Source organism: Plecotus auritus (genome assembly GCF_963455305.1).
Source record: "Plecotus auritus genome assembly, chromosome: 10".
Taxonomy (NCBI): domain Eukaryota; kingdom Metazoa; phylum Chordata; class Mammalia; order Chiroptera; family Vespertilionidae; genus Plecotus; species Plecotus auritus.
The window spans coordinates 27,350,721-27,467,044 of NC_137785.1; the positions used below are offsets into that span (position 1 = coordinate 27,350,721).

The 116,324-nt window shown below is 57.0% G+C and overlaps 4 protein-coding genes across 11 annotated transcripts; 1 reads left to right on the forward strand and 3 right to left on the reverse strand.

The window, feature by feature from the left end:
- Positions 1 to 1,178: 1,178 nt before the first annotated feature.
- Positions 1,179 to 7,310, reverse strand: SNAI3 (snail family transcriptional repressor 3). Its single transcript, XM_080645102.1, has 3 exons — positions 7,200 to 7,310; positions 4,069 to 4,677; positions 1,179 to 2,028 (listed from the first exon to the last, which is right to left on the reverse strand). The coding sequence occupies exons 1-3, from the start codon at positions 7,273 to 7,275 to the stop codon at positions 1,847 to 1,849; spliced, it is 867 nt and encodes a 288-aa protein (XP_080501228.1). The 5' UTR covers positions 7,276 to 7,310; the 3' UTR covers positions 1,179 to 1,846.
- A 7,610-nt stretch (positions 7,311 to 14,920) lies between these two features.
- Positions 14,921 to 25,795, reverse strand: RNF166 (ring finger protein 166). 2 transcript variants are annotated; one of them, XM_080645103.1, is made up of 6 exons: positions 25,549 to 25,795; positions 19,836 to 19,992; positions 18,133 to 18,245; positions 17,547 to 17,661; positions 17,310 to 17,417; positions 14,921 to 16,045 (listed from the first exon to the last, which is right to left on the reverse strand). In XM_080645103.1, exons 1-6 carry the CDS (start codon positions 25,701 to 25,703, stop codon positions 15,980 to 15,982), a joined length of 714 nt encoding a protein of 237 aa, XP_080501229.1. In that variant the 5' UTR covers positions 25,704 to 25,795; the 3' UTR covers positions 14,921 to 15,979. The 2 variants fall into 2 exon arrangements, with proteins under 2 accessions (XP_080501229.1, XP_080501230.1); XM_080645104.1 differs by lacking the exon at positions 25,549 to 25,795 and adding an exon at positions 20,731 to 21,153 and having other exon boundaries at positions 14,925 to 16,045.
- Positions 25,796 to 25,817: 22 nt separating this feature from the next.
- CTU2 (cytosolic thiouridylase subunit 2) lies at positions 25,818 to 34,459 on the forward strand. Of its 7 annotated transcripts, none has more exons than XR_013959224.1 (15): positions 25,818 to 25,981; positions 26,588 to 26,662; positions 28,897 to 28,975; positions 29,227 to 29,286; positions 30,420 to 30,480; positions 30,938 to 31,047; positions 31,226 to 31,668; positions 31,741 to 31,876; positions 32,092 to 32,223; positions 33,222 to 33,313; positions 33,442 to 33,545; positions 33,650 to 33,794; positions 33,906 to 33,986; positions 34,114 to 34,172; positions 34,263 to 34,459. XR_013959224.1 is itself a non-coding variant. In XM_080645106.1 (15 exons), the coding sequence occupies exons 1-15, from the start codon at positions 25,911 to 25,913 to the stop codon at positions 34,333 to 34,335; spliced, it is 1,707 nt and encodes a 568-aa protein (XP_080501232.1). In that variant the 5' UTR covers positions 25,818 to 25,910; the 3' UTR covers positions 34,336 to 34,459. The 7 variants fall into 7 exon arrangements, 6 of the variants coding, with proteins under 6 accessions (XP_080501232.1, XP_080501233.1, XP_080501234.1 ...); XM_080645106.1 differs by having other exon boundaries at positions 33,920 to 33,986; XM_080645107.1 differs by having other exon boundaries at positions 31,322 to 31,668; positions 33,920 to 33,986.
- Positions 34,425 to 98,854, reverse strand: PIEZO1 (piezo type mechanosensitive ion channel component 1 (Er blood group)). Its single transcript, XM_080645105.1, has 51 exons — positions 98,520 to 98,854; positions 64,752 to 64,847; positions 58,842 to 58,964; positions 57,879 to 57,921; positions 57,645 to 57,783; positions 54,474 to 54,642; positions 54,110 to 54,323; positions 53,834 to 54,005; positions 53,607 to 53,720; positions 53,427 to 53,505; positions 52,695 to 52,795; positions 51,958 to 52,218; positions 51,253 to 51,364; positions 50,995 to 51,173; positions 50,770 to 50,918; positions 50,465 to 50,647; positions 49,943 to 50,055; positions 49,619 to 49,779; positions 49,306 to 49,482; positions 48,606 to 48,731; positions 48,313 to 48,513; positions 47,595 to 47,799; positions 46,708 to 46,812; positions 45,830 to 45,983; positions 45,339 to 45,582; positions 45,157 to 45,253; positions 44,746 to 44,917; positions 44,159 to 44,248; positions 44,001 to 44,077; positions 43,611 to 43,682; positions 42,947 to 43,047; positions 42,305 to 42,386; positions 42,173 to 42,229; positions 41,913 to 42,085; positions 41,656 to 41,762; positions 41,288 to 41,479; positions 40,945 to 41,203; positions 40,678 to 40,866; positions 40,175 to 40,475; positions 39,795 to 39,915; positions 39,556 to 39,703; positions 39,259 to 39,473; positions 38,957 to 39,115; positions 38,734 to 38,881; positions 36,265 to 36,453; positions 35,970 to 36,062; positions 35,696 to 35,868; positions 35,500 to 35,622; positions 35,346 to 35,425; positions 35,067 to 35,256; positions 34,425 to 34,985 (listed from the first exon to the last, which is right to left on the reverse strand). Exons 1-51 carry the CDS (start codon positions 98,581 to 98,583, stop codon positions 34,736 to 34,738), a joined length of 7,542 nt encoding a protein of 2,513 aa, XP_080501231.1. The 5' UTR covers positions 98,584 to 98,854; the 3' UTR covers positions 34,425 to 34,735.
- Between the last annotated feature and the right edge of the window lie 17,470 nt (positions 98,855 to 116,324).

Genomic DNA, 116,324 nt, shown 5'->3' on the forward strand with positions numbered 1-116,324 from the left:
TCCAATGGCCATCATCAAACCAACCATCCAGGGCCCTTCAACCCCTGAGGAGCATCAGGTGGCACCTATGGTGGGGGCCATCAGGGCTGGGACTGCGGCAGAGGTGGCTGCAGAGTAAGATACTTGGCACCCAGTGTGGTCCTAGTAAATGCTCCTGAATGTTCTCCCACGCAGACGAGGCTCAGCAGGTCTGGTGGCTCAGGGCTGGGGCGGGGAGGGGGGGCTCTGCATATGCTGTGTGGCTCCATTCCGGGCCCAGGACCCAGGGGCCTAGCTCTCCATTGGCTGGGACAGCAGGCTGTCCTTCCTGGAGCAGCATGTGCCTCCCAACATCAAGGACTCAGTCAGTCTCCCTTACACTTAGGCCTCCTTCTTCGGTCCTGGATGCTGCCTTCCCTCCAGGGTCCTGCTGGAGATGGTTAAGAACGCTGGCAGGAGGCAGGACCAGCCCAACAGGTGACCACCCGGAGGTCTGGGGGTGAGAGGAGTCCACCTAAGAGAAGGCAATGATGCCGCCATGCTGGGGCAATGGGTACAGGACACTGGGCAGGGAGAGGAGGTTCTTATGTGTTGGCATCTGAGTCGGTTTGGGAAGGTTTGTGTGTCCAGGGCGGGGGTCATAGGTCTGGGCCACACACTCAGGTCACAGATGTCTGCAGCCTCAGGAGAGGGAGGGTGTGCAGAACAAAGGTGACATACTGTGGGCAGGAGTGGAGACATGGCCCCTTGGTGACGTGGCCTTGACATCCTTGTGGTGACCGCGGATAGGTGTGCAGATACAGCATGGTTCTCTCTCCTAACTTAGACCGTGGGAGAAATGAACGCCAGCCATGCAGCGCTCACAGCTCACCCCGGCCCTTTCTTCTGGCCTGGTTTCCTCACACTTCTCCTGCAAGCCCTCACTCATCCCCAGCCCGAGGTCATGCCCCTCAGTCATTCCACAGTTTGATACTGTTCCATCACTCGTCTCTTTCTTCCGGAAGAAGACACCCCTGCTCACCTGGACCCTGCCTCCTGCAGCCTCACTCCCCGTCCCAAAACATCACAGCTCGATGCCCTGATCCCTGTTCTCCATCTCTGTGGCCAGGGGTCTGGCTGCCTCTGGATAACTTCTCAGAGCTCAGAATCCTCCACAGACGCAGGCGACTGGGAACACGCAGAACCTCAGAGGACATAAGAGGCCTGAGCACATGGATTCTTTATTGCCCCACGATGTGGATGGGGGCCTAGCTCCTGGTCCCCCTGGTGCTGCTCCACCTTAGGGACAGCCTAGTGAGATGGGGAGGGTGTGTGCACATGTGCAACATGAGGCTGCGTGGCCCAGATCCCAAGCCAAAGGCAGAGGGAGGTGAGCCTTGAGGTAGCTCTGCCCATGCAGGCTGGACTGTGCAGTGCGCTCGCACAAGTCAGACTGTTCACGTGGAGCTGCGGAGAGATCCAAAGGCAGCCCCATTCGTCATCTTAATGGCAGGCATTGCCCATGCTGGCGACAGTCCCCCAACAGTCTAACTCTTAGAGAAACAGAAGCTGAAACCAGAGCAAGTGCAAAACAAAAGAGTGGTTCTTGTTTTGCTGAGAGTCGTCCCCTCTGAGTGGGCAGAGTGGGGCAGGAGACCTCCACGGGCCCTCACTCACCCTGACGGCCCCCGGGCTGTTCTGGTTCGAAACAGATGCCGGCTGTGGAGTGCAGGGAACGCACCTGAGAGTGGGAGGCTGAGCTCCTGCCCTCCCGGTCTGCCCAGCTCCTCTGAGCACACCAGGCAGCACGAGGTTGCCAAGAGGGTCGCCAGCCGTGATGTCTCTGGGGTGAGGTCTTGTCCCTCCTACAGCACCAAACCCATGCTTCTCAGGGACCGGGGCAGCAGCCAGACTCCTCATGCCTCACCAAGAGCGACATGCGGGAGAAGGTCTTGGCGCAGCTCTTGCACTGGTATTTCTTGGTGTCCGAGTGTGTCTGGAGGTGGGCCCGGAGATTTGAGCGGTCGGCAAAGGCCCTGCTGCAGTGAGAGCAGGCATAAGGCTTCTCACCTGGGGGCGGAAGAGAGGCAGGCAGGTGACTATCTGGGGTGTCCTGGAAGGCAGCCCCAGGGTTCCAGTGCCTGTGTTTATAAATGAATAACTCCAAATGCTTACTCAACTCCAATTCATTGATCTTCATCTCCCCCTCTCCAGGACATAGTGAAAGGAGCCTTAGCCCCTGACCCAGGAGGAGACACTAAGGCCAAGAGGCCACACAAGCGCCTAAGGTTGGGGCTGCTGGGGATTGGGCGGAATGATATATCTAACCCTTCCGAAGAGCAAAGGTCCAGCATGCTCTTTGCTACATCTACCACAGCTGCTAGATCTTTCTCTTTCTGCCAGAGCTCTCCTGGGGCCTTTGCCACCCAGATCTGGACGCGAGAAGCACGGCACCTTCTGGCAGCTGTACCACCCACCGAAAGCCTGTGGTGGAGACCAGCTCGGCTGCCGCAGAAGGCGGGCCTGGAGGAGTAAGCCCTCCTGCACAGGAGGCAGGCATTCAGGAATGGCTAAAATCCTTGGATCCTCCAGGCCACCAGGGATTTGGACAAAGTCCTACTGTTGGGACCTTGGCCCTTAGGATGATTCTGAAAAGTGTAAAAGGAAGGGTCATTGAAAGTCACCTGTTCTCTGCTCATGTAGAGCAGCTTCCAGTCCTGCAGCCCCACAGCGCCCTGAGAGCCACCAGCCTGCAGTCCCCACTGCCCGACACCTGGGCACTCTCCCCGCCAGCCAGCCTCCGGCAGGGACACCCATCCTCCCGGCTCTCAGAACAAGAGCACGGAGCCTCTGAGATGTGTGACTTCCTCAGCGAAGGGTGAAGGAAAACGGCTCCTTTCCAGTAAAACCCTTCCCAGCCTCCACCCAGGTGTGACTCAGAAGATTCTAGCTACGGGCCGTGATTTAGGATTAGGGAGGCTCCGGTTACAGAAAGTGTGTGTTGCAACTGGGGGTCTGCGATCAGGACCAAAGACTTATTCTGGGAGCTCTGTTTCTTTGTTCCGGTCACCCACTCGGCACTGTGTGCTTGACCAAGTCTCGGGCTCCAGGCGAAGCTGCAGGCTGAGGTCCACCTCACTACTGGCCGCCCCTGTACAGAGCAGGCCCCTTCTGCTCTTTCTGGGCAGTAGATTGTAATCTACAGCATGAAAGGCTGAGGTTCTTAGGTCTCCTTCGGCCCCCTGCCCATGTCCCTTTCCTTCCCGTTTCTGTCTTTGTCTTTTCTCCACAACTGCCCTTCTCTCCTTTCTTTCCTATGGGCTCCTGGCCACCCTCTCACCCAGGGACAGGTTTGCTCCAGATCCCCAAATTCTAAGTGAAGTCCCAGCTGTCATCTCTGCCCTTCAGATAGGCTGTGATGCCTAAGGTTCTTACTCCCAGCCCAAGCCTTTCTCGCTCCCTTCTCCTGTTCCAGAATTCTAGAAGGCCATGGAACGTAAGACATCAGATCCTGCTGAAGCCTGTGCATTCTACGCTTTGCTGGGTGTTATGGGTTGAATTGTGTCCTCCAAAAAAGAATCGTCCACGTCCTAAACCAGTATTTGGAAATAGGGACTTTGCAGATGTCATCAGATTAAGATGAGGTCATATTGCAGTTTGTGGGCCCTGATTCAATATGACTGGTGTCCTTATAACAAAGAGGGAGATTTGGACACAGACACACAGGGAGGAGAGGCCACGTGAGGTCAGAAGAAGAGGTTGGAGTGATGTGGCCACAAGCCAAGATATGCCCGGAGTCCCCAGGATCTGGAAGAGGCAGGAAGGATTCTCCTCTAGAGCCTTTGGAGGGAGGCAACCCTGGAACACCTGGGCTTTGGGCTTCTGGCCTCCAGACAGTGGGAGGGGACATTTCTGGTGTTTTGAGGCCCCCTCCCCCAAGATTGGGGGGCTTTGTTCTGCAGCCCCAAGACACAAATACACAGGAGAGCCAAAGCTGTGAGAATGTCCGTCTTCTTGATCATAAAACTGCCCCACTCCTCTTCCTAACCCCCAGGTCCCACTCCCGCCCCCCCGCCCCAGATCCCTCTTGTGGACCCGACGCTGTCCTACCTGTGTGGGTCCGGATGTGGCCCTGGAGCAGCCAGGGCCTGGAGAAGGCCTTGCCACAGATGGCGCAAATGCAGGGCAGTGTGTGCGTGCGGATGTGCATTTTGAGGGCCCCCAGGCTGGAGTACTCCTTGTCACAATACTTGCAGGTGAAGCAGCGCTGAGCCTGCAGATGGCAGTGCAGCTGCCGGTGCCTGGCCAAGCCAGCTAGTGTGTGGTAGAGCTTGTGGCAATGGATGCACTGGAAGCCACCTGGGGCACAGGGGGCCTGCTCAGCCCCCAGCAGTCTGTCTGGAGGCTGGTCCCCGTCTGGGCCTAGAATTGGGGGCCACCGCGTGGGCAGAACCAGCAGTGGGGGAAGATTGAGGTGGTTCAGGCTGTCTTTGAGGGGTATGCTGGGAGCCCGGCCAGCACAAGGGTCCATCAGGCTGACTTCCAAGGGATCTGGCTCAGAGGTCCCCCGAGCTTCTGGGAGGGGCAGGGAGATGCAGGTGACGACAGAGGTGTGGTCCCAGGGCTGGGCAGGGTTAGCAGAAATGGGTGGGGCCGCCCTGTCTGGGAGAAGGAGGGGCACCATCAGCCCCCCACAGGCAGAACAGGAGCCATCGATTTCTAGAAGAGCAGAAAGAGAGAGAATGGAAAGGTGAAACTCAGTCCCAAAGTGTTGTGTTCTTTTCCATCTTGGGTCTAATTTTAAGCCCACCTTCTAAGCCAAGCATGTCAAACTCAAAGACTAACATGGGCCAAATAAATGAGGCATGCGGCCCACGGGCCACGAGTTTGACATGCTTGTTCTAGGCTATCAGAAGCTTGGCATGAAGGGAAAGGCCTGAAAGATGGAGGTGTCAACTGGGGAAGTGACGACAGCCCAGGGGTCTAGAGGAGGAATCTCAGTTTCTCTTTAAGAACAGAAATAAAGAAATACCTTACAGAATCCCAAGACAGCCTTCATGGGGCCAAGGAAGGCCCCCTCACTGCCGGACAGGATGGGTCCTCTCTCCGAGTCCCTTTCCACCTCAGGACCAGCTCACAGTGCACCCCCCAGGCTGCCACGCAGCATTAATTCAGAGCACTGGGCTGCAGGCCGCCACATGTCACCTCCGGTCACCTTCTGATTACTCCTCAATACCCTGACAGGGTGCACACAGCCTCCTGCCACGTCTCCTGGTCCAGAGAAGCTGTCCTCTGACCTCAGCCTATTGCTCCTGTGTTTGGGGGCCAGCATGCCCCACTCTTGACCCAGAATGGTGGGCCTCCAAAGTAAACAGGTTAGTTAGTAGGTGAGAGTTAAATTCTGCATCTCCCCAAAGCTGAAATCTCCAAACAGCCCGCAACCCATTTCTTTTTTTTTTTATAATATATTTTATTGATTTTTTACAGAGAGGAAGAGAGAGGGATAGAGTTAGAAACATCGATGGGAGAGAAACATCAATCAGCTGCCTCTTGCACACCTCCTACTGGGGATGTGCCCGCAACCAAGGTACATGCCCTTGACCGGAATCAAACCTGGGACCTTTCAGTCCGCAGGCCGATGCTCTACCCACTGAGCCAAACCAGTTAGGGCACTGCAACCCATTTCTTATCCCTTATGTGTTGAAATGAATCTCTGGCCCCGGATTAGGAGAGGAGGGGTGGGGGAGAGGAGCAGAGAGAGCTAATGGGCTGCCAGGCTGTTCTCGGACAGTCCTTCACTGGGCCTTGCAGAGTTGCCCAGATTTGCACACTCAAATTGTGAAGGGGGTGCACTGTATGACTGTACTCTACACAATTGTTTTTAAAGTTTTAAAATTATGGCCCATGTAAATTCAATTTTCCATCATATATACCTGAAGCAAAACTTTCCTTTATCTGAAGCATCACACTTTGATGGTTCCTATTCTGTTTTATTTTTGAAAATCAAGCCCGGCCAGTTTGAGCATTGACCTATGAACCAGGAGGTCACAGTTTGATTTCTGGTCAGGGCACATGCCTGGGTTGTAGGCTCGATCCCCAGTAGAGGATGTGCATGAGGCAGCCAATCGATGATTCTCTCTCATCATTGATGTTTCTCTCTCCCTCTCCCTTCCTCTCTGAAATCAATAAAAATATATTTAAAAAACAAACAAACCAAACACTCCTGTCCCATAGTGTGTATAACAGTAAACACTACCGAATGTAAAAGACCTGCCTGATCTCTGCAATTAGGAAGTTCTTTAAAAAAAAATTAAAAATCGCCTGTGGTGACTCTAATTTCAGGACCCAGAAGTGAGGCTCCCGGTCCTGGAAGGCGCCCCCTGGTGGCATCCCTGCCTCAGTACTAGTCAGAGACTCCCCACGCTGGGTTCTGAGAGCTCTAAGGCTCTGAGGTGCCCTGGCCTCCACAGTGTCCCTGCTTCCCCTCTCCCACTTCCCCTCTGAGTCACCAAGCAGTCCCCCAGGAGGTCTTCGCCCCAAGAAGCTGCTGAGCTGGGAGAACAGCTCTAACTCTAGAGGCCTTTGCATTGGGACGTCCCCGTGTCCCTCTGCTCAGTAGGGAACAGGAATTAGGGTACAGTTCTGGGTTCTGGACTCCCACCTCCCCACCGAGCCTCCCGGGGAGAGGATGGCAGCCCCTTAGCCCAGCTTGCTCTGGGCAACCTCCACTAGGGTAAGGAGAGGCCAGAGGTAGACCCTCAGGAGGGGTGAGGAGGCACTAGAGGAGCCCTTGGAACGCTGGACGAGCTGGGCCTTGGCACCACAGAGCCATGGTCACTCTTCCCGGCCCCTGCGGCCACCGCCCAAACCAGGATGTTCCTCCGGAGCCCTTGGATGGCAGCCCCAGGTGGACCTCTGAGTCTCTTCCCACCATTCCTGGGACCCCTCCCAAAGCTCCTGCCCCACGAAGATGGCTGCGGGTTCTCTTATCTGGGATGGGCGCGCCAGGCCATAGGGGGAGAGCCCAGAGTGATTGGGAACCTAGAAACGTCTCTAAGTGGGGAGAGAATCCCTACTCGCTCCGCTGGACTCGACAACCTACCTACCTTCAGCCTTGCAGGTGAGCTACCGCCTCTCCTCCTTACCTGGGACAGATGTCACCCGCTCCCAGGGGCCTACCCCTCCTGCCCCGCGGGAGCCTGTGCCCTGCGCAGGAGCTGGGGAGCCCCTGCAGCCCCTACCTCTCTGAGTCTCCAGCTCCCCGTAGTTGGGGACCCTGTGGCTGGAGTGCGTTTTCACCAGGAAGGAGCGCGGCATGGTTCCTCACGGGCGCAGGTCCCGCTTGCGAATCCACAGAAGGCGGGTCCGCAGCGCGGCGGCAGGTGCGGGCCGGGTCAGACTCATTAGCATAGCGCGCCGCCTCGGCCAATCAGCGCGGGGCGCGGCCGGGGCGGGGTGGGACCGCGGGACCAGGCTTCGGGGCCACGCCCAGGACAGGTGCGCGGCGTGGGGGCCAGAGCGCGTGGCCGGCGTGTCCTGCCCACGGGACCTCTCTGGCGCGCGCCGCGAGTCACGTCGACCCCTGGGGCCTGACGCACCCACTAGTCGCAGACTAAAGGGCGGAGGTCAGGGCTGGGTGGAAGCCCAGGCGGCTCCAGTGCACAGGGAGTGGGACCTTGCGCGGAACCCAGCCTGGGAGAACCCTGACTCCAGCCCGTTAACCCGCCCCACCTCCTGCTCAAACCCGCAACGGTAAGATTGATAAGCACAAGCTCTGAGCGCCAAAGCTGCCCCAGCTGATCAGCTATAGTGGTGACAAATGGGGTGAGCTGGCCTGGGCAAGCCGTGGCCCCTTTCCAGTGGCCCCTTCCCCTGGAGACAGTGCTTTAGGAGTTGGCCCCAGGCATCCAGAAAACTCATTTGGTGGGAGAAAGGACACAGCCTGGAATTCTGGAATTCCAATGGGTTCAAATATGTGGTTACAGGAAGTTTAATTAAAGAGGGCAAAGCTGTGCACTTTGCAACAGCCTGTCTGTGACTCTGGGCAGCCATGTTCCTCCTTCAGTGTCCTTTGGAATGCTCAGTGCCACAAAGAGCTGGGTGTCTGGTCCCTTTTGATGTGGACATTTCAAGAGTTCAGGGGTCAGATGGGGCAGTCTCTGGGCGGTGGACACAGCACCTGGCTGGCCCCCTGAGAGCCGCAGGGTGTGTCTTTGGCTGTGTAGCAGGCCTGCCTTCCCAGCAGAGCCTTTTAAGGCCCAGGTGCTGCACTATAGGAAGTGAGGAAGGACAGTGTGGGCTTGGGAGGGCGTGGTAGGTATGGCAGTGAGTCTGTGGAAGAACCCATGCAGAGACAATGGGAGGAGGGCTGTGACACACAGTGTCTCACATTCCTACAGTTTTGCAGATGAGAAAACAGGCTCTGGAAATCTGGGAAGTGGTTGAATTGGGAACAGGGCCCACCCTTCCAGCCTTACTGGTGGTGTGTGTACCCATGAAGGCACGTGGAAGGCCAGGTCCTGCACAGACAGGAGAAGGTGCGAGTCTTTCCTGTGGGCCACGGCCTGGCACCACGCTGCCACACGTGGCTTTCAGAGGACACGTGACTGCCTTCTGCTTATTCACCTGTTCCTGGGCCTCGAAAGGTTTCTATTTATACCCTCTCTTCCTTCTCTCTCCCTCTCCCAGACGTAGATAACACTTGCAGATACCTGGGCCAACCCTTTGCTCATACTGTCCTTCCGCTCAGCCACCCATTGTGTGGCCACCGGCCAAGATTACCTCCTTAATCCCCAGAGAGACGCTCTGTTATTTAGGGAAGCCGGGGCACTCCTGTGGAGAATCTGCTGATCTCACCTTGGAAACGCACCAGGGACCCCAGGGTCCTTGGAGCACCTTTGGGTTAGGGGCCATTGACTCCTTCCTGCGGCGGCCATAACAAAGGGCCCAGAGGGAAGTCTCCAATCCCTACTAACATCTCAGAACTGCCCTCCTTTGGTGGCACAGACTGACTTTTGGCTGTGGGGACCCAAGTGGTACCAACAGAGGAAAACCTCAGCATTTGCCTGTCCCTACCCGTGCAGCCCAGGGAGGGGGGTGCAGCTGTCCCCATCTGCTCTGCTCTGTGTCCTTCTGTCCTCAAAGGGCTGCTGGGCCTGGCAGTGAAGCCTTACACCCCGCCCTACGGTGGGAGATACACTTCTCACCACCCCCTCTCTCACCCAGAGCAGGACTCGCAGGGAACCGAGGTCCACGGTTCCTTCGAAAACCACAGCAGGCTTCCATGTGTGCCTGGGCATGTCACTTCCAAGAGCCAGGCCACCGCCCCGCCCATCGCTGTCAGTGTCACACCCCACCCCCCGAGCCAGGGGGAGCCGGCCCTTGTTGCTGTGCAGCACCCGCATGTGCTCCGGTCCACAGGGGAGGGAGGTTCAGCAATGCTTGTCGGACTAGATGGAAAAGCATTGAGGCCCCAGATAGCACGGCCCTGGACATGCTAGCATGTCCCTGAGGGTTAGAGGCGTGAGCCCCTGTTTTGCTTTCTAGTGCAGACACGTGTGTGAAGGTCCCAGGCCCAGGGTGAGCCTGGCATCAGGACTCTTGGAATAGTGCTCAGAACCAGGCCTTGAAGCTGGGGCTCATCTGTCCCAGGCCCTAAGCAGATGGCCCTTGCACTGGGGGCACCAGCCGCTGTGACAGTGGCCCCCAGTATCAGTGTGTGGAGCTTTTATGGAGGGAGGGTGGGCATGGATGGGAAATCCTGACTTGAGGCAACCTCACGGCTACCCAACGTGATGGACACATGGAAACTTGGACCCAAAGCTCCAGCTCCCAACAACCGGTCAGATAGGTGGCCAGTGTGTGCTTGGTCACCCCCAGTGAAGGGAAACTCACTACTGCTTACAGCTGCTCATTCCGTTGGGACATGATTGTTAGAGGTGATACTGGTTCTTAAATAGAGGTTCAGTGGACATATCCTATGTGATACTGGGGTACTGAGAGGGACCATTGTCCCTCCACACACAGCTTATAAGGCAGGCAATGGAGGCCTAGACACCTTAGGGCTTGTGATGTTGGATGATGAAGAGGGTCCTGGGGGCTGGGGCAGGAAAGGTGAGAACCGAGTGGTGACTGGACAGGAATATGCTGTGTGCACATGTGTCAGTATGTGTGCATGCTTGTATGTGCATGTATGCGACCTGTCTCCTGTACATGCACACATATAATATTTTGTAATACGTGTGTACATGTGTGAGGTTGCAGGAACTGTTCTCATGTGATACAGAGGTCGGACATCAGCAGATGAGCCCTGGCCTTAAATGGAGGGGTCTGTTGGGTCCACAGCTCGGTTCCCAGCTCCTCACCCCACTGAATCCTCTCTGCACTCGTCCCCAGCAAGTTATCGTAAAGACTCAAAGGCCATGTGTTGGGTGGCTCTCTCTCATAGTGATGGACTGGACAGGACAATCCCATTTGCCGATCCTCCCTCCGTGCAGTGTCCGAACCTCGGCACACGCCGTCTCGAGGTCACTCAGTCAGTGTGCTGTGCTTCTCTTGCTCACCCAGCCACCAGGACACAGAGAGCAACAAGGCCTGTCCTGTCCTCGAGGATTGCTGGAGAGGCATCTCAGCTGGCTCTAACCTCCGCAGCAACTTCCAGCCAAGGAGCTCAGCCCTGCCAGCCAGAGCATGTCGAGGACCCCAGAATGCACCTCTGGGGCCTGGGGATCCTGTCAACACTCGGCCAGGCCTAGGGCAGGCTCTCTAGAAGCCACTGACTGCAGGATCTGACATGCTGGCCACCACGTTCAGCAGAGCCAGCGGCTCTGTCCCCAGGCGGGGTCAGGCTCCAAGCTGGAGCTCACGCCCAGTTCTCCCCACTTTCCCTGCTCAGTGTGTGCTGACGATGAGCAGACAGACAACGTTAGGAGGTGAAGCATTTGTCCCGAAAGTGTGTTGGAGTACTAACCCCAGCACGCATGGCTGTGGTCTTATTTGGATATGGGGTCTTTGTGAGTGTAGTCAAGATGAGGTCATTAGGGTGTCCCCAGTCTGATGACTTGTGTTCTGATAAAAGGGGAAATTTGGAAACAGATGATGTGAGGGCACAGGGAGAATGCCACGTGAAGCCGACAGCTCAGTGATGCATCTGTGAGCCAGGGCTCCTGGAGGCTGCTGGAGCTGGAGAGCCGGAGAACAGGAACAGAATGGGGGCTCCCCCTCAGCCCTCAGAAGGAACCAGTCCTGCCGACACCTGGACCTCTGGCCTCCTGAGCAATGGGAGGATCCGTTCCCATGATGAAAGCCACAGATGTGGTTTTTGTTACAGCCGCCTCAGGACACTCACCCAGACAGTGGCCTTGCTCTCTGCGATTTGCTACGAGGGCCTAGCCAATCAAGGAGAACAGACCACAGCGCCACAAACCCATGCACCAAATGTGCTCAGAGTTTCTAGAAAAATACCACATTGATGCTGTTTGCACTTCCCAGCGGCCTGTTTGTGAGCCCACCCATCCTTCCTCTCTAAGTGCTTCCATAGGTTTGATAGCAGACTCCTGCGAGAGGCGTAGGTCCACGGAACAGTCTGCCAGCTCCTGCCTCTCCTGCTCAGAGGAGCCCACACCAGGAGGGGCCCAGCAGCTGGCTGAACCTGTGGCTGTGAGGGCTGCATTCAGAGGAAACGGGCCTGTTTCAGCCCGCTTTGTTCCCACCCGGTCGCCTGACCTTTTCCTTGGCTGAGACCCAGGCTCTGGCTGGGAGGCCAGCCTCCCCTCCTTGCTTCTGACTGACACAGAGTGCTGCTAGAGATGTGGTCCTGAGGCTGATTGTGCAAGGGCACCTGTGCCCCCCTCAGCCCTGGAGTTTAAGGCCCCTGCCCCATGAGCAGACTGACTGCAGCTGTGTCATGGCAAAATGCCTTCCCTGCACCAGACCCTGGGGGTGGGGGGCAGGGGCATCCTGTCCTGCATAGGTGTCTCAGGACTGGTCAAGATACACCAGTAGGAAGAGTCCATGTCATGCCCTTTGCCTCTTGTGACAGGTCGTCAGAATCTCTTCATTCAGGAAACGGGAACAGTGACTTCAGCCTGTCACCCCTGGGGCGCATGAACCTAAATCAAGATGGCCCCCAAGGGATTGGGGGAGGGTACGGCTCTGTGTGGCAGGTGTGCTGGGCCCCCCGATGATGAAATGAAGCAGGTAGTCCCGCTTTTTTGTTCTTTGGTGCCAGGCCTCTGTATACACTTGTATTTCCTGAAAAGACTGGCCTGGATGCCCACAACCCAGGCTGAGCCAAGCCTACCAGGAGCTGCTCTGCAGTGGGCCTGTGCCCAGCCACACCCTGTATGTGCGCTCTGCTGCCCGTCCATGCCCAGAGCTGGTGGCCAGATCTCAGGAGCCCCGGGCTAGTGCTGGGAGCCCAGCCTGGGCCAGGGGCTCTGTGCTCTGGGTGTCCTGCCTTTAGGTGGCTAGTTGCCTGTCCCCATCATAGCAGGGAACCCAGAGGCCCTTTCTAGGCATCAGGGTGTGCCTGACACGAAAGGCAAGGGCTGACACAGCCCTCCCGGGACACTCCAGGGCATAGGCATATGGGGGCCCTGAACAGAAAGACTGCTCGGCTTTGTGCTGAAGGGAAAAGCTGCCGGGATTGTCAGGATGGAGGAGACAAAGCAATGGGAGCCTGACTGAACCCACACGCTGGGCGGCGGGAACCCTGGGGTGCAGCTGTGTGGAGCTCTGGCTCTGGCTGCCTGTGCATTTGTGATGGGTTTTGAGGAAGGACGTGAGGGGCTGGCCTGGGTGTGTGGCTTTCATCCCAGCTGTGGTCTGAGCCCCCCATTCTCATTGGGAGGCCCCACTGCAAGGATTTCAGACATTTGGCTCCACCTCAGATTTTATCCAAAGTAAGAGGAGGCTGCTGGTACAACAGCTTTGACCTGAGGTGCCCCCCACTCCCCACTGCGAGTCTGCTGATCCAGGTCACCTGTGTCCACAACCACATGGGGTTCACATTAATGCCCCTCCCTTGGCAGACTATCCTGGACACTGTTTTGGAGCAATGGTGTGGCCCATGTGTCCCATATGTCCCATGGTCCTATGTGTCCCATGTGTCTCATGGGCCCCATGGACCCTGTGTGCCCCATGTGTTCTGTGTGCCCCGTGGGGCTATATGGCCCCATCACCCAGCCATCTCCCTGACGGGCGGACAGCAGGCAAGGGCATGGTGAGATCAGGACCTGCGTAGATGCCCTGAGGCTACCTCCAGGGCTCCTGGGCCATGACAACTAAGTGGCCTGGGCCTGTGGGAGCAGCACAGCCCTGACCCCCCAGGAGGTGTTCTGCCCAGGTGTGGACAGGCCTGGCCGGTGGCCCAGGTGGTAAATACACAATCATGCCCCCATGATCAGCCCAGAAATACAGCTGCTTTGTGTCCAGGCAGCTCTGGGGGAAGAAGGGACAAAGGAAGGCTTAGCTGGCCCTGGAGGAGGACAGAGCTTAGGACATCGGTGCCAGCGAGGCTCATGGGGGGAGGAAGGTGCTGGGTTAGAGGGTGGAGCAGAGATGGGGCAGCAGGAGGGAGGGAAGCCTCAGCGTCTGGAGCCCAGCTGGCTCCGGGTCCCCTGATGAGCGGACAGGCCATGATCCTTCCTCGCTCAGTGAGGCTGGGGAATGTGGCCTGGGTCTGTGTGCCTGGTGGGCCAGTCGGCAGGGCTGGGCAAGAGGGCTTCAATGGGGCCTCTGGCCTCCTGCAGGAGGGACCTCAGCTGCTTTGCCACCCTTCCTTTCCTGTCGGCCCTGGGGAAGCTGAAGTTGGATCCACACAGTTTCTCTGGGCACACTACATCAAGGGCCTCCTTTTGGAAGGCTGGCATGTGGCTCTGCTATGCCCTGGAACCTGGCATCCTTGGCCAGTGGGGTCAAAGGTTGGTCAGAGGGGAGAGTGGGGCCAGTGGCTTCTAAAGGTGTCCGAGGTCGACAGCTTCTAAAGGGGTAATTTCAGACCAAGTCCCACTCCCCTCTAGTGACCACTTGCAGAAACTTCCACTTGCCCTGCTCTGCCACAGCTTTTAGCTCATGGGACCCGATGCCTCTGTAGAGGTGTGGTCTAGAACACAGCCCCATCAGGTAAGTGGTCTGATGACAAACAGTGAGGCAGGCATAGGGCTCAGGTGATGACCAGCCACCAGGATACTGGCCAGCAGGTGATTCTTGCGGCTTTGAAAGGCCCACGGTGACTTGGAGAACAGCAGGGGCTGTGTCACGGATGGTGGCCATGGAGCACCGCCCCTAGGTGGATGTTTCAGTGGAGGAAGGTAGGGTGCCAATGTCTAAATGGCTCCTCACAACCCTTCAGTGGCTGAGTGAGGCTTGGGAGCTAAGGTCACACTTGGGGGGCACCAGGCAGGCTAGGGGATGGGTTGCAGAGTGCCAAAAGCCAGCAGCAGAGTGGCTGCCACGTGGGGACTGCAGGACTGTGGGGCTTCACCCCAAGGACATCCTGACGACTCCCCCACCTCTGGGCTCAGAACAGGCCCCATTCAGACCAGCTCTGACTAGGGAGCCTGGGGAGATACCCAGCCAGTCCCCTGGCCTCAGCAAACCCGGTCTCATGACCAAGGAGGTGAAAGCCACCAACGCCCAGCAAACCGTTGCCTGGGTTTGTCACGAGAGACCAGATGCAATTCAAGAATTTGCTGTGACAGAGGCAGAAACAGGCTGGGGAACGAGGGTCACAGTTGAGAAACCTCCAGCGCACTAAGGAAGCATGGTGTTCATGGGAGGACCTGGTCTCCCCAGTGACCGCTGGCGGCCGAGGCCAGCAGGGCCTGGGAGCGGTGGCGGGCAGGACGGTTGACCACAGTCCTCCCCCTGGCCACCATGTCCTCTTCACGGGTGACCCTGAAGCCAGCTTCACTCTGAGTTGGAGCTGCCTGGGGACAGAAACACACTTGCAAAGGAAGCTTGTGGTGATTCCACACCAGCCCTGGGCTTTTAATGTTTGCAGAATGAAACCCATCCTGCTGCTATAGATGCTTTGAAACATTTTATTATTTTTTTTTAAAGGACAGCAATAATTTATGCCATGAACCAAACAAGAGTACTGACAAGCATTTTCTGGCCCAGTTCACCATTGCACAGCCCTGCCCCCCCAAGCTCTACCACCACTAGGGGTGGCCCTGCCTGAGGCAGGATGTGGTCAGCGGGGCTGAAGCCAGGACCCAGAACAGCCCAGCAGCCACTGCAAGTGGCCAAGGAATTGAGATTTCTTCCAGGTCACTATCAAAGGGAAATGACAAACCAACCACAGGAACCCTCGAAAACACTGAGATGGCCTGGGACGTGGCCACCTCCACCCCGTGTGCACAAGTGAAACTCCATGGTTCATTCTGGCCCCAGCATTTGCCCATCTCTCCCCTCCCCAGCTTGATCCCACAACAGTTTGTTTTTGACTTTTTTTTAAAAAATATAATTTTGTAAATGCTCCATAAAAATACTATTGTTCCTAGTCAAACACAGATATTGCAATATGAAGAGAAACTCCTTTGACTTTGCTCTATAAAATGTGAAAAGGTTATCACACTGGATAATATAGAAAAATGCCAGAATTTCTAGGTATCACAAAGCCAGTACCAGGTGCACAGGGGAAGTGCTGCGAGACGCCGGCGGCCGGCCGGGTGTCGCTGGGGCTCCCCCTCCGCATGGGGAGGACACCATGGCTTTGAGAGAGGCAGATAGCTGACTGCTCTCAGTCCCAACAGGCCGGCCCTGAGAGGGCTGCCTGCTTGGCCCGAAGCACCGAAGAAACCAGCCATGCTTGACCGGGAGCACAGGCAACCATCCTCTGATGGAGAGGGGACAGTGGTCTCTTCCGGCCTGGCAATCCGAGTACCGCCTCTTCTGAAATGATGGAGGCCCACCTGGCCCGCAAGGCGCATTCAAGTGCAGGCACTAGGCCACAGAAAGCTAGCATGGCCCTGTCCCCCAAGGCGGGAGGTTCGGTCCTGTTGGCTGGGCTGCGCCTTCAGTTCTCGGAGAGAGACAGGGCCAGGGCGGCCTGGAAGGCGGCTTCCTCATCGATGCTGTAGTCCTGGAAGACAGGAAGTGGAGATGGGCTGGGGAACTCAAGGGCCCAGACATGAGGGCCCAGCTGTGCTAGGGACTTCTCAGGACCACTTCCTCTGTCCAGTTACCCGAACAGACCAGCAGTACCACTTCCACTCTTCCCACCTCTCTTCAGCACGACTCAGGCCAAGAATGAGGCCCCCAGCAGTCATGGGGTCACTGCTGCCATATAGAGAAAGCTCTGTTGGAGGTTAAAGTGCGGCCACATGTGGGATCACTGTCTGGCATCTCCCAAGTTCTCCACATTGAGGGCCCCTGAAGCTGTCCAGCGGACACCTTGTCCAGCAGACCCCCTGCCCAGCGGGCCTGTGGGAGGGGCAGACACTTGGAGAAAGAGCTGTCCTTTTGCCTCACATGTGAGAACTAGGGTTGTGAGATGAGCAGAGAAGCCAGAGAGCTCCAGGCCTCCAACGACGAGGACCCTGGGGCGGACAGGAGCATGAGTAATTTTCCCATACAGCCAGGAACCTGGAGGCTGCAGGCTGGCAGGGACAGGATGACAGGGCTGGGTGGGGAGGGGCTGAGCAGGAGGAAGAGCCTGAGGAGGTCTGCAGGCCTGGGGCAGGCACGGTTTTGACCAGAGCAGATAGGAGAGGGAAAGCAAGTTGGAGATTTTCAAGGTGGTGAAGTCCCTTTGGCTTTTCTCCAATAAGCACCTGAGGCCAGGCCAGCCCATCACCCTCCAGGGGTTCCCTGTCCTGGAAGGGCTGGGGAGATGGTCCCCCTGCAGCAGCCACTGCACCTGTGGCCACCTCTCCAGAGAAGCCCGCCCCCCCTCACCCAGTGTGAAGAGAGCTCTGAAGAACCAAGGGGCCCTCTCAAACTACTCTATACTGATCCAGAGTCCGAGGACCTCTAGCGGCCACGTGGACCTGCCTGCCATCAGCACCAGATCTGTAGGTGCTCCCACAAAAGTTTGGGGAGGGCCTTGGTAGATTTGGCTCAGTGGATAGAGCATCGGCCTATGGACTGAAGGGTCCCAGGTTCGATTCTGGTCAAGGGCATATGCCCGGGTTGTGGGCTCGATCCCCAGTACGGGGCGTCCAGGAGGTAGCCGATCAATGATTCTCTCTCATCATTGATGTTTCTCTCTCTCTCTCCTCTCCCTTCCTCTTTGAAATCAATAAAAACATATTTTAAAAAAATCTGGGGAGGCCTTAGTGTGTTCAGCTCCCTTTGAATTATGGACCTGAGGCTGGTTAAGGGGTGGGGAGGGGGAGGACACGCACCACAAAAGTGTCATAGGAGAACTTGTGCCGGTGGAGCAGGTGCTGCAAGAAGTTGGCGCTCTTGTAGCTAGGGTCACCCCAGGGCATCGCTGAGCAGATGGGGCACACCTGGAACAGGGGACACTGGGGTGAAGCTGAGCAGGAGTGAGAAGCAAGCCCCCACCCTGGGGTCCCAGGAGGGCACTGTGGGTGGACAGTGGAGCTCAGGCACCCGGGCAGCTGGCAGCAGGCGCTCACCACACGGTTGGGATCGCTGCGGTGGTTGTCCACGCAGTGCTTCACCAGCTCCTGCTGGTCCAGGTTTCGGGCGCCACAGTAAGGGCAGGTGAAGGTTGACCTGTTAGGGATGGCACTGGAGTGGAGAGGGGAGGGGTAAGTGGTGGCCCGGCTGGGCACTACCGACCTTCTTGTAGCCCAGCCCCACCTGCCCCAGCACAGGTGTGTCCTCCCCTCCCCTGGGCAGCAGGCAGGAAGGAGGCTCAGCCAAAGTACTGAGGGCCCTGGCCACCGTGGGGCTCTCTGTCCCGCTCCCCAGCACACCCCACTGCAACTGCTCTGTAACCTCTTGCCGCCTCATAAACTCCTGGTCCCTCTCCTTCCCAACATGGCTGGGCAAGTGGGGCGAGGACAGGCCACCTGCCCTGAGAGGAGTCATCTGTCCAGACCCTGCTTTTCTGGGGACAGCACACCCCTGCTGGGAGGTGATGCAGAGCCCCTTTCACTTCCTCTGGGTGGAGCAGCACTGCCTCCACCTAGTGGTGCAGACCAGGAGCTGCTCCCACCACCCACAGGGACACAGAGTGCCCCTGGCGGAGTGGCCTACCTGGGAATGGGCTGGGATGTGGGCACCACAGGGACAAACTTGGGACAGTTGGCCATCTGCTCCTGGACCTTCATGCATGAGGAAATGTGCACTCTCATCTTGGCCAGTGTCACCTAGGAAGAGAGGCAGGGCAGGGGTCAGGCAGTCGGGGGGGTGGGGGTAGGGCAGCAAAGCCTCTGGCTCCATTGGACCAGAGAACAACCAGCAAGCAGCTGGTCCTGCTCCTGGTGTTCACAGTCCAGCAGTGCAACAAACAGATTCTGGGGCCTCTCTTAGGGGTCCAGTGACCCCACTGGAGAAAAGAAGGCAAGGGAAGGAGACAGACTTGAGACCCCAGGACATGCCTCTGAGCTACGCCCAGCAGCAGGTGCACACTGCTTTAGCTGCAGCTTGGCAGGAGGCTGGCACGGCCCTCAGCCCCTGGATGGGAGCACCCCAAGCTGGGGTCCCTGGGGAGCTGCAGAAGCGCAGAGTCCCTGGGGGAATGGGAAGTACGTTCATTCAGGAAAAATGCCCCTCGTAACAGGAACCAATGAGCCAAATTCTTTTAGACAGTCGAACAGCTGACAAAACTCCTTACCAAAAGGTACCAAACCAACCCAAACCAAACCCAGCTTGACCTTCTCCTTGGCCGCTTGAGTCACTAACTCTGGCTGGGGGTTGGGGAGAAGGGGTCCCAGCTCCAATCAGGGCCAGGGGAAGGGCAGCGCTGAGGAACCTTGGTCAATCCTCCCTGGGGGGTGGACACCACCTTCCTGCCATGTGGCCAATGCCAAGAGGCTGGAGAGTAAGCATTTCACAAACAGCAGACTAGTTCACAGAACTGAGGAAACAGCAAGAGAGGGCGCGGGAGGGACAGCTGCCTCCCTGAGCACAGGGCACTATCCCCAGGACCAAGGTCTGACCCAGGTGTCTGGGTAACAGAATAGCCTTCCGATACCAGCTCTGCCCAGGGCTGGGGGGCGTGCAGTGAAGGGCAGAGCCACTTCACATGTGAAACTATACGAGGATCAAGGGGAGAAGTGGGGAAGGGGCTATGTGAGCTCGAAGGAAGCCCCAACAACGCCCCCTGAAGGTTCTCAGGTCAGCCCCGGAAGTTCAGACCTTTGACCTTTAAGGCAAAGCAACCAGTGGCTGCTTTCCATTGTGCTAAGTTGGTAGAACTTGTTAACCAGAGAGATGGCAACGTCTGAAAATGTAAATTCAAAATCAGTTCCAGGTCCATCCACCAGGAGGTCGGGCCTCCCAGCCCTGGGGGAGTGGTGGGTGTAAGGAGGGTGATAGGATGGGCTCGGGGCAGGATGCCTAAGGCAGGCGATGTAGGTGACGGGCCACAGAGCAATGTGCTCCATTCAGCCTGTGGTCCCAAGCTGCCCTCCTCTCCCTTACAGCGATGCCTGCAGTGAGCAGCGGATCACTGGAGTGTCAAGGTTTTGTCTGGGGTGGGTTTTAGCTCAGCCCATGTCCTGGCATCAGCCACAAGGCACACAAGCAACCCAGAGCCCAGGCCAGAGAGTGGAGTTGGGGGGATGCAATGTGGGACCAGAGGCAGAGACACCTGGAAGTGCTCGGTGCCATGAGGGAAGGGCCGAGCAGAGCTGCAGGGTCCTCAACAGGAAAGGGAAGAGCCCAGTTCCTCTGCTGCAGGGTGGAACCAGGCCCCAAGCACCCTCCTGGCCCCAAGGGCACCTGGGGGTAGGTACCTTCTTGCTGCAGCCCCGGCAGGGTGCCTTGTAGGACGAGAGCTGCTTCTCCACGTGGGTGGCCTTGTCCACCTTCTTGGGGTCGAAGGGCAGGCGGCACAGCGGGCACAGGGGGGATGGTACCTGCAGGCATGGCTGGAGGCACTCCCCACAGAACCTGCAGGGGAGAGGACATGGGCCTCTGGTCACAGGCCAGATTGCTCCAGCACACTCAGGGCAACTCACCACTGTTGTCAACTGTGTGTTTCTGGAGACAGTATTTCTGAGCCCGAGTCCCACTGGCTGGATGGGTACCATTTGGCTCAAAGATGACCCCAGATCCCTTCCCAGCCATGGGCTCTTGGGACCCTCTGCTGTATCCTGGAACTGGGTAGAGCTGCAGCTGTGGCTCCCATGGCCCTGGTCCCAGCAAGAGCTCTGGCTACAAAGTAGGAGGCCTGAGCTCAGCCTGCCAATCTCACTGCCACATGGTGATGATACCTCAGGGGGCTCAGAAATCATGGGGACAGTACAGGGGACCTTGGAGACCCCCCACTCACTAAGCTCTGGGGAGTAGAATCACTAACAATGGTGGGAGAGGAAATCACAGGACTCATTGATGGGGAAGGGCCAAAGCTGGCAGGTGAGCATCACCAGCCTTGGGACAGTGCCACCTTCTGGGCAGGAAGGGCTCTCCTGATAGGCCTGAATGGAGGAGCAGTGACAGGAGGGACTGTGCTCAGGCTCCTAACAGTCCGGCAATGATACTCTTGGCCCTGGGCATACACGTGGGCGCTTGAGGCTCCTTGCAGCTCTGAGTTCTTGGCGCTGTCCCTGGAGTTGCCTTGTCCTGTGTAGGCTGCACATGCAGAGAGCCCTCCTACCCATGCACCCCTCAATTGGAATTTACAACCACCTGCAGAGGAGCGTGCTGCTCATTAGAGAAAAAGCTGGTCAGAGGGGGTGAGAAGGAGAAGGTGCTTGATCACAGGACCACTTCAGTCCAGCTCCGTAGAAAGTGCTGTGGGGACCACTTAGCTGCGACAAAGGACCTGAGACTGGAGACACTGAAATAGAGCCTCCACAGCCCCAGAAGAGCATGCACTCAGTCCCATCACGGGGGCTGAGCCTGGATGCACAAGAAAGGTGGTAACTCTGCAGACTATAAGAAATCAGGATGGGCACCCCTCTATGCCCACCTGTGTATGTCAAACAGGGTAGGCCATGGTGGGGACAGGAGCTGTACGAGATAAAGGGGTGTGAAAATGTTTCTGAGTATACAGAGGACTCAGCTAAGCTAAGCGGTCAGAGTTTCCTTTGCCATCATATTCTCACTTCCTTCTCAGAAAAAGGCAGCCAAGGGAGATCCACAGTCCCTCCTGTGCCCAACCCGAGGCCCGCCTCCTATAGGCTGGCCTCTAGTACTGCCACCACCTGACTGTTCACCTCTCACATTAACGTGCACATGAGAGAAGGCTCAGGTAGGCCTGACACCTAGAGTGCAGCGTTCCTGATGACCCTTGTCCTGCAGAGTAAGGAGGTGGGCCCACTGGTCACGTCCTGCACTCAGTGAGGGCTCACCAGGCATCACAGCAGGCATGCAAAGGAGATGTTATGCACCCAACCCTGGTGCTCAGTGAGGATGCCAGGGCTGTTCCTCAGCAGTCTTAGGGTATTTATCAGGTAGTCTCTTACTTTACTCAGCATCTGAAGGAAAGTGCTGCCTCGATGATTACAATGAGGAAGCCGAAAAAAAAAAACCAACGAGTGCTCACCCAGCACTAGTGGCAACAGCCAAGTAGAAACAACCACGTGGCCATCGACAGGTGTCGGACATGCGGATCTCAGTCTATCTCTGTGATGCACTACGGCTTAGCCATAAGAGGGAGTGTGTACTGACAGGTGTGACCACTGGAGGAACCCTGAAAATATCATGCTCAGCCCTACCCCGTTTGGCTCAGTGGATAGAGCATCAGCCTGCGGACTGAAGGGTCCCAGGGTCAAGGGCACATGCCCGGATTGCGGGCTTGATCCCCAGTAAAGGGAGTGCAGGAGGAAGTCGATCAATGATTCTCTCTCATCACTGATGTTTCTCTCTCTCCCTCTCCCTTCTTCTCTGAAATCAAGAAATAAAAAATAAAAAATAACATCATGCTCAGTGAAAGAAGCCAATCACAAAGGACTACATGGTACGATTTCATTTATGTGAACTGTCCAGAACAGGCAAATCCACAGAGACAGAAAGCAGGTTAGGAGTTGTGGGTATAGAAGTTGAGTCTCAATGGGGATGATGTACTAATATTGAATGTACTAATATTGAATGTGGTAATGGTTACTCAATGCTGTGCATATACTATGGGCCACTGATTTGTACACTTGAATAAGGGAATTATCTCTCAACAAAGCTGTAAAAACACATGCAGAAGGAAAGGACTTAAGACCACATGTGGGGATGAGCCGTAACCACAACACTGGCAGAATGCAGGGTTCAGTGCAGGCCTCCGGAGGAGCAGGTCTCCGATGAGAGACAGAGGTCAAGGTGAAGGGGACCCCACTGTCCTCCAGTAGGAGGCAGGGGAACTTTGGGAGTCTTGAGAAGGCAAACCTGGATGCCTGCCTGACCCCGGACTTGCCCAGCCCCACAGCACTGCTTGTCTCCTTTTCACAATCCCTGAGGAGCTAGAGGCAGAACTAGGTGTCCACATAGTAGCTCAGCTCATGGCCTAGTTTCCAGCATCATCAACGTGGTGTGGTGAGGGCTCCAGCAGACTAACAGTGCTCACTTCTCCCGCAGGAGGTTCCTGCCTGTGTCTGCCCAAGCGACTGGTGCTGGGCAGCTTCTCAGCTGAAGGAAGCAGCTGAAGGGGCCCGTTCTCATGTCAAACCCACAGGTACAGCTGCAACTGCCTGACGACCAGTGCAGGGACACCAGGCTACAGCAGCACCCCTCAGGTGTCTCCCTCCCACCCTGGCCTTCTGCATGTGCAGGTACACCAGGACAAGCCAATGTTTCAGAGGGCAGGCAGGCAGGCAGGCTGAGCCCCAGGCTCCTGGAAGTGTGCTGAGTTGGGAGGCTGACTTCCAAAGCCTTTTCTGGGTGGTCACGCAATGGCTCATGTGCTGACGCACCTCACTGGGCTCACTCACACAGACCCTGAGCTGCCTTTGGGCCCATGGGCCTTGTCGGAGGCCTGTGTTCTCAGGCAGCCAAGCAGGGAGTGACCAAAACTCCTGGAGCCTCTGGGACCCCCACCCAGAGAAGCCAGCTCATTGTTCTGGGTGCAGCTGGCAGAGGGCTGTAAAGGCTCAGTGGTCTTAGGGTCTGCAGTCACTGCTGCAAAAGTGGAAGGTGGAGAGGGGCCCTGAAGGTGGTGGGAGGAGAGTGGCTAAGAGGCAGGGTGGGCCTGGCTGCCTGAGCTCAAACCCTGTCTTTGCTGTGAGAATTCGGACCTTTATTCAGCCTACCTCACTTTCCTTGTACAGAAAGAACAGTGGCAGTACTGCCTCAGAGGGTTGTGGCATTCAGGGAGTACTCGGAAAACATCTATTATCATTCCCTACAGTTCCCCTTAAAAATGAACTTTAAGACTTTTCTATGACCTCTGTTCAGTAACAAACTGTATGTGGGGATACTTAGATGCAGGGACAGATGGGACAGCACTAACTAGAGGGGATGAAAGAAGAGGTATAATGACCAGAGGCAGCCTGGGCTAAACCCTGCCCCCAACACAGGCCCTCAGGGGAGGGTCCATCAGAGGGTTAGAAACAGTCATGCAGTTTCTGTTTCCGGATGTGGCTCACTGCCCAGGATGTCCCTTGAGTGTAACAGAAAACCAGCTTCCTCTGGGGCCCCTGGGGAGCTCCTGGGAGCTCTTCCACAAGCTCCATTGAGGGGCTCCTGCTTGAAAGCCTATATCCCCTCCTTCTGTCCAGGTGCTGGAGCAGGGGTACCTGTCCCATATAGGGCCGCTCTCACCACCAGAACACCTATTTTGAGAAAGGAAACTGCTTAGTCAGGTAGCTTTAGAGGGAAATAACCAAACCACCGGCAAGGTTTTTACGGTAAAAGAAAGGCAGAGCCTTTAAATCTTGTTTGCTCGTCTGTATACATGCCATCAAGACACCGGGCCAGAAACTTGGGAAAAGTTAAGAAGGAGAGACAGGATAGCTAGGAAAACAAGCCAGCAGGGAGAGCCAGGGAGTAGGTCTTTTTAAGGCACAAGCTGTAGAAGAGGCCCTTGCAGGACCAGCCCTAGAAATAGGCGAGGGGTGAGATTATGCTAAGAGCATGGGGGGAGGGGCTTTATAAGAGATGTTTCACAACAATCCTGTGTAGTTCTGTATTCTGGAAACCACATTTTAAGAAACGATGTACTTGGATAAAAAAAGAAAAAACAGTTTTGTGCAGACCAAGAGGCTGGAAACACTGCGGCCCAGGGCTGGGTGGGAGTCAGTGCCAAGGGGACACCACGGAAGCCCAGGCAAGGGTTTCTACAGTTAGAAGCCTCACAGTTCTCTCAGTGATGGACTGAAAGATGCAGAACACACCTTCAAACACCCGCGAGTATGTGCTTACAAGAAACAAGTCCTGATCAGAAGCTACCCCTGCCAAAATGTCACCAGCAGCATGAAAAGTTGGCAGTGCTCTGTGCTGCCTGGCATGGGGAGGGGGAAAGGAAGGGAAGGATCCTGACACTATCCCTGCCACCTCTCTGGGTGAGGAGCAGTCACATACTCACCCAGCAGTTCCAGCTACCACTGTGTGTCAAGAGCCTCCCAAGTCAGCTGCCTTTGTTTGCAAAATGTTCTAGGGCCTCCTACCAGCCTGGGTGCCCCTCAGCCCAACCCCTTGGAGTGAAAGCTCCACCTTCTCAGCAGCTCTTCCAGCAACCAAGCCCTCTAGGCCCCGCTCCCCACCTTGCTGACTTCACTCAAGAGCTGCATTATTCAATCACTTGGGAGATTCAGAGTGGACACTCTGATCTCAGCTCCCTCCCAACCAGGCTGGCAGCTCCAAGATGACTTGAGGGAAGCTCTCAGCTGGGAGGAGCGCCACATCCTCAGGTTTCAGTTCCTCAAACCCTGCAGGAGCCCTCTGTAAGCCCTGGTGCAGGCAGCTGGAAACCCTAGCAAGATGCTTAGCGACTGGTCCCCTGTGGGCCAGCCTGCCTGGCTGATCGGTGATCGATGTGACCCAAGTTCTCCACCAGAAAAAAAAAAAAGCAGCACCAGACTCCAAACAAGCCCCGCTCCTAACTTTAGGGAACTTCTCTCCTCAGCAATCTAGACAACAGACTGCCGGTCCGAAAATGAGTTGACAGCAAAAGCCACAGGCATTTATTTACAACCGCCCACTCCAGTCTCCGCGGGACCGAATCCAAGCAACTGGAGCAGAGGTCGTGCCGGCTGCCCTCGGAGCACCCGGGGAGGCCCAGAGGCCGTCAGCAGCCCCCAGGACGCCGAGACCCGGCAGGGTTGCGGGTTGCCCCGTGCGCCGCCGGTGTGGTGGGAGGAGTGCCAGGGCTGGCGGAGCCTGGGCTAAAGCGGATGAACGCGCCGGAGGGCAGGGCCGGCGCAGTGTAGGGAACCCTGCTCCTACGCCCCTGGGTCCTCCCAGCGCGCCGGGCTTCCCCCTGTGCCGGATGGCCGTGGGCCTCCGACCCTCCTGCCGGGCGCAGACCCCTCCCCGCGGCGGAGCCCGGCCCCGCGGCCGCCCGGAGGCCGGCGCACTCACGTGTGGCCACAGCTGCCGATGGCCACAGGCCGGTGGTAGACCTCCAGGCAGATGGGGCAGCTGTACTGCGCCTCCAGGCCGCTGTCGCCGCCCGCGGGCCCCCCCGCTGGCTGTCGCTGCTGAGCCGAGGCCACCAGGCTGCGGAACATCGCCATCCCGGGGCCAGGCCCGCAGCCGCCGCTGTCCCGGCCGGCCGGGCCAGGACCGGCCCTCGCGTCACGGCCGCGACGGCGTCGCGCTGACGTCTCAGGGCGCACCCCGCCCCCGCGGGTGGCGAGACACTGCGCGACGGCGATCGGTGACGTGATCAGAGCGCGTCCGCCGCTGGCAGGGCCGCTGTCTGCAGCTCACTCGGAAAGGCCATGTGTCAGGTGGGCGAGGACTATGGGGCGCCCGCGCCCGAGGTGCCGCCGCCGCCGCCGCCGCGGGCTGGGTAAGAACTGGGCGCCACCCCCGTCCCTGCGGTTCGCGGCGCCCCCAGCCGGCGGCCAGTCCTACCCTGAGGTCCCGGCCGCCGCGCTCCGGAAAGCCCAGCCTCGCAGCCCGGGGTCCCAGGAAGGCTGGACCGCGCTCCGCGGCACTTGGGAGAGCCTGTCAAACCAGTGGTGAACTCCCCAGGGAGGGGCTCCCTCTGCTCTCTCGCACCTCAAATTCTTGCAGTCGGTGGGACAGCTCTGCCGCTGACCATGCTGTCTTTACTGGAAGAGAAGTCGGCTTTCCTGTCGCTGTCACCTACAGACTCCTTGTCTCCCGTCCAGAACCACACAGAGCAAATTGGCTCTCCTGTCGGGCCAGCCCTGGAGAGGTGGCCTTTAGGTGCCCCCTGAACTGGCTTTAACAGACCGGAATCCTCCAGGGCCCTTGTCGTTTTTCAAATTGGAAGTTTGGTTAAGACACAAGCTGGTTTGCCTGTGTTCAGCTGCCCACATGACCTCTCCCCTACACCAGGTTGGGGTGAGAAACAGGACCTCTTTCTGAAGTCTTATGGGTGTGTGCAACGTGTTCTTGTTCTGTCTCCCCCCGCCCCATGTCTCCAAAGCCGTGAGCTGAAGTGTGTGAAGTGCAAGGAAGGCCTGCCCGTGGTGGTGATACGAGCAGGAGATGCCTTCTGCAGGTGAGGCCTGGAGGAGGATAGGAGACCTGGGCAAAAGGGCTTGCTCAGAAGCTAGGATTGCCTTCATTTATGTGTGGGCACCAATCTCCCACCATTCAACTGTGGATCAGGTGGCAGAAAGGTATATGATGGCACTTATGAGGAGAGCTGGCAGAAAGAGTGAGTGAGGTGCAGGCGGGATAAGCATTTCTGGGCAGCTAGAACCCATATAAGGGCAATTTGGAGCATCCTGGGATCTTGGGCAGGTGCTCTGGGTGATGCCTGTTTTACTTGTGAGGGACAGAGGAGTGGAAGGTGGGCTCAGTCTTCTCCTGCCTCTGGGGGTCCTTTATACAGGAGCAGAGACTTATTCTCAGAGGAGCCTGGGCACCAGCAGGTTCTGTTTTATCTGAAGCTCTACAGTGCTCCTGTCACATCGCCTTTGAATCAGAACTCTTCTATGTCTGATCACTCCACTAGATTCACAGCTCCACGAGGGCAGGGCTGGTCTCCCTGTTAATTCCTGGTGATGCTACATGCTTTGTATAGCAAGTGCACATTTGTTGAATGAGTGATCAGCTCACATCTTTAAATTGGTCTCCAAGAGTGTTGGACTCTGCTTTCTAAAATGTTCCAAAAAAATAAACTGAAGGGACTGAATATTGTTTTCCAAAAACTTTCTCGTCCCTGAACATCTTTTGGTAGCTTAGTAGACTTGGTGTGTGCTTAGTAGGATGAGGTGTATGCCACCAGAAAATACATTTTAGGCAAAAAAGCCACTGTTTTAATCACTTCAGAGCATCTAAAAATGATGATCCCTCCAATCTGCTTGGAGAACTCGCTGATAAGAGGACAGACTGCAGCAGCTCTAAGCAAGGCCTGCAGGACTTCGAGGCCCAGAGCTCCCCGCCCCGTGCTTGCTCAGTTTTGGGAAAAGGCGGGAAGCTGACTTTCTGGTTGTAGGTTTTGGCAGTCTAGGTTTTGAACATGTTTCCTCAATGATTGTGAGGATCAGCACATGTGAGAAAACTTGGCCTGACCCAGAGGCAAAGTATGGTTTCAGGAGCCTAGTGGTGCAGGGAGGACAGGGAGTGGGGTAGCCACAGGGTGATTTCCCCCCACCTCCTCACCCCCAGTGAGCAGGTGAAGTTGAGCGTCTGTGTCTGCTGGGGGAACCTCAGCACATTCCGACTTTCCTGGGAGTCACTTCCTATGGCTGGTCACTTGGGGTCCCTCCAGCTCCAGCATTTTGCAGTTAAACACTGAGTTGAGTTACCGTCCTCAAAGGACCTGTGGGGTGTTTGGTTGGCTCATTATGAGGAGTTTCTGTTCAGTGTTGGGGGGATTGTTGTGGACACAAGGATAGCTGAGCAAGAAAAAGGAAGCAGACAGTGCATAGCCCCAGGCATGGGGCAATTTTGGAGGTACAGTGTTGTCTCCTCTGTTCAGGGTGCTGTTCTCCACCCTGGCTGTCAGGGGAGCTTTAAAAAGCAGGTGCCTGGGCCTCATCCCAATATACTGTGATGTAGTTAGTGATTCTAAAGTGCAGTCAAGGCTAACCACCTCTGACCTAGTGAGCCCGAGAATCAGCTAGAAGTTTTACCAAGAACGCAGGTTCCCGGGACCTCCCTGGAAGTTCTGATCTGTGGGTTTGGGGAAGAGCCCAGGATTCTGCGATTCCAGGAGCTTCCTGGGCATTTCTGGTCCCAGCGGGATCAGAGCACTAGAGGAGGGCCTGTGTGGAGCTTCAGGCCTCTGGGCCCTGCAGCCTTCGCAGTGTTTCCCCCTTCACCGCAAGAGGTGGTGCTTCTCTCCGTGGGGGTCTTGGAAGGGGTCAACTCTGCTTAGGGAAGGGCTGGGTGGCCTTGTCCTGCGCCTGCCTGTGTCCATCTGTTCCACCAGCTGGGCCTTTCTGAGCGCCTGCCAGTACAGGTGGCACCAGGCTCCTGGCCCCTCAGGCATCGGTTCACACTGGTAAGGATTGTGGGGGTGATGCAGGTGGGCCTTCTCATGTGGTATGAGGCTCATCCTGGGGCAACTATACCTGGTGAGAACCCCTCCATGCTGACCTCGGGGCAGAGCCTCATTCTCAAGATGCTTCTTTTAAAGATGGAAGTTGGTACGGAGAAGGAAAAGGTAACTGAGCAAGCATCAGGCTGCCACCCTGCAGAGGCCAGTATTGGCTTCCCTCTCTTGGCATGGAGGGTAGGCAACCTGGGCCATGTGGCTGCAGCCAGTGGTGGTTTGTGTTGCAGGGACTGTTTCAAGGCATTCTACGTCCACAAGTTCAGAGCTGTGCTTGGGAAGAACAGGCTGATCTTTCCAGGAGAGAAGGTAGAGTGTGGGGTGACTCCTCTGTGGAGTCTCCGACTGGGCAGTTCAGCCACCCGGGCCCTGGCTCTTGGCCCCTGCCACCCTTCCTGCAGGCAGCCTGTCCCAGCTGCATCCTACCAGCTCCTCCCGCTTGTCCTGTGCCTGGGCTCGTGAGAATGAACCCATGTCGGGATATTCATAGTGGAGGGGGGTGGAGGTGTATTTTCATGTTGGAGATGTGGTGCCCTCTAGCAGTGTTCCTTCTTTCCCAGGTGCTCCTGGCGTGGTCTGGGGGGCCTTCGTCTAGCTCCATGATCTGGCAGGTCCTTGAGGTGCGTCTCCACACTGTTCTCCTGTGCCCAGGCCACCGCCCAACCGAGCTTGAAAGTGGAGGGCCAGCACGAAGGGGCTCTTGTTTAGAACTAGAGAGAGCAGCCCTGGAGGGTTCCTGGATGTGTATACAAGAGGTGCACAAGCCAGGAGCTGCGTCCGGAGTACCCAGCTGTGTCCCAGTTTAGCACTCTGTCCATTTGCTCTATGGCAAAGTAATCACTGGGAAAAGAATGTCCTGGGGGCACAGCAGGGCATCACTGAAGGTGGCCCTGAAGCCATGGGCCTTCTCTCATCCTGAGAGTGTGTCTGGGACAAGACGTTGAAATAGAAGTAGGTGTCTTGGGAGACAAAAAGTGGTTTGACCCTGCCAAACCCTAGCAAGGGATTTTACTTGAGCTTCCTTGAGAAGTTTAAGAGAATGAGAGGCAGGGGGAGGGATGCTGCCAGGGGAAGCCGTGTTGGTGGAGAAGACAGCTTATGTCAAGGTGGGGAGGGGAGAAGAAGGAAGGGTGCTGGTTGTGTTGGCCTGCCCGGATCACGTGTGGGGACAGTTACGGTTTCTCTCGATGGTGCTGGGCACCGTGGAGGCTTTGGCCAGGGGGTGGGACACACATGACCTGCACTGCCTGTGAGGGGTGTAGACTAGAGGGACTGGGGACAAGGCTGCAGCTGTGGGGTGGTTTGTATGGGATCCTGGGAGGTGCCCAGAGCTCAAGCATGGTGCGTCTGCTCTCACTTTATGTCCCCTAAACCTGGCCGGAGGATCTGAGAGAAGGGCCTGCTCCCCCAGATGTTTGTCCAGCTGCTGCCCTTCCATGTGAGCAGCAATTTCTTGCTTTTATCCTATTGTCCTGTTCCATGCTGAGCAGCCAGAAGCGCTGGGGTGGGGACATGGATGGCCATGTGGACCCAGCTGCTTCTCGGGGCATTGCCAGGAGCAGGGATAGATTGGGGAGGGCGGGTTTTACAAGGGAGAGTGCAGACACCAGGCAGTTTGAAGCTATATGGCTTCCCTCTGCAGCCTCTCCACTACAGGTGGGGGTCCCTGCCCCTTACAGAGAAGGGTCTCTGTAGGGAAAGTGTCGTGTGGCTTCTAGCCATGAGGCTGAGGCCAGTCCCTTCCCCTCTCCAGGGCCTGAGTCGAGATTCTGCCAAAAGACTGCGTTTTGTGCCAGGGGTTGTCTACGTTGATGGTATGTGTGGCCTTTTTTCTCTCCAAGGTCCCAACCGCTTGGGGCAGGCCCCCTGAAACAGCTGGCACTGTGCCCACACCCAGGCCCTGGAGACAGTGCGCATGTCCACCAACAGATGGCACTGCTGTTGTCATAAGTCAGACCATCAGAGAGTCGGGCAGCAGTGTCAGCCTGGCCTCCTCTGTGGGATCTAGGGCACTGAGTGAGATGGTTGAGTTCACTACCCAAGGGGCTGGATGCTAACCTGCCCCACCTCCCCTCCCCACCTCGTCCCTCGGCCACTGCAGAGAACCCACTGCCCACTCTGAAAATGCTCCTCCAAGGAGGTCTGCAGCCTGTGGTTTCTACAGAAGCTGCTGCTCTGCAGAGCACAGGATCGAGGGATCTCATGTGTTGGCCTGTCCTGCCTGGACTCGTCTCCTAAAAGCTATGACTCCTTTCTTTCTGCCTTTTTCAGAGGGAGCAGCCTGTGGACAGAGCCCGGAGGACAGAGCCAAAACCCTAGCCGAGATGAAGCTGATCCTGCAGACAGTTGGTTTTCCCTGGCACATTGTTGCCTTAGAAGAGGTATGTGGCCCACCCCTGAGAAGGACCTCTGGAGGTGCCCACTGGGATGCCACAAGGAGTGCATGCCCACTTGTTGGGGCCAGGCTGCGTGCGGGCCTCTTGCCTGGGCTGTGCCTCAGTATGCACAGTGGTAGGCCTGAGCTTCATACAACTTCTCCACCCTCCCCTGCCCTGCAAGGTGTTCAGCCTGCCGCCATCCGTGCTTCGCTACCTTGCCCAGGAGCCCTCAGGGACCCAGGGGGCCTACAAGGCAGCTGTGGACAATTTCCTCCAGCAGCAGCATGCACCAGCTGAAGGGGAGGAGCAGTTGAGCCAGCCTGGCTCCCAGGACCCCCAGAGCCCAGCTGGGCTACCCACAGCTGCCCAGACCGAGACTCAGCCACCCACAGCTGCCCAGACCGAGGCTCAGCCACCCACAGCTGCCCAGACTGACGCTCAGCCACCCACCGTTGCCCAGACCGAGGCTCAGCCACCCACAGCTGCCCAGACTGACGCTCAGCCACCCACCGCTGCCCAGACCGAGGCTCAGCCACCCACAGCTGCCCAGACCGAGGCTTTATCTAGACTCTTCGACTCAGTGAAGACACTGACAGCCAAGGAGGAGCTTCTTCATACCCTGCGGTGAGCCTCCTCCCCCCTCCAGGTCCTGGCCCTGCCCTACCTGTGTCTGAGATCCCTTGCTCTGCTCTGCAGAACCCACTTGATTCTGCACGTGGCCCGGACCCATGGCTACTCCAAGGTGATGACGGGGGACAGCTGTACCCGCCTGGCCATCAAGCTCATGACTAGCCTGGCGCTGGGGAGAGGGGCCTTCCTGGCCTGGGACACGGTACTCGGGGGGCAGGCTGCCCAGGGGCCCCTCCCACCCTCACCCTTTAGGCCCCTTCACTGGAAAGTAGTATCTTGTGAATCAGTCTTGGGGTCTTCCTCATGGAGGGAGGAGCCTGACCTGACACCCCTCAGCCCCCAGCTGGCAGGAAAGGAGGGAGCTATAACCCTGTCAGCTAGGTACAGGGAAGAACATACCCTCCTCCCCCTCCCCAGGGCTTCTCTGATGAGAGGCATGGTGACGTGGTGGTGGTGCGGCCCATGCGCGACCACACACTGAAGGAGGTCGCCTTCTACAACCGCCTGTTTGCTGTGCCCTCTGTCTTCACACCAGCTATCGACACCAAGGTAACTTGCGGGACAGGGCAGAGGCTTCCAGCACATCTTTGGCAGCCTAAGCTGTGTCCACACCAGCCCTCTAGCTTCAGTGCTTGCCACCTGGTACCATCGTGGCGTCCCTGTGCCATAGTGGAGTCCCTATGTCCCCCAGCATCCTTGGAGCATATACAGGCTATCCCTTGGAGTTGGAGGACAGGTTGATGCCTTCGAGGGGGAGGGGCTCACAAGGAGAGGGAGTTGCCACACCCTGGTACCCGTCCCTGGGAAGGCGAGGTGCCCAGCTTGGGGGAGGGGTGGTCATGGACATGGGGAAGGGGATGATGGAGGGGCAGAATGACCTTTGTCAGAAATACTTAAAATTTTGACATAATTTTTTTTGTGGGTTTTTTTTTTTTTTGGTGTGTGTTTCTTTGTTAATCCTCACCCGAGGATATATTTTTCATTAATTTTTATTGAGAGTGGAAGGGAGAGGGTCAGAGAGAAACACTGATGTGAAAGAGACACATTGATTGGTTGCCTCCCGCACGCACCCAAATTGGGTGAGGCGGGGCGGGGAGGGAACTCGCAACCCAGGTATGTGCCCTTTGACCAGGAATTGAACTGGCAACACTTGGGTCATTGATTTCAGAGAGGAAGGGAGAGGGAGAGAGAGATAGAAACATCAATGATGAGAGAGAATCATTGATCAGCTGCCTCCTGCATGCCCCACACTGGGGATTAACCTGCAACCCGGGCATGCGCCCTGACCAGGAATCGAACGGTGACCTCCTGATTCATAGGTCAGCACTCAACCACTGAGCCACGCCGGTCAGGCCATAATTTAATTTTTAATAATGGCTGTGTTTAGCAACAGGGACACTGTAGAAGTGTGTGCCTGATTCACTCCAGTCCCAACATGGCAGACTCTCAGCGGTTGACAGTGGGGAGAAACCCATGGCCCCTTGGCCAGGCCGGGGGCTGCTCCTCTGCACCAGGGCCACTCCAGCCCCCCATCTGATTGTCCCTAGGCCCCTGAAAAGTCCAGCATCCACCGGCTTATGGAAGCCTTCATGCTCAGGCTGCAGGCCCAGTTCCCCTCCACAGTCAGCACTGTGTACAGGTGTGTGTTTGTGCCGTGGAGAGGGAGAGGGAGGGTAGGCACTGAGTTCACCACCCTGGGGCTCATGTCAGGCAGGAGAAAGGCTCTGGTTAACCGGTGGTGCCTCTGTGCTGTCCTCACACTTCCAGGACGAGTGAGAAGCTGGTCAAGGCCCCAAGGGATGGCAGTGCTGGTGGCCCCCCAGGCCCCCGCTGCCTGCTCTGCATGTGTGCACTGGACATCGACACTGCTGGTCTGTGCTGAATGTTCTTGGGGTTCTTGGGTGGAAGGGGTACCAGTGAGTGGGTATTGGGGTTTACCAGTCCTGAGGTCCCCTCAGTTCATTTCTGTTTGCAGATAGTGCCACGGCTTTTGGGGCCCAGACTTCACATCTCTCCCAGATGCAGCCCCCCACCCCTGCTGAGGCACCCACAACACCCTGCTGCTCTGCAGGGGTGGGCAGGGCCCAGGGCTGTTGCCGGGGGGCTGAGCCCTGCGGGAGGTGAGTCTCTTCCCTGACCCACCCCACCCCATGGCTGGTCCCTTGCAGCTACACAGAGGGTGGTGGTACACCCTGGGACCAAGCCTTCGGGCCCTGCACTGAGGGGTCCAGCTCTGCTCTCACAGGGAGGACCCCCGAGCCCATGTCATCGAGCAGCTATGCTATGGGTGCCGTGTGAACATGAAGGACTTGGTGCGTGGATGCCTGCCTTGTGTTGGTGATAGGGGAGGCCCTCCCACTCCTGGGGTGAAGGGGCAGGTTGGCACTGGCTTAGCTTTGTGCCACGCAGCCCATCACTCATGCCGGCTCTCTGTTGCAGCCTTCCTTGGACCCCCTGCCACCCTACATCCTGACTGAGGCCCAGCTCCGTAGCCAGAGGTACTGGTCCTGCTGTGCTGGGAGCCCTGGGAGGGGTCCTTCTGGATGTGAGCACCTTTGGGCTGATTTCCACTGTGTGGCTTCCCCCAGGGCCTCGGTCTTGCAGGAGATGCAGGAGTATCTGGTTGACAGTGATGATGAGGCTCAGACCGGTGAGAGCTGAGCCTCAGAATGGACCCCTGGGACCACCCGGCCTGGACCTCTGCCATGCTGGAGCAGGACACAGGGATGGGCAGGCGGCGTGCTATCATCCATTTGTATAAATAAAAATGTTTTAATTAAAAAACTCTACAGTACGTGTGGAGAAAGGAGGGCTGGGCCCCCTGGTGCAGTGTGTCTGGCACTGGGCCCTGCAGAGACGACGGAAAGGGACAGCAGTCCTGCGCTGGCCACGGAGGGGCCACAGCTTCCTTCTGACAGCAGCATCAGGGCTCAGTGGGCCAGGAGGACCGGTCACAGCTGGTGGCCCGGGGCTGGAGGACCTGCTCCTGTGGCCTGAGGAGCACTGCCCTCCTTCCTTCCGGGCCGGCTCCTTCATTCACGGTGCACACGGAGCCTGGCTCCTACTCCTTTTCGCGGGTCCACTTGATCATGGTCTCCGGTGAGCGGTAGAGGAAGATGAGCTTGGCGTATAGCTCCTCTTCCAGCTCCAGCTCCCGCGTCTCCCGCACCAGGAAGATGTCCTGGCAGAGCTTGAGGATTCGGTCCACACACGGCAGCTCCTCGAACATGATGGAGTGTGAGATCTCACTGAAGAAGCCGCGCACAAACTTGCCGATGACCAGCACGATGGACACATAGAGCCCCATGATCCTGCCACGCAAGTGAGGGTGAGTCCTGGGGGCTGCTACCCATAGCCGCACCCCAGCCCCAGGCCCACGTCACTGCACTCACCCGTAGCCAGCCAGGAAGCCCAGGCTGGGTGGGCTGACCTTGTCGTTGAAGATGACCATGGGCAGCAGGTTGCAGTCAGCCTGGCAGTCCTGTAGCTCGATGACCCACCACTCAAGGAAGCCAGCAGCCCCCGAGCCCACACGCTCCCTCCGCAGCTGGATGCGCACGCCGAGGTAGTCCGCCTCCTCGTCTGGGTCAGAGCGGTGAGACAGTCAGGCCACCACCCTCTCCCAGGGCAGAGGCCATGGCCCAGCACCACCCTCCCCCGAACACACTCACTGGGCTGCAGCTGCTTCACGGGGTTGGCCTCAGGCCCGTTGGGGGCACGGATGTACTTGGGGAAGAGGTTAGGGATGACCCTGTGGGGAGGAATCCAGTGGGTCAGGTCTGGCCCAGGCTTCCTGGTGCCCCCGGTCCCTTGGTCCCCACTCACACTGACTGGTCCGAGGTGCCCTCCAGCAGGCTGGCCAGCTGCCGCCGCTCAGTGCTATTGGGGGCCAGGTCCAGGGTGTGCTTCTCGTTGGTGTACTCTACAGTACCTCCCTTGGCCAGGTCCCTGCAAGCAGGGGTGCAGCGTGACCCACCAAGGCGTGTACCCCATCCAGGCCCCATCTGAGCCCAGGACGTACCTCTGGAAGTTCCAGGTAAAGCGCAGGGTGATGTCGGCAGTGCCATTGTACAGCTCCCGCTTCATCTGGGCCCTGCTTGGCGGGCTGATGCGCCACAGAGCCCCAGAGCTGCCCTCGATCTGCGCTGTGACGATGTCCTCAGGGCTGTACTGGCTGATGAACTGCATGGCCAGCTGAGCACAAGACAGCACCTCAGTGGGGTGAGGTCAAGCCACCCCGGCGCCTAAAGCCGTCCCTTCCCCTGCCAGGCAGATGCAATGTGGGGGCTGCTCACCGGGTGGGGGTCAAACTGCCTGGACAGCTCCTCATAGGCCTGTTGTGTGAAGGGCACGATGGACGGCTGCTGGGCACTCATGGTGAACAGGGGCTGAGGGTAGAAACAGGGTGACGTGATGCCGGGGGAGCCTCCCTGACTCCCCAGGTTGCCAGCACGCAGGGCGAGCTCTGCACAGTCCATGAGGACAGTAAAGGGGAGGAGCAGGAATCGGGGCTGCCTGGCCAGAGCCCTCAGTGTGCGGCAGAGCTTGCACCTGCACTGCTTCCCGTGGCTGGAGAAGGTGGCTGCTCACCTCGTAGCCCCCCAGCTTGAGGGTGACGGTGACGTCAATGGGCTGGTTGACTACGCCGACAACGGAGCGCACCAGAGACATGAAGAGCAGCGGGAACCAGATGATGGCCACAAGGAACAGGATTATAAGGCCGCCCATGCCATATTTAACAATCTTCTTCTTCTTCTGCCCCTTGGGCTGTGGGTATTTCTGGTGGGGGGACAGGGTACAGGTCAACTGTTCAGCTCCACCTTCCCAGTGCCCTGCCTTGTGCAGGCTTCTATCCCTGCTCCCTAGCCACAAGTGCTGTCTCTGACCCTTCCCTCCCTCTGCTCCCAGAGCAGCCCTCCACACCCCACCATTCCATCCTCAAGGCCATGGTCTTGAGCTCACCCCGTGGACCCATAAAGTCAAGCCTTAATTGAACATCCAAACTGACTGCAGAGCTAAGTCTGTGGTGCTGGACAGGACAGAGATCAGTGGAGAGGTGATGAGCCCCAAAACAAACCCATACGTGGAGACAGGTGCCAACCACTCAGTAGGGAAAGGACAGCCTTTTCAACAAATGAATGTCCACATGCAAAAGAATAAAGGTGGACTCTTAACTAATACCATATGCAAAAATTAAGACCTAAATTACTGAAACTCTTCAGGGCAAATCTTTGTACATTATTTGGCAAAATATCCTCAGATCTAATACCAAAAGCACAAGCAACAAAAGAAAAAATTTAGACATGAAAATAGTCTTGCGTGTTCCCAAGGACACCATCAAAAAAGGAGAATGTCAACCACAGAATGAAGGAAATACTTGCAAATCGCCTATCTGATAGAGTCTAGTATCCGGAATATCTATGGAACTCTCAGCTCAGTAAAAGGTGTAAATGTGCCACCTTTTGTTTATCCAACAGTTGCTTAACCCAAGGAAAAAATGGGCAAAGGTTCTGAAAAAACACTCTCCAAAGAAGATAGACATGGCAAATAAGCACAGGAAAAGATGCTTATCATTAGCCAATAGGGAAATGCAAAATCAAAACCACAGGGATGGGTAAAAAATGTGAGACAAGTAGGGTTAGCAAGGAAGTGGAAGAACAGTGGGACTGCAGTGGAGCAGTCGCCATGGAAAACAACTCGAGAGTGAAACCTAGAGATACCTCACGGCCCAGCAATGCCCACTCCTATGCGTCTGTCCAGAAGAAACGGAAACTTGTGTGTTCAAAGTCTTGTATGTGAATATCCATAGCAGCATTTTTTATAATAAAAACAAACCCAAATGTCTATCACCATTTGGAACTGTTGAATAAATAAAAGATGGCATGAACCATAACCACAGACAGACCTAGCACTAACCCTAACACTAGACTTAACCCTAACCCAACACTACCAGTAACATTAACCCTAGCCCTACCCATAACTCCTAACAAACAAAAAGTTGAACTATTCAGCCATAAAAAGAAATTGTGACACATGCTACAACATGGATGAACCGTGGTAATATGCTGAGTGAAAGGAGCCAGTCACAAAAGGCCACACTGATTTCATTTATATGAAACTAGTGACCCGGTGCACAAAATTTGTGCACATTAAAAGGAAATTAATTAGAGGAAATATTTTAATATTGCTATTTGCCCTTTATAATAGAAGTGTCAGAGATGAAAGAAAATTAGTAAAATGTATATGAAAATCTCCTTCCTGTCACAGTCTGGGGGGCGCCGCAGGACCCAGAGTAAAGTCCCCACCCACCTGCACATGCTTCGAAATCGCAGGAGACCCAGACCCGGCCGGCCCCACCCCCGTCAAGCCCCTCAGGGCGGGGGGTGCAGCCTCAGGTCCCCCAGCCCGGCGCTGGGTGCGGGGGGTGCAGCCTCAGGTCCCCCGTCAAGCCCCACCAGGTGAGGGTCGGGAAGTGCGGCCTGAGGTCCCCTGCCCCGGCACCATGCAGCCTCAGGTCACTGCTGTTCAGTTGTTACATGACATATTATCCTATTATTAGACAGATGTCCAGAACAGGCAAATCTATAAAGTAGGTGGTGGCTGCCAGGAGCCGGGGAATGAGGGGATGGACAGTGGCTGCTAATGGGTATGATGAGCATGTTCTGACATTGTGGTGATGGATGCACGACTCCAAACATACTTAACCACCAAGTCGTACACTTTAAATGGGCAAACCTTGTGTATGAATTCTCTCTGTAAAGCTGCTAAAAAAAGAACAAAAATTCAGCTAACATTATGGCAGGCATAGTCCACTGTGCAATTTGCTCAGGCCACTGCCAACTGCCTGCCCCTAACAGGGGAGAGTTCACTATCCCCTCCCTAAGAAGCCCCTCGGCTGCCAGGGAGAGTTCTAGAAATGCTCTCTGGCCCACAGTGGCTCTCTGGCCTCCATGGCAAAGCCCAAGGAGGGGCCGCCAGTGTTTGGTTCTCGCAGTTCCCGCCGGCCCCAATGGGGAATGACCAGTGTCCCCTCTCTACCCTCGCCTTGGGCCCAGGCACCTTTTCTGTCTCGCGGCTGCACTTGATGATGAAGATGTTGGCATAGATGTCCTCCACGCACATCCAGTTGGACAGGGACAGCGTGGTGTCTGTCCAAACCCAGTCCATCACGGCCCGCAGCTCCACCAGGAATGGCACCAGCCGGAACCTACCGGAGACGGGGTACCCATCAGGAGGGGCTGAGGGAGGAGCCTTGACCCCCCTTGGGCCGGCCCACACTCACCCCTGGAAGAGGAAGAGGTTGAGGTGGTTGTACTTCTTGGTGAGGAAGTTGCCAAGAATGCGGGTGGGGTAGCCACAGCGGATCTGGTAGGCAGACAGGGCAAAGTAGATGCACTTCACAAAGTACCACAGCTGGGCTACTGCGTTCTGGCTGAACATCCTAGGTGGGACAGGAAGCTCAGATCAGGGCACCCCGCCCGAGTCCAGTAGCTGGAGCCCCCAAGGTCCCCGGACCCAAATACAGCTCTGCCAGGCACCACAAAGCATGCCTCTGCAGGCTGGGCCTGACCCGTCAGCACCCACCTCTCAGTGACAGCGGGCAGGATAAAGAACATCCAGACATGGATGGCCAGCACCAGGACGACCTGGAAGGCCAGCTTGCCCAGCACGGTCTTGCGCAGGTAGAGGGCACGGTCGATGACCATAGTGCTGAACTGGATCAGCAGCATGACCAGGAAGGCCTCAGGAACCTGGTCATCCGACAGGGAGGACGTGATGTCCGTAGCCGCTGAGTGTTTCTGTGGCCAGAAAAGGAAGGGTCAGGGAGAGCTGAGTGGCTGCTGGGCTCTGCGCTCACGGGGGCCCCTGAGCCCAGCTCACCCCAAAGGCCCAAAAGCCGAAGATGATGATGATGAAGTCAACCACATCCGCCAGGAACATGAGGGCATAGACGTCAGTGGCTGCACGGTACTTGGTGTGCAGGATGTCATGGAAGAAACACCGCAGGGGCCGGTACACACTCTGGGCCCTGTGGACAGGCGGAAGGGAGCTCAGCCCAGGACCACCTTGGTTGCTCCCACCAGCCCCTCCCTTAGGCCACTCCCAGGTTGGTCACTCACAGAGACAGGCAGAAGGTCTGCAGCCGGATGCCCACCGCCCTCACTCTTTCCCGGGGACGACTCCGCCTCCTCTGTCCCCCAGAGGCGGCTGCTGCCTCCTCCTCCTCCTCAGTCTCGGCTTCTGTCGGGGAGTAGTCACCACTGATGGACTGAGGCCTAGTTCAGCTCCTGACCATCCCGAGAGCCTCCCCGGGGGCTGCCATCACCCCATTTCACAGACCAGCAGACTAAGCACAGGGCCCTCCCAGCGTCACCAGCAGTGGGCCCCTGGGGCTGCATCCTCTGGACACAGAGGGTGTGGTGGGAACCTGGCTGGGGTGGTGACTGCAGTGGGAGAGCTGGGTGGGCTGGGGTGGTTGCGAGTTGACAGAGACATGTACCAATGGCTGCCGGTCCTCTGGGTTCTGCACTCTCCTTCCTCCTCCTCCTGAAACGCAGACCAATGCGCTTTGTGTCATGGGGCTTGAGCTCCACGTGTGGCTCTGAGGGCCCATCTCTCGCTTCTACTTGGGTGTCATCCTCGGTGGTGGCCCCGGCCACCCCCAGCTCCTCCCGGGGCCCTGTGCCCTCCTCAGTCTGGAGTCCCAGCTGGGCTGGCTCCTCCTCAGGCTCCTCTTTCCCACGGCCCCCATCAGGCTCCTTGGAGAATGGGTCCTCCTCGTGGTCCCAGAGGCCATAGCACTGTGGAAGGAAGGAAGGAAGCAAGGAAGCAAGGAAGGAAGGAGGGCCTTGGGGAGGCAGGCGTGGCTGCACGGGCAGCTCTTGGACCAGGCAAGATGGCCAGGCCCACCCTGGGGCCCACAGTGTCCAGCTTCGCCTCCTGGAACAAGATGGCTGAGAGGTGCCTGCCTGCTGCCCACCTGCCCCGGCACCTGGCACTCACCAGCAGCTGGGAACGATGGAAGAAGAGGGCCAGGAGCTGCACCAGGTCGTACTTGATGTAGCTGTCAGTCTTCTCCAGGCCCAGGATGCGAGGCGGGAAGTAGGGCTTGTTCTCATAGCGCCGCAGCACCGTGTGGCTGTTCCAGGGGAAGAAGCCAAACTGGAACAGGTATTTGGTGACCACCATGACCTGCGGGGCAGCGGGGCTCAGCATGGCGGGCGGGGCCAGGCCCACCCCTTCCACCCCACCCCCCAGGCCGCGGCCCACCTCGGTGAAGACGATGGCCGTCATCCAGAAGCGCTTGCTGGGCCGTGGGATGGACAGCATGGCCCACAAGAAGACCAGCACGGGCAACACAAGGGAGGTGGCCGAGGCGGTGACCATATGGTTGAGAACAATGATGAAATAGCAGAGCAGCTCAGAGTGGGCAGCCACGCACTGGTACACGGCCTGCAGCAGCCGCAGCGCCCGGCCCTGCCCGGCCTCGAACTGCTCAGCCTCCTCCAGCTCTGGGATGCGCAGGCACCTGCAGGGTCCGTGTTCAGGCAGGTTCTGGCCCCAGGCCTAGGCCCACCTGCCCCCGGTCCCACCAGCCGCCCCTCGCACACACCTGTCAAGGAGCAGCTCGCTGGCCGTGCGCATCCGGGTCCGAGTGCTAGCGGGAAGCTCTCGGGAGCCGTGTAGAGAAGCCCTGGGCTCTGTGACCATCTCCTCACTGCCACTGCGGGTGTTGTAGCCCGTGCTCAGGGGGCTGCCGGGGTCCTCGGGCGTGCTGCTTATTGGTTCTTCTGCCCCCAGCCCGCTGTGGGAGGGGAGGCTGGTCACAGGCAGCAGGATGGCCTCAAGGTCCCTGGTGGACGGGGCTGGGAGGCTATGTGCCCGAACGCAGCCGCTGGGGTGTCCCTGGCTCTGGGCCTGAGAGCAGGCCAGATGCAGTGGGTACTGGCTCCCACTTGAGCCCCTGAGGCCCATACCTACCTCGAAGCTGTGCTAGGCACATCGCGTGCCTCCGAGGGGCCTGATGGCGTGGCCTCTGTTTCACTCGAGTATAGCTGGTCCAGCACGCCCCGGTGCACCTCTCTACCCTGCAGGGCACACGAGGGGGCTAGGGCAGTGGAGGTGGCCCCCCCGGTGTGGGGGAGGTGAGGGTGGGGCAGGCACAGGGGTAAGGTAGTGTGGTAGGGCATGGTGGCAGGGGTGGGGGTGTGATGGGGTTGGGGTATGGTGGCACCCACCCTGAGCAGCTCCTGTGTGAGCAGGTAGCGCTCAGCACGCAGCACGTTACTCATGGCACGGTGGTGCCGAGTGAAGGTGTACAGCCAGCGCGTCAGCCCGTCCACCAGCGCCTGTCCCAGCACCCACAGGAACTGCATGGTGCTCAGCACCCGCTGCATCACATGGCTCCGGCCTGCAGGGAGGGGATTGACTGGCGGGAGGGTCCTGGCGGGGTAGCCAGCATGAGAACCCCAACCCCAATCCCCCAGGGCCCGCGTACCTGCCACCTCATCCTCTGGGCCCTCTGCCAACTCCGCCTCTGGACCCGGGCCGCCTCCTGGGCATAAGGGAGCTGGTCAGCGCCTTGTAGCCCTACATTCCCCACCCCCTACCCGCACTCAGCCTGACTCACCCACAGGCAGCTGTGCCTGCTCCTGCCGCCGCCGCCGCCTCAGCACCGTCTGGGCGTTGGTCACCCATGCCTGGTACGCCATCTGCAGGACAGGGCCCCGGGTTAGCACCCTGCTTCCCAGGCCCAGTCGCACTGGGCTCACCTCTGAGCTCCCGAGGAAGAGAAGGAGCCAGGGGTCAGTGCAGCTGGGGACCTTCAGCCTGAGCCGGGGAGGAAGTGGGCACCATAGGGCTGTCGTGGGCGGAAAGGGCAGTTCGCACAGCCCACCCGGCACATCACGGTTCTCACTTAGCACCCAGGCCTCAGGCCAGAACCAGGGACCCAAAGGTGGACAAGAGGCTCCTGGCTCAGAAGACAGATGTATGACCAGCAAACATAATGAGCCCTCTTGAAGGCCAGGCCACCGGTGGCCACCATAGGCCTGGGGGTCAGAGTTGGGACTGCAGGAGCAGGTGGGCAGAGGCACATAGCTGCCATGACCTATGGTCCCCACAGACTGCTGTCCATCTGACTGCGAGACTCAGGAGGTCTGAATGGGGCTGGGCAGGTCCCCAGGCCCTGGGGGCATCTGTCCTTCCTGTGCTGGCTGGCCCAGGTGCTCCATGGACAGGGGAAGGCAGCCAGGGTACCCTTCCACCTCACCTGGAAGGCACTCTGTGCCGATGGCCTGGGGTCCTCAGGCTGGGCCTCCTCCTCCTCCTCACTGTCGGACTCGAACAGGAAGTAGTCCCCAGAGTGGATGACTGTGGGCAGGGTAGGGTTGAGCTGGCCTCCCCCACATGGGGTTGGGCTCTGCAAGACTCTCAAGTTCATGGGTTTTTTTTTTTGCGGGGGGGGGGCAGTAATAGGCCTGGCTGTGCTGCCCAGCTTGGGTTCCCTCAGCATCCTGTGACCCCAGGGGCCAAGGCCCGCATGCCACCCGCCCCCCCAGGAACAGCCTCAGTGGCTGGAGGCAGGGAGCAGCAGGCTGGCGGACGGAGGCGCATGCACAGGACACAGGCCAGAGTGGCAGGACGAGACCAGACTGGACGAGAGGAACACAGGGAGCAGGGCCAGGAAAGGAGAGGCTGGGAGTGGGCAGTGATAATTCAGACCTCGGAATCCCCGAGTTATAAAATGCAGAGCCGGTGGGGAGGAGCCCAGCTAAATCGAGGCCCAGCCCCTTGTTACTGCATGGCCTGCACCCAGGCTGCAGGTCAGTACCGGCAAGCTGTATGCCCCAAAGGTGGTAGCAACTGAGAGGTGGGGGGTACCCAACACACAGCAGCTTGAGAGAGTGGTTATGGCAGCCAGGTTGGGGCGGTACCTGTGGCGTGGTCCAGCCAGGGCCGCCACCACTGTGTCCGTGGCGGGGAGGAGCCCCCTGGACTGCCGGGACCTGTGAAGGGGAGGGGGTGGCGAGCATGAGCCAGCAGGGAGAGTCATGGAGAATGAGGGTGTCCCCTCAGCAGAGACACACAGAGCCCCTTCAGTGACCAGCACCCTCTCATGGTGCTATGGCGGTGGAGGACAGCCCACAAGTGCAGACGGACAGTCACTGGCAGGCTGTGTGGCCTGCAGGGACAGAGAAAGTGACCACATGGCACAGGACAGATGGGCTAGAAGCCCTGTGTGACGTCACGTGGCACAGACGCGGACAGGCTCCAGGGGCACAGATGCACCAGTGATGGGGACCCTGGGGGTTCTATCCACTCACCTGGCTCCTGGCCGGGCTCCAGGGCGTCCTGGTGCACCTGCCTGTGCTTTTCCTGCTTGGCGCGGATACGTTCCATCCTGTGGATAGGAGACGACTCTGAGCATCGGGCCAGACAGGAAAACACCCCACGCCATCCTGGTCCCCCAGATGGCACCTACTGTCTTTTCAGCTGGGCCAGGGACTTCTCCTCGGCCTTGCGGTGGCAGTCGATGCTTTTGAGGTTGGCAGCGTTGTACAGGGCGAAGCCCCTGTGGGGAGTCAGTGAAGCCGGGGGTGAGCGCCAGCCATACGAGCTCCCTCCTTTGGGCTTAGCCCAGCGCCCAGGTCCTCCCTGCTCACAGGCTAGCTCTCCAACATGACACCCCATCTGTACTGCAGTGAGAGGGAGGGGACCCCCTGCCACCTCCAGTCTCATAGGGTAGAAAACGTGCAAATGAAGAGGTGGCCATGGGACCTACAGAGGCCAGGGATGGGGAGACTTGCTGGCTCACTGGCCAGGCACAGCAAGGGTGGGGGGCAGGCTCTCTGGTGGGGTGCACCTCAGGCCAGCGTCGGGGCACTAGCAGGACTGAAACGCCAGCCACCAAAAAGCTAGGGCTGAGACCACATGACGTGGACATTGTGCAGTCAGGCCCCTGAGGAGGTGCTAATGACCCGTGGTCCTCGGTTCGCTCTAGGAGACGTGTCACATCAGGGCACAGTGCCCTGCCCTAGATGGGCCCAGGGGATCCAGGGCAGGGCCAACCTGGAGGCCTGCAGAGCAGTGGCCTGGAGCTCGGCCCTGACGTGCAGGAAGTAGTAGCTGAGGAAGACACGGCGCTGCAGCAGCAGGAACAGGAAACAGACACTGTCCCAGAGGACGCCAGCCTCCTCCACGGGCAGCAGGCAGTCCTGGTCCCTGCCCAGCATCTCCTTGGCTGTGAGACAGGTGCCAGCACGGGTCAGGGGTATGACCAGGGTCGGGAACACGGGTGGGATCAGGGGTGTGGGGCAGAGGTTGGGGACCTGAGTCAGAGGCAGAGGTCAAGCACATTTGCTGAGGATCAGGATGCAGATCAAGACCATGGGATAGGGGTGTGGGAAACGGACAGGGGTCTGGGCCCCTGAAGCAGTGCGTGTCCCTGACACCCCCAGCCACCTGCCCTCTCCCACTCACGGTCATAGTAGCCTTTGACCGTGCATACGAGGCTGAACAGCTGGATGACCCAGCAGAAGCTGCTCTGCATTTGCTCCACGAAGACACAGGACAGGAGCTGGGGGTGGGAGGAGGGTCAGCCAGCCTCCGGGATTGGGTTTGGGGCTGGGGCTGGGGCTGGGCAGGCTGGCCGGCCGGCTTACCGAGAGCATGTTCTTGGAGATGATGACAGTGATGTTGTAGAGGATGAGGCAGTCCCACAGCACGAGGCGGGTGCGCGTCTCCTTCTGCAGCAGGGAGGTGCCGAAGAGCAGCAGGTAGAAACAGGCCAGCAGGTAGCCCAGCCCGAAGACACTGATGCGCGTGGCCCCTGTGATGAACACCACCACCAGCACCAGCCAGAAGAGGTAGCGGAAGACAGCGACTTTCAGCATGTCGAGGTAGGACCTGCGGGCGAGGTGTCACTGTGGGCGGGTTACCCCACCTCCCCCCACAGCCTCGGGCCAGAGGGACTCCAGGAGGCCCCTCTGCTGCAAGGTCAATGTCCGCCCCTTGTCTCGTCCCATACACCATCAGCAGCACTTGCCCCAGGCTCGGTCCTAGCCGGAGCCAGGTGTGGCCGTCAGCCCCGCAGCCCTGCCGCCTATGCAGCCCCAGACTGGGCTCTGCAGGCCGGCGACACCCTGGGACCCACCTACAGTGAATGAAGTTGGGCACAGGGTTGGGCTCCCCCCGCAGAGGCTCCAGGTGGTCGGTGTTGACGCCGGCCATGTGCTGCCACTCCTCGGTGCGCTCAGCCAAGAACACCTGCCACTGCTGGGAGGCGCAGAGCAGCAGGAGGAAGTCACCTGCGGATACATGGGAGGCCGCTGCCGCACGACCCAGGAACCGCTGGCCTTGCGGAGGCCTCGTACATGACGGGCACAGGGCACTGACCTCATACCCAGACCAGAGAGAGGCATGGTGTGTGCATGTGGGGGCTGGGCAGACACATGTCTACGAGTGTGCACACTGGTGGGTGATGTCCATACATGGATATGGATGTTGGGGATCACGCCTGTGCACATGTTCTGCGTATCTGTGCACCACACGCACATTAGGAAATGAGTTAACGTGTCTGACTGCGCACCCCGTGGGCATCAGTCTGTGCACACCTGCATCTGTCTCTCTGCCCACCTGTGCACACCTGCATCTGTCTCTCTGCCCACCTGTGCACACCTGCATCCACACCAGCATCCACCCCCACATCCATACCTACAACTATCTCTGCGTCCACACCTGTGTGCACACCTGCATACACACCTGATGGCAGGGTGTGCACATGTGAGGAGGGCCTCAGAGCCATGGGCCTATCCTGCAGGACTGGGCGCACCCATGAAAGAACCCCCCTCCCCCCGTCGTCCTGCCGGGGAACCACAGGATTGGGCGAGCTGGCAAGGCCTGGACAACACGCCCCTCGAGAGCTGAATGGAGCGTCTGTGCTTGCCCGCTGCCCGTGCAGAACCTCCTTGGCCTTCAGTGAGGCTGGCAGGTGGCGCATGTGGACAAAGGGCCCAGCTGGTGGGCACTCACTGATGAGGTTGGTGGAGTTGGGGGCCCTGAAGAAGTCAGGCAGGTACAGCCACTTGATGAGCACCGAATTCATGGGGATGGCCTGGCTCCAGCGCCAGGGGTAGTCTGTGGGTAGAGCGAGCGTGTCAAGGCTCCGGACAGCCTGTCCTTCCCCATTTGCTGGACCACAGCCTCTAGGGGTCCTGTGTCCACGGTTCTTCACCCACATACACATTCACACAGTCAGCCTCAGAAACAACCCCTCTCCTTTGGAGTCCGGAGAGCATACAGGTCCAGAGCTTCCAGCACATGCTTAACTACACGTTTCCCAGGGATAGACCGCGCCCCAGGCCCCCATGGGAGCAACTGCGTGACAGCTAGAGGGTAGCATGTGGGCAGGGCGGTCTCCCTGAGTGCTGGCCCATGGTATGGCTGGACCACACGAGACGTCATTACACACCTATCAGAATGGCTAATACAAAAATAGTGACACCACCAAATATTGGTGAGAATGTGGAAGAGCTGGACACACATGTTGCCAGTGGAGATGTAAAATAGGACAGCCTCTCTGGGCTTTTATGCCAGACAAATGAAAACTATGCCCACGCAAAACCTAGACACCAACGCTCACAGCCCCAACCTGGGAACAACCAGACGTCTGCCGTGTGTGAAAGGTCAAATCAACCATGGACAGAACAGCCCCAGGTCCAGAGTGCCTGTTCCCTTCTCACTGCCTGCCGCCCCGCCCCACAGTCCACCCAAAACACAGCGCTGCCCGGCAAGGAAAAAGAAGCATCGACACACCAACACAGGGCAGGCGGGAGCGCCCTGGGCACCCCACGCGGCCACGCACGCTGGCTCCCTCCGGACTCCTGCCCACACCCGCCCACAGCCTGCACCCTGCTCACCAATGCACAGAGCTGGGGGGATGCCCAGGCACAGCAGGTACTGGTAGAGCAGGAAGAGCGTCAGGAAGAGGCAGTAGTTGGGCCAGAGACGGGCGATGGCCCTCCGGCGCCGGCGGGTGAGGATGGCCACCAGCCAGCAGCCGTGCAGGATGACCATGAAGTTCATGCGCTGCCCAATCACATTCACGGCCATCAGGAAGCAGATCTGGGGGTGGCAGAAGGGGAAGAGGAGATGAGAATGGGAGATGGAGGGAACTGGTGGAGGGTCCTTCTGGGACCTGCCTCCAGGCAGCCTCGGGCCCAGCAGGCTGTCTTGGAGGGTCACAGGCAGCACAGGGCGGTTGGGCAGCCTGGGAGCAGAACACCTTTGCCTCGAGGCAGGTGGGGCCTGTAGTCTAGGCTCACGGCAGCCCACGCCACCCTCCTGGAGGGATGGAGAGGCTGGACGTGTCTCCTCCGTGCAGGGGGGAGACTGAAGCTAGGAGGCTCTGTGGCAAAGTTGAGACTCTGACCCAGTCTCCAGCCTGAGTCCTTGCCCCCTGTCCTCACCCCATAGGCCAACCTTGCCCGGAAGAACACAGCACCCTTGGAGGTCCACCTCCTGTGCCCCCAGGCAGCCCCCGTGTGCCTGCACACGGCAGATGCTCAACCAAGGTCCATCCCCCGAGGGCAGCACAGACCTCTGGTGTCTGAGTCCCACCAGGTGCAGGAGACTCACCTCCAGCCCGAATTTGTAGAAAAAGAAGTTGACAAAGTACTTGACACAGCTAAGCAGGTCCCGGTCCAGCTGCTGGCGGGTGCCTTCGATGCAGACGGCCTGGGCGGGCAGCGGGGCCAGCTGGTGCTGCCGGCGGTGGTGCTCCTGGCGCCGGTACACAATGGCCTCGAACACCAGCAGCAGCAGGATCTGCAGGTGGTTCTGGGAAGGGGGATAGTGAGGCCCCTCTAGTCCTGCCTCCAACCGCCGAATGCCTCAGTCCCACCCCACCCACCCCTTGGCCCTGCTCTCACCTGGATGTAGCCCAGGTTTGGGAAGCCCTTCCGCACCCCAAACCAGTTGGCTGGGTCAACGGGCCCCCGGTACAGCAAGGACTGGTTGATCTCCGCCTTCTGCAGGTTGGTGCTATTGGGGAGGGGCTGGGAGACAGGGGCAGTGTCAGCCCCTGCCCCCAGCTGGTAACTGGACACTGACCCGGCCCTGCCTTGAGTCCCTGTCCCAACAACAGCTCCAGAACAGGTCTGGGCCAGACTACAGCTGCCCCCAGCCAGGATACGGGGGGGCTGTCAGCCTCCAAACCACCTTATTGGAGAAGGGGACAGGGTGACTAGGGATGGCGAGGCTTCAGGCAGGGGTCGCGGGGGAAGTAAAGAGAAAGCTCTGGGCAGGGGCTACCCTGAGTGGCCTCCCCCTCCCCGGTCTGGCTGGGGCTCCCTTCGCTTGAGGAGACCCCTGGCCACGGCACCACCTCACTCCATGACCTGTATTTCAGCAGGAGTTAGCCGAATGAGGATACTTTGCTAGCCCAGACACCTTGGCATGGGGAGTGGGTCCTCCATAGACCGGGTGGAAGGACACCTCCTCCAGGCAGCCCCTGGCCCTGTGGATGGCCCCCTGCATCTGCCCCTCACACCCTGAGCTAAAGAAGCAGTCCCTGCAGCCCCCGCCTGCGGGAGGCTCGCAAGGCTCAGGGACACGGTGCCGTGGCCATACCTCAGTGCAGTTGCTGGAGTACTTGTGGGGGCTGACGACCTTGAGCTGGTAGAGCATCTTGCACACGATGATGATGCAGGTCCACACGGTGGACAGACAGGAGGCCATGGGCCGGAAGCGGGGGTAGGGCAGGGCGAAGGCCCAGAGCACCACCAGCAGGAGGTTCATCACTGACACCTGTGAGACAGCCAGGCCGGTGGGGCTGAGTCAGGCAGGTGGGGCACGCCCTCCTGTGGGCCCGAGACCCAGGGAGGCCCACGAGGTGCCCTGAGTGGCCCGCTGCAGACAAGGAAGGTGCGTGTCCTCCTCTCACCTCCTTTAGGGCCACCCAGACGGTGTACAGGGCCACCAGCTTAAAGACGTGCAGTTCCAGCAGGCGCCGCACAAACACCTGCACGCGGGTGAGGACGTTCGAGAAGCTGGTGGACAAGTCCAGCAGCCGCTCGGCCACCAGGCCCCATTTGTTGGCTGCGACTGTGGGGGGGGGGGCAGGCAGTGAGAAGGGAACAGGCACTCTGGACCTGGGGCTGTTCTGTCCTGTGTAGATAAGACTCCCCTGGGGCTCATAGGGGACCCACCCGGTGACCCGGCTCCTTGACCCCTATACTCTCAGGGGCTGTACTCCCTTCTGACTTACCTTCTGGGACCTGCGTGGCCTGGTTGGGGCCAGCAGTGCCCAACCCCTGGTCCCTGGAGGCTTCCTCCTCCTCTTCCTGCTGCAACAATGGGGTCCCACTCACTGCGTCCTGCCTAGGACAGGGCCCAAGAGTGTCACTTCCTCCCAGCGCTCCTGCCCTCCTGAAGCTAACAGAAGACCCTGCCTGTACCCCCTCCTGCCTCTGCTGGGTGACCTGTGTTATTTGTGTTGCAACCGTTAGGTCAGAGCATGCGGCCCGGCTGACTTTTCACCGTGGAGACCCCACTGGGTCAGAGAAAACATCCCTACCTGAGGCCCCTCGGCATTTGAAGATGATGGCCAAGGCCTTCCCACTGCCCTGGGTCCCCCATCCGAATCCCACCAGCCGCCTTCCCTTCCCAATGAGGCCCTTCTCTGTGCCGGTTCAAGGTGGAGACACTCTGCAAGCCCCTGTGCCCCCACTGTCCACCCCCCACCAGCCAAGACCAGAGGCCGAACTCCTCAGAGGCAGGGCGGGTGCACCTGTGAGCCCAGCGGGGGCGGCAGGCGCCAGGCAAGGGGATGTGCTCCAGGTCGGTGAGCTGCATGAAGGGCTGGTGGAAGTAGTGCAGCTGCAGGATGCAGGCGAGCAGGAAGAAGCCAGGGATGAGGATGCTGGAGAAGAGCTCAGACACACTGAACTGCTCCAGGCCCAGGTCCCCCAGCCTGTGGAGGGAGCACCGTCAGCACCGCCCGGCCCTGCAGTCCCTGATGCAGAGCCTTGGGCCTGAGGAGATGAGGGGCCCATGTCCGGACCTCGCCTGCCTACCCACCCACTGGTGACTCACTGCTCGTCAGTGAAGCCTGTCAGGTTGCGCCAGTACATGGGGAAGTCCTGGAACTGGAAGGTGTAGACAGCGATGAGCACCAGCATGGTGTAGGCCACCACCAGCCACCAGAACACCTTGAGCAGCTTCCGCCACAGGCTGTAGTAGACCTGCAGGATGAGGTGTGTGAGGTGCCCTGCAGTGAGGCCGGTCTGCTTGAGGGTCCCACCTGCCCGCCCCAGGTACCTGGAAGAGGGTGAGGCAGAGCAGGAAGAGGAACATGTAGACGATCTTGTAGACGACAAGACGGCCTGCGAAGCTGACCACGATGAACATGCCGGCGCACACGTAGATCCAGTACTTGGCATAGATGCCAGTGACCAGCTCCCCCAGACTCCGGAGCAGCGTCCGAGTCTGCGTGGGCTCTGGGGGCCAAGCCAGGGGACCAGGGTGTGACTTCAGGATCAGGCAGGAGGGCCTGGCCCAACTGCCCCGCCCACTCACCTGTGTCCGCCACAGTGACCTCCATCAGCGCGGAGGGTGTCTTCTTCCTCCTCAGCAGCTTTTCCTTGACAAATCGGCGCAGCAGGAGCCAGAAGGTCAGGGTATACAGCAACTGCGATGGGGAAGGGCAGTGTCACTGAGGGGTGGGCAGCCTGGCACCCCTCCCAAAGCCAGGGCCCAGCCCAAAAAGATGTGAGCAGGGGAGACCTCAGCAGGGAGGCGGCCAGCCTGGCCCCTGTAGGAACAAGCTCATCCTGTTGTATACACACCTGCACACAAGTTCATACACAAGTGAACACATATGCACACTAGGCTCATATGCCTGCGTGTGTTCACACACATGCATGTAGAAGTTTACATTTGCATGCACATCTGCATACACATACTTGCACATGGGCTCAAACATCTCGCACAGTGAGATACGATCCACTGAGGCCCAGGGGCAGCATGTGACACTAATAGAACCTATGCTAGGGAGACTGGACAGCCCCCTAAAACACAAGGTCATCACTCATGCTCTCCAGCAACTACTCTGGACTGGCCAACAGGGACCCCATGGTGACCACTCAACAAGGGCCTGCCCTCCTGAGCTCCCACTCCACTGGGAGCTGGCCCATAAACCGAATGGCACCGTCACGGGTCCTCATGCAGACACCCAAGGCGCCAGCACATGCTCACAGGTGCCCTGGAGTGAGGGGCACTCACCATGGCACCGAGGTCCAGGCAGGGGTAGCGCGTGTGCTCCAGCCCCAGCTGGCGCAAGCTGACAGGACCCAGGGTGGTGGGCAGCTCCGAGTGCAGGTCCATGGCCCACACGTAGCGCAGGCTGCACAGTGCCAGCCCGTAGAGCAGGATGAAGGGCGAGCAGAGCATGGCCATCTGGTGGCGGCTGCGCACAGTCCAGATGAGGCAGGCCCAGAGCAGCAGCACGAAGGTCAACCAGCTGTGGTAGGTGATGCTCCACACCTGGGGGCAGGGGCTGGTGGGATGGCTGCACAGTCCACCTGGCCCAGTCCCGACCTGCTCCCCCAGCATACCGAGGGGGCAGGGCTCCAGGGAGGTGCTCAGACAGAAAGGCAAACATGCCCATCGGCCTGGAGCACAGTGGCACAGGACACACGCCACCCCCACACCACACATGATCACACACACATTCACATACATGCACATATGTGCACAAATATTCACGCTCACATACACACACCTATACACATGCTCACACGAACACATGTTCACACTCATACAAACACATGCTCATACACACACTTACACACATGATCACATACGCAGCTGTGGGCTAGCCAGGGTGACTCTTGGCCAGCAGGACACAACTGCCTTCATTTCTGGTGAGGAAGCATCAAGCTGGGAAACATGGGCCACCACCCACCTCTCATGTGTGAAGGAACCCCCGGGAAGGGCCCACCAGGCTGGCTGCTCCTTACCATCATGGCGATGAGGGCACACACGTAGCTCTGGTCCATGATGAGGTGGCCCAGGCCATGCAGTGGAGATGTCTCTCTCGGCTCAGCCAGCCTGGGGTACACTATAGGGTGGTGGCAAGGGTTACCTGGGAAGCTCTGACACCAACAGGCCAGACCCCTCACCCACACTTGACTTTGCCCTGTAATGTGGCTGGGGTGTGGGAGCAGCAGCCCAGTGGGAGGAGGCTCCGGGGGCAGAAAAGGCAGGCTCCTATCTGACACTGCCCCCACTGTCATGTGACTGGGTGTCCTGGCCCTCTCCAGGCTGCCGTTTCCAAGGCTCTGAAGAGAAAGAGGGACAATATGGCCCAGAACCCCTTCCAGCTCGGTGGGTATGCAAGTTCTCAGGCACAGCTTTGAGGCCAGTGATTCAGCTCCTGCTTTGTGCAGGGGCAAGTCACAAAATGGAAATCAAGGCTTAGGGAAAAAAGAACACCCAGAAAATTGCCCAGTCCTACCCAGCTGCCATCTGCCCAGATGACAGACAGCCACCCTGGGCCTCTGGGCCAGTCCAGGGCAGAGCAGTCCAGTTCTCCAGAAACTGGGAGGTAGGTGCCCCCGCCCCCAAGGTCAGCAGCATGGCTCCAGACAAGCTGGAGAGGCCAACTTGCGGGACAACCCAGTGGCCACCAGGGGGCAGCAGTGTGCACACAGAAGGCTATATCCCTAGGCTGCCACAGTGCGTCTACTCACAGGGGCGCTGCCGGACCTGGCTGTGGCTACTCAGGTCATGCACGATGCAGTTGTCAGCCTCAGGGTCAGGCATCGAGTGCTGAAGAGGCAAGCCAAGACCTAGTGAGCCAAGCCCATGGGCAGGTGGGCTCACCCCCATCACTCAGCCCAGCCTCCTTACCTGGGTAGCACCCTCCTTACCTGGGTAGCACCCTCCTCCTTGGTGGCTGCAGACCTGGCCTCGCCCTGGGGCCAGTGGTCCACCTCTGTCAGCTCCACCTCCCGCTCCTCAACACCCCCAGCCGCCACCTTTTTCTGCAGAGACCAGAGCAGAGCTCAGTCCCCCTACCCTGCCGAAGAGCCATGGCCTGACGGGGGATGGGTGTCCAGAGGTGTGAGACAGAGGAGCGCTGGCCCTGGGCACCCACCTGGCCTGGGGGGTGGTGTGTGCGGAGCTTCAGGAGAGAGATCACAGTGTAGTACAGGAGCAGCAGGATCCCGGGGCTCACGTACACGGGCCAGTCATGGCTGGTGTTGAGGATCAGTGCGTTGGAACTGGAGCAGTTCGTGTGGGCCATGAAGTCCTTAAGACCAAAAACCCTGCCAAGAAAAGGCATGGCTCTCACCTCTGGCCGGGAGGAGGGGCCAGCTGGGCAGGGCAGGGATGAGGGGACAGAGCAGAACCTGTTCAGATGAGCCCTCACCTGGCCCAGATGCCAGCAGGTGGGAGCATGTCCTGGGCGAAGGGCATCTGGTAGCAGTAGAGGCAGATGAGATGACCGGCGCCAAAGCAGCCCACCATGACGCAGAGTGTGCTGAAGCCCAGGGGGCTGATGGGAAAGTGGCAGGCCCACCAGGTGCAGATGCCCAAGAAGAACAGGAAGTAGACGCTGGAGAAGGCTGAGGGGTGGGCAATGCCTGCAGAACCGGACAGAGGCATGCAGGGTCATGCCTGGCCAGGGCTGGGTGACCTCTGTCTCATTGGTCAGCAGCGAGCTCGGCAGGTGTGAAAACCCCTCCTGGTGTGACGTTCGGTGCTGGGATCCCCGCTCCCTGCCCCGTGGGTACCTGCCAGCGCGAGCAGCACTATGGCCAGAGTCCGCCCAGCAGCCACTAGCAACCAGTGAGCTGTGATCCGGAACCGGGCAGCCAGCCTCGACTTCCGCTTGGGGGCCAGCACAGGGGCTCCCTGCTGCCCCACCGGGGAGCTGGTGTCCACTTCCCTGTCATCGTCATCCTGCCAAGGTCACAGAGAGGAATGGAGGTCAGGGGCATGGCACTCAAGCCACCAGCGCCAAGGGGCTGCCAACCTGAGTGTGGACTTGTGCTGCCCTTCTTGCCCAAGGTCCACTCCCCGCCTTCCTGCTGCCTCACCCAAGTTCACAGCCCTGCAGGCCTTCCTGGAGGCAGCCAGCCCAACCCCAAAACACACTCCTGCCAAGCCCTGGCACACATGACGACTGACCACGCGGGCTGACCGTGGACTATTCTAGAACCCCTCAAGGGCCTCTTCTTAGTCTCCCATCTAAGTAGCCAGATTTCTGCATGAATCCTCGAAGCCCCTGGCCCTGCTCGGTTTGGCTCCTGAGAGGCCTGCATGGAGCCCATGCTCTTCCTGCCTCGTCCTGGCTCTCCCTGATGTCCAGGAAACAGCTGTTCCAGGAAGCCTCGAGCTTGGCCACAGGAAGCAGGGTTTTTGGAAAAAGAAAAGCAGTGCATGCACACATGTGCACTTCACTGTCCAGTTACAGAGAACCCGCCACGGCTACACTTGGTTCCAGCACTTTCCTTATAGGTAAAGAAGCAGAGGCTCAGAGGAGACCCCAAACTACATAGCTGTTTGCATCCTGCTCCCTCTCCACTGCCCAGGGGGCCTCCAGAGAATGAAGGATGGATCCCAGGGGTGTGGCCAAGTGCAAGGGTCTCCTGGTGCCCCCAACAGTTCTTCTGGAAGCCAACTACCCAGGAAGACACAGGATGACCCTTCAGGACTCCCCTGCCCATGGTGGGGACAGAGATCCAATAGGGCCTGCTTCCCGTGGCCCTAGCTCGAGGCTTCCTGGAACGGAGCTGTTTCCTGGACATCAGGGAGAGCCAGCATGAGGCAGGAAGAGAATGGGTTCTGCATCAGATGCCCAGGCCCTGCCCCAGGTCCTCATCTGTAAAATGCACACCCTGCCTGTGCCCTTTCCAGCCACTGAGGCAGTACTAGGCATTTGGGCTGAGAGCACAGGCTCTAGCACCAGGCGACCTGGTCACATCCCAGCTCCAGGGTCTCATACGTGTAGCCTTGGGCAAGACACCTAACCTGAGTGTTTCCCTGTCCATCAAATGTGGGTGGGGACCATACAGGAGAGATGAAGCAGACAGGTCCTGTCTTCACAGAGCCTGGGGGATGGGGAGGCCCCAGGGAGGTGTGGGTTGTGCCTGAAAGGAGAAGAGGGGCAAGCCAGGAGAATAGGCTACAGGCTATCTAGAACCCTGGGTACCAGAGCAGGGCCCTGAGTTGGAACTTGTAACTGGGGTTCCCTCTAGACCCCAGAATGCAGAAGTTGGAGGCCTCAGATAGCCTGGAAGGGAAAGATGGCTGCTAGAAGGTGGGGCAGCCAGGCCTGAGCTCACCCGCCCACAGCCTGGCCCAGGCCCTGGGAAAGCTTCTGAGCAGGTCCATGAAAAATGAGCATATCTGGGAGTGGAAACAACAGAGGCAGCAGCTGGGAGAGAGACAGGTGCTTGGGGGCTGCGTGTGGTGTCCAGCCTGGCCAGGCCTGGCTCCTGCCCCGACTCAGCTCCCACAGGCCATCCCGGGGAGCAGGGCAGAAACATCCACTCGTCTCTTCACCTCCCACCAAAGCCCATCTCACCCCCTCAGAGCATGCATGCACATGGGTATGACAATCAGGATACGTGCACGTACATGATTGTGTGCACCGTGTGCGTGCATGGGCTGCTCCTAGCTCTGGGCTTTAAAACTGGCTTTGCTTTGGTCTGCCTACACCCATAGCTCCTGGGTTGGCAGGATGGCACAGCTCTATGCCGATGAGGACACTTGGATGAAGGTGACATTTCCTGGTTGCCCAGCAGACCAGAGCCCAACCCTGATGGGCAGCATGGAGTGAGGGGCTGAGCCCTCCTGCCCATCCACAGATTTCTGGAATAGTCCAGCCCCTTCCCGGCAAAGCTGTTCCAGGAAGCCCTGGATCCACTAATGAGGAAACCAGAGGCAGCCCTGGCCCATGCGCGCACTGGTGCCCACGTGCTCCTGTAGGGAAGGTGAGAGCCAACTGAGTTGGGAGGGGGCCCCAAGAGCAGGGAGAAGGGAAGTTCCAGCCCTGGCTCAACCCCCCACAAAGGCCTGGAAAAGCCACTCAATCTCCAGGTCCCTCTAAAACGGTGGTGCCAGCCTTGCCCATGGATGGGGCAGCAGCGGGTGGGACAATAGGCTGGGTGAGCTGCAGGCTGACTTGCCCTGACCTGCTGGGCTCCCCTCTACGGGCTCTTCTGTAGGTTGAGGCCCTCATGGCCATGAGCCTTAGCTACTGAACAAAGGGATGCTGGGGATGGGGGTGGGAGAAGCCTGTGGCCCCCAGGAGGTTCTTATGCCGGGACCCCTGCACAGTCAGAGATCCCACCCAGCCCTCAGACCAGGCCCTACTGGATGGAGGGCCCAGGCAGGGACCCCAGCATCATACCCTGTCCAAGGCAAGACCCCCTAACCTAGGGCAAAGCCCTCCAAGGACAGCGTCTGGTTTAGGGCCTTGCTGGCCTGAGCCTTCGCAGCCCGCACCTTGCCCACAAGCCCACTGATGCTGCTATGGATGTGGCTTCTCAAACATCCACCCCTGTGTCCATCAGTCCATCTGTCTGTCAGTCCCTAGGTCTCCCTGATGGTTGGTGCAGACCTTCCTCCAGCACTGCTGACTCCCTACCGTGGACCCAAACAATCTCCTCCAGGATGGTCTCTAAGGGCACGGACACTGTCTGGGTGCCCCGCAGGGGTCCTCCAAGAGGGGCCCTGCCAGGACCATGCCACATTGCTGGTGCCCCCTCCCATGAGACACGCATCTTCTCTCCCCTCTGGTATCCCGTCTTTTCATAATTAGCACATATTGACTCTTACAAAGAAAATTCCACATTTGTTAAAAAATAAATAAAAAGGTAAGTAATCCTCAACTGTCCGGATCCCAGCTCTAGAATGCCCCTACCCCCCACATGAGCATTCTGCCCGCCACAGCTCACCGGCTCCTGGCAGGGCTGGCTCCGCCGGGCTTCCCGTGTGAGGCGCCCACAGAGGCCAAGGCACACAGCAGAGACCACCAGGATGCCCAAGTCGGGGGCCACCAGCCGCACGGCATTGGGGATGTCCTTCGGGTCCAGCCTGCGAAGGGCAGGAGAGTCCATTGGTCAGCCCAGGAGGGCACGTACCAGCAGGGAGGGCCTGGAAACCCCAGATGGAGGCAGAGGGGGTCTTACCTTGTGACCCCGACAAGTCGGGAGAGGTTCTCCCAGTGGCTGCCTGCGGAGAAAGGCACAGGGGAACCGGGTCAGGTGGGTGGGCTCTGAACAACCCCCTCTTGTCACCAGGAGGCCCTTGGAGCCCCAGAGGCACGGAATGCCTGGTCTCCAGGCACCTGTGGCTGGTATCAGGGATGCTCAAAAACACTGTCTTTACTGATAGGGAAACTGAGGCCCAGCCAGGAAAACCAGGTGGAGCCAAGGCCCTTCAGTTCTGCCTGGCAGGGCCCAGTGGCTGGGCGGCTGGGCCAGGCTCTCAGGCCCGTCAGCAGAGCCGGCTGCTCCTTGGGGGCTGGAATGGGGAGGCCTGGTCTCAGAGCCACCAGGACCAGTATCACCGCCAGGCACCTGACTTCCTCCAGTTTCTAAAGTGCAGGAGGGGCACATTCATCACAGAATGAAATGGGAAGTCGGTGCGACGCCCTGCCTGCCACGTGGGACCTGGAGGTGGGAGACCCTAGCCAGGCGGAAGGATTGGGAGCCTAAGGCTCCCTCACCTGAAGACTGGGTGTTGACACCAATGGAGTTGGAGGGCTGGGGGCCAGCTGGCGATACCGGCCGTGGGTGAAAGGGCACAGGCAGTGAGTCTCTAAGCCCCAGCAGGGGAAGAAGATGCTGACAGAGGGGAAGGACCTGAGAAGACCAGGGCTGCCCCAAGAGCCGGACTCCAGCCCAGCCCCACGGTCGGCCATTACTGGGGCATTTTACTTGGGCCATCTCGGCTGGACATAAATCAGACAGGCACCCGGATGGCCCTTATTAGGCAAAGCCTGGCTGAGACAGGGCAGCCAACGTCCCAAGGAGACCTGAGGTTCCTCCAGGGCTGCGGTGGCTCTCTCTCCCCTCGCCCTCCAGTTAGCCACTAGCTCTGCCCAGGCCTGCTGCCCCAGGCCCCCCTTCCCCACCCTCTCAGTAACTCACAGTTCGACCCCAGGAACTGGTCCAGGCCAGGCACAGTGTGTAGGCATATCTGGAAGGCAAGGTGGGCTGCCAGGAAGAGGAGGCTGAGGACCAACAGGGCTCGGAGGAGGCGGCCAGTGTGACCTGTGGGCAGAGCGAGAGGGGTGAGGTCAGCCCCGAGCAAGGTCCCGTCAGCCAGCCCTGGACACACCCCGATCGTGCCATGGGGTCTCGGGGGGCCGTCGGCAGCTGCTCTCATGCAGTGCTCTGTACCATCTGACTGACCGCTCACAAGGGCCCCATGGTATAGCACTATCATGAACCCCAATTTATAAACACAAATGAGGTGAAGTGACCTGCCTAGTCACGAAGCAGGGAACAAGAGCACAGCATAGCAGCCCGCCTGCTGCTGGGGCGGTGGGACAGTGGGGGGCAGGAGCCAGCACAGAAAGGAGAGGCCCCCACACTTAGGGAGGACCTTCAGGTTTGTTCACGTGTCCAGCAAAAACGTGTGTCACTGCTTGGCCTTGGCCACAGAGCGCTGCTTCACCCCCCAGTGTGGACTGAAAACATACACCAGGGTTGATGGGTGGAGGGGGACGGGGCTGGGAACCTGGCTCTTCAAGGGAAGTGGGGACAGCCTCACTCTCCTGGGGTTGTCATGGAGCTAAACGCTTCCAATGTGTGTGTGGAACGAGTCACTGCAGGAAGGAATGAAGGCTGCCGGCGTGCCAGTGCCTGCTGGGCCAGGTAGGGCTGGGCGCCTCACAGGCCTTACTTCATCATCCCGGGGGCCCCACCTTGTGGGAAGGACCTGAGAAGACCAGGGCTGCCCCGAGAGCCGGACTCCAGCCCAGCCCCACGGTTGGCCATTACTGGGCACTTTACTTGGGCCATCTCGGCTGGACATAAATCACAGACAGGCACCCGGATGGCCCTTGTTGGGGGAAGCCAAGGCAGAGTTGGGCCCAGGAGCCTATGAGCGCAGGTAGGAGCAGCCTCAACAAGTGCCCTCTCCCCTCCTCACACCTGCGGGCGGGCAAACACAACCAGAGCTCAGCCCCCAGGCAGGAGGCCTTGGCTGCAGGAAGTGGGCTGGGCAACCCACTCTGTGCAGAGGCCAGCTCCACAGACCTCCACTTGGTTCTCACTGTCGCACTCTGAGCTCTGAATCTGGGGTTCAGGGCACCAGCTGTGGCCAGCCCCTGGCCTTTTGGCAGGAGCCCCCAGGTCCTCACCCCTGCTGGTAGGCTGATTTGCTAATGACAACTTGCAGAGCAGCGGCCCCTCTTTCAGCCGCACGGGGACAGTTGGAGTCACCATTAAACCAGCTCTTCTCCTGCCCGGAGGCTGGCAAGCAGAGGGCCCATGTTGCTTTTGTTCACTATCTTTCAGCACAATCACTATTTGTTGAACAGACTCAGAACTGGCCCATCTCCCCTCCCCCAGGGCTGGCCCAGCAGGTGGCACTTCTGGAGTGACATGTGGGCGCCCATGGTGAAGGACAAGTCCGTCATCATTCACCCACTGTCTTGCCTGATTTTACCAAGGGAAGCTGGGCTCAGAGAGGGCACGGGGCGCCTTTGGGCAGCCCAGAGAGGCACCAGGCAGGATCTCGACAGTTTCTTTACCTCACTCATTTTGAGGTCCCTCCCAGCCCTGACATTCAGACCCTTGGATTACAGCCTCTGACCTGTAGCAGGCAGGGGTGAGCAAGGAGAGCAGGGTGGAGCTGGTGGAAGAAACCGCCCACTGGCAGGAAGGAGAAATGGAAAATGAATGGGAGAGTCTGGCCCTGGGCCCTGGCTGGGCCCCTCTGCTCAGAGCCCCAGGCCAAGAGGAGGGAAAGGCCACCGGCCTCCCTGTAGGAGGACTGAGCTGCCAGTGGGGCGTTCTGCAGGGTTCCTCCCCACCAGGAGCCCACAGGAGCCACAGGGTGAGGAGCAGACCTCCCCTGCCACTCCTTAGCCTCCCCTCTGCCTGGCTCACCTGCATGGTTCTTCTCCTGCAGATCTGGGAAGTCCCAATGGGTGACGTGGTGGAGGGCACCTGCCCAGGGCCACCCCGTCCCATTCCATGGACTCACCCTGCTCCCAAGCCATGAAGACCTGAGGCTGACCTTGTGGTGCTATCAAGACTGATGGGCTCCTCGTGCACGCCAAGGCCTGAAGGTCAGGGAGGGCAGCACCAGGCCTGAGGCCCGCCAGCAGGAGAGTGACACGACCACCCACCTGGCTCGTGCCTGACCACCTTCCTAGGCAGCACCCTGGACATCCGCCTGGCAGGCACAGCAGATGCCAGCCCTTCCCACTGTCTTGCCCTCCCCTTCCGGGTTTACTTCTCAGTTGGCTGCAGGGTCTTGGACCTGCCTGGCCCCCTGCCTGGCACTCAACACACCGCCTATCAAAGCTGGGCTGCTCTCCCGCCTGCCCAAGCCCAACTGAGCTGGGAGCGGCCAGTCCCCTGGGCCTGGGCATTTGCATGTGGATGGCGGGCAGCAGGGATGAGCCAACCCACAGGGCAGCTCTGGCTCTGGGTAGGCAGGGGGTCAGACAGGCGAGGGATTCCTGCATCTGCTCAGGAGGGAAGAGGGGTGCAGCCGGGGACCATCCCGTTACAGATGTTGAAAACAGATCCCTGTAGACTCCGAGGTTCGGCCCCGAGTATCAGAGAAACAGCTGCCATTAGCCCATTAGCGGGCAGAGGAGAAGGGGGCTGGGGGAGTGGGGAGGAGGCTCATCTGCCACAGCTGCTGGGAGGTGCTGCCTGCCCTCTCCCCTGGGGACCTGGTGTCACTCACTTGCCACGCAAGGCTCGCACAGGCAGGGAGGACCATGGAAGGACAAGGCCCTGCTCTTGCAAGGCAGGTGCCCCCACCTTTGTGCCTGGCAAGGGGGTGGTTGGGAACAAAAAATGCCCATCCTGAAGAGGCTGGAGCTCCCACTTAGGGCTTTACGCTCAGGCAGGAAACTCCAGAGAAACAGGAAGAGGGGCTAGGACTGTGGCCCGGGACCGGTGGGAGGGCTCCTCCCAGAGAGGGGTTTGTAAAAGAGCATCTGTCTGACCTAGACAGGGGGCCCCCATAACCGGCCGGTGGTGGCTGCTCCGTCTGCAAAGGCTCCGGAGGGTCCTCAGCAGGGCCCTGACTCCCACTGCCCCATCCAGCCGCAGATCATGGACCCCGGCCTTCCACCCTCATATTCCCTCGGAACTGCTGTCCACGAAGGCCCCGCTCACACTGCCCTCTTTGGGCAGCCCGGTCCTTGCAGATGTGGTGCCAGCCCAGGGCCAAGTTCCTGGGCTGTGATGAGCCTCCCCACTCCCTACACACAATCTGGGCAAGGGCCAAGCAAGGTGGGTGGGGAATGGGGGGGGTCCCTCGGGGTGGCACAGGGGTGTTCCAGGAAGTGCTTTGAGAAGCCAAGGGAAGGGGCATGTTCCAGTTGTCCAAGGTCCATCTCATCAAGGAGGGTCCAGAGAGGCGGGGGCAGAACGGAGACAGGGCAGGGGCAAACCAAAGTCTGAACAATGAGGCTGGGGGGCCATCATCTGCTCTCTGAGAACCCAGCAGGATGATGGGAATTACACACGGGGCCCATCACCTGACAGACGTTAGGGATCCTCAGGGGCGCTGCTCTGCGACGTGCACCAGAAAGGGCCCTGCCTGCCAGGCCCTCGGCCCTTCACACAGCACCTGAGTCAGGGCACAGCCCTGGGGCCCACAGGGCAGGCAGCATGAGGGGTTTTGTCCTAAGGCAGGAATGGGCTCCTTGAGTCCCCAAATGTTAATCTGGTCACGGGGAGCTGACCCTCGGTCTCCCTGAAGCTTCTGTTGCACCTCCGCCCTGCGGTGACCTCCATGGCACATGGTCCGTGCCCACCAACCCTGCCCCTGCTTGGCAGCCCCTAGTGACCAGTGAAGGAATTGGAACTTCCTGAGGAAACAAGTGACACCACTGGGATCCTCCCCTTCCTACGCGGGAGCTCCACTCTGGCTCCCCTTGGCCAGGCCGATGCCCATGAGGGGATGGGGCCAGGGATCAGCGCCTATGGGCCGGGCAGCATCAGGCCTCATCCAGGTGCCAGCGCCAAGGCCAGGCCATACACCTCATGAACCCGTGGCCAGGCGCGCAGGCTTGGGCAGGCCTCCCACCTTCCTCTTTCCCGCCCAGAAAAGCGCAGTCTGCCTGTCCCCGAAGGGCCTCTAAGGCCCACAGATGGCCTGACAGAGGCGAGGAGGGAAGTCTCCCAGTGCCTCTCCCTCTGTGTCCTAACCCTCCCCAATCCGGACTGCTCAGGCCTCGGCCCTGGGCCCTGGAGCGAGAACCTGTGCTCCCTCTGCTGCAGATCCGAGGAGTGTTTCCTGTCACATAAGGGCATGAAATATTTACTGAAATGTTTACAAAACAAGCAGCTTTTAGCTGAGGGCCTGGGAGCCAACAGAACTGGCTCCACAGAGAAAAGAGAATGGCATGGGTGGCAGACTCTGCCCAGCAGACCCTCCCCTGGGGAGGGGAGGGGAGGGGAGGGGAGGGGAGGGGAGGGGAGGGAAGAGAAGGAAAGGGGAGGGAAGGGGAGGGAAGGGGATGGGAGGGAAGAGAATGGAAGGAGAAGGAAGGGGAGGGGAGGGGAAGGGGAGGGAAGAGGAGGGGAGGGAAGAGGAGGGGAGGGGAGGGGAGGGGAGGGGAGGGGAGGGGGGCCAGCTGGCCTGAGCTGGGAGTCTTGGGCGGACTGCTGAGTCAGCCTGGGAGGGGTCTGGCTTTGTCCCCAGCAGCTCTCAGCCTGTGCCTGTGCTGGTGCCGCTCCCCTTTCCGCACCTGAACTAACCCTGTGTTCTAAGACCGACCAGAGCCCTCTGCAAGGAGGCAGCCTGATGGGGTGGTTAGAGCCAGTGTGACAGGCCAGGGAGGGGGACCTGTCCCCTCTGGGAGGCAGAACGCTTCCTCTTGGGACATCCTAGCACCAGTGCCTGGACCCTGTGGGAGTTTCCTTACACAGTGAAGGGGAATCAGATTGCCAGGCAACTGACCGTAAAACAGGCTGAGCGTGGGTCCCTGGGTGGGTCCAGGGCAATCACAGGGTCCTAACACTGGGAGAGGGGCAGGAGGGTCGGAGTCAGGGTGATGGAGTGACACCTGAGCAGCCATTGCCGCCTGGAGGATGGAGAGAGGAGATGAGGGCCAAGAAGCAGGAGGCCCGCACTCACCTCTCCCCTCTGACGCGGGATGTGAGATGGGACAACAGCCTGTCTGCTCCCAGCCCCTCTTGGATGGGTCCCTGCTGTGGGCCACACTGTCCAACCCCTCCAGGGGGCATAGCTCCCTGACGGGTTTTCCCACCTCTGTCTTGTGGTGGGCACAGAAGACTGAGACAGTGCCCCCCCTCCAGAGCTCAGGACCTAGAGATACCCTCCAGGTGTGCCGTGATACCCGATCTATGAGGTGGTCGGAGGTGCACCGAGGCCCTAGCGTGCTGGGTGAACATGGATGGAGCCTGACTATGACTGGGGGCAGGGAGAGCCAATGTGCTTGCTGGACTTTAGGGCTGGGTGAGGGGATGCATGGACGGTGCTGGGACAGGGTAGGGGATGGGAGAATGAGCGGCGGGAATACTGGCCAGCCCACAGCCCTGGACCTGAACCTCAGGGTCAGGGGAATCCACCCAGTGATCCTCCATTACCTTCAGCAAGCCCCTATAACACACCGTCAGAAAAGAGACTGAAGTTAGCAGGGGTCTATGATGAAAATGAGACCTGGGACCACTCAGGCATTACCCACAGCTGTTAAACCACAGAAGTTCTTTGCTGCCCAGGGTTTCTGAGGAGGACCCAACACCTCCCTCCCTCTGGGTGCCTGGGCTGGGTGCACATGGACAAAGAGCTCTGAGCCCTGAGCCTCCCCCTCCAGGCAGGAGCCACTGCCTGGCCCTTACCTCGGAGGCTGTGCCGGGAGGGGCCCGGGAACCAGGGCAGTAGCAGCAGGAACAGCAAGTAGACCAGCGAGAGTGCGTTGGAGCGGAGCAGGCAGGCTGCAGGGGAGACACATGGTTAGCATGGCTGCACGCAGGGGACGGCCAGCCCTAGGCCCTCACAGTGTCCCCCGACAAAGCCTCCTGAACATCATCCCCCAAACATCACCCCCCAGAACACCACTGCCCGCCGCCCCAATCCATGCTCGTCATTCCTGTGAGGTTGCTCACTGCCCTGCATGTACCGGCCACACTGTTCAACACGATGTCACCTGTCACCTGTCACTCACATGCTGTCACACTGTGTCCAGACAATGTGCAACATGCCACCTGTTACTTAGTGCACGTCCACTGTCACACTGTGTCCCCAGACAACACATGACACTTTCCATCACTCAGTGCATGCACGCTGTCACCCGGCCCTTCTGATAGTCTGCTCGCCAACGTTACATGTTGGGGATTGCTCCCTGCAGAAACGTGTGGTTCTCGTCGTGTCTGTGTGTCTCAGGCACACCCCACAAAGCCCTATCCATCCTCCTGTGGGCAGACACAGGTGGTGACTGGTCTCCTAGTTGGCTTTTTCTCCTTTAAAACATTTTATACTTTTAATTAACATACAGCACACTTGGCTATTGGGGTCCAGCTCCCTGAGCCTGCACCTGTGCAAAGCCATGGGGACTCGCCCCAGCCGCTAGATTAGTCTCTGTGGCTGTGCCTTCCACAGCACATGGCACGCCACACGCGTGTACTGCCCAGCACGGAGCGCTTGGTCTGGCTCCCACCCGTCTCTGTGTCATTAGCTCGTTCCTGCCTTTCCTCTTATTAATTCAGCATGTCTCTCCGCCCTGTGGGCACCTTCCTGCATCTCACCCTGTTTGACACGGCCTTCATAAAGTGCAGCAGGGTGGCTGGGCCACCTTCCTGCCCCCAGGAATTGAGAGTGATCAGGAGATAATGGGGAGATGCTGCACGCTCGAAGCAGGTCTCATCACAGGGATTGTGGGCCCACCTGGTCTTTCCAGGGGTGCCCGAGAGGCGCCGCACTGCCTAAGGGGGCCAGCAGCACATGGGCACCTCTGGTGAGGCCTCCAGGGCTGGAGCCCCCTCTGCCTGCTCTACTCCTCAAATGGCACCGATAGTGAACAGGCCGAGACTGACCCAGCCCTGCCCACCTAGGCCCAGGAGGACAGTGCAGAACGTGGAAGGTGCCGGTACCCACCACCAATCTGTGCCCTCCTTGTCAGCCCAGCCCCATGGCCCCGATGTCTGTGACTGAGCAGAGGGACCTGACTCTTCCTTCCACTGGGAGAGGTGACAGGGCCAGGCGTGGTGTGATAAAAACAAGCCAGGGCCAGGTCGTCTCCCCGGGAACAGAATGGACCAGGGTAACAGGCCTTTGTACCCCACCCATACTTCCAAGCATGGGGGTCCCCTGGGGGTGCGACCCTGGCCTCGCCTGCTCCACAGCCTCTAGCTGCCCTGATCACCGTGACCTTCCCAGGGTCTTCCAGAGACAAGGGCACCTGAACCAGGCCAAGGGCAGTGTTGCCGTAGAGGGGGCACCATTTGCTGCCAGTCACTAGCTGGGAAAGATGGCTTCCCTGCCTGTGCTAGCAAGGTTTGGTTCTTGGGGACCATGCCACTGGGACAGGCTGGAGCTGGACTCCCTCGGTGGTCTCACCGCAGAGGCAGGGACAAAGGAGGAACTCCTCCTTGAAGAACGCAGACCCCCTGCCAACTCTCACCCCCAAGCTCTCAGGCCCTGTGGGCAGCTCACGCTCTTCAGGCCTGTCCGGCATCTGTACCATGGGGTTAACTACCTGCCCGAAGCGTTGTCAGGAGGGTTAAACTGAATCACAGGTGTGAGGGGCCGAGGGCAGGGCTGAGATGCAGGGCTTTAGTTCCCTCCTACCTACCCCCTGACTAAGCCCCTTCTATCACCCCAGCAACATGGAAACTCAAAACTCAGCGCTATGGTCACAAGCTCCGGGTGACCCGCCTTTCTTTCTGGACACTGCAGCATGCTCCCAGGCCCTGGGGAGCTGTCCCCAAAGTTAAGATGCCTCCTCCTTCCATTATACACACTAGCTATAGTGATCAGCTGAACTCTAAATCTAAAGTTTTTCAATAATTATATTTTCATTTAAAAAAAAATCAATCTGATCTGGCCCATGAGTCAGAAGGGAAATGCACTTATGGAAAAGGCTTCTAAAGTCCCTGTGTGTTTCCAGAGCTGCACTCTTCAGGCCCCGGAGCACTGCCTGTTTCCCCACCACAGTGCCAGCCCAGGCCTGTCCCCGAGAGCTGGCACCCCACCCCTCTGCCCACCCCTCTGTACCTGCCTGGCGAGAGCCTCTCCAGCCAGGTGATATCCATCCACCCAGCCGTTCACCTAGTCTTTCATCCACCCACCCACCTATCCGTCAGAGTAACTTTCTCCTGAGAACCTATTCTGCAGGTCTCTGCCCTCGGGCACTCATGTTCTGATCTGCCAGGGATGCCAGACACTGAGCAAGTATACATGCACCAAGGATGGCATCAAAAGCCCATGGCAGGGGATCTGATGTGAAGTAGGCACCAGGGAAGTGCCTGGAGGCAGGGGGACAGCTCTGAGGAGGAGGGACAGGTCCTCACCGCCACAAATCTGCAGGCTCCTGGCTCTGTGAGAGAGCCCGAGGCTGGGCAGGGGGAATGTAGTTAGTGTTTAACGGGTGCAGAGTTCCAGTTTGGGCTGATGACAAAGTCCTGTGGATGGGTGGTGGTGATGCTGGTGCAATACTGAGAGCATACTTAAATGTGAGTGTGTGTGTATCTATAATAATAAAAGCGTAACATGCTAATTAGACCAGATGGCCAAATGACCTTCTGGACGACATTCCAGACAACCTTCTGGACAAAGCTGGGGCTGCGAGGGCTGAGCCCCTTGCATGAATTTCGTGCACTGGGCCTCTAGCATACACACACACACACACACACACACACACACACACACACTAGTGACCCAGTGCACGAAATTCGTGCACATTAAAAGGGAATTAGAGGAAATAATTTAATATTACTATTTGCCCTTTCTCTATAATATAAGTATCAAAGATGAAAGAAAATTAGTAAAATGTATATGAAAACCTTCCTCCTGTCAGAGTCTGGGGCAACCATGGGACCCAGAATCAAGTCCCCGCCCACCCACATGCACCTCAAAATCATGTGAGAACCAGACCCGGCCGGCCCCCCACATTGGGCTAGATCCAGACCCAACAAGTCCCACCCTTGTCAAGCCCTGCTGGGCAGGGGGCGTAGCCTCAGGTCCCCTGGCCCGGCGCCAGGACAGGGGGCGTGGCCTTAGGTCCCCTGTCAAGCCCAGCCAGGCAGGGGGGCACAGCCTCAGGTCCCCTGGCCCAGTGCTGGGGTAGGGGGCACGGCCTGAGGTCCCCTGTCAAGCCCTGCCAGGTGGGGGGTACGGTCTGAGGTCCCCCAGCCTGGCGCTGGGGCAGGGGGAGCAGCCTGAGGTCCCCTAGCCCAGCACCAGGAGGGGAAGCGCACCTTGAGGTCCCCCATCAAGCCCCGCTGGGTGGGGAGCGAGGCCTGAGGTCCCTTGCCAAGCCCCACAGGAGCGGAGGAGGGATAGCCTCAGGTCCCTGCTGATTGCTTGCTAAGGCTCCTTATGGGAACTTGGCCTCAGCTGTGGGTGCAGCCATCTTTGTGACGGAGTGATGGTCAATTAGCATATTCCCTCTTTATTAGATAGGATAATTGATTTTAGAGAGGAAGGGAGATGGAGAGAGAGATAGAAACATCAATGATGAGAGAAAATCACTGATCGGCTGCCTCCTGCATGCTCACCATGGGGATCGAGCCCATAACCTGGGCACGTGCCCATGACAGAAATCGAACCCGGGACCCTTCAGTCTGCAGGCTGACACTCTATCCACTGAGCAAAATGCCTAGGGCCTGAGAGCATACTCAATGCTCAATGCCACTGAATCGTACATTTGAAAATGGTTAAGATCATAAGTTTTGTGTTATGCGTATTTTACCAAAATAAACAAATAGCCCCTAAAATCAGTGAAGGATTTCAGAAACCAGAGCCCAGTCTGCTGCTGCCAGTGGAGCCATGACCAGGCCTCCCCATCCTCTCCCCCACTCCCAGGCTGAACAGAAAGAAGAGAAGCTCTGAGAAGCTCTGTTTGCCAAAACTGGGAAATGAGAGACGAAGAATCAGAGGGAGCAGGGCCAGAATATGTAGGAAGCACTTTGGAACAGACGGCACGTCGGCCCCGTCAGCCCCATGCAGAGTGCATGGGCTGCTGCCTCCACCCTGGGAGGGATCCACGTGGGCCTAGCATTGGGCCTGCCCTGGAGTGGGTAACAATGCCCCCCACAGAGTCATTCATTCTTTCACTCATTCATTCATTCATCACACAGCTGACCTGACCCTTGGAAGACACTGCCAAAGCTCCAGGGGCACATCAGACAGTTAGAGAAAGGCAATGCGTGCCTGAGGTGAGCGTCTCCACCCACACAGATGAGGACACTGGGGCTCCAGCCCTCCTAGAGGCCCCGGATGTCTCGGAGCGCAGCCTGCCCAAGCCCAGCTCCCCCAGAAGCAGGCTGTGAGATGGGTCGGCCCTGGCTGGTCTTCCTGACTCCATATTCTGCCATAAGCCTAGCCAGGAAGCCGGCACTAGGCAGGTGGGTGGCGCCCAGACAGCCCCAGACACTGACCTACTGGACAAGAGCTGGAGAAGCTGGGTGGCTGGCTCCCAGCCCCAGCAGAGTAGGCGGGGGGCGGGGGCAGTGGCTAAGAGTAGGGGCTGACTTATGTTCCCATCCTGCCATGCTCCCCCAGTCATAGGGACTGGGACAGGGAGGGAGGCCAGCCAGCAAAGCAAGAGTGACCTCAGGCCAGCATGGGAGCAGAGACAAACTGGCCTCAATAACAGAACTTTGGCCAACTCTCAAACTCCCCTATTGTTCAGATGAGGAAACAGGTTCTCAGAGGAAGGGCCTCTCTGGTGGGTGGTGCAGCCAGGCTTTAGGTCCCAAATTCTAGCTCCACATCGAGGGCCTGCAGACCACACTGTGTCTGTCCATTGAGGTTGCTGTTCTAAGAGCCATGAACATAGCTTCAATGTGATTGCATGCTGAGGAGGCCCAGGACATCATAGTAGGCTGCCTGCAGGAGGTGGCATTGCTTTCGACCTTGAAGTCAGGCTACGACTAAGGGAAGGCTGGAGGAGGTTTCCGTCAGCCTCAGACTCTAACAGAGAAAGAAGAACTCAGGGGAGGATGTGGGGACCAGCGACATCAGATAAGGGGGATAGGGCCTGCCCTGCCCAGACAGCTCCCACCTCCCTTTCAGGAGCTGCCAGTGACCAGGATGGTGACCTCATGGGGAAAATATGCCTCTTCCTGAGCCAGGAACAATAGGATAGAAATGGGAGGAGAGAGAAAGTCATGCTGGCAGGAAAGGACTCCCTTACCCCCACCAGCACAAGCTTAACCCCTCCCAAACCCTCACCCAGCACAGCAGATCCTCTCCTGTAGATGAGGAAACTGAGGCCTGGAGAGGGAACTGATGGTCCCCTAGTCTCAGCTGGTGCCAAGTCTGGATGGGAAGGTGGGTGGGCTAGTGAAAGTCACAAATATCCGGGACCACTCAGCCAGGACATTCCATTTGGAGGGCTGGACACCATGGCTATGGCCTGAAAGGAGAAAGGGGCCTGCCAAGGGGATGTCTGACATCCGAGACCCCCAGGTCACATGCAGCTCCAGGGACAGTCCCCCAGAGTCGGGCCTGTGCCTCAGGGGAGAAGAGACCGCCAGGCCCTGGAATCCTCTTGGATCTTCCCCGCCCAATCCTACGGGAGCTCCAGGGAGGCTGCCTGCTCCGAACCTCGGTTTCCTACCTATAAGTGGGGGCACCCACGCGGCATGGAGGGCCATGGTGGCGATGGGCAGGCACCTCACACATGGCTGCTCATGTCTTAGCAGCGATGCTCTGAGATGGGCATTTTAGCAACACCTGCAGGATGGCTCCAGGAAACAGACCAGCAGCCTGAGCACACCGCCACACTGCCTGCACCCACAGGCGGGACAGTGGCTCTGGAAGAGATGCTGGAGCTGCGGATGTCCCAGGGAGAGGCGGTGAGGCCGGGACTGGGAGTGGGAGTGGGGAGGGGGGCACAAACACACCAAGGCCATCACTGTCACTATCCCCATGCACGTGAGGAGCACTATTGCTACCACTGCTTTGCAGGTGAGGAAACCAAGGGAGTCCCAGGTAGTGGCTGACACTGCCCTGGAAATGGCATGGGTCTAGGTGCCCCAGTACAGAAGGCACCAGGATAAGGGCCATCCCCAGGCCAGGGTGCAGGGGCTGCCAAACTGACCCACACGTAGGTAAGGAGGGTTGGTCCAGCACGAGCAGGTCTAAGGGGGCAGGTGGTGAGCAGGGACCCAGCCAGCAGGCCCGATGCGGGAAACCAGGACCAGGGCACAACTGCCTATCCTCCCACTCAGCTGGGGGACCAGGCCCTCCCAGAGGCAGCCAGGGCTCAGCACATGGAGGAAAGGGAGTCAGGGAGGAGTCCCAGGGCTGCTGCCCGTCACACAGCCACTTCCTCCTTTTCCCACTGCGCTCCTGCTGGGGTGAGGTCTTAGGCTCTACAGAAGCGGTTCTCAACCTGTGGGTCATGACCTGTAGAACCGCTAGCAGGGTCGCCTAAGACCATCAGAAAACACAGATATTTACATTACGATTCATAACAGTAGCAAAATTACAGTTATGAAGTAGCAACGAAAATAATTTTATGGTTGGGGGTCACCACAACATGAGGAACTGTATTAAAGGGTCGTGGCATTAGAAAGGTTGAGAACCACTGTGCTAAGGAGTCAAGAGGAAAGTCTGTAAGGAGGTGGCTCAGTGGCACACAGCCCGTGCCAGGAACCAGAAAACATCCCTGCCTTGCTCTGGGCCTCGGTTTCCCCATCTGTGAAACAGGGCTAGAGTCTGATCTGGCAGTCCCACCTAGCTCTGCAGGAGATGGGGACTCTGCCGCAGTTCCCTCAGCTGTCAAGTGGGAGGGATCATAGCTCTCGGCCCTCGGGCTGTAGCTGAGTGCCTGGGGAGAACTAACGTGGACCCATCGCTAAGACACTGCTGGACGCCCAAGCCACAGTCACCCATCTACGCACACTACGATGGTTCCCTTGTGAGACTAAAATGAAAACAAACAGTATTTGTGTATGTAGGTATATAAAAAGGCCCAGAAAGATCAACACCAAACTGACGTCAGTGTTCACCTGTGCAGAGGGACCCTTGGCCCTACTTGTGAGGTTTCCATTTTTACAAGAACATTCTCATGTGTTAGTGTAGTCATTACCAAGTGTATGGGTGGGGGTGGGGGAGAGGAGAAGACTGGAGGAAATATACCACAAAAGGGGGTTGGGTCACACAGCCCTGGCTCTCCTTTCAGAGAAGGGGCCAGAGGCTGGGAAGGACATGAGTCACCTGTGTCTGCAGAGGGTCATGGCAGCAGCAGGGTTGGACCCGAGCTTTCCTGACCAGGCAGGCACCTTGCAGGCCTGCCTTCTGCCACCAGCCAGGCAAGGCTCCTCGGAGGCGAAGCAGGGCCCAGGGCTGGGAGGCCTCGAGTCCCCAGGTGACAGGTGTCAGGCCAGGGCAGCTGCTGGGGACCGGGGTCCTGGTACCAGCCCCTCCCCCAGCCTGCTGCATCTCCTGAGTGCTCCCTCTGCCTTACTGGACAAACCCATAAGCACTTCCCTGCTAGCTTCTGCCAGCAGGCAGACGGGGCAGGGAGAGGAAGGAGAGGGTAGACAGATGTGGCAGAGGGGCACTGGGCAGTGCCTGGCTGTCCCCTGCCCTCCACTGGAGCTGCCCAGGCAACTGGGCCTTATATTCCCACAGTGGCGGCCACAGTACCCAGGTGGTCACACCTGCCATGCCCTGGAGGCAGGGTGCAAAACCTGAACCCAGACCCAGACCAAGCCGTGACCCAGGGCTTAGGTCAACCCCACCTTTCTGGAAGAGGAAAGCTGGCAAGGTTGGCCTGGGGCCCCAGGGCAGTCAAGCATCCCTTACCCTTAGGGACAAGAACTGGTTGGGGTCAGCATGGGCAGTGAGGCCTGGCATCTAAGAGCTCTGGGCACACAGGGACCCTTGAAGGGCTCACAGACTATGGAGGGTGGGAAGGGGAGCTAAGGGGGCCTGGCCAGCACAGACCCTCCCACACCTACCCTGCCCACAGCCCGAGCAAAGCCTACCAGTCTCCCTGAAACACCTGGCACTTCAGCCATCGCCCTTCAAATCACCCTCTGTGAACACTTTGCAGCACTTCCCAGCCCAAGCCCACATTCGTGAGGGGCGGGCCCTCTCTGTCCCCTTGGTAACTCCAGTGCTGGCCACACACTGGTATCCTTGGGGGCTTCACTCCCACGGCAGGATGGACAGTCACGGGGACATTCCCACCACCCTCCCAGCCCAGCTCCGCAGGACAAGGAGAGCTGAGAGAAGCGAGGGAATTGTCTAACGCACCCTCTTTAGAGCGTTCACAAAGCTCTAAAAACTCAGACCTCCACAGAAATCCCTTTTGTTTCACCGGGGAGACTTTCATTTCATGGCAGAAAAGGGGTCTGTCTGTCTAAAGTCAACAGAGGAGGACAAAGGAGCTGACATTGGGGGGAGGGGGCAGGGCAGAGGAAGGGGGAGGGACTCTTGGCAGCCAAGGGACATTGTGTTACCTACTTGGAGCCGGGCCACGAAGCCATGGCTCGGGTTTAACTAGCACGGTGTCCGGGTTAATGAGCATGGTGTCGGGGACACTTGGTTTTATGGCTCACCTGACCCAGGCAGACAGGGTGAGGATGGCCGGGTGCCCTCCCTGCACCAGCTCTGTGAAGCCATGCTGAGTGCTCAGGATCTGGGGGGCCACAGAGGAACCCCAAAAGAGGAATGAGGCAGCCACAGGTGCCCACCACAGTCCTCAGTTCAACCCCGCAGGTATGGAGAGCACCAGCAGCATGCCTTTCCCAGCCACACTCAGCCCAGGCTGTTGGTGCACCCCCATCTAAGGGGCTGGGAGGGGCAGGGCAGCTGCGGACAGGTGACAGTGATAGGAGGGATGACCACCTGCCCAGGGGCCAAGTAGACATCATGAGGCCAACCCTTCGCAGGACAGGTGCCAAGAGGCCCAAAAAGGGGGGAGGGGGGCAAAACCAAGTCTTGGGGGTCCTGACAGCTCACCAGCAACAACTCCGCAGGCATCACCTATGAGACTCCCATACAAGCCTGGGCCAATATTACTGTGCCCATTTCACAGATGAGCATGTTGAGGCTGTAAGGAGAGGGCTCCCAGAGGTGCAGCAGGTGGAGCAAGGGGGACTTGAACACCTGAGCCCTAGTTCTCAACCAGTGCTGCCTTGCCTGAGGGAGCCCAGGCTGGGGTGACGTGTGCTGATGAGAGCTGCTCCTTGGGGGCACAGGCAGCCTCGTTGTTTACAAGCCTCGCTAACTGTTTACAGGCCTCACTAACTGTTTACAGGCCTCCCTAACTGTTTACGGGCCTCCCTAACTGTTTACAGGCCTCCCAACCCCCAAGTGTCCACAAGTAGAGGCGTCTCCCACTCCCCATGGCAGGCAGGCGGCACTCAGGTGAACAAGGAGGGCACTTTGTACTCCTCAAGGCTGCTCAGCCCCCTCCCAGCACTGCCGGGAGCCCCCTTCCCTGCCTGTGCAACCCGAGATCCTCTCCTAGGACCCTCCTGACTGCCAGTGGTGGTCCCGGTGATGACCACTACCACTGCCCATTGTTGGGAGCAGAAATGTGCTATGTGCTCCGTTCCCCTGAAGGGTCAGCACTGGCTGCCCTGCCACAGCAGGATGGATTCCAGGGCAGGGGTGGGGCCCACATTCCACAGGGAGGGATCTCCGTGCAGAGACCCCGCCTTCCAGCGCAGGAGACCGGGCTCTTATCTGCCCAGCCATCTCTGCAGCTGACATAGGTAAACAGGTGGAGGGCAGGGTGCCCAGGAAGGGAGTAGTTTATGGACATGGGGCCCTGATGTGTGGTGGCCCCGCCCCTGCTGGGGCTGTGGATTGGAACAGGGCACAGCTGGGGACTATACAGAGGGTCACATTGACCGGTGACACAGTCGGCCTACATAATGAGGTCCCCAAGGCCAGTCGCCAGCACAGGGAGCCCTCCTGCCACACGAGGGAGGTGCGAAGCTGGTGCCCTCCACCACTCCAAGTGGGTGGGCCCTATTCAGGACCTGAGCCTGATCCTCAGGTCACTGGCCTCCCAAATGTCTGCCACCAAAATTCCTCAGGGCCAGGCAGGACCCCTCCAGCCTCAAGAAAAGGGGCTCCTCCTGCACCATCTGCCAAAGTCCACAGGTGGCCTTGTCACAGTGTGCCTACCTGGAACGGCGTGGTGACAGGACAGCTGTCCAGGGGTGGGGCCAGGTGAGGCCTCAGGTTAAGATTCAGGTCTGCCTGGGGTCCAGCTGGTGCTCTCCCCAGTGAGGTCACAGCCCCCGGGTAGGTGGGGCGGGTGGGCGAAATGGCTCCTCTGGGAAAGGCCCAAGGCTAGCCTTGAGCAGAGCCGGCCACGAACAGAGCTGGCCTCGAGCAGAGATGGCCGCAGGCCCCAGGACAGTGGCTGCTTCTCCTCCATGACCCCTCTCTCATCAGCATTTCTGGCCCTGCCTTCCCCAGGTGACTGTGAGGACCTAATGAGATAGACATGCATGTGCTAATGGAGGGCTAGTTGGGGGGCTCTCTTGAGAGCGAGAGCACATATGAGGGGAGGGGGCATGCTGGTTTCAGGAACGAGTTCACTGTAAAACTGAAGAGGGTGCAGCCACCACCCTGCTTTCTGGAATGTACAGAGGAGGCAGTCTGGACAGTCCCCTCACACTATCTGCCTGACCCCACAAGTCCAGGGGCCTCTGGACCACACTGATTAGCGCGAGGCTCTGAGTAAACAAAGATGCTCCATGACCCGGAGCCACTCCCATACCCATCCCTACCCCCAAATTCCAGGTCAACTGATATGACTGGGTTCCTACAGAGGAGGCCCCCTCCCACAGTGTGGGGGTTCCTGCAAAGGTGGCCCCATTCCATAGCTTGGGGCTTCCTACAGAGGCGGTGCCATCGACGCCACATGAAATGATGGGCATGATGAGGCCACGCTGCCCAGAGGACTTCCCTGAACCAGGACACAGGCCCCTCACCCAAGCTGCACACCTCTCCCCAAGGCCACAGCCTGGGCCACCCAGACCCTGCCAGCCAGCCAGCCAACCCACGCAGCACTGACCACCAGATGTGGCCTCTTCAGCCCTCAACAACAACAACCCTACCCAGAGCCACCCAGGGCCTGGGACAAGGGCAGCCACCTCGCTCCCCTATGTGGAGGACAGAGGATGAGAGAGGGTGACACAGAGCTCCTACAAGGGCACCCACAGCCGTTACGGTGAGCTGGCCCGCATGGCAGGGCTATGCAAGCTTCAAGTTAGGGTGAGGGTACACAGCTGCCACAGGTGCCCAAATAACAAGCACGCAAGGACCAGCACTTCATGTGTCAGGTGTGGTCCTAAACCCGGTAATGCAAAGGGATGGGGCCTGAGCCAGGAAATCCACGGAACATCCAGGGCAAAGGCCCTAGAGTGGAAGTGCGCTGGGAGCTGTCAGCAGACTCGGAGAAAGGCACCGGACAGGCAATGACACATGGCACAGGCCATTCATAATGTCTGGGTCTCCATCACTGGAGACTGGACCCTCCCAAACTCCCCTCCAGTCAGTAGGCCACGTTTTCCCAAGTTCTCTAACTGTGACAAAATGTAGCACGACCCATTTTATACAACTATGGTCCTCAAAGTGGGGTTCCCACACCATTAGCATCATCTGGGGATTTGGTGGCAGTGCAGATTCTCAGGATCACCAGACCTGTGGGGGTGGGCCCTGCAATCTTTGTGGTAACACCCCTCCAAGGGAACATGGGTGTGCCCTACAGACAGAGAACTGGCCCTCTGGAAGATGACCTCGGGAGCTGGAAGGACACGGGTGTGTAATTCTTCCAGCTCAGAAGGAATAAGCACCGTGATTCTCCATCACAATCTACCGTATTTGCCACATAGATTGTTCCATTGGCCTCTGCGGCCTTCTTACAAGTCCTGCCTCTCCCCAGAGTGGAGACATGCCCGCAGCAGCCAGGCCCAGAGGCAGTGGGGGCTTCCAAAGAGCTTCTGGGCTGCTTAACCCTTCCAGTGGCCACCTACCCAAATGAGGGATCCACCCCAGGCAGAGCTGGTGCCCACATCTCCTCCTCAGCTCAGGACACAAGGTCAGGGTGCTGACTCAGAGCCCCGCCCTGTGGCTCAGTAAGCCCCCAGCACCCCAAGTCCTTTGGCCTGTCTGGTAAGGCAGGCCCTGCTCTCTAAAGCCCTCACTAACACTGAGGGAGGAATGCCACCTGGCCACTTCTTGCTGGCAGATGGGGGCGGGGTCACTGGCTCCTGAGAGCAGCCTGGCCAAGTAGGGGAGGAGGGACCACAGGCCCCTTCACAACCCTGACCTCCCCAGGGATGAGGGAGCTGGGTGAGGTGGGTGTCTCTGTCTGGCTGTTTGGGAGGAGGGGCTATCATCATCTATGCATATTTGAGCAGGAGACTCAGCCTGCCCGCCCTGTGCCATGGCTTCCCCAGAATGGACCAGATGACAGGTGACACCTAGGTATCCTTGGAGAACCTGATATGCCATCTCCATTCTGGATGAGGGCGTGGGGTCAGGTAACTTGCCGGAAGTCTTGGAGGTGTGGCCAGAGATGTCACGGGCAAATCAGCTCATAGTCTGTGTTTTCTTAGAGGAGCAGGCTGGGTACTTTTGTAACGGAGCAGCTTGGGTGTGGTGGTTCATTGTACATGTCAACTCGGGCGCCCAGTTTAGTCAAACACCAGTCTGTGTTTACTGTGAAGGTATGTTTTAGTTGGGACTAATGTTTAAATCGGTCGACTCTGGGTAAAGTAGATGACCCTCCATAAGGTGGGTAGGTCACGGGCGATCAGATGAAAGCCTTAGAAACAAAGACTGAGGCCCCCTGGGGGAAAAGGAATTCTCCAGGAGGCTGCCTTTGCAGAATTTGGACTCAAGATTGCAACATCAACTCTTGCCTGAAGTTCCAGCCTGCTGGGCTGCCCTGCAAATTTCAGACTTGCCAACCCTGAAGCTGTGTGAGCCAATTCCTTAAAATAAACCTCCTGAAGCCGAAACCGGTTTGGCTCAGTGGATAGAGCGTTGGCCTGCGGACTGAAGGGTCCCGGGTTCGATTCCGGTCAAGGGAATGTACCTTGGTTTCGGGCACATCCACAATAGGGGGTGTGCAGGAGGCAGCTGATCGATGTTTCTCTCTCATCGATGTTTCTAACTCTCTATCCCTCTCCCTTCCTCTCTGTAAAAAATCAATAAAATATATTTTAAAAAAAACCACCTGTACACATAATATTTAAAAAAAAAATAAAAATAAAAAATAAACCTCCTGCCTCGTGTGTGTGTGTGTATATGTACAGACATAAATAAATGTATGTGTGTGTATATGTCCCTTGTTTAAGATGTCATATCTGTATCCTCTTGGTTCTGTTTCTCTGGAGAACCCTGATTATTCAGCTGATTCTGAGGTTCTGCATTGTGGACACCAGGCTGGCCCTCCTGTCTCTGAAGTCCAGGCCCAGGTGGCTGCTCTGGACAGCTGTGTGGCTTCGGGGATGGGGTGGACAGGGTGCCTGGGGCCCCACACGTTCCCTGGAAATTCAACAAGCTCATGAAGAGACCAAGGGAAAAATCAACACAGTCCGCTCATAACAACCAGCCTGGCCCCACCCCCAGGAAACCAGCCCCTGGAACAGGGACCCAGCCCACGCCGCTCTGAGCATCCAAGGACATGACCAGCAAAGGTCTGGCAAGAAGGCTGGTGGCCTCCCAGGCTTGAACCCTGGACTCTGTCAGGCCAGAAATGGGTCTCAGTTTCCCTTTTGCAAGAAAGGTCGCTGACCCACTCATACAACATTCACTTTTCTTTTCTTCCTTTTCAAAATGTTTTTTAGATGCAGAAAATCACAGCAAGTAATAAACATTCAGTCCCATTCCTCCCGGTACCACCTGTCTGTCTCACACAATTCTCCCCCAAATGGATATTTTACCAAATGAAACTTTACTGATTACGCTGAAGTTCCCTTGCTCATCTCCCTACAGTTCCTCTCTCCTCTAGGAAACACTCATGCATTTCAGGATATCCTCCCAGGACAGAGCCATTTCTGAGCTCTGCAATTCCATCCGGGGTCATTTCCAAGGGGCATTCCCCACCTGAGGCTATGGTCTCTCTGGGCCTCAATAAATGTATATGTGACCTTCCTGAGCCAGGCCCTGTGCCACCAACGGGGTGCCAACCTAGCTGGTCTTGGCCAATCCCAATTCCTGGGAGACCAGAACACAGAGGCCCCAGCCGGCTGCCTAACAACGTCCTGCCGAGGGGGGCAGAGGTCTGGACAGCTCAGGATGAGAGGGGAAGGGGGGAGGGGGGAGGCCCTGCTCTTCTGCATAAGCAGGCCACGGGGCCTTTCCCCTCTTAAATCAAGTTTGAAACTTCCAGAGGCATGAAGCCTGGGCTTGCTGAGAAGTGGCTGAGGGAGAAGCTGGCTTTGCTGGAAACCACGCTCCCCTCCCCACATCTCTCTCATATCCCCAAAAGTACAGTGCCATCAGCTCTCAGCTTAGGCAAGGCGCCGGTCCCACACTTACAGGAGGAGCCTGAGGCGGAGGGAGGCCCCACTGCTGTCTGCTCATGAGGGCCTGTGCTTAGGAAGGGAAGGTCCCCACAGGTCACAAGCCTAGCCCACACAGCCAGTGAGTGAGAGAGCCAGGCTGGACCAGCTCCCTCTGAGCTGGGTCCTTAACGGTGGGGCAGTCCCCTTCACAGGACTCAGAGCAAGGAGGGAGCCAGGGGATTCTACAGCTCCCATCGCTGGCAGGACAAAACCCACACTCCCTAACACAGCTCTCCCCCCGCCCCCCGCCCCCGCACCCCGCCACCAGCCTTCCCAATCATGCCCAAGCCTTCCCGACACCTGAACTCTTTCCTAAAGAGGCCACACAGCTCACACATGCAGGCCCTCCCCATGTGCAAGGCCAGGCACGCCCACTACCCTGCCTAGCTCTCCACCACCTCCTTAATTCAATGGACCCTCCAGACGGAGGCTTGCAAAGCGGGACCCACAAACCCCTGAAGTTCTGTGTTGTCTTGGGGGTGCCCTTCTGGGGGGAGGGGCTGAGGTGCCTACTCGCTCCCACAGGCCATCACCCAAGGTTCAGTCCAGTATCACAGACTTAAAGATAGAGCCAGCATGATGTCCCTCCTCCGGCACAGTGACCATCTCTCTGCTGCCCCGGGCGCCCTGCAGCCCCTCCTCCACACCATGCCCAGCCCTTAGACAAAACCACCATCGGCATGCTGGCTCCTGATGATGGAATAAGCTCCCAGATGAGAGGAGAAGCTGATTAAGCAGCCACTTAAGAGCAGAGAGTGACGTTCCCTGAACCCTGGGAGAGGCAGCGGGTGGGGATAGGGCAGTCCTGGCTAAAGCTATACATTCAGTTCCTGGAAAAAGAGGAGTGAGAAAAAAGACCAACACAGCCATCTCACCCACCACATCCTGTTTTTATGGAAAACTAATCTAATTCCTAATAGCAGTGCAAGCAGCAGACATCCTCAGGGGTCCCAGGAGGCCATGATGAAGGGGACCCAAGAGGTGGGAGGGCTCCCTTGGTCCAGAGTGGCAGAGCCAGCTGCCCTCTCCTGCCAATCCCACCCAGGGCTCAGAGCTCCACCCCAGGGAGGTCAGCGATCGATGGTCCCTTCCCAGCATCAAGCATCGGGCTGGCTCTCACCCACACACCCCAATCTCAGCTGGACCCTGCTCCCGAGCAGCCTGTCACCTCGGGGCTGCTGCCCACGATGGCACAAGTCTTGAGGACCTGCCTCTGGACCTGGTGGCCTAGTGGCACAGGACTAGGACTTTGGAGTCAGAATAGCCTTGGCTAAAGGTATGGCCCACTTCGGAGCTGTCTGACTTCTCTGAGCCCGTTTCCTCACCTGTAACACAGGGATGCTACCCCTGTCCACCTCCGATGCCCTGCAGAAGGCTGGGGCACACCGATGGTATTAGGGCTGATTCTCACTGCCACAGTATCGGTGCTGTTTTCCTCATGAGCATGAAGAGTGCTTTCTGCCCCCAACCTGGGGCTGGGCCTGTGCTCGATCCAGGCGGCTGAAGGCTAGGCTCAGAAACAGCCACCTGCCCAAAGCCACGGAGCCCTGTAACTGGAGTCAGGCCTCGCGCCCACCTTCTGACCACTGCACCGTGACCACAGATACCCTTCCAGGCCCCTCCTGCTCCTGCGGGTCAGAGACAAGCCTTGGGAACTGGCAGACTCCAGTCAACATGAGGACAGAGGCTGAAAGCAGCAGCGGGCTGGCCCCTGCCCCCGGCCTGGCTGCACTGTGTTCCCCAGAGTCCCTGCTAACACAAGGACCCGTGGTTCTTGGGCACTTCTTCCAGCTGCTGCAGCCAATGGTGGGAGACCAGTGAGGGACAGAGAACAAAAGGGCCAGGTGAGCCCAAGATGGGAGCCAGGAAGGCCTGGTATCTCCTGCATTCACTAGGCGCCCAGGGGGCCTGCAGAAAGCAGCTCCCAATGCCTCCCCAGGTTGTCCCTCTCACTTGGAGAGATTCTTGAGGCCAGGGACACCCCCACCTACACGAAGGCATGCTCACTGACACCAGCCCCCTGGCTGGGGATCCTCCCCACCCACTCTGCTGGCCAAACTGGTCAATTCCACCCTCACAGTCTCGATGTGAGCGAGCCCTGTGGAGCCTGAGTGGGAACCTGCAGGCACAGTCAGCCCACAGGGACAGCCTGACACCCATTCCCAGTGAAGAATCCCTGGTCCTCTGTACCGATACCAACCACACACCCGCCCTGCTCTGAGCGGCCCCATGGGCCCCACAGCGGACTTCTGGCTCCGGTCCTTTCCAGCTGGGCACTTGGAACTTGCTTCACTCTTTAAGCTGTGACCTTCATCCTTACAGCACAGCTGACTCAGTGGCTTCCCAAGAGGCCACAAGAGGACTTCATGGCTGAGGAATGGGAAGGAGAGGGAGGGCTTGCCCTCAGGCACTCAACCAGGGGCCCACGGATGGCAGGAACGGGGTTTTTACAGGACACCCCCATCTTGTTCTTTGCATCAGCCAATGCCCAATCCTGTCCTGGGAGCAGGAAGCTGCCTGGTGAGGCCTTGTCCTCTTCCTAGTCAAAGCTGGTGATGGTCCCCAGGGTGTGGAGCCAGGTGTCCCTCCTCAGGGAGGGCAGGACAAAATGCTCCCCAGCTGCCAACACTAAGGAACCAGGAGAGGCGGCCATCAGCATAGGCACCCCCCACCCCTAGCCAGGGCTCCAGGCTGTGGGCCGGAGCGAGCTTGCCTGAGCCACTCCCTTCCTGCCTGGGCTGGGAGGACCCTCTGCCAGCAGCCCACAAAGTCGGCCTCTCAGTGCCTTCACCGCTGTCATGTGAGAGCACCCAGCAGCCCATGACTCAGCCAGAACCAGCAGACTCCACTGGCCTAAAGTTGAGAGCCATCACCCCCCAGCCTCTGCTTTGGCGGCTGGACGTCACCAAGCTGCTGAACAACTCCACGCCTCAGCTTCTTCACCGCTGAGGCCACCACCATGCCCGAGGGCTGCGATGAAGAGCTCCTTGGTAACCGTGCATGGCGTGCAACTGCATCTTGGCCGGCCTTCGTGATGACGTGGGACGCAGCCCTGCTGGCCCTGAGAGGTGGGTGACTAAGAGGCTAGTCATCAAATTTTCAGCAAAGGCCATGAGGGTGTGGGAGAGACAGCACCAGCCCCGCCTCTCACTCAGGTGGACTTCGCAAGGTCCTTCTACCCATGCACCTGGCAGGTTGTGCTCAGGGCACAAGGAAAAGCAGAGCAGGTGCTCATCTTACAAGTGGACATTGAAACAAGTGGCCTCAGAGAAACCAAGATGGCGGCATAGGTAAGCACCTAAACTACTGCCTCGCACAACAATTTCAAAACTACAACTAAAAGACAGAACGGACACCATCCAGAACTACAGGAAAGCTGACTGAGTGAAAATTCTACAACTAGAAGGAAAGAGAAAAGCTTACAGAGAATTGGAGGTACAGCAAAGGGTCTTTGTGCGCGCAGAGAGGAAGGGCGGCTAAGAGCCTGGCTGACTTTCTCTGGCGGAAGGGGGAAGGAAGCCCCCGACCGCACTGAACCCCAGTTCTGACTGCACTGAACCCCAGTTCCGGGTGAGCCCCTGGGGACCCATGCTCTTACGGGGGGAGTCTGGACTCTCGGGCGGAGACTCGGGAGCTGGGGAAGGCAGAAGTCTGAAGGTGCGCGTGTGCCAGTGTGCACAAAGGCTGCGGAGGTTGCCACAGGCTTTCCCTAGTGGAAGGAAGTCGGAGGCTCCTGACTGCACTGAGCCCCAGTTCTGACTGCACTGGACCCCAGTTCCAGGCGAGCCCCTGGGGACCCACGCTCTTGTGGGGGGAATCTGGACTCTCGGGCGGAGACTTGGGAGCTGGGGAAGGCAGAAGTCTGAAGGTGCGCACTTGCGAGCAAGGGCAAGGCTGACGGGAAGCCAAGACTGAGACTCCACCCCATCCAAGCTGAGCACAGAGGCTATTGCAATTTGGCAAGTCTAATCCTATAAGGCTGTCTCCAGCACCGAACTTCTCCCAGCATAGACACAGCTGATCCTTACAGCCAACTGGCCTGGAGGTCAATTCTTCCCAGTGATACCAACAACAATCAAGACTTAATTACAACAAGGCTGTACACACAGTCCACAAAGGGGTGCACCAAGAGTGTCCACCTCAGGTTAACTGGGGAGGCAGACCCACTGGGCCATATTGGAAACCTAGCACACAAATCTACCTTACCAACTCAGGGAAGCAGTGAAAATGCGGCATCAAAGAATCAGATCACAAACGAAAGAAATGGAGGAAAACAAACGACTGGATATAGAATTCAAAACCACGGTTATAAGGCTTTTCAAGAATATCCTAGAAAAGGCCGATAAATATAACGAGACCCTCGAAGATATGAAAAAGGACCAACTAGAAATTAAACATACACTGACTGAAATAAAAAATATTATACAGAGACCCAAAAACAGACTAGAGGAACACAAAAATCAAGTCAAAGAATTGAATTACAAAGAAGCAAAAAACACTCAACCGAAAAAGCAAAAAGCAAAAAAAAAATCCAAAAAGTTGAAGATAGTGTAAGAAGACTCTGGGACAACTTCAAGCGTACCAACATGAGAATTATGGGGGTGCCAGAAGAAGAGAGAGAGCAAGATACTGAAAACCTATTTGAAGAAATAATGACCGAAAACTTCCCCCACCTGGTGAAAGAAATAGACTTACAAGTCCAGGAAGCCCACAGAACCCCAAACAAAAGGAATCCAAAGAGGACCACACCAAGACACATCATAATTAAAATGCCAAGAGCAAAAGACAAAGAGAGAATATTAAAAGCAGCAAGAGAAAAACAGTTAGTTACCTACAAGGGAGCACCCATACGACTGTCAGCTGATTTCTCAACAGAAACTATGCAGGCCAGACGGGAATGGCAAGAAATTTTCAATGTGATGAATAGCAAGAACCTACAACCAAGATTACTCTACCCAGCAAAGCTATCATTCAGAATTGAAGGGCAGATAAAGAGCTTCACAGATAAGAAAAAGCTAAAGGAGTTCATCACCACCAAACCAGTATTATATGAAATGCTGAAAGGTATTCTTAAAGAAGAGGAAGAAGAAAAAAGTAAAGATAAAAATTATGAATAACAAATACATATCTATCAACAAGTGAACCTAAAAATCAAGTGAATTAAAAACATGAGGAACAGAATAATCTGGTGAATATAATAGAATCAGGGGCATAGAAAGGGAGTGGACTGATAATTCTCAGGGGGAAAGGGGTATGGGGGGGTTCATGAAGAGACTGGACAAAAATCATATACCTATGGATGAGGACAGTGGCGGGGAGGTAAGAGCAGAAGGTGGGGTGGGAACTGGGTGGAGGGGAGCTATGGGGGGAAAAGGGAGAAACAATTGTAATAATCTGAATAAAGATTTATTAAAATAAAAAAAAATAAAAAAAGAAACAAGTGGCCTCAGAAAGACCCCATGGATGGAAGGGTGGCTGCTGTGCTGGGCGGCTGGCGGAGCAGGCTCTGTGCCCCGGCTCTGCTCCGAAAGGACTGCCTACAGTACAGCAGGTGGTTCTGTTCCACTTTTACAGGTGAACGTTCAAGGCCCAGAGAGGCTGAGTGATCGCCTCAGGGCACCCAGCAGCAGAGGGAGAATTTGGAGCTGAGTCAGGTGGGAGGGGAAAGAGGTAAGAAGCTTGGCTGGGCGCTTCCCATCCCACTGCCTCTGCTCTGGGGGCACTCACCGCCCCAGCAGGCAGGGGGAGGCATGAGGCCTCTTAAACCACTGGTTCTAAGACTCTCACTGCCAGCTGCTGGGCATACAGACCATATGTACTCAAGCCTAAATCCCAACACGGCCGTACCCTGGAGTGCCCAGTGACCATTGTAGGGGTTCAGAATGAGCCCCAAGATGTGCCTCTGTGGTACATGGATTATTTTGAGGCAAAGGCAAAGGAAACTTCTGCCTCCCCTTAACTACTTAGGACAGTGGTCAGCAAACTCATTAGTCAACAGAGCGGCAAACCGCGGCTCTCGAGCCGCATGTGGCTTGTGAGCCGCCGTTTGCCGACCACTGACTTAGGATAATTTAAATTAGGGACCTTGCCTATAATAGATTATCAGAGATGACCTTAAAAAAATTTTTAAGCCCTCACCTGAACATATGTTTTTATTGACTTGAGAGAGAGAGAGAGAAACGTTGATAGGTTGCCTCCCACACAGACACCACCTAGGCATGGAACCCACAGCCTAGACATGTGCCCTGCCCGGGAATCAAGCCTGCAAACTTTTAGTGTAGGGCAGCGGCTGACAACCTTTCGGACCTCACGGACCACCAGGTGGTGACCGCTGGTGTAGGGGATGACACGCCAACCAACTGAGGCACCTGGCCAGAGCTCGGAGATGACCTTTTGACTTATCTATCGGCAGCACAGTCTTCTAATTACTGACCATCTGCTCTTATCATCCAGCAGCGACCTTCCTCCCCTCTAAGCCTCAGGTGCTTTACCGTATCCCTAGCTCAGAAGCCTTATATACTTTATTTCCCTTTCTGTCTCTGACTCTCTCGTGTACGTGGGTTCCCATGCTTATGTGTATCATTAAATTTGGTTATTTTTTCTTGTTAATCTGTCTCATGTCAACTCAACTATTAGAGCAGCGGAAGGAACCCGGGAGTGTGGAGGGAAGTCTCTTCCTCCCTGTCAGGATGAGGCAGGAGTCTGGTCAGCTGAGGTCCCAAGGCTGCCCCACAGGGTCCCCACTCTCCACCTGGCACAGGGCGGGCTGGGGCAGAGCAAGGGTCCACGGAAGTGGCACAGGCAGTGACACAAGCAGTGACTCCGATCAAACACTTGATGCCCTGACTCCCTGCGTGGCCACCAGCATGGCCATTTCGCTACAGCTGGGACCCGAGGTCCAGCATCTCCGTGTCCACGGCTGAAACCTCTGGGTAAAGCAGCAAGAATCTGGGCCCTCTGCACGGTGGCAAGTGAGGAAGCCATTGACGTGCCTGTTGCCCAGCGCCTAAGACAGCCACGTGGGTTTCTACCACTCGGCCCCTGGCAGGAGCTGCCGCTAAGAACACAGTACAATGAGGAAACCAGCCTCAAGTTACAAGTAACCAACCTATAAACAGCTAGGACCTGAGTCCCCTGGAGGCTGGCTCACACCACCAGGCCCCTTGCCCCAGGGGGCAGGGGTAAACACAGCTCCAGGTGTTCCCCATGAAATGGCTCCAGTGCCCTGTCACCTCCTCCTCCTCTGAGGGCTGACTTCGGCAGCTCTCGCCCACGTCCTTAAAGTCACCCTGTGCAAAGGCCACGCTCCTGAGACTGCCCTGGCCAGATGTTTCCGAAGCACTGTCCCCCAACAGGGGCCACTTCATCCCAAAAGCCCTCAGGACTCCCGCACAGGGCCTTGCCCCACAGGCACGCCCACAAATGCCTCCTGAAGACACAGCCTCTGGAAGACAGTCGCATGCACAGGCCCCCAGCCCCCGGGGATGCCTGGAAATGCCTCTCAGGCTCTGGAATGTGATGCAGCCTGTCCAGCCCAGAAGCTTCAGCAATTAATCACTCCTCCGTCTGCCTCCTTCCCCAGTCCTCAAGGTCCGGGGTCTCCTCCTGGTTGGCCCATCCCCCTGTGGCCCTTGCAAATAACTCCTGTCTTCCAGTCTTCATTCCTTGCTCTGCAGGACAGGGACCTGAGGAGGAGGAGGGGACAAGAGTGGGACAGCACGGTGGTCCACCAGTGGAGAGCTAAGAGGGGACACCCAAACAGGGAACCACGGACACAAGGATCACCCACCCCGTTTAGGGGCAAGGGAGGAGATAGGGAGGGAGGGGCTTTGCTCTGAGAAAAGGGGTGAGTGGGCAGAGGTCAGGCGGTGGCCAGTCTGGAGAGTGGAGCATGCTCCCACGTGTGTGGTCTCCCGAAAGCCTAGGTTTTGTTTATTCTGTGTAAGCCGGACCTCACTCTGGAAGGATTGAGACAACGCCCCACTTCTCTGCCAACTGGAGTGTCTCCACCTGCAACCCAGGGGATACAAAGCGACCAGGAGGTCCCCCAGACGCCAAGGGCAGTGGGGTGACAGGTAGGTAGCCCCTCCATGGGGAGGAAGAGAGCCCGGTGACCCTTGGCTTTCTTAGGCAGAAGGCACTAGAGGGTCTCTCCAGATCCAGGACCCCACGCAGAGTGACCTCCAGGCCAGACAACGCTCTATACTTTGCTTCTGTGCTACTCTCATTCTCATCCTGCCCATTTGCCAGGATGAGGAAAATGAGGCAGAAGAGGCTGTTGCCAAACTCACAGACAAACAAGCTCAGGTGCCAGATCACAGTCAGCTCCTGGGAAAATGGGGCTGCTGCCCTGAGGGTCCCCACAGCCTACACCCTGGGCCTATAGGAGACCTCAAGCCACTGTCCCTGGTTCCCCCACACCTCCAGCAGGTCCCCCACATCCCTCCAACACTGACAAGTCCCTGCTCCTGATCTTCAGAGATTAGGGCCCAGCCTGGCCCCTCTCCGGGCTGGGAAGGTCTGCACTCACTGATAAGGTCTGGGACACAGCACCTGCAGTGAGATAGGAAGTGTCCCGGGCAGGGCTCGGCAGCTGGTGGGGCTGGTTTGAACACCAGAGAGCAATGAGCCTATCCCAGTCTCTGCCCATGCCCCCTTCCCCCTGCAGGACCTCAGGACCAGCTGACAATGCTGTAATAACATCAGCAAGGACGTGCGTGTGCCCAAGGGGAGCCGGCAGGACCTCAAGGGGTGGAGAAAACGCCGCCCAGGCACTGGTCTCTGGGAAGCAAGCGGGTGCCTCTCCGCACAAAGTGGAGGAGAAACAGGAGAGTCTGCTGTGCCACTGGGTCCTGGGAGGGCAGAAAAAGAAGCAGGAGACACAGTGCTGACCCCAGGGAGCGGGGAGCCGCCTGGACAAGGACAGCCCCAAGAACTCACATGGCAGCTCATCTACTGCGAAGATGCAGGAGCGTTTCAGGGCTGCACACGGCTCCCTGAGGATCCAACCAGACAGAGCCAGAGGGGGTGCCCTCGCCAAGCACCTGGGCATAGTGTCTGCAGGCCCTGAAACTGCTATCCTTGGACTCGGAGTTGTTGTGTGTTTTTTTTTTAAATCTGTTTTTCCTTTATTTTATTTTATTGATTTTTTACAGAGAGGAAGGGAGAGGGATAGAGAGTTAGAAACATCGATGGGAGAGAAACATCGATCAGCTGCCTCCAGCACATGCCCTACTGGGGATGTGCCCGCAACCAAAATACATGCCCTTGACCGGAATCGAACCTGGGACCCTTCAGTCCGCAGGCCGGCACTCTATCCACTGAGCCAAATCAATCAGGGCTCGGAGGTTTTTTTTTCTGAGGAGAAACAGTCAGAAGGAAAAGCAGGCAGCACACAAAGATGGCCACGAGTCCCTGGACACTACAGGGCATGGGGGGCCAGGAGGCCCGGACCATCGCTTTGCAGAGGCTGAAAGGAACCCACTTCACCCAACAGGTGGCCCAGGGGAGGCCATGCTGAAGACAACAGAGCAAGAGTCCCAGCCACGCCCAGACACCTAGGACAAGGGTGGGTGAGCGAGGGTGGTCCCCACAACAGCAGGACAAAGGCCCTGGGAGAGGATCTGAGAGGTGAGGGGGAGGCGGGGGGACGAAGAGAGGGCACAGGCAAAGGCAGGAAGCTTGGGAGGGGACCAGCCCAGCCCAAGCGGCAGGCCCAACAGCCAGGAAACACTAACCGAGGCCCCGTGCCCGGCACCCAGCCACAGCTCCCTCACAATGCTCTGGCATGGGAAGCTGACCATCTAACCAGAACACGTCATAAGCTAGTGGGCTTCCAATTGAAACACCTATTAAACAGACAGCATTCAGAAAATGATTAGAGTTGGTAAGCCACAGGTGGGGAAAATATAGATTGGGGCAAAAGTAGGTTTATAGTTGTTTATATAGAAAATAATACAGTAATTAATAAATAATACAATAAACTGTGTTCTGTGTATTTGCAACTGTAAACCTACTTTTTCCCCATCCTATATTTCCAGTGCATATAGCTGATAAAGGCCTAGAGCCCATAAAGAACTCCTGCCCTAGCGGGTTTGGCTCAGTGGACGGAGCGTCGGCCTGTGGACTGAAGGGTCCTGGGTTCGATTCCGGTCAAGGGCACATGCCTGGGTTGCGGGCTCGGTCCCCAGTGGGGGTCGTGCGGGAGGCAGCTGATCAATGATTCTCTCATTGTTGATGTTTCTGTTCCTCTCTCCCTCTCCCTTCCTCTCTGAAATCAATAAAAAAATATTTAAAAAAAAAACTCCCAAGAGTCAGAAATTAAAATGCAAACAATAAATTTTTAAAAGTGGGTAAAAGACTTTGAGACTCGTCACGAAAGGTATCAAAGGTGATTAACATCAGGGTGATGCAGATCAAAGATAGCATCTCACGCCCACAAAGCAGCTGAAATCAGAGGCACACCACCAGGTACTGGCGAGGGTGTGAGCCCTGGAACCCTTCCCGTGCATGGGAGCGGAAACCATGTAACCTGGAGAACTCAGCAACCCCACACCCAGGTGTGTAGGAGTGAACGAGATTCAGTGTGTGTCCACAGAGAGACATACACGACTAGCCACCTCGCTCACCATGGCCAGCCCAGAACAGGAGAACAGATAAACAAATGTGCAGGTACAACAGAGGAACAAAAGAAGGCACCACTGCCAGCCTGGACCAGCTGCAGAAGCTCTGCACGAGCGAAGGCACCAGACACAGAGGCACATGGACCCCAAATACAGCAAAACTCACCTAGGGTGACAGGAAGCCAGAGAATCGTGGGGGACGACCGGAAGAGGGCATGGGGGCTCTTCGAGCAGATGTGCCCCTGCACGTACTTAACTGTCAAACCTCACCACACAGGACACTTAGGATCCCGGCACTTATCTCGGCTAAAAACATATGCATGGACTAAGAGCTGCCCTCCACTGGGGCTGTCAGGACCCCCAAAGCTTACAGCAGGACCCGGCTTAAAGCAGCTTCTCCAAACACATTTGCCAGTGTACAAAGGTGTCTGGAAGGGAGGAGGGGCAGCCACAGGAAGATGGTGGCAAAGGGAACAGCCAGCAGGGCCTCAGGGCAAACACAAATTCAGCATGTCGGGGGGCAAGACAGAAGCTGGGTGTTTGTGGGGGATGAGGCACAGCCAGAGGAAGGAACTGGGAGTCACCCATTACACTAACAGGCTGAAGGCACAGGGTCCCGAGCTCCTGAGAAGCAGGAGTGTCAACGGCAAGAACCCTGGTTCTGGGGGCAGGCAGACCTGGTGCCAACTACCACCTACCTCCCTGACATCACCCCCATGTCCTCATCCATGAGATGAGGCTACGGCCTCCCACCTGTGAGGACGTGAGCACGCTCACTAACCACAGAGTGCCGATACCAGCAGCAGGCAGGAACGTCGGGGGCTCACTCCGAATGGAGACTGGAAGATCGAGGGCCCTGTGCCAGGTTGAGGAGCAGGGCTTTCACAGCGGGCAGTTCTCAGAGCTTACGTGGAGGAACTGCTGCTCAGATGTCTCGGGAAGGCCATTTGGGACGATTCTGGATACAGCGCCGGAAGCCTGGGGCAGGGAGGGCCAAGAGGCTGTATGTGTGTCCCAGCCTGGGGTGCAATGGCAGTGGACGTTAATGGAGGTTGCAGAGCAGGTAGGGAGACGAGGGCACCCTAAGTTAGAAAAATGATGCAGAGGTTTGTGCCAAGTGGCCAGTCTGCTGGAGGAGAGGCCAGACAACTCCACGGGGCTGGGAGACAGAGCGAGGTCAGGCACGGGCTGGCCACACGGCAGACGGAGACCGAGGGCACAGAGTTCATGGGGGCTCGGAGCTGCTGTACTAGGACGACCTTATGGAAAGGCAACTAGCACACCGGGTCCAAACTGTGCCTGGACTGAAAGCTGCCAGGGCACACTCACGCCTGCAAGCAGCCTGGGAGGCCTGCTCCTCTGTGAGACAGCACAAGAGCACCCCGCAACGCCAGGCGGGGAGGCAGACACGGCCGCACGGGGCCTGGCGCTCAGCAGGCGTTGGGTTGCGGTGGTCCCTGTTATCCCGGCCATCAGGAAGGAAATGAGAGGCAAACAGCTGTTAGGAGTAGTGAATGGATGATTTCATTTCCCTTATGAAAACATGCTTCAGGTGTCATAATGACGTGCTGTTTTAATGGTGCTTTAACCATGAACAGAAATCAAGTGAGAAAGGAGAGAGGAGATCGCAGCCATGCCACACAGAGGCAGAGCTGGACCCGGTCCGTGGAGGAGCTGGGGTGATGGGAGTCCCAGCCGAGAGGTCACAGGTGCTGGTGGTTTCACAAGGTGAGACTGAGACCCAGGTCTGAGGCCAGTGGGACCCCTCCTCAGAGGCCCCCAGCCAGGGAGCCCTCGCCTGGCCCTCTCTCGCTCTGCCCTCTGGTCCTGGCCACAATCACGAGCCTTTGGTTGCTCCTCAGGCGCCAGGAATCTGTTTATGTGGTAGTTTTATTCTTTTGTTTTCCCCAGATCCACAGGAAGGCCTTCACAGGCAGGGCGAGTGGGGCAAGGAGAGTCTGGGGAGGGACAGGTCTAGCTGGCACACCTGGATATTGCTGGGTCTGAGCTGAGCTGGGAGCAGCGTGGAAGGGGCCTGAGGAAGCATGTCCCACCCCAGCCTCAGCTCCCAGCGCCCAGCTCCTCCCCACCTGGTGGCTCATGGACCTGGGATGGAGGCATGGCCCCCAAGCCCTCGCCTGCTGGCTGGCTCTTGGGTCCATCTCAGCCACCCATTCGCTGGCAAAGGAAACCACAAGAAGTGGCTGAGGTGGCCACGGTCCCTCTTTAGCCTGAACCCAAGGAAGGAGAAGTGGCCTCGGCTATATATACTTACGGAGAAAACAGTGCACAGATAGAAGCCTGGTAAACAGCTGGCCCGTTAGAGGGAACCTAAAAATACTCCCTATAATTATGTTATTAAAACACACCAAAAAATGGACCCACCCCACAGAGCAAAGGCCCCCAGACAGCTGCAGGCAAGCAGGAGGCCATGCACGTCAGCCTGAGGGTGCCCTGGCGTCACCTGGGCGTTGGTCTGGGCCCGGATGCTGCCCCATTTTGCTCCCAGCCGGCTCTCACCTCCCCGTGATGGGCAGCCTGCCCCAGGACTGACCAAGCTGCCCAGTCTCAGCCTGTGGCTGTTCATCTAAACGGGAAGCTCCTGGCCCCATTTCCACCCCCGGGAAACATACAGGAGCAACAGGGGGCAGCACTGCTGTGATTCCAAAGTTCTGGGGGCAACTCAGCTCCCACGGATGGGGGAGCACAGTGACGACGGCGCCCGCCTGGGCAGGACTGAGGGGGACCGAGTCCCGGGCTGTAGGCAGCACACAGGCAGTGTTTGTGCTCTGACCAAGAGCCAACACGCCAGGACGATGGGCCCTGCAGGGCCCCTGGTACACCGGCCAGTCTCCTTCTAAGAGCAGGTGAGGGAGAAACAGGCCTAGAGGGTTAAAAAAGGAATTTCATTTTATCGAATTTCAAATTTCACTATTTTATTAAAAGTATGTATACATTACTTAGGTAATTAAAACGGAATTTTTAAAAAATCAGAACTGGGGGGAGGGGATCAAGTCTGGCCCTCACTGTCCACTCTCTTAGCCAGCCCTTCCCCCGCCCCACCTCCACCTGGCCACCACCAGAGGATCTGAGCTTAGAAAAAACCCACCCCCACAACACCCCCCTCCACCAGGCCACCCACTTGGCTCCTTCCAGAGACAGAGAGCCTGACCTGGGGGCACTGCACTGGGCTGGGTCCCTGGAGTTGCCATCCCGCCTGGCTTCTCTCCCTCCAGCAGACTGGCCTTGCCTGGTGCTCACCTCCCCCCTGCCCTGCCAGCCCCATGCCCAGCCTGCACCTTGTTAGGTATGGCACTATTTGGGGACCCTGTCTTATGCGGCATTAGCTGGGGACTGCACCTTGTGTGGCTTATTTGTTGCACTGTGCTTCTTGCCCATCTGGCTCAGCACACTACTGCATGAACAAACCCAGCAAAGGCACCTACAGAACCAAAGCCCCAGGAGCTGGGGGACCCCAGACCTTTACAGCCCAAGAAACTGCAGCCTGGTTAGAAATGGAGAAGGATGCCTCCTAGCCCCTCCCACGGCCACCATCATTGGCCCTGAACCAGAACTCGCCCCTGGCTCCTGCCCAGAGCTCAGTCCCTCGAGATCTGGATGAGAACGCTTGAATGGAACTGAGAAAAAGTCAGGGAAAGGTCCTATGCGAGCTCACAGGAATCCGCCGGGTTGGCGTAATGCGTGGTGGCTGAGGGCCGGGCTATGGATACCCAGGGCCTGCCAAGACGCCTCCCCTCCCCCTTCCTGGGACCTGCCCACTACTGGCTGGGCAGCCCTGTGTGCATGAACCCCAGTGGTGGGCAAGTCCTTCCATTCTGTTCCCGGGAGGCCCCACCTGGCTGCTGACCACCAGCATGTGGTTCCAGCGTGCTGGCACCTGGGAACGCGCTCTGGGGGTCCTGGCCCACCGGGACCATGCATGGGGGCTGCGCTGCCTCTGCTCGCATCCAGAGCCCCGGATACCAAGAGATCAGAGGCCTGGGAGTGGCCTTCAAGCTTTTACTGTCTTGCTCAGGTGAGGAAACTGAGACACAGAGAGAGGGATAAGAGCCTGGCAAGTTCAAAGCAGGACAGAGGCTTCTGTGGCCCACAACCCTCTCCAACAAAATCAGCTGAGCCTCCCCCATCTGTCCAGTCTCCTCCCCTGCCCCTTCCATTCCCTCCCCTCTCTGTCCTCCCCAGGACCTTCCCCCACTGGGTCTCCCACAGGTGATATCCTGCCAGCAGGTATGGGACTCACCTGCTCCAGGAAGGAAAAGATTTCATCCCCAGCTTCCTCACTTCCTACCTGTGTGATCTTGGGTGAGTGAAATAACTTCCCAACACCCAGGTTCCTCATCCAGAAAACAGGCTACATTCACAGGAGTTCAAAGGTCAGGAGTGTAGAGCAGGTGGTCCTGCCCCTCCCCATTCCCCTCTCCAGGGGACTCAGGGTGAGGGGACAGGAAGCTGGAGGCAGAGCCGCCAGCCACACTGCACCCCTCGAGGGGAAGCTTGAGACAGGCACTCCACAAGGTTCACTGCCCGGCAGACATGTGCTGCCTTTCCAACTGCTTCCAGGATGATTGGTCCTCACCACGAGGAAGGACCAAATTACGTTGGCAACCAGAAGGGGGAAATCGACATTTAAAAACTTATATATTTCTAAAACAGGTAACAAAAAACCCCAACATTTTATCGAATTCTAAGGAAAAGTGTTTTTCTGAACCAGAGTGGTCAAGAGTGGCCTCTTGTAGGAGGAGGCTACACTGGACCCTGGAGGTTGTGGTGGCCCCTCGGGTGGGCTGGCCCCATCTCCCAGCCACCACAGAAAGCGGTCCCCTGCGGCGGTGCTCAGAGCAGAGGGAGTCAAGGCCTATCCTCCTCCTCCATCTTTGAGCACAGAAAGCAAATTCAGTGCCCAGTCAGAACAGGGGAGACACCGCCCAGGAAGCAGCCCGAGGGGCCAGGACCCAGGCTGGGCGCTCCTCCCACTTCCAGAGACAATACTTCCTCTGTAGGACCCTTCCTGGCTGGGCCCTAGGCTCCCCGCGCCCTGGCTGCCAGCGGCAGGATGGCCTGCAGATGGCCACAAGTGACCCATCCTCAGCTCCTGGCAGACCCTGGCACCTCCCCCAAACGCACACACCCCCCTCAGTCCTGTCAGCCAGGGACCTCAGTCCTCCTGGGGCAGCACCAGGCTGTGTCTCTCCCCCAGGGGAAAGCAGGACCTGCCCCCAGCTCCACGGCCGGCCCTCAGTCCGGGTGCTTTCCTTCCTGGTGGCACCGCAGAGCATGGCCTCTGGATGGGACAGACCTGGGATCTGTGCTGCTCTGAAAGCCAAGCACGGTGTCACCCCCCGCCCCCGCCGGGGGGGTTTACTGGGCAAATGAACTCCCACACCAGGCGGCTAACAAGGCTCCAAGCCAGGCCTCTGTTTTCTCATTGCCAAGAGAAAGGACCACGTCCTGCCCTCCTCATGCTGGTGACACCACGAAAAGGAGGAAGTGTCCCATTCTAATGGTAACATTCTCAGTGACAATCAGTCTGGTGCAAGTGACGCCCCAGTGTGTGGTGGGCGTGCCTTCGAGGCCGGAGGGAGGCCCCATCCTACAGGCAGAAGCCATACACTGCATTTCCACTTTCACGTAGTCAGTGATACAATGACTACCTTCTAACCGCCCCCTTTCTGCCACCAGCTTTGTTTCTGGCTGCCCTGTAAGGTCCAGTCAGGAGGTGTGGCCTGTTCTATGGGAATCACACATGTCCTGCCTGACATCTCTCTAGAAGCTTCCAGCGTTGGGTCCTCAACCTCCATGGCTCCAGGGACCAGAGGTGAGCTGCTGAGGCCTCCACCCTTCACCGGGGACTCGGGGAGCCTATCATGACGAGGAGGCGGGGCTGGGCTTTTCGGGCAGTAACCCTGCACCACATGGGGAGTGGGGTGGGGGCGAGGGGCACCCCAGGATGATTCAAACTCTCCCCATGACTGCTGCCTGAGCCAGCACAAGTCTGACTAACATCCTCTGAAGGCCTTACCTAGCACCCACCTCTCACTTCCAAAACTGTAGAAACAGCCATTTCCAGAGCTTGTCAGAGAGGAGGAGCTCAGGAGATAACCGGGCGAACATTCCACCTCCAGCCGGGCAGCCTGGCCTGGATACCAGCAGGACAGCCAGCGGGCCCCTAGGGACGGGAGCTGCCCACGCCCTGGACAGAGAGTCTCAGGTATCACCCTCCAGGCTGGCTCAACATCACCCTCCCTCAAAGCTCAAGAAAAACACTGAAGCCCAAGCCCCACAACCAGGCACAGAAGCAGTGTGGGGTGTGGCCTGGGCATCAGGCCTTTTTAAAAATTAATAGACTTTAGTTTGGGGGCAGTTAGGTTTATAGCAAAACTGAGCAACAAGTATAAAGAACTAGTCATCAAGCTCCCCAGGCGACTCCACTGTGGCCCAGGAGGAAACCCCGCACTAGTGCCACCTCCACATCCAGGGACAAGAGAACGCTCCGCGTGGCCACATGAGGAGCTGCCAAGACCCAGAAAAGAAGCCAGGACCCCTGCCTAATCCTTGGTCAACAAACTCCGGGCCCTGAGCCGGACCTGGCTCCACCACTTGTTTTGGCACAGCCCACAGCTAGGAGTGGTTTTTACGTTTTTTAATAGTTGGAAAAATATCCGAAGATTTCATGATGTGAAAATATTTACTACTTGGCCACTACAGGAACAGTCTGCGCCCCGTGCAAGGAGACTCACCACCGAGGGGACACATGCCCTTCAAGAAGGACCCCATCCCTGCAGGTCTGAGCATTTGATTCTCTCCTCTCCAGGGGCCAGGCCAGGGAGGATACAGGTGCGCGAGGGCACCTTTGAGAAGCTTACCTGTCCCCCCTACCCCTCCCGCCACCAGCTTCTAAGCCGACCTGGAGCTGCGTCTGTCCTGCTTGTCTGTGCCCTCCGGAGAGCCACGATGCACAGCCGCTGACCCCGACTCTCCCAGGCACACCCCGTGCTGTCCTGGACACACAAGGGAGGACTCAAACCCTCCTCTCCCACCTCAATGTTTTCATCGATTCCTATCTTGAAAAATTCCCCAAGTTTCACCACCTTTCTCTGCTACAAATCAAAACACGGTCTGTCTAGGAGCCAAGTGCAGGCGGCTGTGGATCTCCCACACTCCTGGCCCACTGGGAGCCTGCACTTACCTATAACAGAAGTTGGCAGAGGCCTAGCTGGAGGAAGTTAGGGGCTCTGGAAAGGCGTCCAGAATAAAAACACCCCTCCACCATGGCTTGACATATTTCCACCCAACAGACAAGACAGACGTCTGCACCCAGTGCAAACCTTCCCCTGGTTCCCTAAGTTAATTTAATCAGAGTGCTTGCAGCTCACACCCAGCAGAGACAGCCCACGTGGAGGGAGCTGAGGGCAGTGTGAAGGATGGAATGAGCTTCTGGGCACTCTGCCCGGGGCACAGGGGGGCAGAAGGAGAGGCCTTACAGCCCGGAGAAGCACAGGATGAGCGCCAGGGTTGGGGACTCTGTGCTCTGATACCAAGGCCAGAGCCTCCTGGGGGTGTTCCCTCCCCTAGCCCAGGGCCGCACTAGAGAGAGAGCGCAGAATGAGCCAGGGCACCGAGAAGCAAAGGGCAGGGAGGTACCCGAACTACTTTTTCCAAAGCCTGGGCCTAACCTCCTCCGGCGGGGCGTGGGGACTGGCAGGGAAGAGTGGGGGGCCGCGCCCAGGGCACAGACGTTAGTTCTGCTCCGGAGGCTCCAGATTAAACAGCTCCAGGCAGGAAGCCCGCCTTCTCCCACATTGGTCAGGAAGTCATGATGCAAGTTTGCGTGTGTGTTTTTTTTAAACATGAAATAGAGATTTGTGCCCCCTTCACAAGCTCTCCAGCCCGTCCCACCGGGGCAACAATCCCCTTGGGGCGGGGGGGCGCTCCCAGATGCCCGGGCGGGGGGACCAACCGCACTCTCCCGGGGCGTTCGCGGGGCTGCCCCGTGGCCACCTCTCCGCCACCCCGCTGCCACCCTCCCAGCCCGGCGCTCCGACGGGCCCCCTGCGAGACCGCCCGCGCCGGCCTGGCCTCCCCAGAGCTCTCATGCTTCTGGAATGCGGGCGCCGAGGGCCGCGCGTCCAGGGGACTCTCCCGCCGCCCGCGCACAGCCCGCCCCGCCGGCCTCGCTCACGGCGGGGCTGGGAGTGGAGAGCGGGACTTAGCCGTGCCCCAGCTCAGAGCGCGCCGCGCCTGCCCCACTCACCGGCCAGGAGCGCCAAGGGCAGCAGCAACCAGTACAGCACGGCGCCGAGCACGTGCGGCTCCATGCCCGGGGGACCCGCGGGTGGGCCCGGGGTCGCTGGGCCGCCGCGGCGCTAAGGGGCGGCGCGGGGCATCCGGGTTTGGCACGCCATGGTGCACAAGGCGGGTCGCCTCACGTGCCGCGCCTCGCGGCCGGGACCCCAGGCTTGTCGGCAGGGACCCGAGCGCCTCCGCACACTCCTCCTCGGTCGGGGGCCCGCGTTCACTCCCGGGACAGCCCTGCCGGGCGGCGAGCGCAACACGCGGCTATCTGCGGCTCGCGGAGGCTCAGCAGGGCCGGACGGCTGCCTCCCGCCCTCCCTCGCCACCCGCGGGCCTTTATAAGCTCTGCCCCCGCCCGTCCGCCCTCCCCGCCTCCCGCCTGCCCTCCCTCCCTCCCTCCCTCCGCAGCGTGCCCGCCTCCGCGCTGCCTCGACGGCCAGGCGCCCCCGGAACCCCTCCTGCCCCACGCGCCCGCGCAACCCGCCAGCCCTCTGGGCTAGGACTGCCAAGCCGCGACAGAGACCCTCACTCCCTTAGCCTTGGCGCTACCTGGTGTGCACGTGGGGGCGGGCAGGGGGCGCTTCCCTCCCGCAGACCTGGCCTGAGCGCTAAAGAAAGGCTCCCTAGTACCTGGCTTCCTGGGCAACACCCCACGCGCAACGGCGCCCCGCGTGGCCGGAGCGACTTTCCCTTGGCTGCCACCGACCTAAGCACGCAGCGCCCCCTGGGGACCGTGTGCCGGCTTGGAGCCCCAGCCCAGAGGACCGGCACCCGGCGGTGGGAGGACAGCCGCTTCCAGCTGTGCGGCCGCCGCCGCCGCCACCAGCGATGCAATAAGGCGGTAGTGATTACAGCTAGACCACCCGCCGAGGCCTGTTGTCCCCTAGGGAGGACAGGCCAGCGTCTGCGACCAGGGTGTGCTGAGCGTTTCACCCAGGCCACCTCTGTTTGGCGTTTGCCACCCTGCGCTGGCTGGGAAAGAAGAAGCAGGAAGGGCCCCACAGTGTCGAGGCAGAGCCCTGGGGGTATGGCTGGACTCTGCCCAGGCTCCCAACTTGGCAGCCTGAGGAAGTAACTAGGCTAGGCGGTGTGGTGGGAACCGGGAACGCCTGCAGCCAGCACTGACCCAGGCCAGCCAACACAGCACCAACTCTTAAAAAGCCAAAAAGGCGGACCTTCATGAAGTCTGGAGTTTAATGCTGACTGGCTTTCTCCACACCTCTTCTGCTTCTTCCTGTCTCAATTCCCAGCTGGAGTCATGTCTGACCCTGGACTTTTCCTAACCCTCTGAGACTTGTAGCCTCAGGGTTTCTCTTCAAGGTCAGAGAACAAAGGAGGCTGGGGACATAGGGTCCAGCTTACTGAGAGTCCTAGGACCACCCTCCTCCCCCCCCCCCCAAATGTGCCTGTTCCACTCTCAAGGAAAGGCCTGGACCTGACTACCTTGGGCCCCTTGGCAGGATTGGGGCCAGGGTCTCTGAGTAACGTCACCATCAACAGAGATGACCAGAAGGCCAGCCCCCCTCTCTGCCCCTCAGAAGCATCTATGAAATAGGGCGGTGGTCCCTCCGAGCTTTGGAGTTGTGAAGATGTAAGTGGAGACCATGTCAAAGTAGGCGTAAACAACATGTTTCTGGTAAGGGGTCACCATCAGTCCCCTGGGTTATCCGCAATTATCATTCTTAAGCTGGGGATGGGGGAGAGGAGGTCAGGAATAAAGAAAAAGGCTTGCGGAATGCCAACAGTGGAAATAGGCAGAACAGACACTGCATCGGGACTAAGATGACCTCTAACCCTCCACTGTCTGGCCTGCCCTTGGTGATCACTGGGGCTCCCCTCTCAGGACATTGATGCCCACCAGCACAGGGCCTTGAAGGAATATAAGACAATCTTGTTTACACAAAAGGGTTAAGTACAAGTTTAAAAACCACTCCGTTAAGCTAAATCCTTCTACAGCCTAGATTTGTAAGGTTTTAGACCCTTTCCCAAGAGCATGGTCGGGGGGGGGGGGGGGGGGAGCAGGAAGACACAGGGATGAGGAGGAGGGAAGCGGGCCCAGAGGGGGAGGTCCAGAGTCCCCAGACCTATCGCAGCAGTTTTGGGCACCCGGCTCACAGAGCTTCCTACCCTTAGGGTTCAGCATAGTTGCTCCAAAGAAAGGGGGAACCTCAGAACTTGCCCTGCAGGTGTGCTCACAAAGGAACAGAACATAGGTGTCCAAGGATTGTGGGCAGTAAAAGACTGGGAAGGTAAAGAAATTAGTGTAGCCTGCAGTGGAGTAGTGCCCATGGGTTGCAGAGAACCAAGCAACTCTGTGTGTATCCATATGGAACAATCTCTAAGACGGTATTACAACTGGGAGTGTTCATCTCTAGGATACAATGTTGCAACTGTAAACAAGCAGCAGAGTAACACCCATGCGTGCTGGACACTGTATCTCTGGGAGGGCATACAGGACGTAGGGCTGGCGCTGTGCTACCTGGGTGGGTGTTACACTCCCATTATGGGAGGGACACATAATGGTGGGTGAAACACTCTTTGGGGCTATTTTGATTTTTTACTATGTGCACGTATCTCCAAGTCACAACATAAATTTAAAATGAGCACAGCAGCCCGGCCGGTGCGGCTCAGTGTTTGAGCGTCAATCATGAACCAGAAGGTCACAGTTCGACTCCTGGTCGGCACATGCCTGGTTCAGGTTTGGTCCCCAGTGTGGAGTGTTCAAGAGGCATCTGATCAATGATTCTCTTTCATTACTGATGTTTCTATCTCTCTCTCCTTCTCCCTTCCTCTCTGAAATCAATAAAGAAAAAATAAAATAAAATAAAATAAAAGAAGCACAGCAGAGATGGATTCTCAGAAAAGGGCTTCCCAACCTGCCCACTTGCCAGGCAGGGGGCAGCAGGGAGCCCTGCCTGCCCTGCAGCCCTGGTGGGGGGTCAGTAACTTGTGTTCTTTTCTTTCTTTTTTTTTCTTTTTTCTTTTTTCCAGAGAGGAAAGGAGAGGGAGCGAGAGACAGAAACATCAGTGATGAGAGAGAATCATTGGTAGGCTGCCTCCTGCATGTCCCACACTGGGGATCAAGCTTGCAACACAGGTATATGCCCTGACCAGGAATTGAACTGTGATCTCCTGGTTCATAGGTCGGTGCTCAACCACAGAGCCTCGCTGGCCGGGCAGTAACTTGTGTTCTAATCCTTTGCAGATGAGAACACAAAAGAGGGGGTAAGAGGGGGAGGGGGGAAGTCATTTGCCAAAGGATAAGCCAGACCTCGAGGGTAGCTTTCCTGACTCCAAAGCCATTTTTCTCCCACCACCCACAGCTCGGGGGTCCTCCCACACTGTTGCTGTTGATTAAAATAGGTATTTAGTTTTGGAGAGCAAGAGTGGTCAGGTTCCATATAGAGAGCGAGAAAGGGCCATGGCAAGGGTGTCATCACAGGGGACATTATCACTCGGGTTTAACTTTGTCCCCAAGGATAATATAGTCATTACTTGTCTATACTTAAAAATTAATTTTAAGTGGAAACAACCCATTAACAGATGAATGGATAAACAAAATGTACTCCATCCATACAATGGAATATTATTCAGCCATAAAAAGAAATGAAGCCGATACACACGACAACATGAATGAACCTTAAAAACATGATACTCAGCCCTGGCCAGTGTGGCTCAGTTGGTGGAGTGTCTCGTACACCAGAAGGTTGCGGGTTCGATTCCTGGTCAGGGCACATACCCAGGCATTGGGTTTGATCCCCGGTCAAGGCATATGCGGAAGGCAGCCAGACAATGTCTGTTGTCTCTCGTGTCTCTCTCTCTCTCTCTCTCTCTCTCTCTCTCTCTCTCTCAAATCAATTAAAAAAATTTAAATCATAATGCTCAGCAAAATAAGTAGTCACAAACAGACAAGTATTATGTAATTCCACTTAAAAAAATCTAGAAGAGGAAATTTTATAGAAACAGAAAGGCAATGAGAGATTACCAGGGGCTGAGGGGAGGAGGGATTGGGGAGTTATTAATTCACGGGGACAGAGTTTCTGTTTGGGATGATGAGAAGGTTCAGGAAATAGTGGTGGTGGTTACACAACAATGTGAACATACTTACTGCCGCTTTTGTTTCCCCAAGTACATTCCCTTTGAGTTACTTCGGCCCCTTTTCCTGGAAACAAAGAACAGGCGTGGATCCAGTGGAGAATTCGCACACATCCTGTTCCCATTTGCCAGAGGGGCCCAAGGTTTCCTAAGGGGCACATCCCACGTGGGCACAGGACTGGCCTTGAGTGACTGTCCCCTTGAGTCCATCTGCCCACCTGGAACCGGCCTGTTGACCCGCTTCCTTGCTGCTCAAAGGCCCAGCATCCAGCTGTCTGCTCAGAGGGACCTGGCTCTGCTCCAGGGCTCCAGGGCGGGTCTGGAACCCACCTGCTGGCCTCACGGGCCGTTTGAGTCAGAAGGTTAGAAGGTGGGACCAACCACACAGCAACATGCCAGCGGGTGCCTTTTACAAATGGAGATCAGGAATCAAGCCGTTCCCGCTGAGGAAGCTGCCGTCAGGTGGCCGGATGAATAACTGGCGTCTTCCATGGTAGAAATACGTCAGGGGTGGCCCTACCCCCATCTTGGCAGTAAAACTGAAGTCCAGCTGGATGGGATAATGGAAGGGACAAGGCCAACATCAAGTGGAGGCTGACAACCCATATCTGACCAACAGACACTGTCTGGATCTGCAGCGATCAACCCGACCGTGTCCTGTGTCACCTGGCACCAGTGAGGGGCGTCAGAGAGGGGACACATACAACTAAGACAGGGCTCTGCCCAGCCCTCCATAGCCTGACCCACACCAGCATCTGGGGCCTCCCCGGCTCTGCCTGAGAAGGCTCAGAGGGACAGCTGTCCCCAGCAGCACTGGGGACAGGGCAAGGATGAGGGGCTGGCATGGAGCAGCAGAGAGTAAAGGCCAGGTTGGCTGAGAGAGTGGCCTGAAGCGGACCTTGGGCTTCCCCTGTGCCATGGGACCATTTCCACCATTCTGACGGTTTTGGGGTTTGGGGGCGGGGGCTGTAAAAATGTCTACCCTCAGAACCTGCACAAAGCAGGGAATGCAGGAAGAGGGGAAACAGGTTAATGCTGGAGTGGAAGCCTGGAAAGATTCTTGTCTGTCAACAGTGGGAGTCCCTCCGCTCAGCCCTCCTCAGGGTGGACTGGGCTCTGCTCCTCCCCAAGGCCAGGGCCCAGGCCAGACATGAAAAGACTTGGGAGTGAGATAGGCCATCACCCCATCTTCCATTAGGGTCTGGGGGTCAGGGCCAAAGGTGCACCAGTAGTTTTACAGAAAACAAATAAGACCGAAGGATGTTTGTCACATGAAGAAACTGCGCTCGGGGAAGGGAAGTGCCTGGCTCAAGGACAGTCTATAGCCAACCTGCCAATCTACCAGATCCCGGGGATGTGGGAGAGAGGGCTCAGGCTGGGAGGCCCTACAACAGCAAGGTCCGGGCTATGCAGAGGATTAATTTCTTCCAGGGTCCACTCTACCATATCGAGCTAGGTGCTTAGCGGGTAGGTGGGAAGAAGAGTATTTCTCAACAGCAGAGAGGCTGGCCCAATTTCTTTTATTTTTAAACTAGAGGCCCGATGCACGAAGAATGGTGCAAGAATGGGCCTTCCTTCCCCTGGCTGCTGGTACTGCCTTCACTCTGGCAGGAGCTGCCTTTCCACCTTCCCACACTGCCCAGAGGCCCAGAGTGGCTGGGGTGGTGCGGAACACCTGCGTCCCACCCCGCCCCCAGCCGAGCACCTGTGTATGCAAATTAACCCGCCATCTTTGTTGGATTAATTTGCATACTCGCCCCTGATTGGCTGGTGGGCATCATGAAGGTACGGTCAATTAGCATGTTACTCTTTTATTAGGTAGATTAAATCTTTATTGTTAAAAGTATTACATATATCCCCTTTTTTCTCCCATTGACCCCTTCTAGCCCACCCCATCCCCCACCCCAGACCTTCACCACCCTATTGTCTGTGTCCATGGGTTATGTGTATATGAATACAAGTTCTTTGGTTGATCTCTTCCCACCCACCCACCCTCTCCCACCTTCCCTCTGATTCAACAGTCTGTTCCATGCTCTGGATCTATTTTGTTCATCAGTTTATTTTGTTTATTAGATTTCACATATGAGATCATGTGATACTTGTCTTTCTCTGACTGGCTTATTTCACTTAGCATAATACTCTGCAGGTCCCTCCATGCTGTCTCAAAGGGTAAGAGATTCTTCTTTTTTACAGCTGCATAGTATTCCAGGGTGTAAATGTACCACAGCTTTTTTATCCACTCATCTGCTGATGGGCACTCGGGCTGTTTCCAGATCTTGGCTATTGTAAATTGTGCTGCTATGAACATAGGGGTGCATACATTCTTTCTGATTGGTGTTTCGGGTTTCTTAGAATATATTCCTAGAAGTGGGATCACTGGGTCATTTGGCAGTTCCATGTTTAATTTTTTGAGGAAACTCCATACTGTTTTCCATAATGGCTGCACCAGTCTGCATTCCCACCAGCAGTGTACTAGGGTTGGCTTTTCTCCTCATCCTCACCAGCACTTGTCGTTTGTTGATTTGTTGATGATAGTCATTCTGACAGGTGTGAGGTGGTACCTCATTGTTGTTTTAATTTGCATCTCTCTGATGACTAGTGACTTTGAGCATTTTTTCATATATCTCTTGGCCATCTGTATGTCCACTTTGGAGAAGTGTCTATTTAGGTCCTTTGCCCATTTTTTAATGGGATTGTCTTCCTTTTGTTAAGTTGTATATTTTGAATATTATATATCTCCTTATATATTTTGAATATTAACCCTTTATCAGACGCATCATTGCCAAATATGTTCTCCCATACAGTGGGCTCACTTTTCGTTTTGTTTATGGTTTCTTTTGCTGTGCAGAAGCTTTTTATTTTGATGTAGTCCCATTTGTTTATTTTATTCTTGGTTTCCTTTGCCCTAGGACAGTGGTCGGCAAACTGCGGCTCGCGAGCCACATGCGGCTCCGGAGCCCAGTTTGCCGCTCTGTTGACTAATGAGTTTGCCGACCACTGCCCTAGGAGATATATCCGTAAACATATTGCTACAAGAGATGTCTGAGATTTTGTTGCTTATGGTTTCTTATAGGGTTTTTTATGGTTTCATCACTTACATTTAAGTATTTTATCCATTTTGAGTTTGTTTTTGTGTATGGTGTAAGTTGGTGGTCTAGTTTCATTTTTTGCATCTATCTGTCCAGTTTTCCCAACACCATTTATTGAAGCGATTGTCTTGACTCCATTGTATGCTCTTACCTCCTTTGTCAAATAATTGAGTGTAATGGCTTGGGTCAATTTCTGGGTTCTCTGTTCTGGTCCATTGATCTATATGCCTATTCTTGTGCCAGTACCAGGCTGTTTTGATTACAGTGGCTTTGTAGCATAGCTTGGTATCTAGTATTGTGATTCCTCCAACTTTGTTCTTTCTCAAGATTGCTTCGGCTATTTGGAGCAATCTTGGTTCCATATAAATTTTTGGAGTATTTGTTCTAGATCTGTGAAATATGCTGTGGGTATTTTTATTTATTTTTTTATTGATTTCAGAGAGGAAGGGAAAGGGAGAGATATAGAAACATCAATGATGAGAGAGAATTAATCGATTGGCTGCCTCCTGCATGTCCCAAGTGCCCTCACTGGGAATTGAACTGTGATTTCCTGGTTCATTGAGCCATGCTGGCTGGGCTGCTGTTGGTATTTTAATAGGGTTTGCATTGAATCTGTAGATTTCTTTGGGTAGTATGGACATTTTAATGATGTTAGTTCTACCAATCCATGAACACGGTGTATTTCTCTACTTGTTTACTAGTTATATCTTTCTCTATCTCTTTTTTTCAATGTCCTGTAGTTTTCTGAGTAGAAGTCTTTTACTTCCGTAGTTAAGTTTATTCCTCAGTATCTTAATTTTGTTGTTGTAATAGTAAATGGATTATTGGTTTAGTTTCTCTTTCTGAGAATTCATCATTGGTGTATAAAAATGCTATCAGTTTCTGGGTGTTAATTTTTTATCCTGCTACATTGGAGGCTGGCTCAATTTCTAATGCTCTTCTTCATTCCGGTCCTGGTGGGAGACTCTGAAATCTCACTTCCCCTAGCAACACCCTGTGGAATACACCATGGAAAACCCAGATGGGCAGTCCCTCCCCACCCCTGGCAGAGAAGCAGTGGGCGAGTTGAGGGCAGAGCAGCCTCAGCTACCATGCTTTCCCCAGGACAAGGCAGGCATCATCGGGTTGAGCCTGGGTGGGAGGTTGGGGGTTCAAAGGCCCGCCTATCAAAGGCCTGCCCATTCTCCAGCCTTCCCTGGGTGCTAGCTGGCCTCCTCTGGCCTTGCTGACTGACTCAGCCGCCCTCAAACTGGGGACAACTGGTCAGAGCTGAGAAAGAAATGCCCCTGGACCTGGTCCTCTCCCTGCCCACCTCCTGGGTTTGGACTGGCTGGGTCAGCTTGAGGGTACACCTTCTTCCTGTGCAGGAAGCTCCCTGATGGAGTTTTTTATTTTTTAATATTTTTATTGCTTTCAGAGAGGGAGAGATAGAAACATCAATAATGAGATCGGCTGCCTCCTGCACACCCGCCACTGGGGCTTGAGCCCGCTACCCGGGCATGTACCCTGACCAGGAATTGAACCATGACCTCCTGGTTCTTAGGCCGATGCTCAACCACTGAACCACACCGGCTGGGCCCTGATGGAGGGCCCAAGCACTTTCCAGGTTCCCACTGGTTGCCTTTCCTGGCCCTTTAGTTCTACGGCTGTTCTCTAACACCACTGGCGAAGTTGACCACTGGTCCCTGGTGGGTGTCCTGCTGATGAAGTCACCTGCTTGCTCACTCGGGCTCAGGGAAGGGAAAGCACCCCCTTGCCAGTCACAAGTGGACAGTGGACAGAGGCCCAGCTCTTGGGAGCAGAGCTCTGGCTGAGAAAGAGCAGGTAGAAGAGTGACTTCCTGGCCCAGTGGCTCTAACTAGGGCAGGGGAGGGAGACAGGAAGCCCTGAGCATCAGGGCACCAGGAACCTAACCACCTCACTCCTCTCCTCACGGTCTTTGACAGCCTGGATCACCCACAGGGTCTTGGCGTCCTGTTCCAGTGGTGTGGCCACCAGCCATGTTGCTTCATCGCCCCTGCACCTATGCCAACCACACAGGGCTGCTGGGATGCCCCAGGGGACCCACTCTGTCACACCCCCCTACCCAGTAAACTCCTCCTCATTCTTTTTTTTTTTTTAATATATTTTATTGATTTTTTTTTAATATATTTTATTGATTTTTTACAGAGAGGAAGGGAGAGGGATAGAGAGCTAGAAACACCGATGAGAGAGAAACATCGATCAGCTGCCCCCTGCACACCCCCCACTGGGGATGTGCCCGCAACCAAGGTACGTGCCCTTGACCGGAATCGAACCTGGGACCCTTCAGTCCACAGGCCGACACTCTATCCACTGAGCCAAACCGGTTTTGGCTCCTCCTCATTCTTCTGGAACACCTCAGAAGGCTCTCCTCTGATAGCCCTTCTGACCACCCACGTGGTGACCTCTCTGCAGCAGCCCTGACCTCTCAGGGTGTGGTTACTTGTAGTCATGAGACCGGGGCTTCCTGGGGCTCTGCCTCAGATGAGCTGCATCTCCAGGGCCAGAAAGCACCTGCAAAAGAAGGGCCGCCCAGATGTCCAGAATGGGTGTGAGGTTAGTGCCTTTATCAGATGCCATTGCAGAGGGCTGACCACTGACAGCAGCCGCCAAGCAACCAGCTCAATGTGGCAACAGACTATAAAGTCACACAGGTCCCGACCCTGATGGGGCATCTCCAATGCACCCTCCTGCCCCACCCCATGTCCAGAGTCTGTGACCCTCGACCCTGACTGTGCCCACCCATGTACAATACAGAAGGGGAGCAAAGCTGACCTTTGACCCATGGAAGCCAGTGGATAAACACTTCTTTCTCCTCTGGACAGTCCTTAAATGTGACTTACTGAACATTGGAAAGTGGGGGGGGCGGGGGCAGGGTATGTGCAACTGAGGCATCAACTTCATGTTCAGTCATGTCTTCCACTGGCTCTCTCAGCCTGCCTTGCTCCCTTAGCCCCTCATGAGCCCCCTGCAGTGCTGCCCTAGGGAATCCCGCTACCCAGCGTTGCCTGGGGCTCTGCTCTCTGGTAAATAGAGTCCCCCACCAAGAACACACACATGTGTGATTTCCAGAACAGTCCCAACAGCAGGTGGCCTGAGGATGGGGCAGACCCCATAGCTGGGAGCCCTGGCCCCACCCCACACGAGGGCTGCGCTCCCCACAGACACACTGACCACTCACTAGGAGCTCCTCTGTGGTTCCTCTGAGCCTCCTGACCTAACTCACTGGCCTCAGCACCCAGCTAGTCTTTACTTGCGGCAGAGTCATGCGGAAACTTGGGGTAATCTATGCAACGAAGTAACAAGTGCCTGCAAGCTGAGTGGCCCTCTTACAACTTCAGCATTGTGGCCGTGGGACCTAACTGTACAGATGAGGTTTACTGAGAAAGTGCCCTGGTCCTCTTACGAAAGAAAACAACCCAGGCCTCCCCAATACAGGACCAATCGCTATTTGAATTATCCTTTACAATGAGAAGCCTTAAGCAGGGCCACAGCTGAGTGGTGTTATCTACAAAGGTCATCACCCTCATTCTTCCCTCTAGGTCAGTGGTCGGCAAACTCATTAGTCAACAGAGCAGCAAACCGCAGCTCGCTGCTCTAGGTGCACCCAGCACCCAGGTGCTCTGTGGGCTCAAGGAGCACAGTTGAGTTTCACAACCCCTCTCACAAACCTCCCCACAGTGCTTAGCAACCAGCATGCAAAGAATTCCTCACAGACATCTGCCCTCCTCACCGCCCCACCCGTCTTAAGAGGAAGTTCAAACCTCTCTGTGGTCCGGTGACCGTTCTTGTTCTTCCCCAGACACACAGTTATGCTGTCCCTTCAACTTCCAAAGCTCCAGGGTCTGGCCCTTTTCCTCCGGTACTCAGACACATCAGGCTCTGCCACATGTTAGGAGCCCATTGAACACTGCTGGATGGATGATGGGCTCCTGACCACTGAAGTGACCTCCACTCTGCCAGGCCATGAGCTCGTAGGATGCAGGACACATCTGACCCATGCTGCACGTGAGTGGCTGGTGGCAGGGCCTTCAAAGTCATTAAATGAGGGACACTTACAGGTCTCAAGAGTAGTCCATGGGCCATGGCAACAGGCAGTGAGGGCTGCCTTCAGAAGGGCAGATGCCCACCTTCCTCATCGGTGGAGGTAAGAACCTAGTGCTGCCCAGCTGGCGTGGCTCAGTGGTTGAACATGGACCTATGAACCAATTCCGCTCCATCTCCAGTGGGGGGCGTGCTCTCTCATCATTGATGTTTCTCCCTCTCCATTCCTCTCTGAAATCACAAAATAAAGTAAAAAAGAACCTAGTGCTTGGCTTGGCAGACACTAGGGTGGTTCCGGCCTTCCTCTGGGACATGGCCCTCGGTTTCAGGCTCTGCCTGTGCATTGGTTCTTAGGTGGTTCTTGCAGTTGGTGGATTCTTATAAGCATGGAGGACATCTTCCAAAGGAGGGCCACCTCTGTGTGCACTCAATGCGTCGGAGCGCCATAGGTGTCAGGACAGGAGGTGCCTGCAGACTGGCCGGGCCTGGCAGGACCCTCGGGCTGCAGTGACCCAGAGTTACTCGGGCGACCCCCGGGTGGCTAGCGCCGCCAGGGCCAACCTATCCGTCTGTCTGTGGGGCCGGAACTGCCCGGAGCCGCGCTCCCTCGCAAGCGTCACTCCGCCTCCAGCCACGCCCCCTCCGACACGCCCTTCCGGACGCTAAGCCCCGCCCCTCCTCTCCGGTAATCGCCGCGTGGACAATACCGGTCCTGCCCCCTCACGGACCCCGCCCCTACACTAGGTTCTAAGCTCCCCCCAGTACCTCCTATTTTCGCCACCGCGTGATTGACAGCGCCTAAGGCCTGTTCTCCGGTTCTTGTTCCGACTGGGGATGGGTCCCCGAGTCTTTTTTTTTTAAATATATTTTTTATTGATTTCAGAGAGGAAGGGAGAGTGTTGAGGGAAACATCAATGATGAGAGAGAATCATTGATCCGCTGCCTCCAGCACGCCTCCTATTGGGGATCGAGCCCACAACCCGGGCATGTGCCCTTGGCCCTAATGGAACCTGGGACCCCTCAGTCCCCAGGCCGACGCTCTATCCACTGAGCCAAACCGGCTAGGGCGGTCCCGGAGTCTTTTTCAAGTCGCCCAGGGTTCCTTACTGTGGATCCAGGAACCTGGCAGTCTTTCTCCTGTGACCGGCCGCCTAGTCGTGGGCGCCCGCGGGGAGAAGGGACCTGGGTTGTCCATTGAGCTTGCAGTCTCCGCGGGATGGGGCACATAGACCTGCTCTGCTCTGCTTACTGAGCCGGGCCGCTGGGCACTGGGCTTGCACTTGCATTTACTTCTAATTAACTTTAAACACCCTATACAGTTATTGGAAACTTTTAAATCTATTTAGGACAACTTGGACTCGTAAGTCCACTTTTCCAACTGAATTTTATGAAATCGAAATAAAGACCAGGTATTTCAAAGAACATGGTTCAAATTGAGATTTGCTGTTAAGTGTAAAGTACACACCACACTTGTATGATTAGTGTTAGTGATAGTACTTAGTAATGATTATGATGGTTGTGATGGTGGTGAGCAAATGAATGTGAAGTATAGCTCATTAATAAAGTTTATATTGATTACTTGAAATGATAACATTTAGGGTATAATGGGTAAAATAAAAATTTCAAATATCCCCTGATTATTTTAATTTAATTTTTAATGTAGCTACTAGAAATTTTAAAATTGCACTTGTGGCTCCCACTCCAGGTCTGTTGGACAGTGCATGTCTGTTGGACAGATGCTCACATATGGATCAAGACAGTGGGATCTCCCACCAGAATACTCTCTGAAACCAAGTATGTGGTGGTGGGGTTTGTCATTATCATGTGGGAGTTAGAGGCTTAGCTCACTTTCCGGGACTCTCACAGCAGCCCTGCTGAGAGCAGGTTCCGTTGAGGTACTCTGATGCAGATGAGAAAACCAAGGCTTGGGGAGGAGACACTTCTAGAGTCACGCAGTCCATGAGCAGCAGCAGCTTGTCCACCCTCTGTTTTGTCCCTTCCATAACAGATTCCAAAGTTGCCTGGTGGACAGTGAGCCAAGTGCACATCCATCCTGGCTGAGACCCAAATGCCTTCATTGAAGGTGAAAGCTGCATATGGACTTTGCATTATAAGCCAAGACCATAAAAAGTTCCCCTGTGGCCATAGGTGACAAGATTGGGGGATCCCCGAAAGCCTGAATTCCATGATTAGTCTTTGGCTACTGTCTGGTCTCTTGGGGAAGGAAGAGTGGCTGGCTGAGAGGCAGAGGTGAGGGTTCAGAAACAGCTCGCTGGTGCACCAGCTCTGTGCCCTGTGTCTTGGCTTCTTCACCCACTTGTAGGCTCACTTTGAGGGTGACACAAATAAGGCATTCCAACCACAGGAAGAGGCTCTGCACTCAGCACACCTCAAAAGAGGTCAGCTATTGTTGTTTTATAAAACTGCTTTGAAAACTGTAAGGTGTTGCACACCCTTGGGTAGTTGCTGTTATATGCAAATGGCACCAGGTAGAGCAGTTGAGGAGCAACCATCCATGCCATGTGTGTGAGGTGGCAGGATGGCAGGAGCAGGACCCAGGGGGTGGGATGAGTTCTAGGGGAGACATGGCTGGTCTAAGCTCAGAACCTACGGCAACTCTAATCATTTTTTGAGGTGTGATTAAAATGATGATAGTAGTGATAGTGATAATGGTGATAGGGAGATAATGGTGATGATGACTGAAATAATGGTGGTGACTGATGATGGTGACCGTGATGACAATGGTGGTAATGGTGATAATGATAGTGGTGATGGTGACAATGATGGCGATGATGATGGGATGAGGATGATGGTGATGGTAATTGTGGTCCCAGCATTTTACCCTTTATAAGCTCCTTATGACCCAAGTATTATCATTATCTTCCCTTGTTATAGATCAGAAGACTGGGGCTCAGGGAGGTGCAGCCACCCATGCAGAGTCACACAGTCAGATTCCACTTGGGCAATGTGACTGTAGATCCTGGACTTCACCCATACTCCTCTCCTCATTACAAGCCAGAGGTCCAGACCCCAGCTCTGCTCCATGGGCCATATGCTTCTAAAAATTACTGAGGACCCCTCAGGACTTTTGTTGATGTGGTTATCTATCAATATCTATACTAATAAAAGGGTAATATGCAAATTGGTTGGAACACCCTCATGCAACGACCGAACAGCAGGCTGCGTGGGGTGACTAGGCCGGCAGGGGGGACAGTGAGGGGCGACCAAATGACTGAACAGCAGGCTGCATGGGGTGACCAGTCTGGCGGATGGGGGGGCAGTTGGGGGTGACCAGGCCAGCAGGGGGGGGCAGTTAGGGGTGATCAGGCCGGCAGGGGTGGGTAGTTAGGGGTGACCAGGTTGGCACGGGGGGCAGTTAGGGGTGATCAGGCCAGCAGGGGGGGCAACTAGGGGTGACCAGGCTGGCAGCAGGGGGCCATTGGGAGTGACCAGGCTGGCAGGGGTGGCAGTTAGGGGCGATCAGTCAGGCAGAGGCCGTTAGGGGCGATCAGGCAGGCAGGCAGGTGAGTGGTTAGGAGCCAGTGGTCCCGGTTTAGAGAGGGTGAAGGCTGGGCTGAGGGGACCCCCCTGCACAAATTTCATGCACTGGGCCTCTAGTACTATATAATAAAAGGCTAATATGAAAAATCAACTGAATGGCAGAATGAGTGGTTACTATGACGTGCACTGACCACCAGGGGGCAGACACTCAACGCAGGAGCTGCCCCCTGGTGGTCAGTGCACCAGAAGCCGGTCTCACGGCTGGCAAGCTCAGTGGCAGTAGCAGGAGCCTCTCCTACCTCCCCAGCAGTTGGACATCCCCCGAGGGCTCCGGGACTGCAAGAGGGCACAGGCCAGGCTGAGGGACCCCTCCCCTCGAGTGCATGAATTTTGTGCACCGGGCCTCTAGTTTATTATATTAGAAATTAAAACTAAGCTTTAAAAACTTTTATGTATTAAGTCATTAAAATAATAATAAACCCATATTTTTTTGTTGTTGAAAACATATATTTTCCAAGGCGAAAATTTTATTTTTAATCTTCACCCAAGGATATGCATTTTTATTGATTTTAGAGAGAGAGAAAGGGGGGGAGAGAAAAAACATGGATGTGAGAAACATCTATTGTTTGTCACCTGTACCACCCAACTGGGATCAAACCTGCAACCTGGGTATTTGCCCTGACCAGGAATTGAACCTGTGACCCCTCAGTGCATTGGACGATACTCCAACCAGGTGAGCTACACCAGCCAGGGCTCCAAGACAAAAAAGTTAGTGAATGAAAACATTCTTTTATTTTCTGCAAATCTCCTTAATGTCTGACTTTATAGGAGACAGCTTGCTGCTCACAGCTGCTCCACATCACATCTCATGACATGAGCTGTTCTGGTCAAAGCATATGAAAAAAATCTGGCCTCACATAGGGAAGTAGCTGGAAAGTAGAGGAGCATTTCAATAGCCTCTCCAGATAATTAGGACATTATTCTTTGATAAGTTTATGAAAACAACTTTGACCTCATGGGCCCACTTTGTGAACTGCTCAACTGTACATACATGCTTCTGCACTTACGGACACAATCTGTGAGTAGCAGACACTCGTGGTAGCTCACCCAATTCCTTCACTTGTAAGCAGTTTCCTTCCATGCTAACGGCTTCCCGGGCCTCTCTACCTAAAGGTGAAGCCGTTCAAACATGCATAGTGGGCATGAAGGACTGGCTAAGGCCCCTGAGAGAGCCCTCCCCCAGTGAGGACAGAGTCTGTGTACACCCAGCTTGCTTGGCCCCAGGTGGGCCAATGCTGAGAGTTCTACAGTGTCTTCCAGAGATCCCGAAGAAATGGAGCCCCAGCCATCCTCAGCAGTCACCCTCAGCGATCGCCTGCTCAGGGACACGCCTTGTATGGGTTCCTTGCCTGTCTCACTTCTCCAGTCCCTACTTTTTGGGACCGTCTCCCAAAAATTGATTTGTCCCCAGATCCTTAAGTCAGGGTCTGCTTCAGGGGGCAAGCAAATGAAGACTGTGAACTATTCCTGTGTGTATATTTCACAATAATGAAACCTTAGTACTAGTAAGTGCTCTCTAAAACTATAGATTCTCTAATTAAGGGCTGAGCCCAGTGAGGTGGCCACAGGGACACAATAAGGAGCAATTGCAGATGTCCAGATGGGACAGGATGTTGGCTGGGACCAGGGCGTGGCCACAGAGTGAATGAGAAGCACTCAGGTTTCCTAGGTCTTTAAGGTACAACTGCTTAGTGACGCAAAACCAAATATGGGGCTGAGGAACTCTGCAGGAAAAGCAAACTAGAGACCACGACAGTCCTTTCGGACAGGGGTCGACAAACTGCGGCTCGCGAGCCGCCGTGGTTTGCCACTCTGTTGACTGAGTTTGCTGACCACTGTCATATACTACCCTTTACCTCTTTGCACACAATATGCCACAATTGCCTAATCCTCACAGCTTCCAACTACACGGTAACATTTAGTCTAGTCCAGTGGTCGGCAAACTCATTAGTCAACAGAGCGGCAAACCGTGGCTCGCAAGCCGCGATTTGCCGACCACTGGTTTAGGTCGTCCTACAACTACTGAGTGCCAACTATGTGCCAGACCCAGAACAGGCCCTGCTGACAAAGAAATGAAGCTGACAGGCCTTTCTAGGAGCTGGTGGGGAAAAGGCCCAGGCCACTGCAATCTAGGATGGCAACCACCAATGGGCTCTGGCTCAGCACAGACGGGTGGCCCAGCCAGGTGGGGCCTGGGTCTGAATCTTAGCTCTGCTACTTGCAGGCTGTGTGGCCTGAAACAAGTGGCTCAACCTCTCTGGCCCTGATTTCCTCATCCATGAAATGGGCATATTTGTAGCATCCATATCCTAGGTGGCTGTGTGAATCAGACTTGACAACACGCATAAAGTTCTTAGGACTATACCTGACACACGGGAAGCATTCACGTTTTGACACTTCAGTGCTTGAATCCCTTCTCCTGGAGGAACTTCATTGACGGAGCTCACTGCCTCACCTCTCTGGGTTGCTCCTCCTACAGTGTGACCAGGATCTTGCTCCATCAAGAGGTGAGGCCTATATTCCCTCCCCTGGAGCCTGGGTAGACCTTTGCAACCTTTCCAACCCACAGGAGGAGCAGAAGTGGCGCTGCACTTGTAAAAGGGGATACAGCCTGGCTGGTCTGATAGTGGGTTATCAGAACTTATCAACGTTAGTGTCACTAAAGTTGGCATACAACCCTCCAATACTAAATTTTACTATTTTCTTCAAAAAAGTGTGTGTTTGTGTGTGTGTGTGTGTGTGGGGGAGCCCTGGCTGGGTAGCTCAATTAGTTAAGAGTGTAGTCCTGATGTGCCAAGGTTGCGGGTTCGATCTCCAGTCAGAACACATACAAGAATCCACCAATGAATGCATAAATAAGTGGAACAACAAATTGATGTTTCTCCCTTTCTCAAATCAATAAAAAAATAAAAGGGGGTATACAGCCTGCATGCTCTCTCACTGTCTCACCTGAG

What these genes read in the sequence shown, in the direction of transcription:
- SNAI3 (XM_080645102.1), bottom strand. Translation starts at nt 7,275, where the DNA reads ATGCCGCGCTCCTTCCTGGTGAAAACGCACTCCAGCCACAGGGTCCCC. An exon ending in GGAGCTGGAGACTCAGAGAG is followed by an intron (nt 4,678 to 7,199) that starts GTAGGGGCTGCA and finishes CTGCTCTTCTAG; the next exon opens with AAATCGATGGCTCCTGTTCT. An exon ending in CCACATCCGGACCCACACAG is followed by an intron (nt 2,029 to 4,068) that starts GTAGGACAGCGT and finishes TTCCGCCCCCAG; the next exon opens with GTGAGAAGCCTTATGCCTGC.
- RNF166 (XM_080645103.1), bottom strand. Translation starts at nt 25,703, where the DNA reads ATGGCGATGTTCCGCAGCCTGGTGGCCTCGGCTCAGCAGCGACAGCCA. An exon ending in GCCGGGGCTGCAGCAAGAAG is followed by an intron (nt 18,246 to 19,835) that starts GTACCTACCCCC and finishes CTCTCTTCCTAG; the next exon opens with GTGACACTGGCCAAGATGAG. An exon ending in TCTCCTATGACACTTTTGTG is followed by an intron (nt 16,046 to 17,309) that starts GTGCGTGTCCTC and finishes CCTGTCTTCCAG; the next exon opens with GACTACAGCATCGATGAGGA.
- CTU2 (XM_080645106.1), top strand. Translation starts at nt 25,911, where the DNA reads ATGTGTCAGGTGGGCGAGGACTATGGGGCGCCCGCGCCCGAGGTGCCG. An exon ending in CCGCCGCCGCCGCGGGCTGG is followed by an intron (nt 25,982 to 26,587) that starts GTAAGAACTGGG and finishes ATGTCTCCAAAG; the next exon opens with CCGTGAGCTGAAGTGTGTGA. An exon ending in ACAGTCAGCACTGTGTACAG is followed by an intron (nt 33,314 to 33,441) that starts GTGTGTGTTTGT and finishes TCACACTTCCAG; the next exon opens with GACGAGTGAGAAGCTGGTCA.
- PIEZO1 (XM_080645105.1), bottom strand. Translation starts at nt 98,583, where the DNA reads ATGGAGCCGCACGTGCTCGGCGCCGTGCTGTACTGGTTGCTGCTGCCC. An exon ending in GTGCCCTCATCGCCATGATG is followed by an intron (nt 52,219 to 52,694) that starts GTAAGGAGCAGC and finishes CCCTGCCCCCAG; the next exon opens with GTGTGGAGCATCACCTACCA. An exon ending in AGCGAGCTGCTCCTTGACAG is followed by an intron (nt 41,204 to 41,287) that starts GTGTGTGCGAGG and finishes CGGACCCTGCAG; the next exon opens with GTGCCTGCGCATCCCAGAGC.